General features: G+C 38.0%; 4 protein-coding genes across 10 annotated transcripts; 3 read left to right on the plus strand and 1 right to left on the minus strand.

Annotated features, from left to right (window-relative positions):
* Positions 1 to 9365: 9365 nt before the first annotated feature.
* On the plus strand, positions 9366 to 21098 carry ccn1l2 (cellular communication network factor 1, like 2). Of its 3 annotated transcripts, XR_015497078.1 has the most exons (7): positions 9401 to 9685; positions 13926 to 14139; positions 14570 to 15870; positions 16232 to 16629; positions 16705 to 17602; positions 17924 to 18454; positions 19058 to 21098. XR_015497078.1 is itself a non-coding variant. In NM_001080987.2 (5 exons), exons 1-5 carry the CDS (start codon positions 9605 to 9607, stop codon positions 18227 to 18229), a joined length of 1122 nt encoding a protein of 373 aa, NP_001074456.2. In that variant the 5' UTR covers positions 9366 to 9604; the 3' UTR covers positions 18230 to 21098. The 3 variants fall into 3 exon arrangements, 1 of the variants encoding a protein (NP_001074456.2); XR_015497077.1 differs by lacking the exon at positions 16232 to 16629 and having other exon boundaries at positions 14570 to 14890; positions 17403 to 17602; NM_001080987.2 differs by lacking the exon at positions 16232 to 16629 and having other exon boundaries at positions 9366 to 9685; positions 14570 to 14890; positions 17403 to 17602; positions 17924 to 21098.
* Positions 21099 to 27531: 6433 nt separating this feature from the next.
* On the plus strand, positions 27532 to 43014 carry lmo4lb (LIM domain only 4-like b). The gene is made up of 7 exons (XM_087265577.1): positions 27532 to 27788; positions 32891 to 33113; positions 36377 to 36473; positions 37652 to 37801; positions 38457 to 39434; positions 40064 to 42041; positions 42452 to 43014. The coding sequence occupies exons 2-5, from the start codon at positions 32899 to 32901 to the stop codon at positions 38463 to 38465; spliced, it is 471 nt and encodes a 156-aa protein (XP_087121703.1). The 5' UTR covers positions 27532 to 27788; positions 32891 to 32898; the 3' UTR covers positions 38466 to 39434; positions 40064 to 42041; positions 42452 to 43014.
* Positions 43015 to 43199: 185 nt separating this feature from the next.
* bcl2l16 (BCL2 like 16) lies at positions 43200 to 102073 on the plus strand. 5 transcript variants are annotated; one of them, XM_087262681.1, is made up of 6 exons: positions 43228 to 43330; positions 89727 to 89822; positions 92152 to 92296; positions 93574 to 93794; positions 95787 to 96139; positions 101380 to 102073. In XM_087262681.1, exons 4-6 carry the CDS (start codon positions 93617 to 93619, stop codon positions 101509 to 101511), a joined length of 663 nt encoding a protein of 220 aa, XP_087118807.1. In that variant the 5' UTR covers positions 43228 to 43330; positions 89727 to 89822; positions 92152 to 92296; positions 93574 to 93616; the 3' UTR covers positions 101512 to 102073. The 5 variants fall into 5 exon arrangements, with proteins under 5 accessions (XP_087118805.1, XP_087118807.1, XP_087118809.1 ...); XM_087262680.1 differs by lacking the exon at positions 89727 to 89822 and adding an exon at positions 78084 to 79205 and having other exon boundaries at positions 43250 to 43330; XM_087262679.1 differs by lacking the exon at positions 89727 to 89822 and having other exon boundaries at positions 43200 to 43330.
* Positions 102074 to 103401: 1328 nt separating this feature from the next.
* tubb2b (tubulin, beta 2b) lies at positions 103402 to 106081 on the minus strand. The gene is made up of 4 exons (NM_001037410.2): positions 105940 to 106081; positions 104904 to 105012; positions 104689 to 104799; positions 103402 to 104607 (listed from the first exon to the last, which is right to left on the minus strand). Exons 1-4 carry the CDS (start codon positions 106075 to 106077, stop codon positions 103547 to 103549), a joined length of 1419 nt encoding a protein of 472 aa, NP_001032487.2. The 5' UTR covers positions 106078 to 106081; the 3' UTR covers positions 103402 to 103546.
* Between the last annotated feature and the right edge of the window lie 11419 nt (positions 106082 to 117500).

Raw genomic sequence — 117500 nt, forward strand, 5'->3', positions numbered from 1 at the left:
TGGGGAAGAAAGTGGATTAAGGTGACTGTGAACGTGGTTGTTGGTGCCAGACGGGCTGCTCTGAGTATTTCAGAAACTGCTGATCTACTGGGATTGTCAAGCACAACCTTCTTTAGGGTTTGCAAAGAATAAGAAAAAGAGGAAATATCCAGTGGGCGGCGGTTCTGTGGGCGCAAATGCCTTGTTGATGGTCAGAGGAGAATGGCCAGACTGGTTCCAGCTGATAGAAAGGGAACAGTAACTCAAATAAGCACTCGTTACAACCGAGCTCTGCAGAAGAGCATCTCTGAACACACAACACGTCCAACCTTGAGGCGGATGGGCTACAGCAGCAGAAGAGCACACCGGGTGCCGCTCCTGTCAGCTAAGAACAGGAAACTGAGGCTACAATTCACACAGACTCACCAAAACTGGACAACAGAAGATTGGAGAAACGTTGCTGCTCTGATGAGTCTCCATTTCTGCTGCCACATTCGGATGCTCGGCTCACAATTTGGCCTCAACAACATGAAAGCATGGATCCATCCTGCCTTGTATTATAGATATATACACTAGATATGGCATAGGGACCCTGAGCATGCGCCAATAGCGCCGCCATATTGGTACAGTGCTCCCAGGACAAATGTCATTCAACCGCACTAGTCAAGACAGTGTTATTACGTGAAGATGCGGGACTTTAGCGCTGTCTACGGGTGTAGAAACGAGCAAACAAAGAAAACAAAGCACAAAGGCAGAACATTTCATAGGTAATATTACGTTTTTTTCTGTTTTTGTATGTTCTGAACTTTTGTGCTAATCAGGTAACGTTATTGATGATAACAGTCACTTACTGCATTCACCATACGGCAAAGCAGCTCCAACTCGCACTAAACACTCGGCTTATGCTAGTTTTGTTGAATAAAATCAGCAAACAATGCAAAAGAAATATGACAAAGAGATGCTGCGCTGCCAGAAACTTGTATTATTGTCGGCTAACGTTAGTGAAAGAGTCGTTCGGGGGATTCATCCACAAACGAATCGCTCCCTCCGTCAGTATGAGCAGTGAAAGCAGGAGAGGAGCTGTGTTTCAGGACATGATTGGATCAAATTTCACAGGGAGGGTGAATAGTACATTTCTGTACACACAAACACAAGCTTTCTGTCAGGAATGCCCGTGCGGTCACTGATCCATCGATGTAGAAAAGTGATGTCAAATTATAATTTTCGTAATTAGAAAAAAAATTACATACTAACATCCTGGAAAAATCCCGATCATAGATATATGTGTATATGTGTATATCTCTGGCTTTGCATGGCCACAGTCCTCCACTGTACCTTGGTCCCGCATTCATTTCAAAGGAGCGCTACCCTGTAGCAAGATGGCGGCGCTATTGACGCATTCCGTCCAATAGACAACAATAGGCCAGGCGACATCTAATGTATATATCTATGGCCTTGTATCAGCGGTTCAGGCTGGTGGTGGTGGTGTAATGGTGTGGGGGAGATTTTCTTGGCACACTTTGGGTTCATTAGTACCAATTGGGCATCAACGCCACAGCCTACCTGAGTATTGTTGCTGACCATGTCCATCCCTTTTTAAGCACAGTGTCTCCATCTTCTGATGGCTACTTCCAGCAGGATAACGCAGCATGTCATAAAACTCAATCATCTCAGACTGGTTTCTTGAACATGACAATGAGTTCACTGTACTCAAATGGCCTCCACAGGCCACCAGAGCTCTGAAGGCAAAAGGGGGTCCAACCCATTACTAGTAAGGTGTACCTAATAAAGTGGCCAGTGAGTGTAAGGAAAAAAAGTGAATTTTATTAATTAAAAAAAAATTGAAGGCAGCAAGATATTTGCTTTACAGTGTATAAAACTCGATGTAGTTCGATAAAGACGCAAATCCGTCAGGTCACAGGCGCTCTTTCAGTGAGGATGTGTGCTCAGCGCTGGTTTATTTGCAGGAACTCTCTCTGCGATAACATTTCTCCTCATCAGATCAACAGGCGCTGCTCTGTCCCAGTGCTCTTTTCCACACACAGCCCGGCCTCACAAACCCCGACACTTTACCTGCTTTCAGAACACTGTTTACCTTATTTTCTGTGTGCTCAGCGCTGCATGAGAAGCACCTCAGATTCACCAGGCCTGAGTTTTCAATGAAGTATGCGCACAGCTAGTGTTACTTAGCGTGAAACTGAAAAGTTAATGTGACTTAATTAAAACAAGTCAAAGTAATTTGTTTAAGTTTTCTCTTTTCACAGTGTACAATTCACAACCGGAAATAAACTGAAAATACCTGTGAATCTGGAATTAACAGATATTTCAACGCTGCAGATGGTTGTTTTAATAGGAGTTAAGTGTGTGTCGCTGCTGTAATCTCTCTCTCTTTCTCTGTGTGAACACATCTCGCTCTGTGTTTGTGCCCATGAGTCAGAGACTGAAACACAAATTCCATTACAGCCCTGTGGAAAAAAACAAACCTTCATCTCTCACACACACACACACACACACACACACACATTACAACCAGCATACAGTAGTCTACAGCAGTGTTTCTCAACCATCCTTCACATTCTGTCTTTCAAAAGTTCACACTTAGCTGATGATTGATAGTAATGCTAGTTTGGCGTACTGTCCCGGGAGAGAGCCCTGAGCTTATAAGATCCTCGAGCCCTGGGCTCCCTCCTGTTGAGAGGGGAGTTTGAGCTCAGGTAGATCTCGATGATTCCCCCTCATGCTTATTGTAGCTAAGTGTCGGATATGGATGCTGAGAAGGTGTATTCAGAGTTTGGCTGAAATATTTTGGATTAATTGTTTAGGGTGCTTGTTTTTGATCTGTGGGAGGAAACCGAAGGAAAACCCACGCGAGAACGAGCAAAACTCCGCACAGAAATGTCGCCTGGTTTGGAAGGGAGTTAAACCAGGAGCATTCTTGCTGTGAGGCAACAGCGCTAATCGCTGGCCACCTTGTAGCCCGTTTGAATAGAGGGGAAGTAGGGTTGGGTGGGGGGGGTTCTTCAAGACGAAGATTTTGAGATGAGAAAAGTCTGGTTATTTATAGTGAGATAAGGATCGTCTGATAGGATAATTAGTCATTAGCTAAAGTTGGAACAGCTGTAGACGATCATAAGCACGTGATCCTCTCGAAATTTGTCCATAAACAACCTTCACTTATTTTTAACCCGGACTCATTCTGCAAACGTACCCCTGTATACATTTCTGGAGAGCACCAAATACGTCTACACTTTTTTAGAAGTTTTTATTTTTACCCATAGGATGCCCCTCCAGCCGCAACCCATCTCTGGGAAATAGATTTGTCTACATTTAAAACCAATTTAAGATCCTGAAGACGAGACTGAACAATATTGAAAGCAGACTGTAAAAATTGTATGGCCTGAGAAAATTAAGGAGAGCAACAATAATTCACTGTATCATCAGCGTACAGATGATAAAAGTTGGTGGTTCATTCCGCTGTGGCGACCCCTGATTATTAAAAGGACTAAGTCGAAAAGAAAATGAATGCATGAATGAGTTGTCGAGATTGCATTTTTTGCCATATCGCCCAGCCCTGCCCTTTAAGAAGGTGCCTCCTAGCTTTTTATTTCAGTAGTATGTTCAACATACTGTCTGCACGTACAGTCATTAAAAATACTCTTTAAACTTGACGTGCTCTTTGGTTTCTCCTATGTATATTTTCTTAATCTCTAGACCAGGGGTTACCAATCTCAGTCCTGGAGGGCCGGTGTCCCTGCAGGGTTAAGCTCCAGCTTGCTTCAACACACCTGCCTGAATGTTTCAAGTATACCAAGTAAGACCTTGATTAGCTTGTTCAGGTGTGTTTGATTAGGGTTGGAGCTAAAATCTGCAGGACACCGGCCCTCCAGGAACAAGTTTGGTGACCCCTGCTCTAGACAATAAAGAGTGTATTATTGAAGTCGTGGAGGTGTGTATAACCACTTGACCTCTGCTGTGGAGATGTGTGTGTGTGTGTGTGTGTGTGTGGTAACAATGGCTGGTATCGGGCCAGGCGCTCCTCAAAACAGCCTCTTCTCGCTCAGCTCCAGGTTAATGACCTCGTCTCTCCGTCATCATTCAGTGTGAGAGAAAGAGCACGCATCCTGCTTTTGTAGACCAGGAATCTCTGGAATTCTGGACACCTCCTTCCTTTTCCCTGCTCCTTCTCCATCTTATTCTCCATCATCTTCAGGACGATGCTCAAGCTCAACTCTGCCAGAAAGTGCAAGACTTAAATTAGATTCGGGTGACATGGGGACTTAGTGGTCGCCTCACAGCAAGAAGGTCGCTGGTTTGAGTCCATTTCTGTGTTGAGTTTGCATGTTCTCCTCATGTTTGCATGGGTTTTTCCCCCACAGTCCAAACACATGCGCTATAGGGGAACTGATTAACTAAATTGTGTATGTGTGTGAGTGTGAATGAGTGTGTATGGGCATTTCCCAGTACTGGGTTGCAGCTGGAAGGGCATCCGCTGTATAAAAAAGTTGTCGGTTCATTCCACTGTGGCGACCCCTGATGAATAAAGAGACTAATCTGAAGGAAAATGAATCAATTATTGTAAAAGGACAATGCAGCGAAGTGCGGTTCAGATCTAACCAGGAGTATGACCAGGATATACAGAAGGAATAAGTGCAATTATAGAAAACTATTAGTAATATATACAGACGGATGTGAACATGATATACTAGTCGTATTACTGAGTTAAAGTGGCATTTAAAGGCCTAACTAGTTTAATTAGGTTAACTAGGCAGGTTAGGGTAATTAGGCCAGTCATTGTATAATAATGGTTTGTTCTGTAGACTATCGGAAAAATAAAGCCTAAAGGGGCTAATAATGACCTTAAAATGGGTTTAAAAAAATTAAGAACTGCTGTAATGAAGTTTACGGCCCTTTGGCTGCCGAGAAGAAGGAATCGTAGAACCGATAGTTAAAAAACTTCGGTCCTCTCTCGGCTTCCTCTGCCATCGTTCCTCCTCTTATAGTCCAGAGCTCCTTCCGTGGGATTCGAGGCCGGTGCACACCACAGGTGTATCCAGGTGTATGTTTGGAATATACGGTTTGGTTCTTCAGACAGGCTGCCACTCGGTCCTCTACCAGCTGTGAGATGCGACGACGTGTTGGAGCCCTGTGGAGGAATCTATCCACCCGTCCGTCTTCTGGTGTCCAGCGGCGGTTCTCCTGGCTGGCTGGCGGCATCTCTGGTCTCCTGCTCCACTCCTGCTTGGGTGGATGGATGCAAGCTACGGCATCATGGCGGATTGCGGCAACTACTCCGGGTTCTGTGGGATGGCTCCCTTCAGCGCTTTCCCTTCCGGTGGTAAGCTCTGCGTCCCCTGCTCCTCAGGCTGCCCCGGTACTCTGGGCAGACAAACGGGTTTCTCCCCCATTAGGGTTAACTCCCGAACACTCCCCCCCCCTCTCAGTGGCGATGGCAACCGGACAACGTGTGCCTCCTTCTTCCGGGTTTCGGCATCACTGTAATGAAATTTACGGCCCTTTGGCCGCAGGGAAGATGGAGGTGGAGAACCGACGAAGTTTTAAAAAATATTTATTCATAACAAGGATGGCAGCTCTTCACAGAGGCTGCCGTCTAAACCAAAACAAACGGAAGGCATATATATTTCGGAATATACGGTTTGGTTCTTCAGACATGCTGCCACTTGGTCCTCCACCAGCTGAGAGATGTGTCGACGTGTTGGAGCCCTGTGGAGGAATCTATTCACCCGTCCGTCTTCTGGTGTCCAGCGGCGGTTCTCCTGGCTGGCTGGCAGCATCTCTGGTCTCCGCTCCCGCTTCGCTGGAATGATGCAAGCTACGGCATCATGGCGACTCCCCCGGGTTCTGTGGGATGGCTTCCTTCAGCGCTTTCCCTTCTGGTGGTGAGCCCTGCGTCCCCTGCTCCTCCCCATGCTGGGAGACTTCAGCAGGCAGATCCTTTCCTCGCCAGCCTCAGGCCGCCCTGGCACTCAGGGCAGACGAACGGGTTTCTCCCCCACTCAGGTTAACTCCCGAACACTCGCCCTCCCTCTCAGTGGCGATGGCAACCGGACAACATGTCCCTCTTTCTCCCGGGTTTCGGCATCACTGTAATGAAGGTTACGGCCCTTTGGCCACAGGGAAGAAGGAGGTGGAGAACCGACGAAGTTTTTAAAATATTTATTCATAACAGGGTCTAAACCAAAACAAACGGATGGCAGCTCCTCATGAAGACTGCCATCAAACTGAAAACAAAAGTAAAACAATCTGTCCGGGCCCGGTCCTCTCTCGGCCTCCTCTGCCATCGTTCCTCCTCTTATAGCCAAGAGCTCCTTGACTCGAGGCCGGTGCGCGCCACAGGTGTGTCCACTTACGCGGCGGCCTCTAGGCTCTTGGCCCCGCCCCCTCGCCACCACTGCATTTTATTCTAGCCGAAATAGCCAACTTTCTCCAGAAGAAAAATATTATCAGACATACTGTGAAAATTTTCCTTGCTCTGTTGAACGTCATTCAGGAAAATATTTTAAAAAGAAAAAAAAATCAAAGGGAGCTAATAATTCTGCCTGCAGCTGTATATAATGTGGCAATTATAATTTAGTAAATAATACTAATAATTATCTGGCTGCAGCTGTATCCCTTCTAGAAACAAGCACAAACCTCAGGCACTTCACACCAAAACCTCACAAGATTCCAAAGAGAATGTTTCCTATAAAAACATGGGAACCTGTGTGGTCGGCCCCAGCTTCCTGAACGCAGGAAACAGTGAGAGGAAGTGAGCGAGTGCAGCAGGAAGTGTGAGAACGGTAGAAAGTGTTTGCGTAACATGTGAGAGCTGAGTTGTTTATGGGGATTTTCCAGGATTTCCCACCCGAGCGGAAAGCGTCTGGAGTTCCCTTCTCAATTGTTCCACCGTGATTATGACACTGTTATTCAACGCACTGCTTTCTGAACTCATAACAAAAGCCCAATTAAAGCGGCGCGGTCAGGTGAACACCCATAGCTGACCGTGTGTTCAGTGTGTCTGCGGTTGCGTTTCATTTCACGGTGGTTTGTAATGCACACTATTGAGAGCGACAGTCTCGTTTAGCAGATCTGCATCCACACCCTCGTCCTCACGTCTCCAGAAACGCAGACACAGTGGGAGAAATAAGGATTGAACATGTTTTTTTTTTTTTTCCTGGGAATAATATTTCTAAAGGAGCTGCTGACATGGAACTGAAGCATATTTTGGTAAAAACCCAAACAATAAAACAAAACTGAATTAGTTTCTGTAATGACACAAGGAGAAAGTGCTGACCTACTGAAATGTGTTTAATACTTTATATTAAAGGGCCATGAAACGCCCTCGTTTCAGCAGGGTGTTTTCACACCTCTACTTTGGAAAAAGTCAGAAAAGTGGGCGTGTCCAGCTCTGTTCAGGGGGGAGTGTCGGAGGAACTAAAGTGGGATGGTGTGGGAGTGCCTATTTGGGCGCGCTGACTTTCAGAGTCAAAACACACACACAGCGGACAATGTGACTGTGTTTACATGGACATGTGTAGTCGAATTATTTGCCAAATTATTAAATGGTGGACTTTAACTGCAGTGTGGCTCTTTCATTCAGGGAATTCATTCATGTCCCTCGCGACAAACAAAATATTTGATTCGAGGAACTGCTCTAAGCGTGTATTTTTCATGCAATGTTTGATACCGCACGGCGAATGAGAGAAAAAAACCCTCCGCATTTCCTGGAAACTTAGATGCACACGGCAGGTAGCGTCAGAAAGCCGCGTGTGTTATTCTGGTCACAAAATGTGGTGAAAATCCTTCACGAGGTTAAAGTTTGGTTGTTTTGCTAACATGTTTACACTCAGAGCAATAGTTAACTTAGTTCGATACGAACAAACTGAATAAACAAAGAGCACTGCTCGCTCACTTACCAAATCTGTAGAGACAGGACAATCACCAGCAACTAGAGCCGCGTCTTTATTAAGAGGAGACTACAAGCGAATCCGGATTTCAGCGTTTGCAGATGAGAACAGCTCTCAGGTAAATAATAATCCTCCTTAGACACGTAAGTTATTGTTGTCGAGCGTCGCGTACACTGTTAATCCACACGTGACTCCAGCTGAGCTCTCACAGAGAGAAAATGAAAACAAAACTTCACTATAAAAGCAACACAAAAAGCAAAGTTTTCTGTGCGTTACTGCCACCTCTGGTTGGCGATGACGCTAACCGAAACTTGCTAGATGGACAGATGACTGAGGGAGAGGAGTTATTTCTGAAGCAGGATTCCTCGTGACCATACCTCGAGAAGTACATGTTAACATGCAATAACTTAATTTCTGATGCTGTGCTCAGAAATACTTGTATATATACATGCAGTATAATGCTTATTCCAAAACATTACTATAAATGACCAGGGCCGGCGCGTCCATAGAGGCGACCTAGGCGGCAGAATACAGAGGGCGGCGTCCCCGACACTATCCTCACCTCTCCCGCCCCCAGTTATATCCGCGTCTAGGGCGGCAGAATAGGGAGGGTGGTGTCCCTCGACACAACCCCCCACCCCCGGTTTCACTTTAGGGTTGAGGGCGGCATAACCGTCCTTTGCCTAGAGCGGCAGTTCAGCTTGCTCCGGCCCTGTAAATGACTAGAGTATTTTAAATGTGTAACACCTGGTTTTATTGGATTTTTCTTTGTTTTAGCTGTTATACTATAATTTGTTTCTGTTTAGTAAAGCATACTATTTACAGTAAATAACTGAACTATTGTGCCTCATTTGTTTCATTGGCAGTTTTAGGATGTTTGACTTGGATTTAAGTTGCTTCATTTTAAAAATGTTAAATTTAAAATAGCTTAGATGTAGCTTAGCTACTTTTGCCATGTAGCTTTTAGCTTAGCTTGCTACATTTCCCAGAGGGTAGCTTTTAGTGTAGTTAAGCTACATTTTAAGTAGAGTAGCTAATCGCTTAGCTCACTACATTTGTCAAGTAGCTTGCCCAACACTGTTCACTAGGTTAATTAGGGTAATTAGGCAAGTCATTGTATAACAGTGGTTTGCTCTGGAGACAATCCAACACTAATATTGCTGAAGGGGGCTAATATTGACATTAAAATGGCTTTAAAACTATTAAAAACTGCTTTTATTCTAGCTGAAATAAAACAAATCAGACTTTTTCCAGAAGAACAAATATTAGAGGAAATACTGTGAAAAATTCCTGAATCTGTTCAACATCATTCGGGAAATATTTGATGAAGAAATTAAAAAAATCACAGGAGGGCGAATAATTCTGACTTCAGCTGTGCACAAACAATAGAAGACCAGCTGCTCTCTCTCTCTCTCTCTCTCTCTCTCTCTCTCTCTCTCTCTCTCTCTCTCTCTCTCTCTCTCTCTCTCTCTCTCTCTCAGTCTCTATAAGGTGAGCTGCTCCGCCGTAAATGCTCTGTAACACTGACTAGCCCAGTGCTCAGGCTTTGGGTCTTGCTGTAATTCTAGTCTAGTATCTATAGTCTGACTGATGCACTTTGCAGATGCACTAGCTTTAAACCTGAAAGACACGCTCTGAAATCTTTGGAGTGATTTAGAAAGTGGATAAACCTGCTTGTTTTGCATTGGGGACTTACTTTAAATCTTGGTCAACGCTTGGAAATGCATTCTGGAAGAAATCAGAGGACGCGGACACACACTTGGGTTGTTTTGTTGTTCGTGGTTTGCTCTGCTGACGGAGAGGTGAGGAGATTTCACACACTACTGCACACTTCACAGTGTTTTCTGGTGAAGATCATATTTGGTAATCAATAATTGTGGATTCAATCATTCATAATACTGATTCATTTTATGTGTTTGTGCATTGAATATTTGCTTTTTATTTGATTTCAGCTTAAGTCATTTTAAATAAACTCATAACGTGCAAAAATGTTCATTAAAAGCCGTTAATGTAAATTGCATGTGGTTGTACTTATTTTTAATCTATTAAAAAGTCTAAATAAAAAGCCTAAAAGGAAATATACTCTAAATATATTAACTACATTAATCTATCTATCTATCTATCTATCTATCTATCTATCTATCTATCTATCTATCTATATATATATATATATATATATATATATATATATATATATATATATATATATATTAACTTGTTTATTTTTTATATAATTTAAAAAAAGTTTTAAAAATATATTTATTAAGCAAACAAATGATGCATTAAATCATCATCGAAGGTGAGATTTAAGACATTTATAATTATAATGTTTTCATGTGGGTTTTAATTTAATTAAATAAATTTATTTTTTTAAGTCTAATAATTCTACAAATCATGAAAAAACTCAAATCATGGTTTCTATCAAAAACTATAAAAGTAATAAAAATATTATAAAGTGAATTGTTAAATTGTATGTAATTAAATTAATATATTTTTTAAAAAGTCTAAATAAAATAGCTGAAAGAAAATATACTCTAAATATATTAAATACATTATATTATAATAGCTAAATACATTATATATTTTTTAACTTGTGTGTGATTACATTTATATTTTATTAAAAGGTCTAAATAAGAAGGCTGAAAAAAATATTCTTTAAATATATTAAATACATTATATTAAATTAACTTAAATTATATATATATATATATATATATATATATATATATATATATATATATATATATATATATATATATATATATATAAACATTATAAAGCAAATTGGTAAATTGTACGTGATTACATTTATATATTTGTAAAAAGTCTAAATAAACGGCTGAAAGAAAATATCCTCTAAATATATTAAATACATTAAATTATATTAGCTAAACATATTATATATATTTTAACTTGTTTGTTTTTATATACATTTTAATGTTTTTATTAAGCAAATGATGCATTAAATCATCCTCAAGAGTGAGATTAAAGACATTCATTATAATAATTTATTTTCATGTGTTTTTTTATGTCAAATTAATTGTTATTTAAGTCTAATCATTCTACAAACCATGAAAAAAATCATGGTTTCCATCAAACATATTGTAAAGTAATAAAAGTATTAAAAAACAATCATAATATTAAGCTGATTTCTGAAGGATCATTTGATCCTGAAGACTGGAATAATGACGCTGAAATTTCAGCTTTTCATTACAGGAATAAATTAAATTTTATTATGCATTCAATTAGAAAACAGTTATTTTAAATTGTAATAATATTTCACAATTTTTATTGCATTAATAATCAAATAAATGCAGCCTTTGTACCAGATATCATTAAAAAAAACTATTATTTAATTTTTTCATTCTGACTTTTATTTTAAACTTATTCATTCTTTCATTCATTTTCTTTTCGGCTTAGTCCCTTTATTAATCAGGGGTCGCCACAGCGGGATGAACCGCCAATTTATCCAGCATATGTTTTATGCAGCGGATGCCCTTCCAGCTGCAACCCAGTACTGGGAATATTTCAAATTCATCTTTTTAATTTGACTGTCATATTTAATCCTGACCATCTGACTACAGTTGCATTAAAAAGTGCTTTGTAGTGAGATCAGAAATAGCTCCCAATGGTAACAGTGGCGCAGTTTATCTTACGCTGTTTATTTATGCTCTAATTCTACAGTCACTCTTCAAACACAGACACCTAAGTGAGCGTATTATATAAACACAGTCTAACCCACACACACAGGCTGTGAAAAACCAGCTCTACTGTGATGAAACGAGCTGTTTCCATCCACATATATTTATGCGCAGTTTGGACTACCACATAAAAAAATGCTTGATGGAAGCAGTAAGATTAGGATAGAGATACAATTTTATATGATAAGAAAGAATTTGTACAAACGATGATGGAAACACGTGTTTACCAAATGAACTCCAGTATGCGCATGAAAGAGTCATGTGGTTTTGTTTGAACAGATGATATAAATGTGTGTGATGGGACGTCATTAATGCACCGACCAGCGTTTCCAGCACATTCTAAAGCATCTGAAATGTTGTTCTGCTCATTTCTATTTCTTCTCATTTTCATCACAGTGCTTCAGTATTATTCTTCTTTTATTATTATTACCTCCAGAATTGTCTTGAGCATCTGTCTGCGCTCCCAAAGAGCGTCTCACGCCTCCAAAAGCCACCGCATTCGCCGCGTTCATTGCATTTCATCTTCTGAGGCACAACTCGTTTATTAGAGAACAAAAAAACAGCACATTGGCTTCTCCGATCTGATATTTGCACTAGTTTATCAGGAATTGATTATTTTTATCTCTTTTGTTTCTCATTAGATGGAAACGCTGCTTTATTCACTAAAGCTTTATGCCAAATTCCAGTTTTGCGCATAAATCTAATGCTGGTGATTCACAGGGCAACGTTTTGAGCATTGTTGCTTCGCTACTTTTCTATTAAGAATGGACAACAATATTGTATCTGTAACCCATTTCCCAAATTGGTTACCCTGTGTTGCCCATTTATGGCATCATTTCCCAAAGCTGCCCAGTAACACTGCTCAAAAAGCTGTCATGTGTATCATTAGAATAATCTGCATCTTTATATGGAAACACAGCTAGTGAAAGCTCTGAGCGTGTGTTTCAACTTAAAGGGCTCAATTTTAACGACCTAGACGCAAAGTCTAAAGCTCGTAGCGCAAGAGCATTAATTTCGTGTCCGAATCCACTTTTGCTATTTTAAAGACAGAAAAAGACTGACTGCTTCACTAGCGAGACAACAGTTAAACAGAGCATCTGCATCGCGAGGATAAAGAAGGAGCCTCCTCCATTCAGCCTCTTTACTTTACTTTTTACTCCTTTACTTTGGTGAAGTAAGGAAACTGTGGAAACTCACATCACTGAAGACATCCATTAACCGATATATTTAATTTCGTTTGTTAAGTGAAAAGATAAGGGTGGGGGTGGAAGGGTCGATGGAACGAAATTGAAGAAGGTTGGGGAGTCACGGACGAAATTGAAGAAGGTTGGGGAGTCACAGACGAAAGTGAAGAGGGTTGGGGAGTCGCGGAATAAAGTGAAGAGGGATGGTGAGTCACAGACGAAAGTAAAGAGTGTTGGCGAGTTGCAGACTAAAGTGAAGAGGGTTGGGGAGTCACGAAGAAAGGGAAGAGGGTTGGGGAGTCACGAAGAAAGGGAAGAGGGTTGGGGAGTCACGAAGAAAGGGAAGAGGGTTGGGGAGTCATGGAAAAAAGGGAAGCGGGTTGGGGAGTCACGAAGAAAGGGAAGAGGGTTGGGGAGTAATGGAAGAAAGGGAAGAGGGTTGGGGGGTCACGAAGAAAGGGAAGAGGGTTGGGGGGTCACGAAGAAAGGGAAGAGGGTTGGGGAGTCACGGAAAAAAGGGAAGAGGGTTGGGTAGTCACGGAAGAAAGAGAAGAGGGTTGGGGAGTCACGAAGAAAGGGAAGAGGGTTGGGGAGTCATGGAAGAAAGGGAAGAGGGTTGGGGAGTCACGAAGAAAGGGAAGAGGGTTGGGGAGTCACGAAGAAAGGGAAGAGGGTTGGGGAGTCACGAAAGAAAGGGAAGAGGGTTGGGGAGTCACGGAAGAAAGGGAAGAGGGTTGGGGAGTAATGGAAGAAAGGGAAGAGGGATGGGGAGTCACGGAAGAAAGGGAAGAGGGTTGGGGAGTCACGGAAGAAAGGGAAAAGCTGGGCAGGGTGGGGGTGTGTGTATGGAGGGGGATCGGTAAAATGAGGTGCACAAAATGAGCAGGCACAAATTAAGCCCAGGATGTAAGCATAATAGTATTCAGCTTAAAGTGACATTTAAAGGCTTAACTAGGGTAATTAGGGTAAAATTAGGGTAATTAGGCAACTCATTGTATAACAGTGTTTTTTTTGTTGAGTTAATTAAAAAATATATATTGCTTAATAATTTTGATTTAAACTGTAAATCTAATTTGCGTCTTTATCTAGAAGTACAGCTAGTAAAAGCTCTGTGTGTGTGTGTGTGTGTGTGTGTGTGTGTGTGTGTGTGTGTTCAGGTGTCTCGTGGCTGTCCAGGCCCCTGCTCCTGCCCTCCGTCTCCTCCATCCTGCCCACGGGGTGTCAGCAGGGTGTGGGACAACTGCGGCTGCTGTAAAGTCTGCGCTCAACAGTTCAACCAGGACTGTGGCTCCGACCTGCCCTGCGACCACATCAAGGGCCTGCACTGCCACCTGGGGGCCGGAGGAGACCCTCAACGCGGACTCTGCAGAGGTCAGCATAATTACCTAACGTTAAGCAAACACTTTTGCTCCTACGTGAAAACCAAACTAAGCAGATTGATTTTGTTCGCTCGCATTGCTAGTTTTGTGGTGAACAATTCATCAATGCTTGTCGTTAAGAGAAGAAAAAATTGTTTGCCCTTGTGATCTTTAATTGAAATCTGAAATGTTTCCTGTTTATGTTCAGTTAAACTCTCAGATTAGGTTGTGTCTGGTATTGAGCGTGGCTAACATCAGGGTTGCCACCTGCCCTTAAAATACTGCTTTTATTCTAGCCGAAATAAAACAAACAAGACTTTCTTCAGAAGAAAAAATATCATAGGAACTACTGTGAAAAATTTCTGAATCTGTTCAACATCATTTGAGAAATATTTGAAAAATAATGTGTGTGTGTGTGTCTGTGTCCTGTGTGTGTGTGTCAGCGGAGGCTCATGGTCGTCCGTGTGAGTTTTCTGGTCGTGTGTATCAACATGGTGAGGACTTCCAGACGGGCTGCGAGCACCAGTGCAGCTGTATTGATGGTGTGGTGGGCTGTGTGCCACTGTGCCCGCTCCTCGTCCCGCTGCCCGGCTCACACTGCACCAATCCTCGGCTGGAGACGCCGACTGGGCACTGCTGCCAGCGCTGGGTGTGTGACAGCGACAACAGCATCAGAGAGGAGGAGCCGCTGCCTAAACACACACCGCAGTACAACCACATCAGCAAACTCCTGCAGGAGCACCGCAGCAGACCCGCAGCTCAGGGTAACACAACAACACTCACACTGCTGTCAGAAATCACTCAGATATCACACTGGTTTAGTCTGACGTCACAGTTTCTGGTCATGAGCAGGTTTAGCATGGTTTAAGCTGGTCATGAGCTGGTTTTAGCTGGTTCTAGCTAGTCTTGAGTTGGTTTAAGCTGGTTCCTGCTTGTTTAAGATGGTTCTTACTGGTTCTTGCTGGTCATGAAATGGTTTAAACTGATTCTTTCTGGTCATAAGATGGTTCTTGCTGGTCCTGAGCTGGTCTTAGCTGGTTGTTGCTGGTCATGAGTTGGTTTAAGCTGGTTCCTGCTTGTTTAAGATGGTTCTTACTGGTTCTTGCTGGTCATGAAATGGTTTAAACTGGTTCTTTCTGGTCATAAGATGGTTCTTGGTGGTCATGAGATGGTTTAAGCTGGTTCTTGCTGGTTTAAGATGATTCTTACTGGTCTTAACAGGTTTGAGCTAGTTCTTACTGATCATAAGATGGTTAAATACAGTTTTGCTGGTCATGAGCAGACTTAAGCTGTTTTTTGCTGGTCATAAGATGGTTCTTGCTGGTCATGAGTTGGTTTAAGCTGGTTCTTGTTGGTTTAAGATGGTTCTTACTGGTTCTTGCTGGTCATGAGATGGTTCTTGCTGGTCATGAGCAGGTTAAAGCTGGTCCTTGCTGGTTTAAAATGATTCTTACTGGTCAATAGCTGGTTTAAGCTGGTTCTTACTGATCATAAGATGGTTTAACACAGTTTTTGCTGGTCATGAGCAGGGTTAAGCTGGTTCTTGTGGGTTTAAGAAGGTTCTAACTGGTTCTTGCAAGTCATGAGATGGTTATTGCTGGTCATGAGCTGGTTTAAACTGGTTCTTTCTAGTCATGAGATGGTTTTTGCTGGTCAAGAGCAGGTTTAAGCTGGTTCTTGCTGTTCATGGGTTTGTTTAAGCTGTTTTTTGTTGGTTTAAGATGGCTCTTACTGGTTCTTGCTGGTCATGAGATGGTTCTTGCTGGTCATGAGCAGGTTAAAGCTGGTTCTTGCTGGTTTAAAATGATTCTTACTGCTCAATAGCTGGTTTAAGCTGGTTCTTACTGATCATAAGATGGTTTAATACAGTTTTTGATGGTCATGAGCAGGGTTAAGCTGGTTCTTGTGGGTTTAAGAAGGTTCTAACTGGTTCTTGCAAGTCATGAGATGGTTATTGCTGGTCATGAGCTGGTTTAAACTGGTTCTTTCTAGTCATGAGATGGTTTTTGCTGGTCAAGAGCAGGTTTAAGCTGGTTCTTGCTGGTCATGGGTTTGTTTAAGATGTTTTTTGTTGATTTAAGATGGCTCTTACTGGTTCTTGCTAGTCATGAGCTGGTTTAAACTGGTTTTTTCTGGTCATGAGATGTTTTCGCTGGTCATGAGCTGTTTTAACTTGTTCTTGTTGGTCATGAGTTTGTTTCAGCTGGTTCTTGCTGGTCATGAGATGGTTTAAGCTGGTTCTTGCTGGTTTAAGATGATTCTTACTGGTCTTAACAGGTTTGAGCTAGTTCTTACTGATCATAAGATGGTTAAATACAGTTTTGCTGGTCATGAGCAAGCTTAAGCTGTTTTTTGCTGTTCTTGAGTTGGTTTAAGCTGGTTCTTGTTGGTTTAAGATGGTTCTTACTGGTTCTTGCTGGTCATGAGAAGGTTTTTGCTGGCCATGAGCTGGTTTAAGATGGTTCTTACTGATCTTGAGATGCCTCTTGCTGGCCATGAGCTGGTTCTTGCTAGTCATGATTTAAACTGGTTCTTGCTGGTCATAAGCTGATTTAAGATGGCTCTTGCAAGTAATGAGTTTGTTTAAGCTGGTTCTTGCTGGTCATAAGCTGGTTCTTACTGTTCATGAGCCGGTTTAAGCTGGTTCTTGCTGGTTATAGGATGATTTTTGCTGGTCATAAATTGATTTAGGCTGGTTCTTGCTGGTCATAAGATGGTTAAAGATTTTTTTTGCTTATCATGGGCATGTTTAAGTTGGTTCTTTCTGGTCATTAGTTGGTTTAAGTTAGTTCTTCCTAGTCATGAGCTACTTTCAGCTGGTTCTTGTTTGTTATTGTTGGTCATAATCTGGTTTAAGATAGTACTTTTCTGGTCATGAGCTAGTTTAACTGGTCTTAAGCTGGTTCTTTGCTGGTCAAATGCTGGTTCTTTGCTGGTCATGTAGCAAGAAAAAAGTGATCTAAGCGGGTATTCAGATTGAGTTTTATTTTAATCAAATTAAACAAGAGGCTTGGACCCGAAAATAGTATTGCATTCATCACAAGTGGATAGTAGAATCACTACACAGTTAAAAATGGCTATTAATTAACAGGTCCCTGTAGTTTGTGATTCCTGGATGCTTCAAAGACTTGAATGAATGTTTTCCGTACTTTTATGCTTTTGAATAGCATTGTGTGTCCTAGAAACGTACTAGCTGTGCACTAGCAACCTTAATGAAACCCTTTATCAACCTAGACTATCTGAGCAGCCACATACTGTATGTTTCCTCGTATTCAGAGTGGTCGTCAGCGCCGGTGTCCGAGATTCCCTTCCCTTCTCCCGGATGTTTCTCCCAGACCACAGACTGGTCTGAATGCTCTGCTTCCTGCGGGTTTGGTGTGTCCAGTCGAGTGACCAACAGTAACGCTCAGTGCAGGTTAATCAGAGAGACTCGCCTCTGCCAGATCACACCGTGTGACGCCACTCCACATCTGAAGGTGAACATTAATACAGCATTCACTCCGTCATGTTGGCTTTTCATTCATGTTCAGACTGACACAAAATATTACTTAGAAATAATCTTTGTTGTATTTTAAAACGTTACTAGTAATTAGATTACACGAGCTGGATTCACCGGTTCACGAGGACACCTGCTGGTTACAAAAGGGAATTAAAGAGAAACTATTAAACTAAAAATGAGCAGATCCTCATTATTGTTTAGTGGTGTGTACACAAATAGTTTATGTTATATTTATAGTCGTCCTCCTTGGTGTGAACACTCCTTTAACATATTCTTGTTGCTTCATTTTGTCATTTAGAAAGGAAAGAAGTGTCGACGTACAACAAGACCTCGTAAGCCGGAGCTGATCACGTTTGCAGGCTGCTCCACGGTTCGCCGGTACCGTCCTCGGTCCTGCGGCTCATGTGTGGACGACCGATGCTGTCAGCCGCGCTCGACCCGCACAGTGCGCATGCGTTTCCGCTGTCCGGATGGAGAAAACATCACGAGAAGCGTCATGTGGATCCAGACCTGCAGATGCAGTAAGAGTTTCTGCAGAGCTAAGAGAGGACGATCTTCGCCTGCTGTCAGCCTGCACAACGACATACACACCTTCACACACTGAAAACCCTGCTAAACAATCTGCTTATCTAGCCAAAGCTGGTTGGCTGGTTTAATTTGGTTAACCAGTCTGGTTTTAGAGTGGTTTTGGCCATTTTCAGATTGGTTTAAGCCATTTCCAGCCTGCTCTCAGCGTACTAACAGTAATAGTTTACTGTAGTAAATAGTAAAGCATACTATCTCTTACAGTTTATCAGCTACAGTATTCTGTAGCAATTCTTAACAATGAGTCATGTAATGTAATGTAATGTGTATTTATATAGCGCATTTATTGTGTATGGTCATACACCCAAAGCGCTTCACAATCATGAGGGGGGTCTCTCCACACCACCACCAGTGTGCAGCATCCACTTGGATGATGCGACGGCAGCCACAGGACAACGGCGCCAGTGCGCTCACCACACACCAGCTATTGGTTGAGTGGAGAGACATGCAGTGATCGAGCCAATTCGGTGGAAGGGGATGATTGGGAGGCCATGATCGTAAGGGCCAATAGAGGGACTTTGGCCAGGACACCGGGGTTACACCCCTGCTCTTTCACGAGAAGTGCCATGGGATTTTTAATGACCACAGAGAGTCAGGACCTTGGTTTAACGTCTCATCCGAAAGACGGCGCCCACTGACAGTATAGTGTCCTCTTCACTTTTACTGAGGCATTAGGACTCACACAGACCACAGGTTGAGCGCCCCCTACTGGCCTCACTAACACCACTTCCAATAGCAACCTAGTGTTCCCTAGTGGTCTCCCATCCAGGTACTGACCAGGCTCAGCCCTGCTTAGCTTCAGTGAATAACCGGTCTTGGGCTGCAGGGTGATATGGCTGTGGCGCAGAGTCATAAATACTATAATACATGCATTATAATACAGTTTATTATTATGGTTCAAAAACACTATAGCTCCAGCGGGCGTATTGATGCCGTTTTGACATTAGGTAGTTTACATGCATTCAAATAATTACTGTATTTTGTAATTGAAGCTTTCAGATGAATAGTCTTATGTTAAAAATATTGATATTTGATGGTCATAAGGCCATTAATGTGTGGGTGTCAAATGGACGTCAAGGTTTTGATATCTAATTGATTTGCAAACCATTTATGTCCGGGTTAAACTGCTGGGAGATGACCAGACTGGAAATGGCTGAATCCAGCTTGGAAATGGCAAAAATCCCTGTAAAACCTGACTGGTCAACCAGCTAAAATCAACCATGATAAACCAGCCAACCACCTTAGGTTAGTTTAAGCTGTTTTATTCAGTAACAAGCTGCAACCTACCACTTGAGTAGGTACTACATTTGCATTTAAATTTACTACAGGGCTATTAGAAAAGTCTGTTCTATATAGTATGAGTGTGAGTAGAATGAATACTCTAGTCATTTATAGAAAATACTAGTGGATGTCAAGGTTTTGCATTTTTGACATGTTATTGACATGCTTTTTGATGTTGTTTTGACACCCACTTGTCCACTGGGGTAGTAACCATAAATTGCTATAGTATTTTTCAAGTGTGAGAGCCCACTTGCAGCTGTTCTTTTAAACAGACCCCAGATTTCAGTGTTCTGTGTCGCTCTTTTAGACTTATATGTATAGTTCTGCACTTTATTTGTTTTTCTTCTGCTTTGACTTTTGCAAATATGTTTAATTTAAAATGTAAATATTCCAAAGTAACATTATAGTTGCATTTCCGTGCATTTTTGCATAGACCTATGCGCAGTTTTTGGATTTTAACAGGAAAAATATAACTTAAAATGTTTATTATTTTGTTTTGTGCAGATGATTTGATTGGATAACTGTACTAACAAATACCAATCTTACTATCTTATTCTGAAATGCCTCCACTGTTAAATGGAAAAAGTTCCTAAATTGATTTTTGCATTGATGTACTTTCAGAGAACTATATTTATTATGAAGAACATTTTAACAATATAAAGACACGTTTTACTCCATTAGGATGCCTTTGTGGAATGTAAAGATTCTCTGTTGAAGCATTGATGCCATAAAGAAACTTTAATTTTAGGAGTCTAACATCAAAATAATTAGGTTAAAGGAGTTTAGAACTGACTAAAAAAAGTGTATTCAAACATGAGACATCTGAAAACGAGAGTATATTGATATTGGACATCGACTGCCCCTCAGTGGAACAGCTAATTCATTAGTGAGTCAATTAGAGCTACAGCAGTTTCCCCCGTTCAGAAGCATACTGTTTTAATTATTGACAGTTTTGGTCTCTTAATCATTTTTTCTTTGATTTTCCAGTGTGCCACAAGTTCAGTTTGTACTCTGAATTAAATCAAACGTGACATTTTGACTCCATTTTATGAGATTTATCTGATAATGTGTTCATCTTTCCATCTTTCTGCCTATATTTATTCTGTTTCATTGTACAGCATTGAAGTGTTTTATATTTAGAGGCGTATGATCAGATTAATGACATCCTGACGCTGGAAGGAAATGAAAATGCACTAGTTTTGAGGTTGTTGTGGATAAAATTAAACGAGTTGCCTGATTAAGGGAGAAAATTAAGACTTTTTAATATGTTTATTCTTTTATAATAATATATGCTCTATCCATTCTTTTATACAGCAGAGTTTTACTCATATATTGAGATGTATAGATGTGTTATTTTCAGTTTTTTGTGTGTAAGAGGTCATGATGGAGATATGTTTCAGTGCATGACTGTAGGTTTGTCTTTTGTAAAGTGTACAGGCTTCACTGTCGGTGGAGTGACTCTTTTGAGACTGCTTCATTTTTCGGGGCAATTCTAGACTCTCGCTTGTATACGAGTGAACGATTATTTGTATTGCAAAGATGTTGAATATCAATGATTATATGCTGGTCAGATTGTGTCACAAATAAACAAAACATCTTCAAGAAAACTGCTTGTTCCATGACTGATTCTGTCAACACCACGTGCTTCTTAAAGGACAGCGATATGCTGTGTCCCAATATAGCTACAACAGATCGTTATGTTAATTAGCTATATCCCCTGTCAATGATTTTACACATCACCCACATTTCCTTCATATTTAATTACCTTATTATAGATTCAGCTGTGTGTTAATAGCTATTCGTGAGGCTTTCATGCAGAGAAATCTCCTCAGGTCTTTAGGAAAATTTTGTATTCAGATGTTAATGTTCAAACACGTCTTTAAATAAGTTCACATTGTTGTGGCAGATGAAATATAACACGGAAAACGTGACTGTAATATTTTCGAGCTGGCTGGATATTAATTAATAGTCATTCAAACAACTTTACCGAAGCCTCTCTACTTGACGGTTGGTCTCGCGCGCGTCCGCCATGTTTGTAGTTTATTTACACCTTTTACCAGAGTTTTGTAGTTCTAATCAATTTCACGTCCAACGCCCAATGTATTTTAGCTAAAATTAGCAGGCGCTTTTACGCTTCGATTTTTTTGGGACATACTGACGGATATGCGAATTGGGACGCAGCAAGTTTTGTTTGTTTTGGCTTTTGGTGCATTTAGCAAGTTTAAGAACTGCTGCCCGTAGTATTGGGCTTTTGTGATCTAATTAAATGGCAGCAATGCTTTCCCTGCTGTTTTTTGGGAAATATGCTGAAGAGAAGCAGCACTTTACAAACACAGAATCAAGCAACATTTTCAATGCTTTTATTCACATTTAATTGATTTGTTTGCCAATATTTCATAGATTGCATAGAGAAAAGAATGATTGCATTTACTGATGAAAGATATAATGGACAGTGGGCTCTAATAAAAGTTAGTCGTTTAACCTAAAACCTCAAAATTAAAGTTAAAAATGTTATTGTTCAAGTTTGTGCAACTTCAAAAGAAACTTCAATTAAAGACTGACAATTTGTACAATTATTTTGTGATGTTATATTCAGTCATGTTTTTGGGAGCAGTAAAGCATGTACCTCTTTGTAATGTTGCCGGTCCTTTTCACAGCCAAGTGATGAAGTGTTTCAGGTTTCATTTTGTCCCATTCTTCCTGCAAACAAGTCTTAAGGTGACCAACAGTACAGGGTCTTTCTTGTCGCTTCAAATTGTGCCACACATTCTCTATTGGAGACAGGTCGGGACTGCAGGTAGGCCAGTCAAGTACCTGTATTCTCTTTGCAGCCTGGACTTTGTAATGTGTGCAGAATGTGGTCCATTGTCATATTGTGCTCCAAAATCTCTGTACTTTTCAGCATTAATGGTGCATCAAAGAAGTGCAAATTACTTTTGCCAAGGGCGCTGACACAACCTCATACCATGACAGACCCTGGTTTTTGGACTTGTTGCTGGTAACAGTCTGGATGATCATTTTATTTTTTGGTCCGGAGCACACAGCGTCCATTTCCCCCAAATTAATGTATTGCAAGTGAAATTCTGCCTGTTCAATGCCACCCAACCTGCTCCGAGCTGGAATCGAACCGGCGACTTTCCGCATGGGAGTCAGTTGCTCTACCAAGGAGGCTAAAGACCATGGCCTCTAACGTCTGTCAGTAGAGCACCTTTAGAGGTCAGAGGAGTGAGGTTTACCTGCACAGCACTTACTAGTTGGCCTCCATTACACTCACCCCCTAAACCTCACTCCCATCCAGATCACTGCACCAATGTAACCCCACCAGTCCTACACCACTCAACCGGCTCTGAGCTGGTATCAAACCCGCGACCTTCCATACGGGGGTCGGTTGCTCTACCAAAGAGGGTAAAGACCTCTAGCGTCCGTCACTAGAGCACCTATAGAGGTCAGAGGAGTAAGGTTTACCCAGGGCCGGAGCAAGCTGAACTGCCGCTCTAGGCAGAGGACGATCACGCCGCCCTCAACCCCAATGTGAAAACGAAAGTGACCGGTTGTGAAAATAAAGTGAGGTGTCGCGGACCTCTATTCAGCCGCCCTATGCGCGGATATAACTGAGGACGCGCGGGTGCTGAGGGAGGGAGGGAGGTGTCGCCGACGCTGCCCTCTCTATACTGCCGCCCTATGCGCGGAAATAACTGAGGACGCGCGGGTGTCGCGGACCTCTAATCTGCCACCCTACGCAGGGATTTAACTGAGGACACACGGGTGCTGATGGAGGTGTCACTGACGCTGCCCTGTCCTCTCTATTCTGTCGCCTATGCGCGAATATATCTGAGAACGTGGGTGGTGAGGGAGGTGTCGCGGACATAACTGAGGACACGGGTGATAAGAGGGGTGTTGCGGACGCCGCTCTCTCTATACTGCCGCCCTAGGCGGCCGCCTAGGTCGCCTCTATGGACGCGGCGGCCCTGGGTTTACCTGCACAGCACTTAGCTGGCCTCCATTACACAAGAACCAAAATTGGAATGCGTGTTCATAAAAATCACGTTAAATAATATTTGTTGTGTAGTCTGCAATGAAACACAAGTCAAAGTAAATTTAGTAAGTCACTACATTCTTTGTTTATTTGTGTTTTCCAAACTGTCCCAACGTTTTCTGATTTGTGGTTGTACTGTAAAGAGTGTTTCCATGAACTAAAGGAGGTTGACAGAACTTATAGTCCTCTCAATGTCTGTCTGCGTTCCCAAGCGTCATCGTTGATGTCAAACGTGTCTTTTTCTGAGATGTTTGCTCTCTCGGGGCCTCAAATACACCAACAAAAGGCTGTTTCGTTTGTTTGCAGAGTCAGATGAATTGGTCACTGTTTCAGAAAGCGCAATAAACTTTCAGACGTGTCCCCTGACAACAAAAATCTCCCAAGAGAAAGAAAAGACAACATAGTGGTGTAATTGATGACACTGAGAAGAACGGCCGAGAACAGAGCCGTGGGGTTTAAATCTGGCGAGAATTCATGCACCGGACACTTTTATGAATGGGTCACAGAATAACACTCACTGAATGTCTTTAAAGGAATGCTGCTGATTTGTAGGTGGTCCAGCTCAATGGTTTACAGGAAAAAAAGGTAATGGTAAAATATGGGATGCAAAAGGCGGCACGGTGGTGCAGTGAGTAGCCTCACAGCAAGAAGCTCACTGGTTTGAGCCTTGGCTGGGTCAGTTGGCATTTCTGTGTGGAGTTTGCATGTTCTCCTCGTGTTGCTGTGGGTTTGCTCCAGTCCAAACACATGCGCTATAGGGGAATTGGGTAAGCTAAATTGTCTGTAGTGTATGTGTGTGAATGAGTGTGGGTGTTTCCCTGTGAAGGGTTGCGGCTGGAAGAGCAAAACATATGCTGGATAAGTAATTATTAATGAATTATTTAATTGAATCAAAATCATCTTTTGTTGCAGAAACTTTTCAAAATAAATAAGAAATCAGTGTTTGATGATGCACATGCTGTACAAAATACTGTCATCTAAGTAAGTCAAATAATCGGAACTCATATATATGAGTTCATATGTGAGCCATATTATATATGGCTTCATATGTGAGTTTTGAAATTATTGTTTAATTAATTTTTACACAAGTTGATGCAAACTAAAATTTGTCTCATAGTCAAATAATGTTGATGCTTGGATTTTAATACAGTTATAATAATAATTACATATTGAGAGAGATGAAAACTATATATAATATAATATGATTCAAATATGGACAAAACCAACAGTTAAATTAAAAAAATTTAATTCCATTTTAATAAAATTTATTTATATTTATATATATATATATATATATATATATATATATATATATATATATGTAATGTATTTATATGTTGAATATGTAACATATTATATATTCATATACATGTATAAATGTTTTTTTTTTTATTAAATTATTTGGATTTTTGTTATTTGAAATTTTTTATGGCTTTTTTGACCCAATGTTTTGTTGATGCAACCCAGCATTTGTGTGTGTGTGTGTGTGTGTGTGTGTGTGTGTGTGTTGTCTGACCTCTAGTGGCCGCTACAGGCCTCTACACTGGCAGGGCAGGGGTGCCCAAACTTTTTCTTTTGAAGGACCAAAAACCAAACTTGAGTGAGGCTAGTGGGCCGAAGGTAAATATAATTGCCATGTGCAAGTTCATAATTTATGTAATAATATTTAAAAATGACCAGAAAACATTGCTTTATATTCATTAATTTTCCTTTGGTTTAGATCAGGGGTGTCAAACTCAATTCCTGGAGGGCTGAAGCCCTGCACAGTTTAGTTCCAGCCCTGCTCCAACACACTTACCTGTAGGTTTCAAACAAGCCTGAAGGACTCAATTAGTTTGATCAGGTGTGTTTAATTAGGGTTGGAACTAAACTGTGCAGAGCTGCGGCCCTTTTGGAACTGAGTTTGACACCTGTGGCTTAGATCTTATCCAATTACAGCACTACAGTTGTAGAAACATTTGGATTTAAAGGGATAGTTGACCCAAATATTAACATTTACTTACTATTTACTCTCCCTCGCGTGTTTATATGAGTTTATTTTTCTGTTGAACATAAAAGAAGTTGTTTTGAAGAATGCTTGAAACCTGCAAGCAATGACTTCCATTGTAGCAAAAACAAATACTGTTAAAGTTAATGGTTACCGGTTTCCAGCATTCTTCAGTTTGAACAAGTAAAGGGAGAGTACATGACAAATTTGATCTGTATAACATCTTAAATACGGATCTAGATTTTGGCCACTAGAGGTCAGTAAACATCCAAGTGTGCCTCGGATGAGGGAAAAATATTGTTATTAACTATTTATTAATATAAATAAAATGTATACGTTAAAACAACATATCGTAGTAAAAAAAAACTATAAAATTCTATAGGTAAATATATAATGAATAATTAAATATTAGCAATTGAAAACAATAAAACAGGACATTATAATTTATAACAAATATAACAAATTATATATAGTTATGTAATATAATGATAAGTATATTCACTCACTCACTCACTCACTAATTCATTCATTCATTCATTCATTCATTCATTTTTATTCGGCTTAGTCTCTTTCAGTTATATTATATAAGCTAATAATATTACATGTAATGGGCGTTTGAATGAAAAAAAGTGTTTCAGCTGTATGAATGTTGAATGAATGAATGTAACTGAATTAATGAATTAATGAATAACTATATGAATGAATGAATAAATGAATGAATGAGAATCAATGAATGAATGTTTGAAAATAAAAATAAATTAATGAAAATGAATGAATGAATAAAAATGAATTAATGATATGAATGAATTAATGAATAAAAAGGATCGAATAAATGCATTATTTAAAAAATGAGTGAATGAATAAATGAATTAATAAAAATGAATGAATAAATGTGTGAATACATGCATGCATGTATAAATGAATAGATGAATGAATAAATAAAAGAACGAACGAATGGACAAATTAATAAAAAATGAATGAATAAATGAATGAATAAAATAAATACATTAATTAATTAATATGTAAATGTATGCATGGATGAATAAATAGATCAATAAATAAACGAATGGGTGAATGAATAAAAATGAATGAATGAATAAAAAAGAATGAATAAAGGAAAATGAATGAATGACTAAAATGAATGAATGAATGAATGTGTGAATGTATGCATGAATGAATGAATAGATTAATGACTGACTGAATGAATGAATAAATCAAAATGAATGAATGAGTGAAAATGAATGAATGAACAAATGAATTAATAAAATAAATGAATGAATGATTAAATGAATGAATAAAATAAATGAATTAATTAATTAATATGTGAATGTACACATGAATGAATAAATGGATCAATGAATGAATGAATGAATAGATAAATTAATAAAAATGAATGAATAAGTGAAAATGAATAAATTTATAAAATGAATGAAGGAAGGAAGGAAGGAAGGAAGGAAGGAAAGAATGAATGAAATAATGAATGAATGAATGAATGAATGAATGAATGAATGAGTAGATGAATGAATGAACGAATTAATCAAAATGAATGAAAGAATGAATGAAAATAAATGATTGAATACAAATAATAGAAAAGAATTTTAGGAGAATGTTCTTTTGCAACCATAAAATAACGTTTCCAGAACAGCGTGGTCGTCATTTAAATAACCTAAATATAAAGAACGTTTTCCATTGCTATTTTTAGGTTAGTATTTTGCAATCGTAAAATAATGGTTCGGATAACCAATAAATAAACGGTAATATTTACAAAACATCAGGGAACTGCAATAAACACCTTTAAAAATAAATAAATTAATTAATTAATTAATACATAGAAATATATTCCATTATTACATTAAGGTGTCAGATGGCTTTATTGTATGGAATTATTACTTATTTATCACGCGATATTAATTATGTTATAAACCACGCCCCTTAACTATCAAACCAATCAAGGTGAAGTGCGCGGCTCTGTAACATCACGCTGGGAATAAAAAGGCGCGCGCCGCTCCGTCAGGTCAGTCAGTGATGCTGCTGTGCTCTGTGTTGAAACAGGAGGAAATTGTCGAGGTATTCTGCATGATGAGACTCAAGCAGTAAACTTACACACACCAGGTTCATTCAACATCTGTCAAAGCTACTTTGATTGAATATTGCTGCCGGTTACTGTACAATGCGGGCGTGAAGCGGAGGAGGACAGTCATAAGAGTGTTGTTGATCTGGATAAATAAACTTCATCAAGTCTGAAAACTCTCCGGAGACTGGAGGATCTTCAAGGTCAGTCCCCTGCTCTTATTAATAATTGTTGTAAAATTCGTTTTATAAGCGCATATTTGTTCATTTTTTAATAGTGACAACTTATAACTATATATATAACTATATTGTTTACCGCTACTTTGAATATTGGATCTGAAATTAGCATTAGCATCATTTAATTGCCTGTTTACGATGTTGTACTTTGATAGTCATTGGCTGATAATATTATTTGCCTATTTAGAATTTGCAAACAATGCTTTGCTGAAATTATAATAAGGAGAAAGTCTGAGTGTGCGAAATAAAACCAATTTTCAAGTCTTTTATTACACTTAAAATTAAATCTGAGTAAGTTTGAGCAGCTATATCAGGTTATGTTAGCTATTTTACCGTTTTAAATGCTGCAGTGGATTAAAATGTGTGTCTTGTATCTCTTTTGGTTTGTTATAAAAACTGACAGTGCCAGATATTATTTACTTTACTAGTTTTAGACATTATAGATTGATTCTAGAGAACATTGGTTGTATATCGATAGAAAATAATAATACTGATGAAATGTTTTTGTCCACTGACTCAGATAAAACTGGTTTTCAAGTTTAAAATGGATGGAAATTGATGGTTTTTCTTCCTAAGTACAATATAAATAGTTTTTTTAAAGAAGAAAATAATTAACATCTTTTATTTTTAGCAGGATTTCCAGAAAATACCCACTAAAATGTCATTCATTCATTCAATAAATAAATAAATAAAAGTTTACGTGGCAGAAAATCTTGTTTCAGTCATTTGTAGGTCGCAGAATACTCCTAATGTTCTTTATGTATTTATGTAATTTTTTTTTAGATGCCATTAATCGCAATTGATTATTTGATCGCTCTAATTCAAATGTAATTAATTACCAAATCTGGTACCCATTTAAAATCCTTGTAGTTCAAGATGTTCATCTTTTGGAGAAAGTCTTACTACTTTTAGTTTGGCTGAAATGAATAAAAAAATCTATAAATAATAACTTTATTATTAGTATAATTATTAAGTAATATTATTTTTCAGAACAGATTGGCTTCAGAACAAACACTCTGTTGAACGACACTTGGAAAATATTTGGAAAATAATTAAAAAAAAATCAAATTGACTCAATAAAGTTTAATAATTTGCATTTAAATGTAAGGATTGTTTGATATTTTTGTAAAATGGAAAAATGTTAAATAAATCATAAAAAAAAAGAAACATGTTAATCAGAAAAATATTGGTCATTTTGGATAACTCAAATAAAATCAAACATTCACAACAAATGAAAAACTAAAATGAAACTATCAACAGTCACTGAAAAACTAGCTGAAATAAAATAATAATAATAATAATAATAATAATAATAATAATAATAATAATGATAATAATATGGTGACACGGTGCCACTGCCATCTCATTGCAAGAAAGTCGTTGGTTCGAGTCCCGGCTGGGTCAGTTGGCATATCTGTGTGGAGTTTGCATGTTCTCCTATCTCTATTTATTTATTTTTACAGTAATTATCATTTTAAAGCAGCTTTACAAAAGGGGCACGTTATTGCATTGCAATCAAATTAAGTTATAAGTTACAATCAAATATAAGTTATTATATATAAACACAGTTAACCTGCAGTTATGGTGATGTCTGTGTGTACATGCTTAATGAAGTGTGTTTGTGCGTTCAGTTTGCTGCTAATGCTGTAGGTTATTCTTTCCTGTGCAATGTAGTGTGTAGATGCGCTTTTATATACAAATGCATCCATCAAGAGATGATTATACCCACACAGACATCTTTTTTTATATAAACATAAAACATCTTCTAACTTTTCTTCATTTGCCAAATAAATAAATAAATAAATAAACTATGATCTTTAATATGAAGACGACTGCCTGAATTCTTCATAATGAGTACTTTTATTTAATGCATTTGTATGGTTTAGGATTCATTCATTCATTTTCTTTCGGGTTAGTCCCTTTATTTATCAGGGGTCGCCACAGCGGAATGATCCACCAACTCTTCCAGCATATGTTTTACACAGTGGATGCCCTTCCAGCTGCAACACAGTACTGGGAAACACCCATACACTCTCATTCACACACATACACTACGGCCAATTGAAAATTTTTCCCCCTAAAGCGCATGTCTTTGGACTGTGTGGGAAACCAGAGGACCCGGAGGACAAACACGCCAACATGGGAAGAACATGCAAACTCCACACAGAAATGTTAACTTACTCAGCTACGACTTGAAACAATGACCTTCTTGCTGTGAGGCCACACAATGAATGAATAAGTGAAAATGAATGACAGTTTTGGACAGTTTTGTTTTGGAAGGGCATCCTCTGTGTAAAACATATCTTGGAATATTTGGTGGTTCATTCTGCTGTGGAGACCCTTGATAGATAAAGCGACTACGCCGAATGAAAATGAACGAATTAGTTTTAGTTGAGTTTTTTGTAAACTATTTTGTCTTTGTTTCTATATATTCATTCATTCATTTTCTTGTCGGCTTAGTCCCTTTATTATTCCGGGGTCGCCCCAGCGGAATGAACCGCCAACTTATCCAGCAGGTTTTTACGCAGCGGATGCCCTTCCAGTCACAACCCATCTCTGGGAAATCTGATATATTTAGCTTTAGTTTAGTTTTAGTTGTTCTAGTAATGGTTTTAGTTAACTTTTTATTTTTTGTTTTATATAATTTATTAAGGGGTTTTCACCTTTATTGGGAACAGACAGTGGAGATTTTACAGACAGGAAAGTGTGGGTAGCAGAGATAGGGAAGGATCGGCAAAGGACCTCAAGCCGGGAATTGAACTCGGGTCACCGTGAGCACCTTGATGCTGTGTGTCGACACCCTAACCACTAGACTATTGGCGCTGACGAGTTTTTATTTTGTGAACATTTTTTTTTCTGCTTGTTTCAATATTTTTAGTTTTATTAATTTGTGTCTTAGTAGTAGTTTTAGTTGTTTATGTGAATGTGTTCCTTATATATATATATATATATATATATATATATATATATATATATATATATATATATATATATATATATATATATATATATATATATATATAAGGGTGAATAATTCTGACTTCAACTGTGTGTGTGTGTATATATATATATATATCAGGGCCGGAGTGGGACTCACTTTCAGCCCTGGAGTTTCAAGCCAGACCGGCCCATCTCAGTTCACGACTGACTATATTAAAATAAGGTCATTTACATTCAGTTTATAATGACACTATCACGTCCTTTTCAAGAAAACAGCTGCTTTAGAAATTCAAATGTTCAAAAGCCCTAACAGTATTATATGTCTTAAAAAAAATAATATAAGTTTCCAGGTGAGAATCGAACACGGGTCGGACGGCGTAGTAACGCAACATGTTTACCACTGTTCCACTATAGCGCCAATTCAGGGAGAGAAAAAAAAAGTATTGGACTGTGAACTGCAAGACACGGTAGTTCTTTCTATTGATGGCTTAATTTTTTTCTCCCCTTTTTAGATTTCTGATTAAGCTATGTCAGATTTATTAATGTATTAAATCATCTGATTTTCATTGAGCAGCTGTATTATTCATTAATATTAATTATTCGAATTCGCTGTTTGGGGTCGAATTATGATAGTTAACGTTACATCATCATTAACGTTAGTTCACCTGCAGGCTGCATCTTGCTCACGGGGCTGCGAGAAAATAAATAAGAAGAGCGGCGCTGCGGCAAAATAATAAATAAAAAGAGTGAAGCTATGGTCAAATAAATAAATAAATGAAAAAAGTGCGACTGCTGAGAGTGCAAGCAGCTAGGGACACCGGCCCTCACGGCCAAAAAAACGGACCGGCCCACCGGGAATTCTCCTGGTGCTCCCGATTAGCCAATCCGGGCCTGGTATATATATATACAGTATATATATATATATTATGAGGACATTGGGGACAAGTGTACACAGTTTCCTGTGAGGGTTTGGTTTAGCGGAAGGGAAAGAGAATATGAGCAATTCAATGCAAATGTCAACTTTGCTATGAAAAGTTTCCACCAAAATGGTAAAACCCTATCTAGATTTTTTTTTGTGTAGGCTTGTATTTTACACTGTAAAATTACTCAAATTTAAAAGTTTAAGCAATTATATTTGATTTACCAAAGTCCCACAAGTGCCAGTTTTACATCTGACACATCCATATTCAAGCGTTTCCCTCATAAATGCTAAAAATGTCAAATAAAATCAAATCAACCATGTTTGTTCTATAGAGAGCCGACTCTTATCCTTTTAATTAGAGCAATTTATCATTTTGAGACCAGGCATGATCAGACGGTCTATACCAGATGTCGAATTGGACATTTTAGGTTGACACTTATTTTTATTAAATAACAAAGAATCACCTGAATGTAGTTACTGCCAGACTGCTCTTACCATAAAACATATTCTGTTGGAATGTGGAAGTTTAAATTCCATTAGACAACATTTTTATAAGGAGAGCACTTTGATGGACATTTTTAAAAAGGTACCACCAGGTAGAGTTTTAAATAATTTATCAAAAATAGAACTGAAAAATCATATTTAACTTTGAATAAATTTTGGGGTGAATTTTAACTGTTTATATTTTATATATTTGTCTAAGTAACCTTTTTTTTTTTTAGTGCAATACAAATTTGCTTTTATCATGTAATATTTTATGTATATCCATTTTGCCATGAAATAGCCATAAGTTTCTTATGTGGTAATAAATAAATATTAATCCTGTTGATTAGCATTGTTTCTTATAGCTTGTGCAGTTTAATTTACAGAATTTCTACAAAGTATGTTGTATACCGTAAGCTGGCAGACTTTTTGGCCACATCCATAACACATGCTTATTTCCTTCATTCGAAATAGAAGAAATGTTTACAGATCAATATTTTCTGATGCCATAACTCTGTTTAGTTGTGGAAAATGTAAGCAGATGTCTGAATATGATGTTAACATGTTTATTCTTTCTATGTGCATTTATGATTTGAGATTTTACTGCAAATGTCACATCCATAATGCTGAAATTGCTCCGTTTGTACAGTTAAAAACACAATGGAAACTATGGAATGTCCCCACAACTCACAAAAGCAAGCCTGTGTGTTTGTGCATTCTTCAGGCGCAGTGATGGTGAACAGCCAGGTCCCGGGCGGTGTGTGTGTGTCCCGCTCGTGTGCCGGCTGCGGGGGCCGAATCTCGGACCGGTTCCTGCTGTTCTCCATGGAGCGGTACTGGCACTCGCGCTGCCTGAAGTGCTCCTGCTGTCAGGCTCAGCTGGGGGAGATCGGCTCCACGTGCTACAGCAAGAGCGGCATGATCCTCTGCAGGACCGACTACATCAGGTCAGACACAGGCTTTGTGGATGGCACACAGGCAGGGGTGTAGTTTGTGGGGTGGATAGGGAGGAGGTAACACTTCCGATTACAACCGCCCATTATCTACGTGTAAAAATGGTCATTTATTAAATCAAGCGGGTGCACAGTGGCTCAGTGGTTATCACAGCTAGAAAGTCTCTGCTTCGAGTCCCGGCTGGAACAGTTGGCATTTTTTGTGTGGAGTTTGCATGTTCTCCTCATGTTGGTGTGGGTTTTCTCTGGGTGCTCCGGTTTCCCAAAGACACGCGCTATAGGGGAATTGGGGAAACTAAATTGTTTATAGTGTGTATGGGTGTTTCCCACTACAGGGTTGCGGCTGGAAGGGCATCAGCTGTGTAAAACATATACTGGATAAGTTGGCGGTTCATTCCACTGTGGCAACCTCTGATAAATAAAGGACTAAGCCAAAGGAGAACGAATGAATAAAATTAAATCAAGCACACCAGCACTTTTAAAGCCCCCTAGAGTGTCCCGAAGCGTAGTATGTTGAAATGTGCATGCTAATGGTTCCTGGATGGTTGACGATTACCTGTAGATATTCAAGTGTAGATCTGTCTGTACTCTAACCGCTAATATTGCTCACGATTCAAAACGTGCTGGATGTGAACTTGATTAGAACTACAAACTGGGGTAAAAACTGTAAACAAACTACAAAAATGGCGGACACACAAGACTAACCGTAAAGTAAAAGAAGGCTTCGGTAAAGTTGAGTGAAGTACTATTAATTTATAATTACCTACTGTTAAAGTACTAATTAATATCTAGCCAACTGGAATATATTTAATATATCAATAATAATAATAATAATAATATAATATAATAATAATTTAATATTTAATATAATATAATAATTAATATAATATATAATTAATATAATAATTTAACATATCAATAATAATAATAATAATATATTTAAATATTTAAAAAAACTCCAGGATGACACAAGTTTTCATTTTTCTAGAACAGTGGATCTTAAACTGTGGTAACAGGCTTCCTTCTAGTGGTACACGGAGAAATCCAATATCAATGTCATATGTACATGCAACATATATTAACATATATTGGCATATATACTAACCCTATATTAAAAAATTTATCAAAAATAGTTTATATATATTAATATGATGACATATAGCCTATATTTCTGAGGTCCAAGCAACATTTCCAGGTTTTGAGGAATAGGATACTATAGGTTAACACTTTACATTTAAATACAGGATTTTTTTTTACTTTAAGAACAGTAGCCTACTGTTTTTAATGAACTTTTAAATGCAAGTTTTAATTTAAACGTTGACATTTTATTTAGTTTGTTTGTTCATTTTTTTTTACATATAAGCACAGTAGAGTGTTAATGTTCAAGCTGTTTATAATGTTTAACGTGGCTGATAATAATATATATTCTTAATAATAGTAGTTAATCTGTCACGATTTTAAATTGCAGCATTGTAGCTGCTTTACTCGGGCTACCACGCTACTGTATTTCCTGTATTCATTATAGTGCTGTATTTGGTCATTATAGTGGTACTTGGAGGGACAGTTTTTTTTTCTGAGGTGGTACTTGGTGAAAAAAGTTTGAGAACCACTGTTCTAGAACACAGATGCCCATAGTAGGGCCCATGGTAGCCTTAAGCCGCCACTGAACACAGCATTTGGACACGAGTGTCCGAATACGCCCCCTTGTGGCAGCCGCACAGAATTCTCAGTTCTGACGTGCACCATGGGAGAGAAGCTGTTCTCGCTGTGTCCGAAATAAGAATGCGAAAGCAATTCTCCGTGGTTGAATGAATGAATGAATACTAGAAACTCTAAACTCTAAAAATAAATGCTATATACGCTAAATATATCGGAGGTAATGTGGAGACAACATAAAACATTATATTTTTATTACTTTATTACCTACATTTATGAATAGAAATGTTTTTTTTTTAAACAACAAAATAAAGTCCTAATTCTCATCTCGCGCACACGGACCTGCTTGAACAACACTGGAATACATCGCATCCAGTCGGCCGGTCGCAAACGGTGTAGTTTAAATATTTCAACGGATCCGCAGCTCAATTGGGATCCGAATTTACCGCATACGAAGATGATCGGAAATCCACGCAGCTCCCGGACTACTCTCCACAGTTTGCCGTTTGTCATGTGCAGTGGAAAGGAGGCTTTAGATTTGGCCCGCCATCCCATCTGAGAAGAGAGGGAGAATGGTGGTTGGGGCGAATGCCTTTGATAGAGATCTTTCATTCATTTCCTTTTTAGCTTAGTCCCTTTATTAACCAGGGTTCGCCACAGTGGAATGAACCGCCAACTATTCCAGCATATGTTTAACGCATTGGATGCCCTTCTTGCTGCAACCCAGTACCGGGAAACACCCATACACACTCATTCACACACATACACTGCCAGTTTAGTCCATCAATTCCCCTATAGCGCGTGTGTTTGGACTGTGGGGGAAACCAGAGCACCCGGAGGAAACCACACAAAAAAGGCCAACTTACCCAGTCGGGACTCGAACCAGTGCCCTTCTTGCTGTGAGGCCACAGTGCTAACCACTGAGCCACGATGCCGCCCTAAATTTGACATTTAGAAACTATAAATGCATCAGAAAGATAGAGTTATATTAGACATTCATTCATTCATTCATTCATTTTCTTTTCAGCTTAGTCCCTTTATTAATCTTTGAACGCCACAGCGGGATGAACCGCCAACTTATCCAGCATATGTTTTACCCAGCGGATGTCCTCCCAGCCGCAACCCATCACTGGGAAATATATTAGATATAATTAAGCAAAATTACAAATGCCAAACCTTCTCATGCGCTCCTCAAATACCACACATGATTTAGTTTTCACCACTAATAACGAGTGCGACAGGCTTTTAACTCCTCCTGTATTTCTTCACCTCCACATTTCATTCTGACCCACCCAAAAGAATCGTAATCGTTTTAACAAAGACGCGAGCCGATAATGAGACCGTTCGAGTCTCCACAGTCATTTGCAATTCAAATAGCGCAGGCAAAAGTTGTGTGAAGCTGTAGTTGTCACGCTATGCTGACGAGCAGTTTTGCTCTTGTGTTGATTTGCATTGTGCTCATTTGCATGATGATGATGATGATGATGATGATGATGCATCGTCTCCTGCTCCCACAGAGAACATCATAACTCTGGTGTTTAACAAGCGGCTCTGTGGGAAATCACAATGTGTGTGTGTGTGTGTGTGTGTGTGTGTTTCAGGTTGTTCGGGCACACTGGAGCATGCAGTGCGTGTGGTCAGTCCATTCCTGCCAGTGAAATGGTCATGCGGGCGCAGGGAAACGTTTACCACCTTAAGGTTGGTTACGGAAAGCATGATTTAGAAATTCAAAAGAAAAACTATATTTCAAGCAGAAATTGACCTGTCCTTTGTCATATTTTACAGCAAATTAGAAACACCTGATTAAAAAGTCTCACAAGGTCCAAAAGTTGCACTGATAAAAACTGCTTTAGTGTAAAAGTCAGATTTAATTTAATTTTGCATTTTAAATTTAATTTAAACGTAATTATTTTAAATAAATGTAATTTTAATAATCATAATAATCATAATGATCATAATAATAATCATCATCATGATAATAATCATAATAAAGAATAATTAATAATAATAATAATTATTGTGACTATTTTTTATTCCATTTTAATTTAATATTAATTAAATTTAATTCTATTTTATTATTTAATTAAAATGTAATTGTTTAATTAAAATAGGCAACTGGTAGCTCTAAATAATAATAATAATAATGATAAATTGCAAAATTAACATACAACAAATTTACAACAAGCAATGCAACTTGTGACTATTTTAAAATCTATTTTAATTAAATTTTATATTTTAATTTAATTACAATATATTATTTAATTAATATAATTATTTAATTAAAACAGGCAACTGGCATCCCTAAATATTATTATTATTATTATTAATTTTATTATTATAATGAATAAGCTCTAAATATTATTAATAATAATAATAACAACAACAACAGCATATTTCATGTACAACAAGCAATGCAACTTGTGACTGTTTAATTCTATTTAAATTTTATTAATTCGAATTTTTACATTTTCTATTTTCTATGAATTTATTTTAATTTAAAAACATTTTATTATTTAATTAAAACAGGCAACTGGCAGTCCTAAATATTATTATTATTATTATTATTAGTAGTAGTAGTAATAATAAAAATTAATTAATAAATTAATAATAAAAACGGCACAATTCGCAATGCAACTTGTGGCTATTGTTATTTCTTTTTAAAATTGTCTTTATTTATTTATTTATTTTGTTTAAATGTTAAAATAACTGATACAATTTTTGTCACATTTTAATATTACATTTTTATTATTTATTATTATTATATTTAAATTTATTTAAATATTTAATCACAACTGGCTGCCTAATAATAATAATAATAATAATAATAATATATATATTTAATATATATAGATATTTCTTTCTCTTCTCTGGTCCAGTGCTTCTCCTGTGCAACGTGCAGAAACCAGTTGGTCCCCGGGGACCGGTTCCATTATGTAAACGGCACCATATTTTGTGAACACGACCGTCCCGGAGCAGCACTTCTCAACACTCACCTGCAGAGCAACCCAGTCCTGCCCGACCAGAAGGTGAGTGAAGGTGCTTAATTCTGATTGGCTGGTAAGCATTCTCAGATGTGCAGTTATTTTCAGATACATGCACACACATAAAATAGTTCCGGCAAGTTAAGAGCTGCTCCATATCACTACGCTCAGTTATTGCACAGCTACAACATTCAAACACCACAGCAAAACACAGCTCAAGGCTTTGGAGGAGATGTGGAAGAGACTAGTGCTGCACACGGGAGCAGTTTGAGAATTTCTGTGTGGAGTTTGCATGTTCTCCCTATGTAGGCGTGGGTTTCCTCCGGTTTCCCCCACAGTCCAAACACATGCGCTATAGGGGAATTGATGAACTAAATTAGCTGTAGTGTATGTGTGTGTGTGTGAATGAGTGTGTATGGGAGTTTCCCAGTACTGGGTTGCAGCTGGAAGGGCATCCGCTGCATGAAACATATGCTGGAATAGTTGGCGGTTCATTCCACTGTGGCGACCCCTGATAAATAAAGGGACTAAGCCTCAGAAAAAGCAACAGTACCAATAAGTTTTCCAAATAATTCAGCAGTCCATTGTCAAATAAGTGATTTTTAGTACTATGACATCTTATCGGAGGCAATCTGACTTGACAGTGGACTAAATAAAGCTTATTCAAGTAAAGTGTCCTCCTCCCTCTTGTGTGTTGTAGGTTTGCTGAAGGACTCTTCATCTCTGCTCCTCTCATGCACTTATTTTTACAGCCTAAAATTCACACGCAGACTCGATTGAATGAGACGCTCCTTCGGGCTGATGGAAGCATTTCTGTATCTCAGACTTCAGATGAAGCCGCGGCGGATCCTGCAGTATCTCTCATGCTGATATCGTGGCCCCTGAAAACAGAAGTAGCGTGTCTATTTTCACACAGGATATCCTGCCAGAATGGCGTCTAACCTCGCAGAGAAACCTTCAGCGCTCGCTTGTGTTAAACTCTGCTCACTTTGTTTTCAATTTCATGTCAGATTTGTTTGAAGCAGAATTTTCATTGAGAGAATGTAGAGTTGAAGTCAGAACTACTCGCCCTTCTGTACGTATTTGTCCACTATTTTTGATTTTTTTTCAACACAAATCTTAATAGTTTTAATAACTCATTTCTAATTACTGATTTCTTTCTCTTTGTCATGATGACAGCACATAATATAAGACTAGACATTCTTCAAGACACTAGTGTTCAGATTAAAGTGACATGTAAAGGCTTCACTAGGGTAATTAGGGTAAAGTTAGGGTAATTAGGCAAGTCATTGTATAACAGTGGTTTGTTCTGGAGACAATCCAACACTAATATTGCTGAAGGGGGTTAATATTATTGAGCTTAACATGGCTTTAAAACAATTAAAAACTGTTTTTCTTCTAGCCGAAATAAAACAAATCAGACTTTCTCCAGAAGAACTAATATTAGAGGAAATACTGTGAAAAACTCCTGAATCTGTTCAACATCATTTGGGAAATATCTAAAAAAAGAAAATCACAGGACGGTGAATAATTTTGACTTCTACTGTATATTTGAAGTAGGGATGAGGCAAATTTGAAATTGAGATAAATGTCAAAAGTCTTACAAAATTACTTTAGATTATTAACTAAAAAATAAATAATATTGCAAACCCATTTTGGTTTCGGTTTTCTGCCTAGGGCAGGGTTTTTCAAAGTCTACGACAGTGGGCCTCCCTTTTGACACAACTTATCCATTGGCGCCCCCGTCCTCCCAAACACGCACGCACACACGCGCACACACGCACACACAAAATTCTGGAGGTTTTCCTGCTACCTCATCATGCTTGGTTTCAAGGTGTCGCCGAAGTTTAGCGGGTCTCATGCTGTCATTAGCCAAAATATCTTGACAAACCACACATAAAGGTCGTGGTTCATCAGCTGGTCCTGTTCACGTGAATCCTAAACTCAAATACTGATCATCATATCGTCGTCTTTTGGGTTTAAGTCCTGAACTTGAAGGCTTTGAATCGGGGGGTCTCAGAAACCGATCCATTGTATTAGCAGGCATATACCTGTATTGGCGGGCTTGCCAAACAGAAACGAATTCACAGCTATGGCCTTCTGGGTAAAAAAGGTTTTGTTATTTTTGACGTATATTTTTTTTTAGCTTTGTTTAATTAAAATGTTTAAAAATAATAAAAAATACATATAATAATTAAACTTAATAATTATATTTTTATTATATTATATTTTTCCCGCGCCTCCCCTGACATGCTCTGGCGCCCCCCAGGAGAGGCGCGCCTCACACTTTGAAAACCCCTGGCCTAGGGCATTCAGAATATCCCAACCTAGGCTCATTGCAGATTGTACTCAGGTCTACATATCTGGGAACAGCGACATGCATAACCAGAGGTACGTCTGCTCGCAGTCTTTGTTTTTGCAAATCCACCAGAGGCCGCTGTGTGCACTTTTTGAAGATCTCGAATTTCTCTCGCGCATCCTCTTCTTGTGTAAATCGACCAGAGGGCGCAATATACACTTTAGCCCACCAGGGGGTGCATTTCCCAAACAACGATGTAACTCGCGGCTGAACTATCACATCATCGTTTGGGAAAAGAACGAAGTAGTGACGAGTGTTTCCCAAAACTCGTAGATTTTCTGTCGCAGATCCATCGCTTGAACCACGTTATAGCGTAAAATATCGGTTATAGTAGTTTGTCGCATTTGATTTTTAAAGGTTTGTTAAATAAATTAACGCAACAATGCTCATTTAAATATTCATTTGGATATGAATTAAAAACTATGCAGATATAACCCTCTCACGATTAAAAAAAACTCTTATATCTCTGCTTCTACGTCCATCATTCTCATCAAAAGAGCACGCAATGCTCCGTAAACTCTTTGAAACAGACAAACTCTGGAACATGGCCTGCTCCGGAGCAGGTTATCTTCAGGGAGTAAGGTGCTAAGGTTAGTTATCATACCCTAAAAGTTACCCCCGTATCCGGAACCGAATGCTGAGGTTATCCAGCTACTTACTCTTAAACTTAACCTGCTTTCTGGAATACCCCCCAGAGGTCTAGTCGCAGGCATAAAAGTTTGCGATGCAGTTTGCGAATGTTCGTTGGAACGACTGATTTGCTAAACGGCAAATCAACAAACTTTGTTTGTAACGACGGAACTTGCAACCTTAGTTGGCTAATGATGGTTTTCGGAAACACACAGCAGGCCAGCTTGCTGTCAACTGGCTGACCAACTGACCCACCCTCCCCCTTCCCTTAACCCAACCCATAGTGTTTTCAAAAGCAGTCTAGAAAAGAAAAGGCTGTCGCGGCTGCATGATTTCACCACATTTTTAGCCTGTTGTTTATTTATTCACTTTATTTTTTATCATTTGTTTTACCTGGTTTCCGGAACCGTTCTTCACCAGACTCGAACTCCATCGTTGCTGCCAACTCTGCATCCCAAGTCCACCACCGTACCCGGTGAGCTACTGGGCAAACTGGTAACAGCAGAAAAGCTGTCCATATGGAGGTAAACAGTCAGCTGGTAACGTAAAAAGGAACAGAAGCCGTTGGCAGCGTCACACCTCCCTGTAGTGTTCGTTTTAAAGCCGAAATGCAGCCTGACATACCTCTGGGTACATAATTCACATGCTCCAGGAATGTAGACAGGAGTAGGTATCCACAGTGAGCCTGTGTTTCAATATTTGGTTTAGGCCCACAGTATTTATTTCAGTGCATGCTTAGTTTCACGAGTCGAAAGAGGCTGAATTTGCTTATTTTATACACCGTCAAGCCTGAAACGACCCATACCCCTTGACAAATTCTGACTATGTTCAAATGTAAATAAAAGCTAAAAATAGTTTTTTCCACAGCGATGCCTCTTGTACATTGTCTTATTATCTTTTGGGAGAGGTCTGTGTCATTTCCACTTAAAAAACAACAATTTCAATGCCTCATTCACACTAGCAGGGACTTTGTAGCTGCCTGTCACTCTGGCTGGCGCCCTGCTGCTAACGCAGGTCTGTGTAGCACAGAGAATGCAAGCAGCCACTGCAGGAGCTGAAAGAAGGTCATGTGAGCTCTACTGGTGCTCCTATTGGCTGTCGCTCAAAGTCGCTCTTGATTTGCATAAAGTTGAAGGATTCTCAACTTTGTCATGTCCCTCGACACGCCCACCTGGTCGCCAGCGGTCGATGTCGCTCACATAGACTTAGGGTCGCAGGAATTTGCTCGCTCTCTGTTGAAATGAACGGTTGATTTGCTGCTGCGAGTGTGAATGAGGCTCAAGTTAGAATTTACCTGCTAAAAAATCCATCTTAAACCAGCCTAGGCTGGTTGGCTGGTTTTAGCTGGTCGACCAGGCTGGTTTTAGAGGGGCTTTGGCCACTTCCAGGCTGGTTTCCAGCCATTTCCAGCCTGGTCTTAGCTGGTCAGGCTGGAAAATGACCAGCTAAATCCAGCTAAAACCAGCTTGACCAGCCTGGTTTAAGCTGGACATAGCTGGTTTTGGCTGGGCTCCCAGCCTGGCTAGGCTGGTCAAGCTGGTTTTAGGTGGTCATCTCCCTGCCTAACCAGCTAAGACCAGGCTGGAAATGGCTGGAAACCAGCCTGGAAGTGGCCAAAACCCCTCTAAAACCAGCCTGGTTGACCAGCTAAAACCAGCCAACCAGTCTAGGCTGGTTTAAGCTGGATTTTTCAGCAAGGTTAACAGGGGTGTGAATAATCATAAATATATTTTTCTTGTGTCAAAGAGAAAAATGAGTTAGTTTCACTAAATTTGGTCTTTTTTTTTCAATAGCTCAGTTCACACTGGAGTAATTTTTCAAACCAAGCATACAATTTAATTTGTTTTATTGTTATTTTTATTATTGTTATTTTTACTTAGTTTTTATCTTAAATGTCCAATCACAAGGATTTTATTTTCACATCTAGGCCAAGTAATGCTAAATGTGAACGCACCTTTTCTCACGTGCAAAATTGGTAATGGAAAATGTTTCACTCTTGCATTAAACACACAGGTGGATTACGATAACAACGTTTTGCGGTACGGTAGTAAATGCTACTGTATTTTAACGTCAGAATAAAGTAAATGGGGTCAGTTTTGATTTCACATTGCTTATAATGTCAAAATATATATATCTTCTGGACATCGTTCAGGATGTAGAGTTGTAAATATGTTTTTATAACAGTACTTTCTGTAATGCTTGAATATCTGCTCAGCGTGTGATGTCTGTTTATGCTGTAATTATCCAATAAATGCAAAATGCAACAAAACCCCGATGTGAATAATTAATTTGTTGTCTTTTACTATTATTACTGCTTTATTGAAAGGCCTTTCACTGTTGTCTGCTCAAAAATAAATGTGCTGTGACAAAAAAATCCCCTAAAATTAATAAGACATTCAGCAATACAGTAACTAAGCAATAATACTAAACTTTCACAGCTGTCACAATTCAAGTGAATAAGATGTTTTATTTGAACTTACATGCGGGACTTTTATTTTGAAAACGCAACCGCAGATTGTTTACTATGCAAAGTGCAAGATTTGCAGACTTTACATTTATACAGCTCCACTCAGAAGAAGCATAAGGTATGTTTTATTGTATCTTATGTTGATTTATCGTGTGTATTGTGAACTTTGAAGTGTCTGTTTCAACAAACAAGTGTAGACTTCTGAATCGTGTCAAATCACTCAGCTCAACCGTCATCCGTTTATGCAGATGAAGTCTCGGCGATTTTCTTTGTAGCTTAATTAATGCATCTCTATTGGTCTCTTTAGTCAATTTTAATTATAATTTAGCCTTCATCTATACTTCATGAGCAAATGAGTGTAACATTACTCTGGGTTTATATCTGTCTGTGTTGAGCGTACATCATTTCCTATGCAAGAAAAAAGAACATTAGCAAAGACCCAATATGAACAAAAAGGGTTCCATAAATAAAATTTCAGCATTTTAAACAAGTTTAAATGATTTACACTAAGAAAGAGTTTTACATGCAATATAATTGTTATAGTCTTTTAAAGAGTTCACATATAAATCAAAAGTCCTTTCTGAAAATATAAAAGTAAGGGTGTTTCTTTGAAAATGTACATTTATGGATGTAAAATTTAGCCATTGAGCATAAGCATGGGACGACAACCATTATTAAGGTATACCATTGTTGGGAAAAGTCAAGGTTTTAAAACCGTCAAAATGTTCTATACCGTTCCTAAGGTATGTGTAAGATTTTTTATTTACTTTTTTTGTTTGTAGTTTTTTAGGATAACAGTATCTTCAGCAGAAAAGAAATTTTAAGATTTTGAAAAATGGTAAACAATCAGTCTTTGAAACAAATCACAACAGCAGAAGTCAAAAATTAATTTAGCATGACACGTTATAGTGTTCCAAAATATTATAAATGTTGCTCAAAATAAAACATATACTGTGTTCAAAAGTGAAAAAAAAGGTTTTGTGTTTTTTACCCAGACATTTAAAAATAATATTTTTAGAGCAGTAATCGCAGATATCTAAGGTTATCATGTCGGATTCTTATACTAACCCATGCCTAATTGAACGTACATCATGCAGTGTGTTTGTGTGTGAGAGCTGGAGCAGGGTTGTTGCTAGAGCGGATACGTTTGCGGCCGGAAGTTAACGCAAATTATTTATATTATTTATTAAATTTCTCATTTGTTGTATTTTATTAACGTCTACCCCAACCCTAAACCCAACCGTCACAGTAATGTAAAAACTGTAGTTGTACCGAGTATTAGTTATTTTATCTATTAAATTACCCAATAAAATGTATTTTTAACGCCTACCCCCACCCCAACCCTAAACCCAACCCTCACAGTACTGTGAAAATATTAATTATTGTTATACAGTGTCATTAAAAAATGCTGCTTTATTAATGTGCATATCGCACTTCCGGCCGGCCGCATATCCGATCTAGACTTTACCCTGGAGCAGAGCTCATTAATATTCACGACACAATCCATATATGGTCAATCATGGACCTTCACGCCCTATTCACACGGGGCTTCAGCGTCATCGCTTGACTGAAGGCGTGTCTGAAGTTGGGGCTAAAGCGATCGTCATAGCAGCGTCAGCCAATGAAATTTAGTCAGCAATAGGCCACTGTCTAGCTGGTGTATTTGCATACAGTGATCTGATTGGCTGACGCTTCCGTCGGCGCTTGAAAAGTTGAGCTAGTCCCAACTTCTACAGCGAGGAATGCTCTGAAGTGGCGCCGACGGATCCACAATGAGATCAGCAATGCCTGACGTCACTCATTCAAAGTGAATGGGAAATGTTGACGCTGACGCCCCGTGTGAATAGGGCGTGTCAGGTTCGATGGGTATTTTATGGAGTAATAAATGAGCTTATAAAACCATTTCTGGACATTTTTTAAAAACTTACCGAAGCCTACTATGTAGACATCAGTGTTGTACTAATGTAGTATATGGCACATTTGACAGTGACCTTTATTGACATTTTAATCATTTTAAATAATATAATGCATAAGAGATGATATTCAGAGATTTAAGCCTGTATTGATGAACTAAATTGGCCGTTGTGTATAAGTGTGTGTGAATGAGTGTGTATGGGCCCAGCAGACACCCAACATCATAAGACTAAGTAATATTGGGTTAGATTTAAGTCGCCAGCGTCTAATAATGACGTCAAATGACATTGGTATTTGGTTGATTTTAGGTTGTGTTGGAAAATCAACATCGAGCCAACAACTTAAACCAGCGTCATAGTGTTGCCCAATACTGGCATTTATTTGTCATGTTTGGCAACCAAAATCCAATCTGACAGACGTCATAGTGGTAACGTCCACACAACGTCAAGCTGTCCCATCATTAGACGTTGATATTTGTTTGATTTTAGGTTGTGTTGGAACATCTGTCTGACGTTGGGTTCTGACGTCAACCTGATTTTCATTTCCAAACAAAATGTAACGTCCCATGACGTTGGGATACAGTGTAAATCTGACGTCATGTTGGCGTCCTCTGCCTGCTAGGGGTGTTTCCCAGTGCTGGGTAGCAGCTAGAAGGGCATCCACTGTGTAAATAATACCACAGGTACCCAGTACTGGGAAATAGTACTGGAATAGTTGGCAGTTCATTCCACTGTGGCGACATCTAAAGTAGAGACTAAGCCGAATGAGTTTAACTAGGGCAAAATCAAAACCTCGATTAATTGAACATTTTGAACTCGATTACGATGAATAAATAGTTATCGAAACAGACTTTCGAATGTACTTTCCGATTAATCGTTCAGCCCTAATTGTAACTTAATTTGGTTGTGATAGACTGTGCACCTTTTGTAAAGCTGCTTTGAATCAATAGTTATTTATAAATAAACTTGAATTGAATTGAATTATCTGCTCAGCATGTCTATATTACCCAATAAATGCGAAATACAACATGTTCTGCCTTTTTTTATTTGCCCGTGCATTGTTTATGGCTGTTTTTCTGCCGGTTATTAGCCGTGGTCTCGGCGGTGCAGACCTGATTACCCAGAGGGTTGGCATGAATAGGGCTTGAGCTCGGACCATTACAGAAGCAATTAAATGTGAGCGTGGAGTGTGTGCAGGTTCACAACTCTCCGCTCTGATCCCCGTGTTTGAATTTAATAAGGACTAATCTGCCGCCTAGTTAATTAAGAGGCAGTCGCTCCTTTCCGTTGGCTGCCTCAAAACAATCACACGCGTTAAATGTTTACCATGTCGCAATTAAAGCAGGCGACATAGCAGAAGTTTTCACCCCCCCCCCTCCGCTTCCCACAACCTCCTGCCCTTCAGCAAAAGACACGTATACAAACTATAGTGGGAAACCAACCGCTCTTCTCACTTCTCAGACGTTTAATTGACATCCTGAATTATTTATTTGACTTCTTTCCCTCAGAAATCAACTCAAAATCAAACACTGACTCTCTCCTTCTGTTCAAATCCATACTCAAAAACCCTCATTCATTCATTCATTCATTCATTCATTTTCTTGTCGGCTTAGTCCCTTTATTAATCCAGGGTCGCCACAGCGGAATGAACCGCCAACTTATCCAGCAAGTTTTTGCGCAGCGGATGCCCGTCCAGCTGCAACCCATCTCTGGGAAACATACACACACACACTCATAAACTCAAACACAACGGACAATTTAGCCTACCCAATTCACCTGTACCGCATGTCTTTGGACTGTGGGGGAAACCGGAGCACCCGGAGGAAACCCACACGAACGCAGGGAGAACATGCAAACTCCACACAGAAACGCCAACTGAGGTGAGGTTCAAACCAGCGATTTCCCTACCTAAAAACCTCATTCATTCATTTTCCTTCCGCTTAATCCCTCTATTTATCAGTGGTCACCACAGCGGAATGAACCACCAACTATTCCAGCATATGTTTTAGACAGCGGATGCCCTTCCAGCTACAACTCAGTACTGGGAGACATCCACACACACTCATTCACACACACACACTCATACACTAAGGCCAGCTTAGTTCAGAGAAAATGCAAACTCCACACAGAATTGCCAACTGAGCCAGCCGAGGCTCGAACCAGCAACCTTCTTGCTGTGAGGCGAACATGCTAACCACTACGCCACCATGCAGCCAGCTACATTAATATAATAAGTGTCTATTTTATTCAACATATAGTTTAATGAAAGTTACAGTTTTAGGTGTCTCTCACATTGTCCCTCAGTGACATTAATATAGTGTAGAATGCTTTTAATAATAATTTAGTGTCCATTTTATTCAGCATGCAGTTTGTCATGTCTTATTGCCTTATTTCTCTGTTAAAATGTAACGTAATAGTTGCTTTCCCTGGTGATTAGTTACTGTTATAGACCATTTTGAGGGATGTAAACAAAAACAATGGTCCTAATGTATTTCCTGTTTTACATTTGTAATTTCTACAGCTTCTGAAAATCCAAAAAGAGCTGCATATTGATAAATAATGAGTATAAAAAAAAGTATTGCTAAATAAAAAAAATAGTATTGATAAATAATGTTATGATGGCTGTTTAAACATTAAGTTATGATTAAATTGCGTCTTGTTATGAAATAGTTAGATAACAAGCAGGAAATGTTCTTCCTGCTGCGCCACCGTGTCACCCAGCATAAAGGTTTTAATAACTAATTTCTTTTTTTTAATGATTTTCTTCTTTTCTTTGCAAAAAATGCAGCTGAATCTCATGTACAGATCCTTAACATAAAAGCAGAACAATGCAAAATAATTAAATACAGTAAATAACCTCCTATAAATTGAGTAAATAAACCAACTCAAAACACATACAAAAAAAGAGGGTGGAGGTTGCCAATATCATAGTCTTAGTTATTATTTTGTCTCATGTTGCGTATACTTGACGATACAGATGAAAACTAAATTATTTATCTTCCTGTGAAATTTTTTTTTTTTTTGTCAAATTTCTTTCTGCTATTTCAACACATTGTAAACTTTTAACAAACTAGATTTACTAATTATGTGTTAGTTAAAGCTACATTTCAATAGGATAATACCATGTACACACACACACACACACACACACACATATATATATATATATATATATATATATATATATATATATATATACAGGCACACACACACAAACACTCCTAGGCCACTTTATTAGGTACACCTTACTAGTTCTAGTACAAAACTGCCTTAATCCTTCGTGGCGTAGATTCAACAAGCTACTGGAAATATTCCTCAGAGATTTTGCTCCATATTGACATGATAGCATCACACAGTTTCTGCAGATTTGTCGGCTGCACATCCATGATGCCAATCTCCCGTTCCACCACATCCCAAAGCTGCTCTATTGGATTGAGCTCTGGTGACTGTGGAGGCCATTTGAGTACAGTGAACTCATCGTCATGTTCAAGACACCAGTCTGAGATGATTGAGCTTTATGACATGCTGCGTTATCCTGCTGGAAGTAGCCATCAGAAGATGTGTACACTATGCCTCAAGGTTGGACGTGTTGTGTGTTCAGAGATGCTCTTCTGCAGAGCTCGGTTGTAACGAGTGCTTATTTGAGTTACTGTTGCCTTTCTATCAGCTGGAACCAGTCTGGCCATTCTCCTCTGACATCATCAAGGCATTTGCGCCCACAGAACTGCCACTCACTGGATGTTTCCTCTTTGTCTGAGCATTCTCTGTAAACCCTAGAGATGGTTGTGCGTGAAAATCCCAGTAGATCAGCAGTTTCTGAAATACTCAGAGCAGCCTGTCTAGCACCATCAACCATTCTACGTTCAGAGTCACCTAAATCTCCTTTCTTCCCCATTCTGATGCTCGCTTTGACCTGCAGCAGATCGCCTTGACCATGTCTACATGCCTAAATGCGTTGAGTTCCTGCCATCTGATTGGCTGATTAGAAAATTGCAGTTGGACAGGTGTGCCTAATAAAGTGGCCAGTAAATGTATAATTACCTTTCTCTGTAAGACAGCACTTGGGAAATATTTGAATAAGAATTAAAATTTCACAGGCTAATAATTTTGCATTAATCTGTATATAAGAAGCTAGCAAGCATTGATCATATTTAAAAAAGTCTAATTAATGCAACCAAAAGCGCCATGAGAGTCATAAAATCTATATGTTCATGATTAGCGAGCACTAAAATGTCAACTTAATGCACTTTTAAACAAATAAATAAATAAAAGCGCTCCCTGATGTCGGTGTAGGTGCTGATACGGCATCAATTATTTATTTCGCATCGGATTGAAAAGCATCAGGCAAATTCATTAACGTATGCAAATGATCACAATTGCAATTATCTTCATATCTTGATAAGTAAGGAAATCAAAACCTCGGCACAATTTGAATCCCACTGTGCCTCAACTTACACTCCGCATTCAAACCAATCAAGCTTCATCTGCATATTCCTAATTAACCGCGCATATTCACATGCCAATTAGAGGCTCTGAGAGAAAGAAAAAAAAAACGGCCTCTTAGTCAACAGGCATTATCCTCTATCAGGGAAAAGTTTGCAGGTGTATGAATTGCTACGCGGCTTCTGTCATGGAAAAAGTGTTTATATTCACTAATTAATCATATTAACACATGCAAATGAGTCTAATTGGCTGAGTTTCCATGCCTCACGCTGTGAGAAAGTGGGAAAGGGAAGAGTGTGGATATTTTTACCAGCTAACAACCATTTACAAATGCTTTATTTTCATCTCTCTTAAGTTCGCTATCTAAATAGCGCATGCATAAGGCTGCTGTCTTCTATTTTAAAGGGGATCCATTATGCAAAAATCTCTTTTATAAGGGGTTAAAACCAATGACTGTTTAAAATATGGATGATGCGGTAGCAACTTTGCCATTGAACGCTCTAAAGGCAAAAAACCTCATGATGGGCACAAACTGTCGGAAAAGACTGCTGAAATTGGAGCCTGGGCATGCACAGAAGGGGCTACCTGAGGTGGAGTCAAGCGTCCAACCAAACGCTTGTATGTCGAATCATCCACGCCCCCTGAACTTCTGATTTGTCCACCCGTATCTGCAGTATAAAAAAGGCTCGCTACTATAAATACAAGCACTTACATTTAATACACGTAATAATACACGATTTAAAAACTGTGCGATGTAAGCTGTTATCATTTAATAAAACAATATACAGTTGAAGTCAGAATTATTCGCCCTCCTGTTTATTTTTTTTCCCAATTTCTGTTTAACAGAGAAGATTTCTTCAACACATTTATAATCATATTAGTTTTAATAACTCATCTCTAATAACTGATTTATTTTATCTTTGCCATGATGACAGTATATAATATTAGAGTAGACATTCTTCAAGACACTTCTATACAGCTTAAAGTGACATTTAAAGGCTTAACTTGGTTAATTGGGTTAACTAGGCAGGATAAGGTAACTAGGCAAGTTATTAATGATGGCTTGTTCTGTAAACTATTAAAAATAGCATAAAGGGGCTAATAATTCTGACCTCAAAATGGTTCTTAAAAAATTAAAAACTGCTTTTACTCTAGCAGAAATAAAACAAGTAAGACTTTCTCCAGAAGAAAAAATATTATCAGACAAACTGTGAAAATCTCCTTGCTCTGTTAAACAACATTTGGAAAATATTTAAAAAAGAAAAAAAATTAAAAGGGGGCGAATAATTTTGATTTCAACTATGTTGGACTGCAAAGTAAACGATCTTTCATACACTCCAGCCGGAGTTAGACTCAGCTACGAGCACAAATAAATATGTCTCTTATAATGGGTTGTTGGTATTTAATATCCTCACAGGGGTAGAAATATCATTTGTAAAATATGAACAAAAACACACAACGACAATGTAATTAAAAAACGTAAATGAAAACAAATGAAAAAGCTTATTTAATGACTGTTTTATTCCTATCGAAAGAGCAAACCCTGAACATCTCTATATTTAGGCTAAAAGACTGCTTTATTTATTTATTTAGGTCTACTTATTGGTACTGAATGTTTGTGCTTTCATTTTAGTTGTTTTTTTTAATTCTTTAATTCCACTTTCCAAAGTGAATCCTCATTGCGAGGGCCAGACGGAATCTGCAGACGTTTTCTGCTATTTCTGCAGAGAGAATGACTGTATAGGTGTTTCCCAGTACTGGGTTGCAGTTGGAAGGGCAGTCGCTGCATAAAACATATTCTGGAATAGTTGGCGGTTCATTCCACTGTGGCGACCCCTGATAAATAAGCTGAAGGAAAACGAATGAATTAATTGATTTTGATCTCCACTGTAATATGGCAGACATGATGACATCTCAGATCATAGCAATATGGTACGATGTGTCCACTTCATAGGGCACTAAAGGCTGAACGCACTTTCCACACTGTACTTTTTTTGTTGTTGTTGAATCAAATGAACTTTTTCTAGTCATCTCAACTTACATCAGCTTAAGATACACTTTGAATAACTTTAATAAAAATGTTGAAACCTGATTAATATTAAAATAAGTCAAAGCAACATAAGAATATTTGTTTTCTTGACTGTTCGTTATTACATTTTTGTATGGTGCATGTAGACAAATATCATCCTAGATAAATCCTATCTTTATTTTGACTTTATAACAGTATATGTGATGTGATGATGTGATATCTTTTCCTCATTCTCCTCATTAGCACTACGTATGAAAGTGTCAGAACTTGTACGCTAAATGTGTGGCCACATCCCATAAAAACCTCTGTTTTAATTACGTTGCTAAATTTATGACGGTGTTATGTGTATAAAGAACAACAGAAATGACACGCACGCATCAGAACGCTGTCTTTTTCACCTTCAGTTGTTCACAGTAATGTAGAGAGGACAGGATATTATAGGACAGCTAATTTACATCCACTGCTTATTGTATAGCAGGCGGCATCTAAAATCAGACTTTCCTTCAGGATGCACTAAAAATATCTGTAAATTAGCAGTTTTCCCTATTTTGTAGTTCTTGTTTTTATTTTTGCCTGCTTTTGAATTGCATTATGGGATATTTATTGTTCTTCCAGCAACTTTTAACCTTAAAAAAATCCCAAAAAAGGGACTTTTTTGAACGTGTAATAGTGTGCAGTGCTGTATTGTGTGTGTTGGTGTTGTATATTACAATACAAAAAACTAGTAACAAACCGCAGTACATTTTCTGTTATTTTACAGACTTATTTCTCTAGATATTATTATTTCTTATAGATTATATGATTTCAGTTTAGGGTGACGTAAAACAAAAAATGTAATTGGTTTGTTTGCACATTTATTGATATAGAAGTCAATTTTGGAGGACTATACGTGCACCCGATGGGTCAAATATTGTAAAATGCACCAATACACACAGCAAGACTGGTGACATAGTGGTTTGATGAACATGAACGTGAAGTTGAACATCTCCCATGGCCTGCACAGTGCCCAGACCCATATATTATTGAGCACTTTGGGGTGTTTTGAGGTTTTCCTACATCAGCATTACGTAGTGATCTGAACATTATTCTGAAGAATAACTGCTCTATATCGCTCTGGCCGATGTGCAGGATTTGTATCTGTCAAAATTGTTGTCGTCATACTGCCCTCTAGTGTTCATTTCACCTAGAAACTCCAGTCAAGGGTGTGTAAGGCTTTGTGGTTTCACTAAAATGTAGGCTGAAGCACGTATTTCCAAATGAACCTGCATTGGAAACTCTGCGAAACTCTCAGTACTCATTTCAGACTCTCAACGTTTTGTCAAAACAATGGCATCATCCGTCTCTCTCGTTCGTGATCCTACATATAACATCGACTCATTACACTTTTAAGTAATTATTTAGTTTATTTAGTGTTGTGCAAACAACTGCAACATAATAATCCTCTATTTGTTGATAATACGTCGCTTTAAATATCACTAGTGTGAAAAGGAACTAAAGTTGTTGTCGTCTCGTCATACTGCCCTCTAGTGTTCATTTCACCTAAAAATTCCAGTCTAATGTACGTAGGTTATTGTGTTTTCAATAAAATATGGGCTGAAGCACTTATTTCCTTCATTGCAAACTCTGCGAAACTCTCAATACTCATTTTAGACTCTCAACGTTTTGTCAAAACAATGTCATCATCGTTCTCTCTTGTTCGTGATCCTACACATAACATCGACTCATTACACTTTTAAGTAATTATTTAGTTTATTTAGTGTTTTAGAGCAACAAAATAATCCTCTATTTGTTGATAATACGTCACTTTAAATATCACTAGTGTGAAAAGGAGCTTAAGTTGTCGTCTCGTCATACTGCCCCCTAGTGTTCATTTCACCTAGAGACTCCAGTCTAATGTACGTACGTTACTGTGATTTCAATAAAATATGGGCTGAAGCACATATTTCCTTCATTGGAAACTCTGCGAAACTCTCAATACTCATTTCAGACTCTCAACGTTTTGTCAAAACAACGCCATCATTGGTCTCTCTCGTTCATGATCATACACATAACATCCACTCATTACAGTTTGAAGTAATTTTTTAGTTTATTTAGTGTTGTGCAAACAACTGCAACAAAACATCCTCTATTTGTCGATAATACGTCACTCTAAATATCACCAGTGTGAAAAGGAACTAAAGTTGTTTTCGTCTCGTCATACTGCCCTCTAGTGTTCATTTCACCTAGAAATTCCAGTCTAATGTACGTAGGTTATTGTGTTTTCAATAAAATGTAGGCTGAAGCACGTATTTCCTTCATTGGAAACTCTGCGAAACTCTCAATACTCATTTCAGACTCTCAACGTTTTGTCAAAACAACACTACGATCGGTCTCTCTGCTTCGTGATCCCACACATAACATCGACTCATTAGGCGTTGATCTGACAGGAGGGTGCGGCCGGTTGTCGCGCTCCCTCAGGTCTCCATCAGATCGCTTTTTCTCCAACATGTCTGCGCGGTGTGAGCTCGTAATGAGCCACTTGTGCAGCGAATCAGTAGGGCCTCGGCGACAGAGAGACAGACTTGACAACTGTGAACTTCCCCGAGCAGAGAATCTCGGGTGAAGGAAAAAAATAAATGCCAGCTCCTCGCCCAATCACAGCGCTCTGAATAATTAAGGCGATCGGCTTAATTAGCTCAATTACGTTAATTTGACCACGGAACACGGCCATATGGTGAAAGGAAACAAAAGAGGGGGGAACTAATTAAAAGTAAAATAATGAGGATTTTAATTAAGCTTTTCCCCAGACGTCGGTGAGAGGGGGATCTGGTGCAGGAGAGAGTAATTAAAGTAGTGTAGCGCTGGCAACATTTCTCTCTCTCTCTCTCTCGGTCTCTCTTTTTCACTCACTCTCTCAGAACTGTGAGGGCTCAATCGGTCTAATTAAATCTGTAAATAAATTAGCTACATGGAAGCCTGCTTGAGTTGACACCCCTCCCCCAAACACAAACACTCACCCGCACGCCTTTCCTATCTTTATCTCCATATAGCATGACTTACGGCTGGGGCGGAGGTCTGACTGACTCCCGTTGCTTTACAACTCCATATCGATTGAGCAGAGTTGTGTATTTTACTTTTGTTGTGTCCTTTTAAAAGGGGTAGTTCACTCACAAATTGTTTCCTCATCACTCTCTTGTTTCAATCTGGCTTGAGATATTCTGATAAATGCTGGAGGAGAACTGTATTATTTGTTCTTACTATTGATAGGGCTGCTTTTTCTGTCATTCTTCAGTGTACACTCACCGGCCACTTTATTAGGTACACCTTACTAGTACTGGGTTGGACCCCGTTTTCCCCTTAGAAGTGTCTTAATCCTTCGTGGCGTAGATTCAACAAGCTACTGGAAATATTCCTCAGAGATTTTGCTCCATATTGTCATGATAGCATCACACAGTTGCTGCAGATTTGTCGGCTGCACATCCATGATGGCGATCTCCCGTTCCACCACATCCCAAAGGTGCTCTATTGGATTGAGCTCTGGTGACTGTGGAGGCCATTTGAGTACAGTGAACTCATTGTCATGTTCGAGACACCAGTCTGAGATGATCGAGCTTTATGACATGCTGCGTTATCCTGCTGGAAGTAGCCATCAGAAGATGGAGACACTGTGCTCATAAAGGGATGGACATGGTCAGCAGCAATACTCAGGTAGGCTGTGGCGTTGATGCTCAATTGGTACTAATGAACCCAAAGAAAATCTCCCCCACACCATTACACCACCACCACAGCCTGAACCGCTGATACAAGGCAGGATGGATCCATGCTTTCATGTTGTTGAGGCCAAATTCTGACCCGAGCATCTGAATGTGTCAGCAGAAATGGAGACTCATCAGAGCAGCAACGTTTCTCCAATCTTCTATTGTCCAGTTTTGATGAGTCTGTGTGAATTGTAGCCTCAGTTTCCTGTTCTTAGCTGACAGGAGCGGCACCCGGTGTGCTCTTCTGCTGCTGTAGCCCATCCGCCTCAATGTTGGACGTGTTGTGTGTTCAGAGATGCTCTTCTGCAGAGCTCGGTTGTAACGAGTGCTTATTTGAGTTACTGTTGCCTTTCTATCAGCTGGAACCAGTCTGGCCATTCTCCTCTGACCATCAACAAGGCATTTGCGCCCACAGAATTGCCGCTCACTGGATGTTTCCTCTTTGTCGGAGCATTCTCTATAAACCCCAGTGATGATTGTGTGTGAAAATCCCAGTAGATCAGCAGTTTCTGAAATACTCAGAGCAGCCCGTCTGGCACCAACAACCATGCCACCTTTCTTCCCCATTCTGATGCTTGCTTTGAACTGCAACTGCAGCTGGTCAGCACTGTCGTCTCACACCAAGAAGGTCTTGTTCGAGTCCCGGCTGGGTCAGTTGGTGTTTCTGTGTGGAGTTTGCATGTTCTTCCCGTGTTAGCCTGGGTTTCCTCCGGGTGCTCCGGTCTCCCAAACAGTCCAAACACATCAGCTAAAGGTGAACTGAAATAACTAAATCGACCATAGTGTACAAGTGTGAATATGAGAGTGCATGCGTGTTTCCGAGTGCTGATTTGCAGCTTGAAGGGCATTCGCTCTGTAAAACATATGCTGGATAAATTGGCGGTTCATTCCACTGTGGCGACCCCTGATTAATCAAGGGACTAAGCCGAAGGAAAATGAATGAATGAAACATAGCTAAAGACCACTGGCGTCAACACTGAGCTCCTTTAAGCCTTGAATCAGCGTCCTCTGTTTGTGTCCATGGACCTGAGCTTAAACCAGAGCTTCCACAGGCTCAACATCAAACATAACACTAACCCTTAATATTACCCATGATGCTCGGCTCGCCAGTTTCCATCCCTATTAAAAGAGTCCACTGGCCTGAACTTTCTCTTCAAGGGCTGATTTCTGCTGTAATCTCTCATTACAGCAGACCTTGATCACGTCCTCTGCGTGCCCCCCAGCCCCCAATCTTCTCTACTCACATCGATGGCACATTTTTAATTAGAAAATGCATTCAGACTGACAACAAAGTGATTTGCATATTAAATTAACAGCTACTTGCATTGGCAGAAGAGCCGGTTACACAGAGAAAACTGCACACACACTGCCACGCGACAACTTTTATTTGCATGCAGGCTTTAAATACATGTACTGATGTCACGTCACTTCAATATTGAGCATAATCCTCCTGTGGTCTTATAATTCTGTACACCGCCTGACAAAATCTCGTCGCCTATGCAAGCTTTATAGGAACTGCAGGTAATATCTTGACTTGTAGCTGATCATTTGGTATCAAAAGTGGCTTATATGAAAGGCAAAGGCCTCTAGATGATGCTTATTTGATCGCAATAGTCTGAGCTGAAACTTCACTTCCAATCTCTTGGCACATCCGGATTTATTTTACATCTTGAAAAAAGGGTCTTAATAGATCCCCTTTAACCAACGTAAATGTTAGCAGATGCATTAGTGTCACCAAAAACGTTTCTCCCAGCTCAAACTCTCCCAAGCTGCAACACCTTATCAAGCGCAGCATTCGTAATATCGCCTGTGTGTTTCCACGCACATCCGTCTTGATAGGACAGTTTGCAGTGATAGTGTCAGTGTTGTGTCGCTTTGAGGGCCCAGGAGAGGCCTGTTCTGGTCTCGTTCCCCTCAGGGAAGCCAGATGCTGCTTGCGCCCCAGAGACTGCAGTGTAACAGAGCACCCGGCCCAAATAAAAACACACACACACACAAACCGTTCAACACACTCCACTGTATCGGCGCCCGATTAGATGTTGTTGATGCAGATCCGACTCCAGACTGTCAGGAGAGCTTGACACTGAGCGGCTCTCCCCCGTGAGGGAAGTAAACATGAAAAATAATTAATGAAGGCTTACTAGTATGTTAACGGATGGATAAAGACAGAATTATTCGCCCTCCTGTATATTTTCCCCCAATTTCTGTTCAACCGAGAGAGGATTTATTAAACACATTTCTAATCATAATAGTTTTACTAACTCATTTCTAATAACTGATTTATTTTCTCTTCTCTATGATGACAGCACATTATATTAGACTAGATATTCTTCAAGACACTAGTATTCAGCTTAAAGTGTCATGTAAAGGCTTCACTAGGGTAATTAGGGTAAAGTTAGGGTAATTAGGCAAGTCATTGTATAACAGTGGTTTATTTTGGAGACAATCCAACACTAATATTGCTGAAGGGGGCTAATAATATTGACCTTAAAATGCCTTTAAATAAATTAAGAACTGCTTTTATTCTTGCCGAAATAAAACAAATAAGACTTTCTCCAGAAGAAAAAATATTATAGGAAATACTGTGGAAATTTCCTAAATCTGTTCAATATCATTTGGGAAATATTTTTAAAAACTTGACACAGGAGATCGAATATTCCTGACTTCACCTGAACATCTACAGTAGTATGAGCAGTAAGTCATCGCATTATAGTGTCAGCTAAGGTGAAATAAATATCAGAGCATCACTTAATGGAAGTGTGGACACATTCAGAAGGATCTGGTCTTGGTTTTTTGCCGTCTTACTGTACACACTCATATATATATATATATATATATATGTATATGTATATATATGTATGTATATATATATATATATATATATATATATGTATATATATGTATATATATGTATATATATATATATATATATATATATATATATATATATATACATATATATACATATATATATATATATATATATATATATATATATATATATATATATATATATATATATAGGGTTATGAATCATTTCAGCCTTGCGAATCATATAAATATATATATATATATAGGCAAGGCTGTCAAAAAGTTACTTTTATTCAAACAGCTATTTTTGTTTTGGACCAGAAATGAAACAGGCTTCTCCCAAAAAGATATATTTTTTTGTTATTATTATTCTAAATATATATATTTTTAATTTGAATAATTTATTTAAAGTAATTTAATTTAATTATTTATTGAGTAATTTAAAGTTTATTTACTTTATTGTGTTTTAAAAGCTCAATACTTATTTATTCATTCATTCATTCATTCATTTTCCTTCAGCTTAGCCTCTTATTTACCAGGGGTCGCCAAGTGGGATGAACCGCCATGTGTTATTGTGGTTTCTACCATGCTAGTAGAACAGTGTTTCACAAAATAACCAAGATATACTTCATGACTAGTTTCTCAAAAACATCACTAGTTCTGTTTATTAGCCATAGCTCTGTCAGCAGTGATTTCCACAGATTTTCACTCAAGTTTAGGTCTGGACTCCAGTGCTGCCATTCCATGATTTCAGGGTTTTCAGCTTCACTGAGCTGCTTTATCTGTTGTTCTGCATTCAGGGTTCATTTATGCATGCAAACTGTTGTCTGGGAATTTTTCTTAGTACATGATGCATCTATAAAAGACTCAAGCTGTAAAGAGAAAAATTATTGAAACTCGTAAGGTGTACCTAATAAAGTGGCCAGTGAGTGTATATTTTAATATATTTATTTTTATTTGAGCTATTATGTAATCTTACTTTATTATCTCGAAAAAAAAAAAACACAATAAACTTTTAGTCAAAAAAGATGAAGTGCCTAAAGGCCCATTACCATGATAAAATCACTCTTAAATGGATTGAGTTGCCTTTATAAAATATACATACAAAGACTGATAAAAGACACATTTTATTATTTTAAAACATTAATAATAATTGTAAAAATGTGTGTACTTTTTGTTTTAGTTTGGTAACATTATATATGCAAAACATTCGATTTTTCAGAATTGACATCATCATGTGGAGGGAAGTGTTGTTGTGACTCTACCATGCTAGTACAACATCGTTTCACAAAATAACCGATATATAGCAGGGATTTTCCAGAGATTTTCAATCAGGTTTAGGTCAGGACTCTGTGATGCCATTCCATGATTTCAGGGTTTTCAGCTTTACTGAGCTTCTTTATCTGTTGTTCTGGGAATTATTCTGAGTACGGGATATAACTATAAAAGGCTCAAGCCGTGAATAGGGAAATTATTGATTATTGAAGTTTTTTTGAGGGAGACAGTAACAGTTCAATCTGATTCAATGGCTAATCTGGTCCCCTGCCAGACTTGGAGATCAAAAATGTTTAAACTCACATGGTTAACTCTGTAAAATGTCAAAATAAAGTGGAGTGTTCTTTTAAACAGGAAAATTAACAGTTTTGTATTTCACCTATCTCATTTAAAGGGGTCATATTACGATCTATTATTATTTCTAAAAGATGTAAAATAAGTCCCTGATGTCCATAGAGTGCGTGTGAAGTTTCAGCTCAAAATACACCGCAGATAATGTTTTATAACTCTCTGAAACGGACCCTTTTAGGCGTGTGGCATTTTGGTGACTGTCGCTTTAAATTCAAATGAGATTGTGCTTTTTTCAGAAGAGGGCGTAGATACAGATGCTTGTGTGTCAGCATAGTGGCAGATTCAAAAACAAAACTCACATCCTATGCTAATGAGGGAAAGATAGTCACAAGTGGGTGGGGCTTTCCCGCTCTAATGACATCATACATTGGGAAAATGTCAATCTAAGTGATTGATTTTAGTCAAATCTGATTATTAAAAAATAATATTAATATATATTTTTCCCAATAGAAGCTGGTTATGTTTTGCTAGAAGTGTTGATGTCCAGCATATTACACTCATTCTTCTGCATGATTCATGACAAATCAGTTCGTTTAGGTGTGAGAGAGGTCATTACTAACAGATGCATGTGACAGAGCATATTTTGACGGTAAAGGACTCTTAATTTCCTGCACTTTTCTTTTCTCTCTCTCTCTCTTTATCCATCTATCTATATCCCCCCGCAGCCCAGGTGGGTTTGACTGTTCATTAGCACCCCGTGAAGAGGAACAGATGCAGACAGAAACACCTTCACACAAACACACGCAGACTGACATCAGTAGCAGAGCACAATTAAAGTTTCAAGACTCCGAATATCACCAGGATTTAGATGGCAATTAGCAGACGCTTCACTTAGTCTCTTTTGTCTCTCTTTGTCTGAGATCTGCGATTATTATTCATACTGTATATAATGCCGTCGCTTTCTTCAGTGAAACAAGAAAGTAGATATTAAGCAAGATGTCCATGATGCTCGTTTCTATATATCAAAAATTTAGCGAAAATTTATGCAGTAGGGTTGGGCCAATAGATGATGCCATCGTCCATCGCCAATGGCCGACAAACTTCACGATGCTGAGCTGGCATCGCGATCCATCGCCCCGCCTCACATTTATATTGTTATATAACTTATTTGCATGTCATCTTAAAGGGTCACGAAACACCAAAACACATGTTTTAAATGTGTCATATATGTGTCCCACACTGCTAAAACACTATTAGGACACATATATCTCACTAAAAAGTGAAAATTGGTTGTTTTATCGTTATTTTAAGCAAATTCGTACTTCCAGTTTGAAACTAATTTTTGTAGCTGCGTCACGGCCATGAGATCGCAGCGTGTTTTCCAGCTCGTAGACCGGGCGTCTGTACCTGGGAGTAACGTATTATGCTGTGTTCACACCAGACGCGGAACGCATGTATAAATCGCGATATTCGCGCGTAAATAGCCGCGTGAACATTTGAGTTTACTCGCTTCATTCGCGCGTCAACCCCCGCTTCATTACCGCGTCAAATCCGCTTCATTCGCTTGTCAAATTCACTTCAAAACAGACGCGGATTCGTGTGATGGGCAGGGCTTCTGTCTGCCCGGTGACTCTAGCTTCATAGCTAAATGGCTAACATGGATTTTATGAAGAAAATAACAGTATTAATGTGCTTTATGGAGACTGAAAAACAGCGTCGATACATTTAGGGTCGTGTCTGAGTCCACTGCATCCTTTCAGCGGTGCTTCTGACTGAGCCCAGCCCAGTTTGATGACTTTTTGTCGGTGTCGGCTGGAGGATTTCCCCTGGGACACCATCAACAGGTTCTATGTCATAATCACGCCCCCACAAGAGCAAGCTACTGATTGGTTAACGCGGCGTGAATGTCCGCTGAAGTTCAGATTTTCGAACTCGAGAGATTCGTCAAATGCGCAAAACGCTCAATTCGCCTCACGCGTATCGCGCTATAAGCACCGCGCCATTTGCGCAATTTGCGTCATTCGCTCTGCGCCATTCGCGCGTATCGCGCCACAGGATGTCTATTCGCGCGTTTGCATTGACTTAACAATGTAAATCACTCGCGCTTGACGCGCGTGCCGCGTCTGATGTGAAAGCAGCATTACATCTCTTAGTGTGCTGCATTCATTCATGAGTAAGACTTGGTTCAGACCAATCAGCACGCTCTATTGTGTATCCGGTGCAACCTCAGTAATATGCATGATAGCTTCGAAGACTTTGGCTGCGTCTGAAACCGCCTACTACTTAGTAGGTACTGCATTTGAATTTAAACGTACTACTCGACAGTTAGAAAAGTGCGTTCTATACAGTATGAACGTGAAAAGTATGAATGGAATTCGGACGTACTACATCCGCCATTTTGTCATGGTCACGTGACATACCTGCATCAATTGCGTCGCTTTACTCCCATTCATGAATTCGCTCGCGGGGCATTATGGGATAGTGCAGCGTGCATGGGATGCGCACTCCAGAATCTCGACGGAAGTAGTAAGTCATCCGGGTACTTCTCGCATACTGATTTTCGAATTCTATGAATTCGGACATACTACTCGGCTCACATACTGATTTTAGCGTACTATATAGTATGAAAGTTTGCGGTTTCGGACGCAGCCTTTGTACCTGTTACAGTGTTCAGATGGTAGAGAGACGCCACGTTGTGTTGCCAAGTGGGAGAACAACAATTGTTTGAAGATACGGGTCGTCAGTGTTGCGTTTATAATGTGCTGCAGTGAAGGTTTTGTTTTCATTTTCCTTCTATGAGAGTGCAGCTGGACTCACGTGTGGATCAGTGCACACAAGGCTCGATAAAAATACATGTCTAAGGAACATTTTTTACCTCTCATCTGGAAGTGGTGCAATCCGGTTTTGCTGCTCGTCTCCTTTAATAAGGACGCGGCTCCAGTTGGTGTTGATTGTCTTGTCTCTACAGATTTGGTAAGTAAGCAACTAGTGGTCTTTGTTTATCCTGGGCCAAAGTTAGTTCATATGGTCAGCAGTACTCTTCCAGTGTTTAAAGACGGACCTTAGTCTAATGATTTCTAAGTTAATAAAGTTTATCGTACATTAATATCACTACAATATTATAGACTGAAAAATCAGCTGTAAATGCTGCTCTCTGAGTGTTAACATGTAAGCACCACTATCAAACTTACCGTCATGTAGGATTTTCGCCGCATTTTGTGACAGGAATAACACACAGCTTTCTGACGCTGCCTACCGAATGCATCTAAGTTACCGAGAAATGCGGAGGTTTTTTTCTCTCATTCGCCGTGCCGTAACAAACATTGCATGAAAAATACACGCTTAGAGCAGTTCCTTGAATCAAATATCTCGTTTGTCGCAAGGGGAATGAATGAAATTCCTGAATGAAAGAGCCGAACTGCAGTTAAAGTCCACCATTTAATAATTCGTCAAATAATTTGTCTGTGAAAATCAGCGCATGCCCAAACCGACACTCCCATTTTTATGTAAATGTTTACGGACCTTCCCCTCTTTCCCTCCTCCGACACTCCACCCTAATCAGAGCTGGACACACCCACTTTTCTTACTTTTTCCATAGTATAGGTGTGGAAAAACCCTGCTGAAACAAGGGGGTTTCTTGGCCCTTTAACGTAAAAAAAGTGATTGACAGACGGTCATTTGTTTGTAACTTTATTTATTTATGGTTTGATTAAGGGTAAAGCAAAGACCATGTGGGTCAGGTAGTAAAAACGGTAGGCTACAATTAATTAATTCCTTGATATTTAACAATGACCGCCGCCTACGACAACGATGGCATCGCCCATCGCGATGTTTCACATTAGACATCGTACGATTGGTCAACATCGCTCAACCCTATTATGCATTCCCAAAAATGTCTTCTTAAAGCTGTATGGACTATTTTAAAATGGCATTGATTTGTATTACAATAGATTAACGTGTTTTAATCATAATTAAACTGATCCCAGTAAACAAATTTATGTTAAATAGACGTCTAATAGACATCTAAATGGCGAGGCAGTGGCGCAGTAGGTAGTGCTGTCGCCTCACAGCAAAAGGTCGCTGGTTCGAACCTCGGCTCAGTTGGCGTTTATGTGTGGAGTTTGCATGTTCTCCCTGCCTTCGCGTGGGTTTCCTCCGGGTGCTCCGGTTTCCCCCACAGCCCAAACACATGCGGTACAGGTGAATTGGATAGGCTAAATTGTCCGTAGTGTATGAGTGTGTGTGTGAATGTGTGTGTAAATGTTTCCCAGAGATGGGTTGCTGGAAGGGCACCCGCTGCGTAAAAACTTGCTGGATAAGTTGGTGGTTCATTCCACTGTGGCGACCCCGAATTAATAAAGGGACTAAGCCGACAAGAAAATGAATGAATGATAGACATCTAAACGTAGAAATATTTAATATGTAACAATGACCCCCGCCTACGTCAACAATGGCATCGTCCATCGCGATGTTTCACATTAGACATCGTACGATTGGTCAACATCGCCCAACCCTATTATGCATTCCCAAAAATGTCTTCTTAAAGCTGTATGGACTATTTTAAAATGGCATTGATTTGTATTACAATAGGTCAACGTGTTTTAATCAGAATTAAACTGATCCCAGTAAACAAATTTATGTTAAATAGACGTCTAATAGACATCTAAATGGCGAGGCAGTGGCGCAGTAGGTAGTGCTGTCGCCTCACAGCAAGAAGGTCGCTGGGTCGCTGGTTCGAACCTCGGCTCAGTTGGCGTTTATGTGTGGAGTTTGCATGTTCTCCCTGTGTTGGCGTGGGTTTCCTCCGGTTTCTCCCACAGTCCAAAGACATGCGGTACAGGTGAATTGGGTAGGCTAAATTGTCCGTAGTGTATGTGTGTGTGAATGTGTGTGTAAATGTTTCCCAGAGATGGGTTGTGGCTGGAAGGGCATCCGCTGCGTAAAAACTTGCTGGATAAGTTGGCGGTTCATTCCACTGTGGCGACCCCGGATTAATAAAGGGACTAAGCCCACAAGAAAAGGAATGAATGATAGACATCTAAATGTAGAAATATTTAATATTTAACAATGACCCCCGCCTACGTCAACAATGGCATCGTCCATCGCGATGTTTCACATTAGACATCGTGCGATTGGTCAACATCGCCCAACCCTATTATGCATTCCCAAAAATGTCTTCTTAAAGCTGTATGGACTATTTTAAAATGGCATTGATTTGTATTACAATAGATCAACGTGTTTTAATCATAATTAAACTGATCCCAGTAAACAATTTTATGTTAAATAGACGTCTAATAGACATCTAAATGTAGAAAGCTTGGCTAAAAAAAGACTAAACTTGGGCTGTCAGTGAAAAACCTAATAGACATCTAAGAATAAAAAAGTTTCCATTTAAGGGTGAACTATCCCTTTAAAATGATTTGTGAATTAATAGTGTCACAGGCCAACTTTCACACACACGCATACGCACACACACACATGGACAGGAATCAGCTCAGTGAAATGTCAGGTGGTCTGGCATTTGAGTGTGTGATATCTCTCAGAGAGCGGAGCGAGCCCTTCCTGCGGCCTCTGAACTCTGGGTTTCGCTCTCGCTGGGATATGTGTGTGACACCGAGGGGTGTATCTGAAGCAGCCGTGTGTGTGTGTTTGACACCGCTGTGTGTGTATCTGCAGCAGACGTGTGTCAAAGAGCAGAGGAAACGGCTTCGCGTGCCTCATGAACTCAGAGGAGACGATAACCCTGCTAACGGTCACTGCGGCCCAGCTGGAGAGAGGCCTTCACCAGAGTGTGTGTGTGTGTGTGTGTGTGTGTGTGTCTCTGTGTTTGTGTATGTGTCTGCATGTGTGTGTCTGTTTGTGCGTCTTTCTCGAGTGTCTGTGTCTCTATCTCAGTGTGTGGGTGTATGTGTGACTGTGTCTGTGTGTGTTTGTAGTGTGTGTGTGTGTGTGGTGTGAAAGATGATGAGTGTAAATGCTCAACCGTTATCACCGTTCACACACCTGTTCACTCACACAATACAGGTCGTGTGTGTGTGTGTGTGTGTTTATGGAGAAACAAGAGCAGATCAAGCAAGGTCAGGAGAATCTCCATCATAAAGCTGCTCTTTCATCTCTCTAAACAGTCAGACTGTGGTTTGTGTATCTTCAGTGTGTGTGTGTGTGTGTGTGTGTGTGTGTGTGTATCTTGATAAACAGTCACTTCAGTATCTCTGTGCTCCATCTTTTTGGTTGTCAGCAGTGCCTCTTTAGCGCATGTGTTTGTGTGTGTGTGTATGTGTGTGTGTTTGTGTGCGTGTGTGTGTGTGTGTTTTATCATTTATTTCAGAGAAGACCTGTTGCACCCTGCTTAAGGAACGTTCTCAGAACATCTGGTGACGTTTCCTAAAGGTTGTGGGAATGTAAAAGTAACGTTTCTAGAACATTCTTGATAGAAAAAAACGTTCTTACTAAATTAATATAACGTGAATGCAATGTTCCAATAATGTTTTAAGTAACGTTCAGAGAACATTAATATAACGTGAGACGTCACGGTGGCTTAGTGACAAGCTCTGTGTCCTCACAGCAAGAAGGTCTCTGGTTCGAATCCCGGCTGGGTCAGTTGGAGTTTGCATGTTCTCCCAGAGTTGGCGTGGGTTTCCTCCGGGTGCTCCGGTTTCCCCCACAGTCCAAACACATGCGCTGTAGGGAATTGGTTAATTAAATTGGCCGTAGTGTATAAGTGTGTTTGGTGAATGAGTGTGCATGGGTGTTTCCCAGTACTGGGATGCAGCTGGAAGGGCATCCGCTGCATAAAACCCATGCTGGAATAGTTGGCGGTTCATTCCGCTGTGGAGACCCCTGATAAATAAGGGACTAAGCTGAAGGAAAATTAAACGATGAACATGAGGCTAAAATGTTTTATTATAAGTGTGTGTGTGTGTGTGTGTGTGTGTGTGTGTGTGTGTGTGTGTGTGTGTGTGTGTGTGTGAGGTTATTGTATAAGTCACAGAGGAATTCTGATAAGACAGTTGGAGCCAGACTGTAGACTCTGTGCAGCAGACAAACCGATGACTGAGCAGATACTGAGGAGGTCTGGAAATATCAAACACTCACTCACTCACACACTCCTCTCTTCATCTTTCTTTCTTTCTTTCTTCTTTCTCACGTTTAGTCCTTTTTAAAATCCTTCAGCCCTTTACAAGCATGAGACGGGCAGGTTATCACACTTCCTACCGCACTCAATTATTCCCAGTGTAAGTGTAGTATTTTCCTCTGAGTCAGCGACAAAAAGCATCAAAACTATGCAGTAAGCGCATTAATTCCCATTCTAAATCTGGATTCTGTGCCACTATCCTGCAAACTGAACATTACTTCACTCATATTTCAACATTTATTTGCACAAAACTGGTTTTAAAACAACAAAGCTCCACATTTATTATCATTTCACTTGTGTAAATGTAGTTTAATGTAGTTGTGGTGGAGCGGGAGATTGGCATCATGGATGTGCAGCCGACAAATCTGCAGCAACCGTGTGATGCTATCATGTCAATATGGAGCAAAATCTCTGAGGAATATTTCCAGTAGCTTGTTGAATCTACGCCATGAAGGATTAAGACAGTTCTGAAGGCAAAAGGGAGTCCGACACAGTACTAGTAAGGTGTACCTAATAAAGTGGCCGGTGAGGGTAGAATGAAAGACTAATCTTCTGGATGAATGCACACACAAAAAAAGCAAAATAATTGCTCGCACAGTTGCTATAACCCATAATTCACTCATTTGCACAGAAAGCATGTAATAATTGCTGTTTTATATATGATTTTGGTTGACTTAAAGGGCACCTATTATTCAAAAATCACTTTTACAAGGGGTTTAAACACAGTTGTGTGTCAGCAGTGTGTGAATATAATGGTCAAATTAATTAATTGTGTTTTTTATAATAAGACTTGATAAAAAAAACAGTCTGCAGAAACACTTTGATTGACATTCTCCCTCTGTGTGATGTCATCAGAGGCGGAGTTTTTGTCTTTGGTTCTGATTAATCTAACATATATATGAGCAATATCACATGAGTAGCAGTGCGATATGGCTGTATATCGGCACTGGTGGGAGGCGTGCGTTGGCACAAAGCCGCAGGCCGAGTGCCTTGGTGCCCCCATCAGTGCCGATATACAGCCATATCGCACTGCAACAAGGGTGATATTGCGTTTATACAACAGTTTGACGGCATAGTTGTGTATATAAAAACAAAATCAAACATGGAGAGTCTCAAAAACCCTTTTGTATGAGGAACTACTTTCTTCCGTGTTGGATTCAAATCATAAGCTGACAGTTAAACAGCTGAGCGTGCATCTTTTACACTTTAGATCTGTAGTGTCTGCTTTTTGCTGGCCATAGATATATACATTAGATGTCGCCTGGCCTATTGTTGTCTATTGGACGGAATGCGTCAATAGCGCTGCCATCTTGCTACAGGGTAGCTCTCCTTTGAAATGAATGCGGGACCAAGGTACAGTGGAGTACTGTGGCCATGCAAAGCCAGAGATATACACATATACTCATATATCTATGATCGGGAGTTTTCCAGGATGTTAGTATGTTTTTTTTTTTCTAATTACGAAAATTATAATATTACATCCCTTTTCTACATTGATGGATCAGTGACCGCACGGGCATTCCTGACAAAAAGCTTGTGTTTGTGTGTACAGAAATGTACTATTCACCTTCCCTGTTAAATCTGATCTAATCATGTCCTGAAACACAGCTCCTCTCCTGCTTTCACTTCTCATACTGACGGAGGGAGCGATTCGTTTGTGAATGAATCCCCCGAACGACTCTTTCACTAACGTTAGCCGACAATAATACAAGTTTCTGGCAGCGCAGCATCTCTTTGTCATATTTCTTTTGCATTGTTTGCTGATTTTATTCAACAAAACTAACATAAGCCGAGTGTTTAGTGTGAGTTAGAGCTGCTTTGCTGTATGGTGAATGCAGTAAGTGACTGTTATCATCAATAACGTTACCTGATTAGCACAAAAGTTCAGAACATACAAAAACAGAAAAAACGTAATATTACCTATGAAATGTTCTGCCTTTGTGCTTTGATTTCTTTGTTTGCTCGTTACTACACCCGTAGACAGCGCTAAAGTCCCGCATCTTCACGTAATAACACTGTCTTGACTAGTGCGGTTGAATGACATTTGTCCTGGGAACACTGTACCAATATGGCGGCGCTATTGACGCATGCTCAGGGTCCCTATGCTATATCTAGTGTATATATCTATGCTTGCTGGCTGTATGTGGGCGGAGTAATACATAAAGAGTAAGAGGCTGTGCGGGTGCTGATATTACTTAAATATATCACGGCTATCAGCCAATCAGATTCAGGAACCAGACAGAACTGTTGTATAAACACAAATATATAATAGTAAAGCATCCAACACTGTAAATACATATCTCTAAATTACCAGTTTTACATATTCAGTGATTCATATTTTTTTGTTCAAGTTTATTTCTGCTTTTGAATTGCATTATGGGTTCTTAATCTGTTTTCTAACAACTTTTAACCTTGACAAGTGACTTTTATGAACATTTATAATAGTTTAAAGTGATAGATTATCTGGGTTGGTGTTGTATATTACGCTTCAAAAACCTTGTAATAAGCCGCCAGTACATTTTCAGTTATTTTCCACACTCATTTCTCTCTATATTATTATTTCATATACATTATATTATCTCAGACTACTAAAAGGTCAATAAAAGTCACTTTGTTTAACTGTAGAGTTGAGTCTTTGTTTATAAGCGAGGTGAAGTGGACCATCACAGAAATACTGGAGCAGATCTAGGCTGGAGGAGTGATAGAGAGACGGATTAGAGGAACACATTCCTGAGCTCAGATTAATACACGAATCTTATTGTACACCAGTGTGTGACCGCACAGACTCAACATCAGGAGGAAAACAAGTGTTGAAACTACACTCTATCAGCGCCGGCATCTGAATAACACGCGACACTTAGCAGAAGATGAGCAGTTGTCATGGCGATGAAACAACAAATAGAGACTGCGGTCTGTCAACATCTAGAAACAGGAGATGGAGTTTAACACTTAAAGGGACAGTTCACCCACACATGAAAATTCTGTCATCATTTACTCAACTTTCACTTGTTTCAAACCTTTATGAGTTTCTTTCTTTTGCCAAACACAAATACACATTCTTTAAAGAATGCTGGAAACCGGTAACCATTGACATCCATAGTAGGAAAAACAAATAATACAAAAGTCTATAGTTACAGGTTTTAAGCAATTTTCAAAATATCTTTACTTGTTTCAAACCTTTATGAGTTTCTTTCTTCTGTTGAACACAAACAAAGATGCTTTGAAGAATGCTGAAAAGCAGTAACCATTGACTTCCATAGTAGGAAAAACAATAGTACAGAAGTCTATTGTTACAGGTTTCCAGAATTCTTCAAAACATCATCACTTGTTTCAAATCTTTTCTTTTTTTTTCTGTTGAACTCAAATGAAGATATTTTGAAGAATGCTGGAAACTGTAACCATTGACTTCCTTAGTAAATAAAACAAATACTACAGGTTTCCGGTATTCTTTAAAATATCTTCACTTGTTTCAAACCTTTATGAGTTTCTTTCTTTTGCCAAACACAAATACACATTCTTTAGAGAATGCTGGAAACCGGTAACCATTGACATTCATAGTAGGAAAAACAAAAAATACAAAAGTCTATAGTTACAGGTTTTTAGCATTCTTCAAAATATCTTAATTTGTGTTAGAAGAAAGAAACACATAAATGTCTGAAACAAATGAAGGTATTTTGAAGAATGCTGAAAACTGGTAACCATTGACTTCCATAGTAGGAAAAACAATTACTACGGAAGTCAGTGGTTACAGGTTTTCACCATTCTTTAAAATATCTTTACGTGTTTCAAACCTTTATGTTTATTTCTTCTGTTGAACACAAACGAAGATACTTTGAAAATTGTTAAAAAAGCAGTAACCATTTACTTCCATAGTAGGAAAAACAAATACTATGAAAGTCAATTGTCACAGGTTTCCAGGTTTCTTCAAAATATCTTCAGTTGTTTCAAACCTTTATGAGTTTCTTCTGTTGAACACAAACGAAGATGCTTTGAAGAATGCTGAAAAGCAGTAACCATTTACTTCCATAGTAGGAAAAACAATAATACAGAAGTCTATAGTTACAGGTTTCCAAAATTCTTTATAACGTCATCACTTGTTTCAAACCTTTCTAAGTTTTTTTTCTGTTGAACACAAATGAAGATACTTTGAAGAATGTTGGAAACCTCTAACCATTGACTTCCTTAGTAGGTAAAACAAATACTACAGGTTTCCAGTATTCTTTAAAATATCTTCACTTGTTTCAAACCTTTATGAGTTTATTTCTTTTGCCAAACACAAATGAACATACTTTAGAGAATGCTGGAAACTGGTAACCATTGACATCCATAGTAGGAAAAACAAATAATACAAAAGTCTATAGTTACAGGTTTTCAGCATTCTTCAAAATATCTTCACTTGTGAAGAAGAAGAAAGAAACACACACAGGTCTGAAACTAATGAAGATATTTTGAAGAATGCTAAAAACTGTTAACCATTGACTTCCATAGTAGGAAAAACAATTACTACGGAAGTCAATGGTTACAGGTTTTCACCATTCTTCAAAATATCTTCACTTGTTTAAAACCTTTATGTTTATTTCTTCTGCTGAACACAAATGAAGATACATTGAAGAATGTTGAAAAGCGGTAACCATTTACTTCCATAGTTGGAAAAACAAATACTATGGAAGTCAGTAGTTACAGGTTTTCAGCATTCTTCAAAATATCTTTATCTGTGTGTGTGTGTGTGTGTGTGTGTGTTTTGAGCATTAGTGAGAGAGAAATAAATTCACCCCATCTGAATCTATGGCAGATGTTGGACTCTGCCACCCAGTGTGTGTTTCTGCAGCCGAGATCACACATAATCCCAAATTTCCTGCAACATTCCAGCATGATTTCCATTCTCTCTGTGTGGCAGTCTGTCCACCCTCCCTAACTAGACAACACTACGGAGATTACACAAAGCATACTCCAAAAACTGCAGTCTTTTGATTGTTTTGAACTATAACTAGAAAAGTAAAGTTCGCAGACAAACTATATGGTAAACTTTATTCTGAGTGGTTGCTAAGACATGGCTGGGCAGTTACTAAGGTGTTCTGAGTGGTTGCTAGGGTGTTCTGTGTGGTAGCTAAGGTGTTGTTAGATGGTTGCTAAGGTGTTGCTAGGTAGTTGCTAATATTTGGAGAGGTTGCAAAGGTGTTACTAGGTGGTTGCTAAGGTGTTGCTAGGCAGTTGCCAAAGTGTTCTAGATCATTGTTAGGTGGTTGCCAGGGTGTTGTGAGTTGTTTGCTATGTGGTTGCTTAGGTGTTGCTAAGAGGTTGCTAAGTTGTTCCTAGGCTGTTGCTAAGGTGTTACTAGGCAGTTGCTAAGGTGTTGCTGAGTGGTTGCTTGAGTGTTTTGAGTGGTTGCTAGGCAGTTGCGAAGGTATTGCTAAGGGGTTGCAAAGGTGTTGCAAGGTGGTTGTTAATGTGTGTCTAGGAGGTTGCTAAGGTGTTACTAGGCAGTTGCTAGGTGTTTGCTAAGGTGTTGCTTGGTGGTTGCTAAGGAGCTCTAGGTTGTTGTTAGGTGGTTGCTAGGCGGTTACTAAGGCTTTTCTAGGTGGTTGCTAAGGTGTTGCTAGGCAGTTACTAAGGTGTTCTAGGTCGTTGTTAGGTGGTTGCTAAAGTGTTTTAAGTGGATACTAGGCGGTTGCTAAGGCGTTGCTAGGTGGTTGCTAAGGTGTTGCCAGTTGGTTGCTAAGGTGTTGCTAGGTGGTTGCCAAAGTTTTTTAAGTAGTTGCTAGAAATAGCATTTTTTTGCATAAATTAGCATGTTGTTAGCATGGATCTAGTATGAATTAGCATGTTGCTAGTATGTTAATAGTATGAATTAGCATGTTGCTAGTATGTTTATAGTATGAATTAGCATGTTGCTAGTATGTTAATAGTATGAATTAGCATGTTGCTAGTATGTTTATAGTATGAATCAGCATGTTGCTAGTACAAATAAGCATGTTGCTAGTATGAATTAGTATGCTGTTAGTATGTTGCTAGTATGGATTGGCTTGTTGTTAGTATGTCTAATGTAAAGTCAATGGCAGTTTTTTTTACAATGGACGTCTATGGGACAGTTGCTAGGGTGCCATAAGTGGTTGCTAGGGTATGATGATCAGTGATTGGCAGATTGGTAGTCTGAGTTATTTAAGCTCAACCTTAAGTCTGTATGACAGTCTGGCGCAAAGTTACGAGGTCACAAAGTTTGGTCCAATGTTAAGTCGATGGGACTTTCCCGAATTTTCCAGGACAGTCTTCGGAAAATTGGGTCAGTTGGGAAAGATATAGAAACCTGAGTCAGCTATAGGAGGCTTTTTAAATACCCATGCAGATGTGTCATGAGAACTGCAGACTCACTGCAACTCCGCATCACAGCAGATGGACTCATTTACAGCCAATTAGCCGCTGCGCTTTAAGAACGGCCTCACCCACACAATTACAGCCGTCAGACGAAAGCAACCCCGCCCCCAGAGCCCAGATGGAGACCCAACAATGGAGGAGAGGCCCATTTGAACGTCTGGAGGGCAAAGAAGAAGAAGCTGATCTGTCATCCTCAGCACTTCATTATTTGATCATATTCCATGCAGCCTTCACATATTTGCGGGTTTCTCAGCAGCAGAAGTCATCATAGCTGGTAAACTCAGAGCGCAGTGAATGGGAGAGGACAACACATCATTCATTTACAATCATATTAGCTGAAATAATGAGATGACACCAGGAGCAAGTCCTGAAGTGTATATAATGCTTTATGTAAAGTCTTGTTTGGTGCTGCAGCTGAAAGACGCCTCTCATTTGGAGAATGAAGCCTCATGCAGTGCTCAGGTGTGAGTTTCTCACAGACTTGTCAAAATCTTGATGCTTCTGTGGGTCTCGTTTATCAAATCTGAGCTTTATTTTGCATTCTCTATTGGATTCGGATCAGGTGATTGGCTGGGCCATTCTACAGCTTGATGTTCTTTCTCTGAAAGCATATGAGAGTCTCTTTTGCTGTGTTTTGGATCATTGTATTGCTGAAATGTCCACCCCGGTGGCGTTGCGATTGGGGGGGGGGTATACTTGTTATCTAAGTACTTAAAAATATCACATACATCACGTGCATTTCACTTAACGCAGCATTTGTGTCGGGTAATGAAATAATCAGCAGGTGGCAGTGAGACTGTTGTCACATGGTGTTAAAAAAAATCCCGCCACTGCACTGTCATCATTCAGTCATTGTTTTGAGGCGCTGAAGCTAATGAGGTAATAATACCACTGTTTCGCCAAACTGAATAGTTCTAGCGACTGATGAAGCTTAATATTTGTTTCCACAGTATAAAATGTGTGTAGTTTTGGTGAAATAAAATAACTAATCAATAAAATGTGCGTCATATAAATTTAAATATATGCAAATTAGTCAGAAAATGTAAACTGCATTCGCTTACTAGATATATTATAGATTTTGAATATCAATATTTTGCAAGGTATTGAATTTAGAAATGATTGGGTTGGTGGTTGGCAGAGCGGACAGACTTATTTCCTCCGACCCTAGCAACGGCCCTGGTCCACCCTGGTTTCATCTTCATCCTCCTGCTAATGTAGATGTTGGACTGAAGCAGCTGATATTCGTTTACACTGAGGAAGGTCAGAGGCTTGCTGAAGAACTACTGAGAGATTTCAGCTGCTGTCTGGGCTTTCCCTGCTGAACTACACCTCCCTTTCTTCATGTGTTCAATACTTTTTCCTTTCCGTCATTTCATTTTATTACACAGAACTTCATTTGTAAACTAATTAGATTTGTTTTCTTTTGTATATATGGATTCATTTGATTGTTGCCAACCTCTGGTGGAAGTTTCAAGTCAACAGGACTTTAATAATGTTCTCTAAGAAAAATTGTGAAACATAGTAACAATATACTAATCCATACTAAAAACATGCTAACAAACATACCAATCATACTAGCAACATGCTAATTCATGCTAACAACATGCTAGTTTATACTAGAAACATGCTAGCAACATGTTAATTTATACTAGAACCATGCTAACAACATGCTAATTTATGCTAAAACATGCTAGCAACATACTAATACACACTAGAACCATGGTAATTTATGTTAGCAACTGCCTAGTAACCACTCATAACACCTTAACAACCGCCTAGCATCATCTTGGCAACCACTTGGAACACCTTAGCAACCACCTAGCAATACCTTAGAGACCACTTAGCAACTGCCAAGAAATGCCTTAGCAATCGCCTAGAACACCCCAGCAACCACTCAGAACACCTTAGCAACCACCTAGCAATGTCCAGCAACCACTCAGAATATCCTAGCAACAGTCTTAGCAACTACCTAGCAACACCTTAGCAACCACTCAGAACACCTTAGCAACTGCCTAGCAAAACCTTAGCAACCACTTAGTAACAACTTAGGAACCACCTAGCAACAATTCATAACACCCTAGCAACCACCTAGCAACACCTTACACTCAGAACACTCAAGCAACTACCTAGCAACATCTTAGCAACCACATAAAACACCTTAGCAATGCCTTAGTAACCACTCAGAACACCCTGGTAACCACATAACAACGACTTAATCACCACCTAGCAACCATTCAGAATACCCTAGCAACACCTTAACAACTACCTGAAAACATCCTTACAACTGCCTAGCAACGCTTTAACAACCAGTCAAAACACCCTAGCAACGTGTTAGCAACCACTCAGAACACCCTAGCAATGCTTTAGCAACCAATTATTTAAACTTTAAAGCTACTTCAGACATTCAGACGGGGTTTGATTTTATTGCGCAGAACTTCATTTGTACACTCTTTAGATTTGTTTTCTTTGCATATGCAGATTTATTTAGTTGTTATCAACATCTGGGGAAAATGTCAACTTCTTCAGAAATATGTTTTCTGTGAAAAATGGTGACGTGTTCAACACTTACTTGCTTCACTGTATATTGTACGGTGACAGACAACCACAGGCGTTTTGCACTGCTCTGAGCGAGATGTTGCTCTTTTAAACTCGAAACCTTTGTCTTTAAACCAAAACCCGAGCCTTTTGTTTTGAATTTCCTCATAGTATAAGTTTGTGTAGATCTGCACAGTTTTTCACTTGCGAAAACAGCTTGTGCAAAAGTGTGTGTCATAATAAAATACAGGCTTTGGAGATCAATAAACGCTTTTTTGCACTGAAGGATCCGTGATTTCCCCTTAACTGCTCAAACTGCTGCTCCTGCTGAGCCCACAGACACAACGGGACAACAGCACTTATACTTTAAAGGACAATAACACTTTAAAGACGCTTAGGGACTGAAGACAGCAAGTGATGAAGTGTTTCAGGAATAATTCTGTCCCATTCTTCCTGCAAACAAATCCTAAGGTGAGCAACAGTCTTCATTGTCAGATTTGCTGCTTCAAATTGTGCCACACATTCTCTATTGGAGACAGGTCGGGACTGCAAGCAGGCCAGTCAACTACCTGTATCCTCCGCAGCCAGGACTGCACGGACGTCCTGGAAAAGAAGGCAGCATATTGTGCTTGAGGATTCTTGATGTAGTGCCGCCTGGTACCTAGTTCACACTAGAGGATTTTAAGCCTGATTTGAGCCCGATTTGGAAGTTAACACCTCGCAGACGGAAATCCAACATTTAGCATGCTAAATATTCCAGAGCAGTCGGCCGACTCAACCCCACGTGTGGTCAGATGTAGTGACGAGCTGCAGCCAATGAGAGAGCAGATCAGCATGAGCTGAATGCCTGTGTGTTCAGGAGCTCAACATAAACCTCTGTGATTGGTCAGAATGGGCATTGGTGCATGAGAGGAGGCTATATTAACAGTGGAACTAGAATTCTGTAACTATAAGAGTTACCATACTGCTCATTCTGACCGTTCTTATATAAACGCCATACTGTCACAACATATTTACATTCAAAGCTATTATTGAGATATTAAAATTAAGCTTTGAATGTCTGGCATCATATTTAATGACACATTACCCTAAAAATATAATCTTTTTTTGGTAATACAGCCTATAAATACGTAGTTAAGATACTAGAACACTTAAAGGTCTCGGCTTTCATTTTCACTTTCAAACAGGAGCTATTTCACTGCACAGCATCTGCTGTTTTGAAAGATATCTGAAGTAAATTGATGTTTTTGCCATCAGAAAGTTTTGTTTATGTTAGCAGGAAGTTGCTAGGCAAGGAAATGCACACATATTTAAAGTCAGAGCGAAAAGTATCAGACATGCATGCAGTCATTTTAACCAATATGGTAATTTAAGGCAGAAATGCTCAGTTCTTTACTGTTTTGTAATAAAAAAAAAAAATAACAATGTCAGAAAGAAATACACATAGTTAGAAAACGGCAGGGTGTTATAAATATGTTAGTTTTATTTCAAAGAGTTATAAAATTACAAAAATTAAAAACTCTCTGTGTATCTCTCCACTGGAGCCTGCAGATGAGTGATTAATCCGCTGATGAATCCGCTGATTTGACGATGTTTTTAAATGCTTCCTCCAAAGTTTGAAACGCTGTCAGTGATGTCATCAGCACACAAGCAGCCAATAGTGTTCAGCTTTTTCTGACGACTCCTCCCTCAAATTTTCATTGGCTGTGGTTTGGTAGCTTGAATGAGCTGTTGGGGAATGAGTTGTTGTCAGATCATGTAGTGTGTGACCCCCCTCTTGTGGATCATTCGCAGAGTGTTGCGTAGTGTGAACACCACAGAGATTAAACGACACAAAGTCAAGTCATGTAGTGTGAACGGCACAGCGATCTGCTGATGTTTAAAATCCTGTAATGTGAACTAGGCTTGAGGGATCAGAGATTCAGCCTAGGTTGACGACCTCGTCCTTTACGCACTGAAATTCCTCCAGATTCCTTGAATCTTTGTTGATGTTCTGCACTGCTGATGGTGAAATATCCTCATGTCTTCCTCTCTTTCTTTGAGGAACATTGTTTTTAAACATTTCAATCATTTTCTCACGTATTTGTTGGCAAACTGGTGATCCTCGGCCCATCTTTGCTCCTGAAGGACTAGACCTTTCTTGGATGCTGCTTTTGTAAATCATAACTACAATCACCTGTTGACATCACCTGTTTCAAATCACATCGTTAACTAATTTACCCTGATTACTGCCCTAAACAGCTCCTGTCCCAATTTATTTTGAATGTGTCGCAGGTCTGAATGACAGGAAAGAATGTATATTCATTCATTCATTTCAACCGCTTTTCCAGGGCCGGTTTATGGGGGCAGCAGTCTTAGGAGAGATCCCCAGACTCCCCTCTCCCCAGACACTCCCTACAGCTCCTCCAAGGGGATCCCAAGGTGTTCCCAGGCCAGTCAAGAGACATAGTCCCTCCAGCGTTTCTTGGATCTTCCCCGAGGTCTCCTCCTGGTAGGACATGCCTGGAACACCTCCCTAGGTAGGCGTCCAGGAGGCATCCGAAACAGATGCCCGAGCCACCTCAGCTGACTTCTCTGGATGTGGAGGAGCAGCGGCTCTACTCTGAGCTCCTCCCAGGTGTCAGAGCTCCTCACCCTATCTATAAGGATGCGCTCTGCCACCCTGCGAAGGGCACTTATTTTGGCTGCTTGTATCCAAGATCTTGTCCTTTCGGTCATGACCCAATGCTCATGACCATAGGTGAGAGTAGGACCATGGATGGACCGGTAAATCAATAGCTTTGCCTTTCAGCTCAGCTCTTTCTTTACCACAATGGACCGGTACATCGACCGCATTAACGCTGCACCAATCCGCCTGTCAGTCTCACTCTCCATGCTCAAGAACAAAACCCCAAGATACTTGAACTCCTTCTCCTGGATATGGCAAATCACCTTTTCCAGTGGAGCACCATGGCCTCGGACTTGGAGGTGATTCCTATCCCAACCCACGTCACACTCGGCAGCAAACCACCCCAGTGCATGCTGAAGGGTCATGTTCGATGAAGCCAACAGAACAACATTGTCTGCGAATAACAGATGAAATCCTGTATGTATGTGTGTATATGTGTGTATGTGTGTGTGTGTGTGTGTGTGTGCAGACAGTAATTGGGATGCCACTAGTTTTCCCCCAATTGTGAGCAGTCGGAGACAAAGCGTGGATCATTGAATGTGCTTTAGAGTAATGAAAGAGAAGCGCTTGTCCTTTGTTTGGACTGGTGTGTGTGAGCGCAGACACAGAGAGAACCCTGTCTTTTGATGCTCGGAGGGGATCGAGCTGCAAGGTGCGACCGGCGTTTTAAATGATTGGAAGATTCGGTGTAATTTCTTCCATTCAGTGGTGCGACTTCACACTGCGAGAGTAATGGAGGCCTGAGAGCATCTGGATGACCGCTACTGTCCTGCTGCTGGGCCGGGTAATCAGACACACACGCACTGTCACCTTCAACTCTCTGTCAACAGCAGTGTAAAAAAACAACACTCATCTGCACATTTACACTCAATAGTGAATCACTAAAGCTAATGAATCACTAAAAAAACACTTAAATTTTATCTACTTATTAATTTATTTAAAATATTTTTTTCCATTTATTGTTATTAATGCTTTTATTTTTTTGTTATTTCAATTAATCAATTTTTATTTTATTTATATTTTATTTTTTTAGTTTTTAAATACAAATTTTTTATTTTTTATTTTATTTATATTTTATTTATTTATTTATGCACATTTAGTTATTTATTTGTATATTAATGCATTCATTGTTGTTTATTTATGCATTTATTGTTTTTTTTTTATTTTTTATTTTACTTATATTTTATTCATTTACTTTTATTATTTACTTATTTTGATTATTTATTAATGCATTTGTTATTATGTATTTTTGCATTTATTGTTTTATTTTATTTTATTTTTTATTTTTATTAGTTATTTTTGCATTTATTGTTTTATTTTTTTATTTTTTTATTTATTTTTATTATTTATTTTTGCATTTATTGTTTTATTAATTTATTTTTTTATTATTTATTTTTGCATTTATTGTTTTTATTTATTTCTTTTTTAATAAAAATGCACATTTTTTTATTTTTATTATGTATTTATTTTTAATATTTATCAGTGCATTCATTGTTATCTATTTATGCATTTATTGTTTTTATTTACTTATTTTTAAATTAATATATATATATATATATATATATATATATATATATATATATATATATATATATATATATATATATATATATCTTTTTATTTATACACGTTTATTTATTTTTATTATTTATTTATTTTTATTAGTAATCAACCATTGTTATTTATTTTTCCATTTTTTGTTTTTATTTATTTTTAAATTAATTTATACATTTTATATTTATATTTGATTTTTTTATTTATGCACATTTATTTATTTTTATTATTTATCAATGCATTCATTATTTTTTATTTATTCATTTAATGTTTTTGTTTATTTTTTCATAAATTCTTTAATTTTTTATTTTATTTTTTTATTTACGCACATTTACTTTTGAAAATATTTATTTATTTTTTATAATTTATTAATGCATTGTTATTTCTTTATCTATTCATTGTTTTTATAGCTGTTAATTTTTTATTTTGCATTTATTTATTTACTTGTGCACATATATTTATTTTTATTATTTATTAATGCATTCAAAATAAATGAATGCATTAATATTCATGCAATAACTGTTTTTATTTATTTATTTATTTATTTTTCTATTACTTTAATAATGCATTCATTTATATTTATTTGTTGTTTTCATTTATTTAAATTAATTTATTAATATTTAAATGTGTGTGTGTGTGTGTGTGTGTGTGTGTGTGTGTGTGTGTGTGTGTGTGTGTGTGTGTGTGTGTGTGTGTGTGTGTGTGTGTGTGTGTGTGTGAATGAGAGTGTAATACATATGCAGGAATAGTTGGCGGTTCAGTCCACTCTTTCAACTCCTGATGAATAAAGGGAATAAGCCAAAGGAAAATTAGTGAATATTTAAAGGTGCCATATAATGGCCATCCAGATATAGCATAGCTGAATAATCTTGCTTGTTTGTACCTTTAGAAATGCACCATGTTTTAAAAAGTGTGCTCAGAAACAAATGGTGGTGTCTCTTCTTCAATACACTGAAGTGGATCTAATAGGTTCAAGTACAGGTATTTTTAATACACTTTTAAGTTTTGAAGAACATGAGTAATTGGACACCTGGTAGAAGTGTTTCAGTCGCAGATGTTGAGGCTCATTTTAACCTGCGTCTGCCTCCACACATCTTTTATACACTCAGTATCTCCTTTATGCTCTTTATCCTGCTCTTAATGTGTCAATAGGAGGACTTAGCCATTGTTTGAGCTTAGCACCGGAGACCTAGCGAAGCCATTAGCCTAGCAGCAAGTCCCAAACAGCTAAATTACCCTCTTTCTCTTCCCGTCTCATCTCTGTTCTTAAAGTAATGACACGGGGAAAATTTCCCCCTCTTTTCTCCCGCTCGATGCCGTCCTCCACTTTGGCAGGGTGAACGGTGAGAGTCGGGGCTTGAAAATGAGCGATAGTTTGAGCCGGGAGGAGGGAAATTGAAGACGCCCTCTGTGAAATACAATAAAAACATCCTGTAATTTGCAGCGACTTTCTACTCTTCTCTCTATCAAATCAGACGCGCTCAGCCGGTGATCTGTATTCACTCCTTCCCTCAAAACCTCCTTCTCTTTCCCTCCTTCTGTGCCACAAAAAAGATTATTGACGTCTGCTGAAACCCATTTTCAGAAATCACAGCGAATGGAGGGGAAAACGTTGGATAAAACCATTCTGGATGTGCCAGGAACCAAACAAAAAGCTCGTCTGGAAGATTGTGTTCACTTTACAGACGGTTTACTAAGCATACAGGCAAACCTGGGTTAAAACTCAGGACTTAAATATTGGTATTTTCAATAACCTTCAATCCCAAAATTGTACATGTTCGTACCACAGGGGTTTTCAGTCTTATAGACCTTCAAATATAATCACGACCATGTGAGAGACCCTAACATGTAAAACAATAATCATAAACTGCTCATATTTCACCATTCACAGACATTTCCACTTTATTATTCGAGTTTTTTTGGAGCTTAATCTCTCTTTTTTGCCAGGTTTTCAATTTTTAGACACCTAAAATATGATTGTGACCAAATTAGAGACCCCAACATATAAAAGCATATCATAATCTGCTCATATTTCATGATTCCTGGATATTTTCAGCTGATTATTTACATTTTGTGAGCTTAATTTTTTGGAGGGTTTTCAATATTTTAGGCCCTCAAATATGACTGACAAAGTGAGAGACTCCAACATGTAAAATAACACATCTTAATCTGCTCATATTTCACGATTCATGGATATTTTCAGTTGATTATTTACATTTTGGGAGCTTATTCTCTTTGATAATTTTTTTTTTTTGCAGGGTTTTTAATTTTTTAGACCCTCAAATGATCGTGACCAAATTAGAGACCCTAACTTGTAAAAGCATATCATAAACTGCTCATATTTCATGATTCCTGGATATTTTCAGTTTATTATTTGCGTTTTTGGAGCTTAAACTGTCTTTTTTGACAAGGTTTTCAATATTTTAGGCCCTCAAATATGACTGTGACCAAGTGAGAGAATCCAACATGTAAAATAACACATCTTAATCTGCTCATATTTCATGATTCATGGATATTTTCAGTTTATTATTTACGTTTTGGGAGCTTAATCTCTTTGATAACCTTTTTTGGCAAGGTTTTTTTAATGTTTTAGACCATCAAATATGATCGTGACCATGTGAGAGACTCTGACAAGTAAAACAATAATCATAAACTGCTCATATTTCATGATTCACAGACATTTTTTTTTATTATTTGCGTTTTTGGAGCTTAAACTGTCTTTTTTTACAAGGTTTCCAGTCTTTTGGACCCTCAAATATGATTGTGACCAAATGAGAGACCCTAACATATAAAAGCATATCATAAACTGCTCATATTTCAGGATTCCTGGATATTTTCAGCTGATTATTTACATTTTGGGAGCTTTATTTTTTGCAGGGTTTTGAATATTTTAGACCATCAAATATGATTAAGACCAAGTGAGAGACTCCAACATGTAAAAAACAATATCTTAAACTGCTCATTTCATGATTCATGGATATTTTCAGTTTATTATTTGCATTTTTGGAGCTTAAACTGTCTTTTTTGACAAGGTTTTCAATATTTTAGGCCCTCAAATATGATGGTGACCAAGTGAGAGACTCCAACATGTAAAATAACACACCTTAATCCGCTCATATTTCACGATTCATGGATATTTTCAGTTTATTATTTACATTTTGGGAGCTTAATCTCTTTGATAACCTTTTTTTGCAAGGTTTTCAGTCTTTTGGAGCCTCAAATATGATCGTGACCAAGTGAGAGACTCCAACATGTAAAAACAATATCATAAACTGCTCAATTCATGATTTATGGACATTTTATTTTATTTTATTATTTGCGTTTTTGGAGCTTAATGTCTTTTTTGACAAGGTTTTCAGTATTTTAGGCCCTCAAATATGATCGTAACCAAATTAGAGACCCCAACATGTATAAACATCATAAACTGCTCATATTTCATGATTCCTGGACATTTTCAGCTGATTATTTACATTTTGGGAGCTTGATCTCTTTGATAACTTTTTTTTTTTGCAAGGTTTTCAGTCTTTTGGACCCTCAAATGTGATAGTGACCGAGTGAAAGACCCGTTACATGTAAACAAATTATTTAAAACTGCTCATATTTCATAATTCATGGATATTTTCATCCTATTATTGGTTTTCCGGGAGCTTAATCTCTTCTTTTGCAAGTTTTTCAGTATTTTAGATCTTCAAATATGATCGTGACCAAATTAGAGACCCCAACATGTAAAAAACAACATCTTAAACTGCTCATATTTCATGATTCATAGATATTTTCAGTTTATTATTTACGTTTTGGGAGCTTATTCTCTTTGATAACTTTTTTTTGCAAGGTTTTCAATGTTTTAGACCCTCAAATATGATTTAAACCAAGTGAGAGACTCTAACATGTAAAAACAATATCTAAAACTGCTTATATTTCATGATTCATCGATGTTTTCATCTTATTGTTTACATTTTGTGAGCTTAATCTTTCTTTTTTGCAAAGTTTTCAATATTTTAGATCCTAAAATATGATCGTGACCAAATTAGAGACCCCACACATGTAAAATGCATATCATAAACTGCTCATATTTCATGATTCCTGGACATTTTCAGCTGATTATTTACATTTTGGGAGCTTAATCTCTTTGATAACTTTTTTTTGCAAGGTTTTCAGTCTTTTGGAGCCTCAAATATGATTGTGACCAAGTGAGAGACTCCAACATGTAAAAACAATATCATAAACTGCTCAATTCATGATTTATGGACATTTTTTTATTATATTATTTGCGTTTTGGAGCTTAATGTCTTTTTTGACAAGGTTTTCAGTATTTTAGGCCCTCAAATATGACTGTGACCAAGTGAGAGACTCCAACATGTAAAATAACACATCTTAATCTGCTCATATTTCATAATTCATGGCTATTTTCAGTTTATTATTTACATTTTGGGAGCTTATTCTCTTTGATAACTTTTTTTTGCAAGGTTTTCAATGTTTTAGACCCTCAAATATGATTAAAACCAAGTGAGAGACTCCAACATGTAAAAACAATATCTAAAACTGCTCATATTTCATGATTCATCGATGTTTTCATCTTATTGTTTACATTTTGTGAGCTTAATCTTTCTTTTTTGCAAAGTTTTCAATATTTTAGATCCTCAAATATGATCGTGACCAAATTAGAGACCCCACACATGTAAAATGCATATCATAAACTGCTCATATTTCATGATTCATAGATGTTTTCAGCTTATTACTTACATTTTGGGAGCTTATTTGCTCATTTTTTGCAATGTATTTTAGAACCTCAAATGTAATCATGACCATGTGAGAGACCCCAAAATGTAAAAAGCACAGCTTAAACAGCTCATAATTAAAGGGTCATGGATATGTTTATCTTATTATTTGCGTTTTGGCAGCTTAATCTCTTTTTGTTGCAGGGTTTTCAATATTTTAGACCCTCAAATATGATCGTGATCAAGTGAGAGACTCCAACATATGAAAAACATCACAGCATGCTTATATTTCTTGAGTCATGGATGTTTTCAGCTCATTAATTTTTGAGAGCTTGTTCTCTTTTGACAACTTTTTTTGAGACAGCTTTCAGTCTTTTAGTCCCTCAAATATGATGGTGACCAAGTGAGAGACCCCTAACATGTAAAATAATAAATCATAAACCGCTCATATTTCATGACTCAGGGATATTTTCAGCTTATTATTTACATTTTTGGGAGCTTAATCTTTTTGAAAACTTTTTTTGCAAGGTTTTCAATGTTTTAGACCCTCAATTATGATTGTGACCAAGTGAGAGACCTTAACAAGTAAAAAAAACACAGCTTAAACCAGCCTGATCTCACGAGGAAACGTAAGCACTTTACATTTTGTCAGTTTAGTGGCTAATTCGGCACCTAAATAGTACGAATTAGATCGTATGAATTCATACGAATTAGCCACTAAATCAAAAAGTTATGAATTGCCGTGGGATTGCATGGGCTTAAACTGCTCATATTTAAAGATTCACAGACATATTCAGCTTATTTAAGGTTATTAAGGTAACCTAATTGATGTATAATAAATAATGAACTGTGTGGAACCCAGCATTTTTTACACTGCATACAAAAAAATCATCATCCCAAGGCACTCGATAAGTATGACATGATGACATGGCTATTATTTTACAAACACCACTCTTGGGCATCTACGTATTTTGGCAAACTTGCCCTCATCAGGGGCACTTTTCAAGTGTCCTAGACTGATGATTTTTTAATTTTGTATACATTTAAGAATCCCTTATCCACAGAGCACCGACACATTAATCGAATGCACCACAGAAGCGTGTTTTGTTTGTTTCTGGACTCATAATTAATTGTTCCTTCAATGAGAAAGTGTTCATTCATGCCTCAGTCAGGGCCGCTGTGCACTTCTGCGAAACATTTCAACTTTTCAACACAGTCTACTAAGCATTTTTATTTTTTTCAGAAGCGCTGTGAACAACCAGGTGGTTTTGGACAAACATGAGATGTGCTTCAATTATTTTTTTTGGCAGCGGTGGATTTCAACATGTTGCCTTTTCATGAGCACCAATCTTACTCACCGTTCTTCTGAAAGTAATGAACAAGGTCTTCTGCCGTCTGTAGAGTTTGCAGAATTGCCTATTGAGTTCTTCAGATGGTTTCTGCAGGGCGTTCACTTACAGGGAAACTAACAATCCGTCAATTTTCGACTTCTATAGCAGGGTAGACTATTCTTTAGCACCCATGTCTTCAGCAATGCTTTTATGGGCTTTTCTGTCATTGTGCTTGAGTTGTAAGTCTACCAAATTCCAGACTAGACTTTGTGTGGCTTTATTTGAAGGGCCATTTCTCACAATTTATTTGTATAATATACAGGGCATCTGGAAAGTATTGACAGCGCCTCACTTTTTCCACATTTGTTTATGTTACAGCCTTATTCTATAATGGATTAAAATCATTTCTATCCTCAACATTCTACACACAATCCCCCATAATGACATTGTGAAGAAAGGGTTTTTGATATTGTTGCAAATTTATAAAAAAATAACATCAGTATTCTTAGCCTTTGCTCAATACTTTGCTGATGCACATTTGGCAGCGATTACAGCCTCATGTCTTTCTGAATATGATGGCACAAGCTTGGCGCACCTGTCTTTGGGAATTGTTGCCCGTTCCTCTTTGCAGTTCCTCTTAAGCTCTATCAGGTTGGATGGGAAGCAATGGTGTAAAGCCATTTTCAGATCTCTCCTGTGATGCTCAATAGGATTTAGGTCAGGGCTCTGGCCGGGCCACTCAAGGACATTCACTGAGTCGTTGTGAAGCCGCTCCATTGATATTCTGGTGGTGTGCTTTGGGTCATTGTCCTGCTGGAAGATGAACCGTTGCCCCAGTCTGAGGTCAAGAGCACTCTGAAGCAGGTCTTCAATCAGGTTGTCTCTGTACATTGCTGCATTCATCTTTCCCTCTATCCTGACTAGTCACGCCAAAGTCTGTGAATACTGATGTACATGTGATTCTTCAGCTTTTTGATTTTCCCTGCGATGCGAATGACGAGGCACGAGTTGAATTGCTCAAGTTGGACAAATCTGAACTTCAGTGGACATTCGCGCCACGTTAAACAATCAGGAGCTTTCTCTTGCAGGGCTGTGATTTTGACGTATAGCCTGTGGTGTCCCAAGAGGAAATCCTCCTGCTGACACCGGACAACAGCTCATCAAACTGGGCTGGGCTCAGTCTGAAGCTCCCCTGAGAGCTTCCATCATCCAGGTGTAGTTTCTGGAGAAGTTGATGAACTCACAGACCTGGTGCACCTCTGAAAGGATCTAGTGGACTCAGACACGGCGCCAAACGAATATACGCGGCTTTTCAGCCTTCCTAAAGCACATAAACACAGCTACTCTCTCAATAAAATCAATGCTAGCTATATTTAAACGAAACTAGAGTCACCTGGCAGACTGAAGCCCCGTCCTTGACTCGAACCCGCATCTATTGGGAGGTGAATTAGACGTGTGAATGAAGCAAATAATCTTAAAATGTTCATGCGTCTATTTACTCGTGAATATCGTGATTTATTCACGCAGCGGCTGGTGGAAGCAGAACATTACATTTTTAAGCAAATTAACCAAATTAACTCATTTAAACTTGCATCAATTAATCTGACTTAATAATCAAGATAAAATTTGTTTAACTTAACAAAAAGTTAAAGTTGAAACCTGATTAACTTTTTATAATAAGTTAAAGTAACATAAAACATGACTTTTTACTATATATATATATATATATATATGTGTGTGTGTGTGTGTGTGTGTGTGTGTGTGTGTATATATATATATATATATATATATATATATTTTTTTTTTTTTTTTTTTTTTTTTTTTTTTACAGTGTAGTTAGGAATCAATCAATCAATGGAAGAGGATCGATTCCTTACTGTTGCAATTCTTTAAACACAGACATTGGTTGTAAATATGCTAAAAGAAAGCTCAATCCAGCACAAATATTACATACTGCATGCTGCACTTACATACTGCATAGTGTTTAAAATGCATGTGCACAGATTTCCAATAGAAACAAAATCTGGACACAAGTGATCACAAGCAGTGACATAAATAAGTCTAACAGTCGACAATAAACAGACCTTCTCTTTTATTTACATCGGTAAGCACGAGAAGCATTTGAACACAACAAATCCAGGTGGAAACAGGGACATTTGATGAGTATGGTTTTCCAAAAAATCTAAAAGTTTGTAAAATGCTAGCAAAACATGTGTCGAAAAAAGAAACAACTCTACTCTAGTAATTAGATTGATCGTGTATTAATGTAACAATCATTTGTATTTAAACATCAAAATCGGAATATAAAGCGTTAAAGTGTTTAAAGACATCTGTAAAAGGGGAAAAGTCATGTGGCCGGAGCCAGAGTTGATCTAATAAAGTACGGGCATGCCATTATGGTTGTGTCATGGAGTCTCCAAACTGAATTATCCTGTTTGGAGCAGAGATGAGGTAAAACAATGAGGGATATGGGACCAATATGAGTGAAAGTTGATGAGACAATAGCTTTGGGGAGCAAGGTTGCACCTCCCAGACTGTCCCACACTTAGCACTGAGAGCTTTGAGGCTTTGATCTGTATCTGAGCTGCTCCAGGAAATGAGCTCCTATTAAAAAATCCTCCATGACACACGAGCCCGCGGCCGCGCACAAAAAAAAAAACACACACACACCAACACATCTGAGCGGAAATTAAAAGCCTTTTAAAATCACACATAAACCACACGGGCTCCGAAATGGGAAAACAATCATTGATTATTCACACTGTTTTCAAGTGTACCGCTGAAGAATCTGACGACGGCTCTCAATCTCCCGCGCTTTATCACTTCTTCTTCCCGCGCGCGCGCGATTTCCCGCGCTCCCGTCAAAGTCCATTTAAAAACTACATGCAAATAAACCAAAACTGCATGCAAATCAAGGTCAGTCATTCAAACACGGGGGGATACTCGTTTTAATTAACACCGACCAGTAAGGACTCTTCAAAACAGTGTGCAATGCATTGAATTTTAATTTGAAAACCAAAACCAGACCTTGAATACACAAGTAGATATTACGTAAATCTCATATAAAGTTGCTTTATTCACAGTATTGAATAAAAATAACATATATCACCACAGTATTTCGTAATGAATTATACAGTGGTATAATACTATTGGAAGCATTAGGTTTAGTCTTAAAATCATTCGCAAACTGACGCTGGTAAATGCTCGAAAAGCTCAGTGGGTGATGTACATATTCTGAATATTAATTATTCATTAATTATCACAGTTTAAAATGCAGTCAGCGAATCATTTGCACACATGGCAGCAGCCCATAGATGTTGTTATTACTGAGAGAGAGAGAGAGAGAGAGAGAGAGAGAAGAGTTTGGACTGGTTTTGCTGGTCATTGTATGTACAGTTGATTTATAAGTATGACAACGCCCCCTAGTGTCGAGTTTAGTATGGGTTTTAAAAAATCAGCCAATCACACACCATGCACATGTCTGTCAGTGTGATTTTTAGTGGATATGTGAAGCATCTCAAGCTTGAAATGTTTTTAATGCTACTTTCATACAGTAATTTTGGTATATAATGAATTTATTTGTGTGACTAACACCCACTGGTTTATCTTGATCTTGTCAACATTGCTTCTTCATGGCATTCAGCAGGTGCTGGAAACATTTCTCATAGTCTTTGGTCCATATTGACATGATACCATCTACAGGTGTTCTTGCAGATTTCTCATCTGCTGGTGACTGTGGAGGTCATTTGTCATTAGTCAATTCACTGGCACCATCAAGAATTCATGAATTACTACCACGTAAGCGTTTCCATTCCTTTTTAGCCTCCTCCACCAAACAAAGTTTGCATGTTAAACTCACAAGCCATGAAATTAAATTAAGTGAAAGGAAAATCTCTATCGAATTAGATTTGATTTGCAATTCCTGTGTACTCGGCTAGACCATTTCGTCCTTGGCATCAGTGCCACCAACTCATGTTTTACTGTAATTTAAGCAGGGTACATGAACAAAGCCTGATATTTTCCTTGATATTTAAGCATGTCAAAACTCAGATATCGGTTGGTGTGTATCTGACAGATATATATTGATTTACAGATATTTTCCTTGATATTTAAGCATTTTCCCAAAATCAGATGTCACTGTGTTTGTGTGTATCGTACAGATATTTATATATTTACAGATATTTTCCTTGATATTTAAGCATTTTACCAAAATCAGATATTGGTGAGTGTGTATATCTGACCTATACACCGATTTACAGATATTTCCCCCGATATTTAAGCATTTTACCGCAGTCAGATATCGGTGGGTGTGTATCTGACCGATATATTGATTTACAAATATTTTTCCCGATATTTAAGCATTCTACTAAAATCAGATATCGGTGGGTGTGTATCTGACAGATATATCAATTTACAGATATTTTTCGTAATATTTAAGCATTTCACCAAAATCAAGTATCGGTGGGTGTGTATCTGACAGATATATCGATTTACAGCTTTTTCCACCAATTTTTAATCATTTCACCAAAATCAGATATCAGTAGGTGTGTATCTGACCAAAATATAAATTTAGTGATATTTCCCCAGTTATTTAAGCATTTTAGCAAAATCAGATATCGCTGGGTGTGTATCATACCAATATTTGTATATTTACAGATATTTTCCAGGATGTTTAAGCAATTTACCAAAATCAGATATCGGTGGGTGTGTATCTGACAGATATATCAATTTACAGATATTTCCCTCGATATTTAAGCATTTCCCCAAAATCAGATATCGGTTGGTGTGTATCTGACAGATATATCAATTTACAGATATTTTCCCTGATATTTAAGCATTTTCCCAAAATCAGATATCGTTGGGTGTGTATCTGACCAATATTTATATATTTACAGACTTTTTCCCAGGATATTTAAGCATTTTCCAAAAATCAGATATCGGTGGGTGTGTATCTGACCGATATATTGATTTACACATATTTTTCCTAATATTTAAGCATTCTACTAAAATCAGATATAGGTTGGTGTGTATCTGACAGATATATCAATTTACAGATATTTTCCTGATATTTAAGCATTTTACCAAAATCAGGTATCAGTGGTTGTGTCTCTAACCGATATATCGATTTACAGATATTTCCTCCGATATTTAAGCATTTTACCATAGTCGGATATCAGTGGGTGTGTATTTGACCGATATATCGATTTACAGATATTTCCGCCAATATTTAATCATTTTACCAAAATCAGGTATCAGTAGGTGTGTATCTGACCAAAATAGCAATTTACTGATATTTCCCCAGTTATTTAAGCATTTTAACAAAATCAGATATCGGTGGGTGTGTATCTAACAGATATATTGATTTACAGATATTTTCCCCCAAAAAATAATCATTTTACCAAAGTCAGATATCGGTGGGTGTGTATCTGACCTATATACTGATATTTTCCTCGATATTTAAACATTTCACTAAAGTAAAATAACGGTGGGTGTGTATCTGACAGATATGTATATATCGATTTAAAGATTTTTTTTTTATTTAAATAATTTTTCCGCAAGCATTTGAGTAGGTGTTTGTGTTTTGTAGTGGAGGAGCTAAAACAGAAATGAAAATGCTAATCTAACGTGCGGCTGGAGTATTTCTGTTTTTCATTAAGCGCCATCTAATGTCAGGGAGAGGTATTGCATGTTCACTCAGATCACCGCTCTCGCAAATCTGCGCTTAATCCTTTATCCTAATTTTCTGGAACTTTTTTGTTTATTTTTCTTGGACTTTTTTATACCACAAGCTCCATATATATTTAAAAAAATCCTCCATTGTTGATGTTTTATGTTCCATTTAAAACTCTGCCTGTTTGTAATGAAAGCACTTTTTGAGAAAGAACTTCCAAATTAAAAGCCATAAAATCTTTTTTTCACCCCTCCAAAATATACTACTCTATTACAATGCAGAATAGCCTGAAATTACTCTGAAAGCATACGTTATAAACAAACACACACTGTATAGGCACAGAAAGGTTATGAGCGCCTCTTGTCCGAGTGTTACTGCGTGTGGAGTATTTATAGCTGTACCCATGAAGAGTCTTAGTGTCATTGGATAACTGTTCATGCACTGGATCTGTTACAGACAACAGAAGGAAATATAATCAACGACAGCATGCACATGTGATCGGTTCCCTCTTGAGAATCTCCAGTTGTATGTTGCACTTCTGTCAGCTGTTAAATGATCCCAGTTGTTTGGTCATGGCATGATTCACGTCTGTGAGAAAAGGGTAAGTCAACGGGCCTTTCATTTTGGCGTGTGTGAACTTCAGATTTGCTTTGGTTGATGATCATGTTCTACAATCTGGACATTTACATTATGATGATAATCTTGTCATGTTAACTTGTTTTATTTCTTTGAATGTTGCAGCTGCTTCTAGAAAGGTGACAACAAGAATTTCAACTAGAAAAACAAGGAAAAATCTACTTTAATTTATATATGCCATGTTTATAGTATTCATGTTGGTTTTGAAAATGTAATTTCTTTTTTTAAGAAAAGTTCCTTATTATTATAATAATATAATATAATATAATATAATATAATATAATATAATATAATATAATATAATATAATGTAATATAATGTAATATAATATATTTTTTATTAAGATTTTTCATGTACAATGCATGACATTTTATTTTCTAAACAATTTTAAATGTATTGTTGTAGTGATGTAAATAAATGATTTTTGATTAATTGTTTGGGGGGAAGTGATTTTCAGGTCAGATTATTTCATATTTCATGATAATTTTCAATTTACAACCATAATAACTATAATATTGAAAATGCAGGGTTTGAACGTGTTCTTTACATATTTTCTGTTTTTAAGAATTTATTTATTATTTTTCAGACCCTCCAAGATGCCAAAGGTTCTTGAGATACAAAAAAAAAACAAATGTTTTAGTAATTTTCATTGCACAACACAAGAATTTAAGCAACCATTAACATAAGTTTTGAGAAAAGCTGTAACAAAATCATTTTAGTTTGGAAATATATTAACAAAATATCTCCAAAATCCTGGAGGGACTGTATTTTTTTATTTATTTTTTGGGGGGGGCTTAAATGTTTGCCATTGTGTAGTTAATTTCTTTAATTATTTAAAATTCGTTTTTTTTTGGGCTGTTTTTTCAAATAACAAACATTTTGTAAATAAATAAATAAATGCAAAAAAAAAATAATATCCAACATTATTTCTATTATTTTTTTAAGAATTAATAAATATATATTTTGAAAACAAATATTTAAATACTAAACATAGAAGATGTGAATTAAAATTTGAGTATTTTATTTTATTTATTTTATTTTTATTATTATTATTATTATTATTATTATTATTATTATTTTCCAAGTACTGGGATGGCTGGAAGAGCATCCGCTGCGTAAAACATATGCTGGAAGAGTTGGTGGTTCATTCCGCTGTGGTGACCACTGATAAATAAGGGACTAAGTTGAAGGAAAATGAATGAATGAAACTCTGAAAACTGATCTTGAGTTTTCTTTTCATAGATCTGGATAATCAGAACACGCAGCTTATATAGATGACAATGGCATGGATGGAGACCTAAACACAACATTCGGACATTTAAAGTTTGACCTGTGTGTATCTGAGCTGATGGGACGGTCAGACGACGCTGTGATTGGTCGAGGCCTGAACAGTCCAGATCCACTAGTGCGTGAAGCTTTTCTGATGGCGTACGACTACATCAGCTACGTGACAGCCAAACCAGGTTATAGTTTTGTTGTATTATTTTAAAATTTGCGTTACGCTGTAAAAAAATATCTGCTAATTAATAGTGTTTTTGGGTTTATTTGTGGTTGTGAGTTGCATTATGGGATGTTGATCTCTGCTCTGTTCTCTGTTGATGTAGAAAATTCAACTCTGTCGTTTAACAAAGTGACTTTTACTAACATTTTAGTAGTTGGAGATAATATAATGTATAAAAAATAATATCTAGAGAAATGAGTGTAGAAAATAAGAGAAAATGTGCTGCAGTTTATTACAAGGTGTTTGTAGTGTAATGTACAACACCAACCCAAACAATATAGCACTGCACACTATTACACGTCAATAAAAGTCACTTTTTCCAACTTTTCATGGTTAAAAGTTGTTGGAAGAAAGATCAAGATGCTATAATGTAATTCATAAGTAGAAATAAAGTGGCAAAAATAAAAACATGAATCATAAAAATACGGAAAACTGATCATTTAGGGATATTTTTTACAGTATAGACTTGAATTTTCATCAAAAGTGGACAGAGTAGAGAACAACATCCCATAAAGCAATTCACAACTGGAAATAATGTTTAACTATACAGGGGTGCGTTGCCCAAAATCATGGTTAGCCAACTAAGGTCGCAAGTTTCAGCGTTACAAACATAGTTTGTTAATTTGCCGTTTCCTAAATCAGTAGCTACAACGTACATTCACAAACTGCGTCGCAAACTTGAGCACTGGCAACTACACCTCTGGAGCTGTAGTTAGAAACATAGTTTCTGGCTGTGTTCTATTGCCACTTATCCCCCCCTGTGCCCTATTCATTAAGAACATCCTAACATTCAAAGTTGGAGTTATTAAAAATGAAAAAGCATTAAGGTCATCTCTCTTTGTAATTTGCTTCCAAACTATTTTTACAGTTCAGTTTTAACGATCTTCATATTTACAATCGTGCTCCCTTCACAGTGCACTTTGAAAACATTTTGAACACAGCCTCATAATGAAAGCTATAGGTGACGTATTATTTAAAAGTGGTGTTTACTAATTTATGTGACGTCGCCAAAGTTTGTGAAAACAAAAAGCTGACGTTAATTCTTATAACTTATAATGGGTTATTTATTAAGTATCTGTACTGTATATGACATGGGCCTGCTGGGTAGAACATTTCTGCAGTGGTTTAAATGTGTTAAATTGTAAAAGTAGACTTAAAAAAAATAAATAAATAAATAAACAATTACCTACATAATAATAATAATAATTAAAATTATTGATAATAATAATAATAATAATTATTATTATTATTATTATTATCATCCTCATCATCACAATAATCATTAATATTACTATTAAAGTGTGTTTTTTTTCATTACTAATAAATAATAATATTATATTTTATTTCATAATAAATAGCCTCATTATTTATGTATTTATATATGATATTAGAATATGTGTTAGCTTTTGTAAGCGATTTAGAATAGAATATGTAATGTTCAACTTCTCAATAATATTAGTAAAGCAAACCATATGTGGCATTTACATATATTTCAGTTAATATGGAAAGCGAGTGCATGTTTTTAAATTTATTTTAAATGCGTGTGCGTGTAAAGCAATATAATTTGCACAAAGAAGTTATGGGTTTTTCTCTAAAGAAGTAGTTCCTCCACCCCGTTTAGAGCATCATTATGGGCGCTTTACAGCATAACTAACGTGGTTCAAGCCATGGATCTGCGATAGAGAAACTACGGGTTTTGGGAAACACTGGTCACTACATCGTTCTTTTCTCCATTTCTGTTTAGTTCTATTATGACTTCTGTCGTATTAAGGTCATCAAAAATCTCTGTTTACATCGTAGACTCTCAATCAGAGTATTGTCTTATTAAAATTGTATTAAAATCAGCGGATTTGGTTTCCATGTAGACTGTGAACGATTTTTTTATCTTCATTGTTATCGTGCTCAATGTTGCCTTTAGTTTTCGTTTGCTAAAATATCCTTGTGTCCAAACTAGGCGTCCCGTTGTGTCCGGCACCTTCCCGTGCTTCCGCTGCCCTGCGCCACGCTGGAGACGAGCTGCTGATCCGCTTCCCGATCTTCTTTCGCCGCTGGCCGAGAGTTTTCCAGGACGTGACGGAGCACACGGCCTGCCCCACGCTGCTCTCCATCCTGGACGAACACTTCGCTCCCACGAGGCGCAGGGATCTGGCCTGGAGCGCCGTGCTGTCGGTGTTCGTTCTGGCTGGTCAGCTGGCTCTGCACTGCCAGGACAGGGGCATGGAGGACATCACGCCGCAGATACAGGAGTGTGTGGGCAGCTACGTGGAGAGGGTCATCTGCCCCGAGATCCGGGACAAAGGAGGATGGGTGAGTGGCACTGAAGATCAGCTGAAATACAGTTTTTTAGATGTTAGTTTCAGTCTGTTCGTTTTTAAATACGTATGAAATCCAAACTAACCATATTGATTTTGTTCGCTCACATTGCTAGTTTTGTGCTGAACGATTCATGTGTGCTGGTCATTGAGACAAAATAATAGTTTGCCCTTGTAATCTAAAATTTAAATCTTTAAATGCACTTCCTGTTTGTTCTCAGTTAAATTCTCAGATCAGGGCTGTTTCTCAATATGCGTTCTTGCCTGTACTTGCGTTCTTGTGTCCTCGTAAAAACGTCATCAGCCATCGCTGAACTACTGTTACTGTGTAAATTCTTGTTTTGGTCGCAGAGTCCGGACACTAGCCCTGTCTTGTCCTGTCCTGTTGTGCTCGGCTCGGGTTTTCTTGGGTCGAGCACTTGTTTTGTCATGGGCTGTTTCTCAATTCCAAGAACGCAAAGAACGGACTTGCGTTCTTGTGGAGAGCGGTCTTGCCAGGTGTCGTCAGAAGAACGAACTCGGGGGACCACGAGGGCAGAGAACGCGTCCTTTGAGAAATGAGATGCTGCATTCTTCCTGATGGTCACATGACCTTCACGCGTTTTTAATGGTAAATTATTTAAACATTACAGCATTCATACAATGATATATTGTTTTTCCCTTTTTCAAAATATATACTTCGCATAAAAACATTATAAATACACTCTGCACTATATAAATAAAACAGATTTTAATATGAATTTCACACCCTTATTGTGTTTATTCCTACATTAAGATGTCCATGTTAATGTTTACTTTCACCATCTCATTTAGGGAAACTCCTGAGGTAAATAAGTTATATCTCGGAACTTTAATAATAAATCTAGATAAAATGCTGCGCTTCCCACCTCGCAATGACTTCTGGGACTTCCAGAGCGAGTTCGGTGCTCAAGTCTGCATCGGTGCGTCCTCGATATCAAGATCACATCCGGGAAGTTTCACGCGTCCTCCGTACTTGCGGTCTTGAGTATTGGAACTGAACTTAGGCAGCTGATGATGACGTTTCACGAGAACACGAGGACGCAAGACCGCTGAAGAACGCATATTGAGAAACAGCCATTGTGTGTGCGTCTCTGTATGAGCGCCCTTTGTGAACGCGGTTGGATCGTGCGTGTCCCCGCGTGATGCGAGCGTGTGAGGTCTTTGCGTATTTGCAATCTCCCGTCCAGGTGTTCACGTTTGTCTGCAGCGTGGTGTTTCATTCCCAGCGTCTCAGTCCAGTTGGTTTCGGTCGTCGCTGGGATGGAACATGCAGTTGCGTGTGTGAGTGCACAGTGAGTGTTTTCATCCATCGTGTGCTCGTGTCTTGCGTTCAGTCTTCTGATGGTGTTGTGTTTAGCACGTGGTGCTTGTGTTGTCATTTGAACATGTGGTTAATGAGTTCTTTCATTGGCTGCGTCTTCTTGTCCTGTTTCTACTTCCTGCTTTGCTACTATTCGGACGTCTTTGCCCACTGCTCCGCTCTTCGCACTCTTGCTTTTATGTCTTATACCCTAATTTTAACTTGAGCCTATCAGCACAGTGCTCAAACAACATGGCTTGAAGATCAGCATCGATTCTACAAACTTTCTGGAATATAGCTTTACTAACAAGAGGGAAACCAAATCTCCTACCACAGCTATGCTGATGACACTCAGATCTACCTAGCCTTACTGCCTAATGACTACAGCCCCATTGACACCCTCTGCCAATGCATTGATGAAATGAGCAATTGGATGTGCCAAAACTTTCTTCAGTTAAACAAAGAGAAAACTGAAATGATTGTGTTTGGAAACAAAGATGAGGTTCTCAAGGTAAATGCGTACCTTGGCACTAAAGGTCAAACGACAAAAAATAAGGTCAAGAATCTTGGTGTGACTCTGGAGTCAGATCTGAGTTTCAATAGTCATGTCAAAGCAGTCAGTAAATCAGCATACTATCATCTCAAAAACATAGCAAGAATCAGATGCTTTGTTTCTAGTGAAGATTTAGAGAAACTTGTTCATGCTTTTATCAGCAGCAGGGTGGATTACTGTAATGGACTCCTCACTGGTCTTCCTAAAAAGACAGTCAGACAGTTGCAGCTCATCCAGAACGCTGCAGCCAGAATTCTAACCAGAACCAGGAAATCAGAGCACATCACACCTGTCCTCAGGTCTCTACACTGGCTGCCAGTTACATTCAGAATAGATTTTAAAGTATTATTACTGGTCTATAAATCACTAAATGGCCTAGGACCTAAATACATTACAGATATGCTCACTGAATACAGAACTAACAGATCACTCAGATCTTTAGGATCATATAAACTAGAAGTTCCAAGAGTTCAGTCAAAGCAGGGTGAATCGGCTTTTAGCCACTATGCCCCTCGCTGCTGGAATCAGCTTCCACAAATAATCAGATGTGCTCCAACATTAGGCACATTCAAATCAAGACTGAAAACACGTCTGTTTAGCTGCGCCTTTACTGTATGAGCACTGTGCTGCGTCCGACAGATTGCACTATCATGTTTTTCTCTTCTTCTTCATTCTTTTATATCACATTTTACCTGTTTTTATGTTTTGTTTTGTTTTTACGCATTTTTATTATTTGTTTTTATTTTTATTTTACTTGTTTCTTTTATTCTTGTTTATGTAAAGCACTTTTATTTGCCACTTTGTATGAAATGTGCTATATAAATAAACTTGCCTTGCCTTGCCTTTATGTAAGCACATGGCTTGTGCTGTCTCTGTCACGTGCTCTACCGTCTATTGTCTTGTCCCACCCTCCTTGTTAACCCATTATTAGTTAATTATGTTCATCTGTTTGTGTGTTCATTTACTTCTGCTTATATTCTCCTCATGTCTGCTGTCTTGTGCCAGTTCGTCATCATATGTTGCGTTGTCCTGAGTGTTCCCGTCCTGATCCCTGCCAGCCTGCCCAGTCTTGTTTGTTTGTTTGTTTATTTACTTATTTCATTATTGTTTTCCCCCTTGGGGTAGTTTATTTTGCTGTTTATTTTACTTTTACTATTAATAAATGGCCATTTTTTTGCATTTGAGTCCTCACTCCTTTTTCCCCAACCTCAACCGTGATGTTCACATCTTGCCAAGTACAAATAAATTCCCGGATGTGTACTTGCTCCGCCCCTTTTGCCAAGTAAGCTTCGAGAGGTGACTTGTGCGAACTTACAAAGCACAGGTATCCCGGAATGCATTGCAGCGTAACCAGCGTAAGCTAATGGCGGAGAAGAACACCCGCACGGTTCTCAAAATACTCCTCTGTTGTGTCTGACTCCCTGACAGGCAAACAAACTCATATTTACAGATTTTTTGATGCACAAAAGTGTTTTTGGAGCTTTGTATGTTTACAGCTGAACCACTGAAGGGTTTTGGGTTCTTTATAGTGACCAAATATATGATTAGAGTTTTGACTTGCATATTAATGTTACAAGAGATGCTGATGAAGTTATTTGGATTCAAGATTATGAGAACATATGAATTTGGCACACAAATACTGATTTGCATGAATAGAACGTTTATAATAATTGATGCAATACTGCATAAAAGTATGGTAATTGTCAGTTTCATGGTGATTTAAGCATTTGGTTCCATTCTGAGTCATTATGATGATTCATCGCTGTCAGCAGATGTTTGCTTAGCTGAGGCAGCTGTTGCAAAAATACTGGAGGTGTCAGTGAATCTGGACTTGCATGATATGGTGGAATAATTTCAGTTTAATGCAGAATTAGAAATGCACACACACACACAAAGAATAATTAGACTATAACAAGTGGATTTTCCCCCAGAATTATGAAGAAAATGTGAAATAATGTGGCGTAATAAATTAACGTTGCTTAATATTGCTGAATGGAAAAGGTAACTTTAATTTTAGAGTTTTCATTTGTTTAAAGTCATTTATATAACATAATAAACAATACATACAAATTATAACAAATGATCCAAACTTATTTTTTCTATAAGTTACAACTATATCTATTTAATTGATTATTATCTGTTATACATATTTATTAGTTGGCCCACTTAAATTGACATAGATTAAAACTGTGCAGAACAGCTGTATTGTTCAAGTCATTCCTCTAAGATGTGCAATGCTGAAAAAACCCCATTATAAACCATCACAGAAGATTGTAATTTGTTTTTATTATAAATAAATACCATTACAAAAATCTAAATTTAACCATCAAATTCACTACAATTTAACAACTTCTTCTGTGTTTTGGGATATATTCCATTAGGATTTATTGGTGTCACCATGGCGGTTTATGAAAATTACAATCAAGGCCATTACAGTTTCCACTAAAATCAACACAATTTCCATTTTAAGCAATAAAACCATTACAATTTTCTATTGTTGTTTTGTTTATTGAAATTGTCATAACTGATAATCAGAATGGTTATGTTTACTCTTCGTGGCATGAGACATTTTATCATGTTCTGCAGACACATTCATATCTCTTAATTAAATATAATTTAGGAGTACACAACAACATCTTTAATCCACTTTGTTTTTAGCGTAAGGAATGGGTAGTCTAGATAGGACACAGCTGTGGATACGCAAATAAGTAAAGCATTATTTTTGTGACACTGACAATAATTAACATTTTTACATTACTATGACGGTTGAGTTTGGGGTTGGAGTAGGGCTAGATGTAAAAAAATACAATTTAATGGGTAATTTAATAAATAACATTAATACTCGGTACAACTACTGTTTTTACATTAGCGTGACGTTTGGGGTTGTGGTAGATGGTAATAAAATACAATCAATGGGTAATTTAATTAAAAAATATATAGTAAACAATTGTCAGCCGCAAACGTATCTGATAGCAACAACCGTAAGAATGAGCGCGCCATTTTGAAATTTATTGTGCGCAGCTTCCGGTGTCATCATCTGCTCCAGTTGATTGATTTCAGCTGTACAAAGCCAGTAAGTCAAGTGCTGTTAGATTTTTCAAACTATTTGTTATCATATCGTTTTAATTCGACGTTTTAACCAGTTAGTAAGAGTTTAAAACATGTATGGTTCTTACAATTGGCGGGTAAGGAAAAATATCTTACAAAAGCGAACATTTGATTATTTTCGTTCAATTCTCAATCGATTAACCGATAGCGCCCTCATATGGAGGACTAATACAAATACTCTACAGATTTTTAAAAACAGTTTCCTGAGTGAAAACTGGGTCGTTTTATTTCTGACTTTGTGTGTTTTTCTCAGTCAGGTTTTATCTCTCGCTTTGGAGAAAAGCAGAATCTTGAAGACCATGTGGTAAAGGTGTGTTGCTGGTCTCTGCTCCTGCTGTGTGTTGGCATCTTATCCTATTTCATATGGACAAGAAGAAAAACCTAGTCAACAGCGCCACCTGCTGACAATATATAGTAAGGACACTCACGACTATCAACATAAATGTGGTAAGATTGATTAAAAATTAAGAATTACTGCTGATTGATAAATGCTATGAATTGTAAACCTTCCATTGTTAATAGGCTAATTGCAATGCTATCAATATCTGTGCATAGTTTAATACTACAGGAAATAATACCACAGTATAGTGTAAAATGTTAGTTTAGTATATTCTGCAGTGAATTTATTAACTGTAGGATACTTTACAAGTAAACCAGTCTCATGTTAGTATTTAGTTTGGCATAGCAGTTATACTTTGTTGATGTATATGCCAGACTATTGACAGAACTGTTGTGAACTGATATCTTCAAAGAGCTGCTAATGTGAAAAGTGTGTTCAGTGTGCTTTATAATGTGGTAAAATGATTTACAACATTTGATCTTTTTAGTAAACAGTGATATGTCGAGTTTCTGATTGCCTTACAACTTGGTTTAAAATGTATTAAGTCTAAAATTCCCCGAATATGTCCTTATTCATTTATTGATGTAGTAATTATTTACTATAATGACTTTAAATAGTATATTTAACACAATAAATTACTACATTATCTGGTTTTTACTATAGTTAGGTTATATATGATATATATATATATATATATATATATATATATATATATATATATATATATATATATATATATATATATATATATATATATATGAGCAATTCTGTGCAAATGTCAACTTTCCTATGAAAAAAATTTGGTTTTTAACAAAATACGGAAACCGTTTTCAGGTTTTCTTTTATAAGCAAGTATTTTACAGTACTTTTGAAATACTCAAAAATGAATCTGTCAGTGTTTTCAAACTATTTTATTTGATTTACTAGTCACACAAGTATCAATTTCACATCCAAAACGACACTTTTTTCTAATAAATGTGAAAATACAAAATAAAACTAGTAATTTTTGTTTTATAGAGAGCCAACTCATACCCTTTTGATTATCATTGTTTCTTTTGGGTTGTGCAGTTTAATTCACAGAATTTCTACAAAGTATGTTGTATTCTGTAAACCCGCATTGTATTTTCTACGTTAAAAGTACAAAACATGTTTACAAATTGATATTTTTTTGGTTCCTGAACTCTGTAGTCAGTTGTTCTGGAAAATATAAACAAGTGTTAATATAATATTAACATATGCTTTCTATGTGAATTTACGTTTCAAGTTTTTATTGTAAATGTCACATCCTGAACGCTGGAATTGCTCATATGTATATATATTTATATATATATATACATACCGGTCTCTCGTTATGTTATAGATCTGTTTATTTAATCAAGTTTACTGTAAAAGTGAACGTTCTGTCCCCCTTTGGAATATAAGATACTTTGAGAAATGGTCAAGGAAATTGGTTACAAATTTCTCTTAATGTTGTGTTTTAATGATGCTTAATTATTAAATGTTTAACTATGATACATAATGTATGAAATGCAATGCATCACTAGTTGATTAACAGTTTTATTAGCATTTATAACCATGTTTAATTTTTAAATGATATTAATGTTTAAGTACCAATAAAAGTACAATATTGACTTAACTACCAGTAATCCATTTATTCCCTTCCAACTTCAAAATGTATTCACAAAATTGAAGTTTCGCACATCGTTTACTTGCACACATCGTGTTCTACCATTCTAATGCATTGGAAAGTTCTATAATGGGACTGTTGAATCTTATGACTGGTAATGCAAATATACTTCTGGCACAAGATCAGTTTGATGTCTAGAGGCAATCCCAACAGGTTTAACAAGGATCTGTCAGTGTATGTGACCAGTGAAGAATGAGGATGGGTTAATTCACATGATCAAATTCTTAAAGCAATGAAAGAGAAAGACGTTTTAACAGAAGAAAAAGCCTTTTATTGACATCTGTACAAACATGAGGAGGAATAGAACAAAAAAACAGGACTTTGGAAGGTTTATTTTCCTTTTACATGAGCAAAATGATACAGCCTGGAAAACGACACGTATATTAATGCGATTTAAGCCAGCTCTTCCTCTCCCTCCTCCTCAAACTCGCCCTCCTCCTCGGCGGTGGCGTCCTGGTACTGCTGGTACTCAGACACCAGGTCGTTCATGTTGCTCTCTGCCTCGGTGAACTCCATCTCATCCATACCTTCGCCTGTGTACCAATGCAGGAAAGCCTTGCGCCTGAACATAGCCGTGAACTGCTCGGAGATGCGCTTGAAGAGCTCCTGGATGGCAGTGCTGTTTCCGATGAAGGTGGCGGCCATTTTCAGACCACGAGGCGGGATGTCGCAAACGGCGGTCTTGACGTTATTTGGGATCCATTCCACAAAGTAGCTGCTGTTCTTGTTTTGAACATTGAGCATCTGCTCGTCGACCTCCTTCATAGACATGCGGCCACGGAAGATGGCGGCGACTGTGAGGTAGCGGCCGTGACGCGGGTCGCACGCAGCCATCATGTTTTTAGCATCAAACATCTGCTGTGTGAGCTCGGGTACGGTTAGAGAGCGGTACTGCTGGCTCCCCCTGCTGGTCAGAGGAGCGAAGCCGGGCATGAAGAAGTGGAGACGGGGGAAGGGCACCATGTTGACGGCCAGTTTGCGGAGATCGGCATTGAGCTGGCCGGGGAACCTGAGGCAGGTGGTCACACCACTCATGGTGGCAGATACGAGATGGTTGAGATCACCGTATGACGGTGTGGTGAGTTTGAGTGTGCGGAAGCAGATGTCATAAAGAGCCTCGTTGTCAATGCAGTAGGTCTCGTCTGTGTTTTCAACCAGCTGGTGAACCGACAATGTGGCGTTGTAGGGCTCCACCACAGTGTCAGACACTTTGGGTGAGGGCACCACGCTGAAGGTGTTCATGATGCGGTCGGGATACTCCTCACGGATCTTGCTAATGAGGAGGGTGCCCATACCAGAGCCCGTTCCTCCACCCAGGGAGTGGGTGAGCTGGAAGCCCTGCAGGCAATCGCAGCTCTCTGCCTCTTTGCGAACCACATCCAGGACAGAGTCCACCAGCTCTGCTCCCTCTGTGTAGTGGCCTTTAGCCCAGTTGTTTCCAGCACCACTCTGACCTGGTCCAAATGAATGAAAATTCTTAATTTTCAAATTTGTACAATAAATAAATCAATTAGTTATTTAAAATGAAAACCCACCAAAAACAAAGTTATCTGGTCTGAAAACCTGACCGAAGGGTCCGGACCTCACAGAGTCCATAGTACCAGGCTCCAGATCCACCAACACAGCACGGGGCACATATTTACCTCCTAAAAGATTACAAATACAGGGTTAAAATGGTTTGCCTTAGCAAACAATAAAAGAAAATTATAATATCATTTGTGAAACATCATAAAATGTCAAGCTGTTGCACCTGATGCCTCGTTGTAATAGACATTGATTCTGTCGAGTTGAAGGTCGCTGTCTCCATGATATGTTCCAGTGGGATCAATACCATGCTCGTCACTGATCACCTCCCAGAACTAATGAAAAAGTATATATGTATTAGTGTCAAAAAACAGACAACCATTAAATGTAAAATCAAGTAAGCAGACAAAAAAAATCATATGGACTGACATTATAGTCATTTAACTGCTTTTCAAATGATAACATACTTGATGTTACAAAAACAACAATGTTCTCAAACGCACTTCTTATCACCACTAAGTATAAGCATCGTACATTACATTTTATGAAGAAAATGTGTCCACATTATGCTTTTATTAACGATTTATATCGGTTACATCTGGTCGACGTCGTAAACAATTCGTTTTCTTTAAACTCCTCCCGCCTAAAATTCGCGCGCGCGCCATGAACGCCGGTTGGCTGAAATCCATTTCCGGTGCGTTTCAACCTAATCGATTTGCTGATGCGAAAATATCTCTAAAAATTCCATAGATATCAAAATCAGCAGATTTGGTTTTGGGTTTCATACGATTTATTGTGTACTACTATTGTAGTCCAAAAGCCGGTTTTTGGGCGCATTTAAAACGCGCTTAAACGTCTACTTCCTTTTTGCCGCACTGCAGTGAATCTGACAAAGGGAAGTTCCAGACAGACGCCGGTGAGCATGACCAGCTGGCACAAAAATTACACATCCATCGGACGACTGCTAAATTTCGTCGTTTTACAAAATATATCAATCGTTTTACAATTGAATAAAATAAACATCAAATGGGAAAGTACATGGATGACCTAGATTTCATTCAAACGACTTCAGAATCTCATTTTTAGGCGGGTCGTATTGTACTGCGAACAATACAGCACATTGAAAACAAAATTAATTTAATTTAGCATTCATTTTTACAATTAACTCAAATAAAATGTAGATTGTTGATTGATATAAACCTCCCATTATGTAAATACACAATAAACCAACAACTGCAGATTTGTACTAAATGAACACCAACCTTGGCTCCAATCTGGTTTCCGCATTGTCCAGCTTGAAGATGCACGATTTCCCTCATTTTAGCTCGAGTGATTTGGATTTGAGAAAGCAGCGAACCTTTTCCTTTCTTCAACTGGCTGGGAGTAGACACTTCCCCCATATAAATAGACTCTGCCCTTCCCCCGCCCTCACAAGGCTAGTATGTATCAGCACGCCATTAGCTGTCTTCGAAGAACCACCCTACCAAGCGTCATTCTAACCAATCACGGTTGACCTTGAGAATGCGGATTGGCCCTCCTCGCCTGTCAATCACATTTCATTCCAACGTATGATTTTATACCGCAGCAGGTTTTGTAAAGGAAAAAAAGAAAATAGTCGACATACCACATAAGCAAAGCCCTGTAATGAAGCTGTTAATCAAACACTGAAAACGCGTTTGTGTATGACACTGAAATGTTTTGTATGCCAATGTTCAGTCTAAACAGATAAAAATAAAAACAGGAAGTGAAATGTAACATATTTACACGTCAAAGACATACATTCAATAGATAATTTAATAAATAAACACAGAATATATCATTGTGTTCGTAGTGTTTAAGCAATAAATGGCGCATTGTATGATTGTATATGATACATTCCTGCATGTATGATGGTAACATTGCTTTCCTCCAGTAACTCCGTCCTCAATTTTCTTTAATTATATGTAATTAAATGCTGGCTACTTGACAAACAATACTGAGAGAGTAGAAAAAGAAATACACTTTAGCAAGCTTATTGGAAAAGTAATACTAGAAAAAGAAATAATGTACTTTAAAAAATTATACTTAAACTGAATGTAATGCTTTTATATATATATATATATATATATATATATATATATATATATATATATATATATATATATATATATATATATAATGTTATTGATTTATCATTATTAATAAATTATTAAAAATATTATAATATATAAAACATAATAATAATAATATTAATATAAAAATGATTAAAAATCTGTTTTAAATTGTAAAATCTTAAAGATATTAGTTGTTAAAATGTTACTTAACACATCAAAATGCACTTCTTTAAAGCATGATAAAACCATTAAAATGTAATTAAACTCTGACTGTTTAATGATTATTTTATATCAAGATCTAATAATTCAATGGCCCGTTATCAATTATTCCTTGCTGGTTTTAAATGCATTTTAAGACAATGAAATTAACATATTTAAGTGTACTTATGGTCTTTTATTTATATTATATTATATTATATTATATTATATTATATTATATTATTCATCAGGGTTGCCAGATGTATGATAATTATCGTATTTGTATGATAACTTCAACCTCTGTACAATGTACAATCAATAATAAAAAAAATCCTATAATGTACGATAATTTTAGAATTTTATGACATTTAAAATGAATTTCGTTGTAATCTTAGGGCTCCTACTTATTGATCTTGCTGCATCTTTGATCTACTGTCTGTCAGAAGAACGTAGAGTTAGACACGTCCCAAATCTTACGTTACATTTTCTTAGCCAACCAATGTGGAGAATGGCTCTCTCTCATGAATTAACATTCCTGCCGTACGTGGTCGTGCTTAAGTCATTCATTTGTTTGACTCGTGTACGATAATTTTCCTGAGGTTCTGGTACGATCCTTTGACATTTCCAATCTGGCAACACTGTAATTCATTCATTCATTTGTTTTTCGGCTTAGTCCCTTTATTAATCTGGGGTTGCCACAGTGGAGTGAACCGCAAACTTATCCAGCATATGTTTTAAGCAGCGGATGCCCTTCCAGCTGCAACCCATCACTGGGAAGCATCCATACACACTCATTCACACACAAAACTATTGTAAATTTAGCTTTTCCAATTCACTTATATCACATTTTTTGACTTGTGGTGGAAACCGGAGCACCCGGAGGAAACCCACGCCAGCACAGGGAGAACATGCAAACTCCACACAGAAATGCCAACTAACCCAGCTGGGGCTCGAACTGCTGTAAGGCGATCGTGCTACCCACTGCGCCACCATGCTGCCCTATATTGTATTATATTGCAGGTATATTTTAAATTAATGCATTTGATGCTTTTATAATTTGTTTATTTTTTACATTCAGCACACTAAAGCAAGCTTCCCTTTCCTGGTGCCAAAATAAAAAAATAAAGCAGCCAAATATGATGCTTGTTAATGTTTTGGTAACATAACAACACTTTTATAAAGTGACAATCATGAAAAATAAGGAAATTAAAAATGCGTTTGTCTCTGTGTACCTTGCATTACTTACATCGTGTGGTCCAAATGTCCCCGCAAGGATAGCAATACCAGTAAATTTAGACTTTACTGGGACATCTTTTGATCTTTAAGCGGAAAAGGGCTCATAAACCACACAGAATGGAGTGTTTTGAATATAAAAACATTGCGTTTAGGGATAGATTTCGGGTATGGGGATAAAATATAGAGTCTGTAATAGAAAGTCCCCATAAAGATGGCAGTACAAGTGTGTGTGAAAGTTATAATGATAAATGGCTGTGTTTATATTTGAGTGTTGCTTTCCAAAGGCAGACACAGCTCTGCTTTGGGCGCAGTTGTATTATTACAGCTAATCTGCCCGTAGGAGGGAATGCTTGGTAATATAATCTGCTTTGGCACAGTTGTTGTGACTTTAACTCCGAGAATGAGGGTTTGCCCCAGACCTGCTGCCGTATTACAGGGCAAAGTCCTCAGGGTTTTTTTAAAGGCTGGCCAGATAAGATTGCAGATACTGTTACAGAAGCAGATGGCACACTGATGCCTCTGTGATTTGTACTGAATCTTATGTACAGTTCATTCATTGTTTCAGCATTATTCATTCATTCAATTTCCTTCGGTATAATCTCTGATTTATCAGGGGCCGCCGCAGTGGAATGAACCATTAACTATTCCAGCATATGTTTTACGCAGTGGGTGCCCTTCCAGCCATAACCCAGTACTGGAAAACACCCATACATACTCACTCATACACTATGGCCAATTTAGTTTATCCAATTCACCTACAGCGCATGTGTTTGGACTGTGGAGGAAACCGGTGCACCCGGAGGAAATCCACGCCAACACAGGGAGAACATGCAAACTCCACACAGAAATGCCAACTGACCCAGCCAGGACTCGAACCAGTGACCTTCGTGGCACCTGTTTCAGTATCAAAACGGGTTAATAATAATTATAGTGCAAAAAAACCAACAGAACCAGAGCACTTAGATGAGTCAAGGCATGATTCAAAGGGACAGTTCATCCAAAAATTAGTATCATCATTTACTCGTACTCAAGTGGTTCTAAATGTTTATGGTTTTATTTTCTCTATTGAACACAAAACAAGATAGAATGCTGGAGAAAATCAGCCATTGACATCCATAGTACAAACAAAATGTACTATAGAAGTCAATGGCTGTTTTTTCTTCAGGATATCTTCCTTTTTTTGTCCCATAAATACATAAAAATACATAATTTATTTATTCAGCTTGTGTGATCTATAAATATCAATATATAAAATTTTACCCTTATGTTATGTGGTCACGGGCACAGTAATATTTACCACAGTCCAGTCTCTTCATCATGGATAAAATGACTTCCTTCATGCTCTATCCGTTTCCATGGTGATTACTTTGTTTAACTTGGAGATGTGTGATATTGCAGTAGTAAAATGGCATGCAAATTGGATTCAGGCTCATCTTAGGGTGTGTTCTCATACTCTTGGTTTATTTAGTCTTGGGCTGTTATGCTCTATCATTATTTTGTGGTGTGTTAAAATACATTGTATTCATTCATTTTCCTTCGGCTTAGTCTAACCGCCAACTATTCCAGCATATGTTTTACACAGTGGATGTTCTTCCAGCCGCAACCCAGTACTGGAAAACATCCATAAACTCTCATTCACACACACTCATACACTACGGCCAATTTAGTTCAACCAATTCCCCTATAGCGCATGTGTTTGGCCTGTGGGGGAAACCGGAGCACCCGGAGGAAACCCATGCCAACATGGGGAGAACATGCAAACTCAACACAGAGATGCCAACTGACCCAGCCGGTACTCGAATCAGTGACCTTCTTTCTGAGAGGTGACAGTGCTAACCACTGAGCTACCGTGCCGCCAGAGTAGACCTATTTTAATATGTATTTTTTGGGATTGAATAATGAATATCAAAAAAAAGAGATCAAAACTTGTGCTGTGTTTAAATGTATGTCAAACTAGTTATTTATAAGCAAACAGAGACCCCTCTTTTCATCTTGTTTGATTTGCATGGTGTTCACACTTATTCGAATGAACCACAATAATAAAGTTTGCACGAGAGAGTTTCTTTTAATTGAAACTATCCTGTCATGTGTATTGAAGAAAATTCCATCAGGCAAATTATAAAAATGCTACCACTCCTTGTCCGCCTCTTTTAATACTTCTCTTAATAGTCCTCTAAATAAGTGTACGTCTTTGAAGATTAGGATATTTTCATAATGATTTCGTTCTAACTTTGAAGTAAAACATATAGTGTTTCCAAATTATGTTATTAGAAATGTCTCTTTTTAAAAGTGTGTGACACATCTTTAATTAAGCACAAGTGGCCTTTTATTTAATCAGTATTGCGCTGGAGACATGAATGCATTTTGCTTTAAAGGCGATCTATTATGTTCCTTGTACAAGATGTAAAATGCATGTGCCTGGAGTGTGTGTTGGAAGTTTTAGCTCAAAATACAACACAAATAATCTTTTTTAAGTCTCTGAAACTGACCCTTTTAGGCTTTGCTAATTCTGGCGCTTTAAATTCAAATTAGATTTTCTCTTTTTAAAATTGGGCGAAGCTACAAATGCCTGTGTGTCAGCATAGTGGCATATTCATAAACAAGACTAACGCCCCATTCACACGGGGCTTCAGCGTCAGCGCTTGACTGAAGGCGTGTCTGAAGTTGGGGCTAAGGCGATCGTCATAGCAGCGTCAGCCAATGAAAATCAGTCAGCGATAGGCCACTGTCTAGCTGGTGTATTTGCATACAGCGATCTGATTGGCTGACGATTCTGTCGGCACTTGAAAAGTTGAGCTAGTCCCAACTTCTGCAGCGGTCACGCCTCTGAAGCGGCGCAGACGGATCCACAATGCAGTTCGGCAACGCTTGACGTCACTCATTCAAAGTGAACGGGAAGCGTTGATGCTGACGCCCCGTATCGAGATGGTCACTAGTGTACAAGGTATAATAGCTTTTACAAACATACTCTTAAAGTGCACACTCATCACAACCACAATACTGTTGTGTTATGGAAGATGTCATGAAAAGGACATCCTTTCCTTCTCTCGACACTTCTCCTTCGACTCAGCTTGTCGCAAAAGCATCTCTGCTCTGCTAAATGAATTATTTACGCCATGAGGGAGCTACGCCTGGAACAGTAAAGCTGTCAGACCTTTGTTTGTACATTTTAATTGATCCTAAATAACCGCAGTATACAGAGCCGCGTGAGGACATCATAGCCTGCTACAGTAACTAGGCTGGGCTTTTATTGAATCGTCTGCAGTGCCCTCGCTTTCTGCTGGCTGAACATCAGATTAGAGATTCCCCGAGGTGACAGAGTGAATGTCTCCTGTCCTGACTCAGCAAATACACTATAATAAATTACAGTAGAGTTTTTGAGCCTTAATATAATAAACTATTAGAATTAATCTCTTATGGAGATTCTAGTTGCTAATATAATGATATAAACAAATTACCCAATACCATTATAGGGTATATTATACTACAATATACACAGTTTACTGTGGTAAAAACTAAATTAAACTGCAGTATTCATCACAGCTTATTATAGTTAATACCACAGTATGCTAGCATTAATACCTAAAAAAAAAATCTTAATATTGCATCTTGAAAGTCTTGACGTGGCCTTCCATTTCATTATTTCTACGTGTATATAAATAATTATAATAATGTAATAATAACATAGTACATTTTGAAAGATTTTTGAAAGTACATTTTTATATACATTTGATTAGAATTACACTAAAATATTTACAATGATTAGAAGTACACTAAAAGTGCTAAACCTCCTTTTCCACAAGTTTATCAGTCAAAAATGTCCTAAATCATAAGTAGATTATAGTGTTATTCCTGAAAGTACCTTATCATGCTCTCTAAAGCCTGTAAGTCTGTTAGTTTTTGTGTGTATTTTGCATAAAGCAGACATCATGTTAGGGTATGATCTCAGTGTCTTGCATAGAACAGCTGTTTCTCCCTCAACATAGGAAATGCATATGTATCCCCCAGGATATCTGGCAACACATGATCGATATGTCATGATCACTAATCCAGCACTGTACATGAAGCATTAGAGCCGCAGTTTTGGCATAAACAGCTGCGTCAGACTCAGAAGCACTTACTGGTGTTTATTATTCAGGAACTGTCCCTTTAAATGTGCGTGTAGGTCTACAGTGAATCTGCCCTTCCCCCCGCAGCAACAACACAGTCAGTAAGAAGCACAGGGTTGCCATGTCTTCGATTTTCCCGCGAAATTACGCTAGTTTTTTACATTTAAACATAAATAAACATACGCAGGTTAAACATCTGACATATATCATCAAATATAAGTACACGGTTGAGTTTAATTGTTTAACTCTTACTCTACCATATGTTTATTCTAACAATGATACGAATTGTGCTAGGAAGAAGAAACAAAAGCACACTTGTGTGAGGTACAGGAGCTCTAGAGACTGCGCATGCGCTTGTTTTAGTTTCCATGGTAACATCTTTAGGATTTTTGCTAAATGACTTTAAAAACACTTATAACATACAAACATTTTCAGATTAATTGACGTCTTGAATGTTTAGATTTTTTAAATGACGTTAAATAAAAATTAATATCACAAGTTTTGGGTTTGCTAGCATTATAACTGGACAGAGCACAGCAATTACTTGAGAGAGACACCATGCTAGCTAGCTGTGATGCCAAAATTAAGATTAGATTATTTTTTGTTATGATATCAGAATCTTTTATATATGGTTTTATTTGATGAAGAAATCGTTGACAAAATATACAGTGATGTAAAATATGTATTTGCAAACGGGATGCGGAATATTTTGAGTTTGATAATATTGGGATAAGGTTAGTTTGATGGCCTATATATGAGCTAGTTTTGTTGCGAAAATCTGGCAACCCAGCTACAGACTTTCAGATTCTAGATGAGTTTGAGGGCTGTATTCATCATAACTTGCCCCTTTATTTTATTTTTTTTTTAATATAAATCAAATATTGGAGATTTATTGTAATTTACAGTAAACAGTACAATTATGGCTTTCATCAAAATCAAGTGTTTTGTTCATCGAATGTTTAATTTAATGTGTTTTAATGTATTAAATTAGCTATGGTTTGAAAAATATAGTATTTTTTTTAGTAAGGGGATTCATGTTAGCATGTAGCATACAGTGAACACAGATGATAGGCTAGCAGAGGATAGTATATTTAAAATAGACTATGTAAAAACAGGATTGAATTTTACAGTTCAATTTTGGTGCCAGATTGAATGTTTATTAAAAGAAATTTAGATTAAACAATCATTGCTTAGTTGTTTTTTTTTAATAAAATTGCTGTAAAACAATACAATGGTGTAATATTATTAGTTTAGATTAGTTATTCAATATGTCAATATATTGTAAAATGTCATTAGTTTGTCTGAATTTTCTGCATCATTACTACAGTGCACACACAGTATGTCACATTTTCTTCTTCAAATCTTACTATTTATTATTTCCTTATTAATTTCTTTATTAAAAAGAGTCCAATGACAATGATGGTAATAATAATAGTAATAGTAATAGTAATGATAGTAATTATTATTATTAGGAGTGTTTTGTTGCTTGTTTTTTAAAAAAAGATTTCAGGTTAAGAAGTTCAACAGAGCAGTGTTTATTTGGATTTAAAACTTGTAGCATTGTCAAATGAATGTATTTGTTATTTATAGACTTAAGATATTGTATAATATTTTATACAACAGTTCTGTCTGGTTCTCGAATCTAATTGGCTGTTAGCCGTACAGTAGTCTGCACTTGTACAGCCTCTTCACCCTTCTGTATTACTCCGCCCACATAGAGTGACAGCAGATCAATAAACAGTTTGACAAATATTACTGCTGCTGGACAACATTATGTACTTTTGAGGCTTTTTTAGTCGGGAATGTAGTCGTTTAGACTGCAACTGTGCAGCTTTTTTATAAGGATAGTGCCTATTTTAAATATTTATCGTTTCGGAGATCAGCCTGTCATACTGAACAGAGCAAAGACGCTTGGTGTTATACATCCACAAGATGGTGACAGAGACTGCATAATAAGCCCTTTAAGGAGAAAAACTCAGAGGAGAAAATTTCCAACAACAGCTGATAAAAACATAATAAAACAGGTAAGTAACGTTCTAAGTCCATCTCATTCTTTTGTATATTGTAGTGCTGTATTTATAGCATACTAGTGTTTCTGCTAGTGTTTGCTTTGCTTTGGCTTTTTCAGGGTTAATTATTGCGATCTCCCGATTGCAACAGAAATACTAGGAAATCTCTGTAGACGGATGGCATTTCATGTCATGTTCAGCCTTATAATCTTAAAATGTGAGCAAAGTCAGTTGTTTTATCATCACTTTAGACATTACGCTATAGAATCATTCCTACACTAGCTCTACAGTGACGTTGGTGAATGAGTGACGGTTTCTGCTGTTCTGACATTTGGTGCAGATGTGAATGAATGGTGAAAGAAAGTAGTTCCTCATACAAAAGGATTTTTAGGCTCTCCGTGTTTGATTTTCTTTTTTATATACATGATTATGCCATTAAACTGTTGTATAAACGCAATATCACAGGATGTGGCTGTATATCAGCATTGGTGGGACAATAAGGCACTCGGTCTACGGCCTCGAGTCAATGCATGCCTCCTACCAGTGCTGATATACAGCCATATCACACTGCTGCTCATGTGATATTGCTCATATATATATATATATATATATATATATATATATATATATATATATATATATATATATATATATATATATATATATATATATATATATATCCTAGTACTGGGTTGTGGCTGGAGGGGCATTTGTCGCATAAAACATTTGGCAAAATAATTTTCAGTTCATTCCACTATGGCAACCACTGATAAATCAGAGAATAAGCTGGCTGACGGATAGTAAGTGATATTATGTCATGTTATTTTTGGGTCTTCAGATTATTTTAGAAAGCAGGATAATTTGGCTGTGTACAATTTCAGTTCAATTTTTAATTATTTGATTTCTATTTTTCCTTTATGTAACCAGAATGGTCTCATCGAAATACAAAACCTCTTCTTGGAGAGAGTCGCTTTGCCTGTACAGTGTGCTTATGTCTTAAAATGCTGTGTTGGCAGCTTTACTACATAGAGGAGCAGAGCTAATGTAGCCATTTTGGATTCCTCAGAAGGATCTTCAAACAGTCATCAATACAGCAGCGCAGCAGATGGGGATTAGGCGGCTTTGACAGCAGCTGTAGTGAGGCTGGCTGATTTGCATATGTGTGAGCGATGCACCTCTATTGTAGTAAATCATTGACATGTAAGTCAATGCAATGTATCACCTTTCATATTCAGCTGTCTTTTGATGAGCCTGAAGAAGCTTTGGTGTGATGTTTAACCCTCCTGTTGACTCAAAAATAACCAGATTTAACAGCACCGTTGTTGTTTTTTTAACTTGATATTAGATTACTTTTAATTCGATGACCCCAACACAAGACGTTGTTTTACCATTTCTTATTTCCATCAAGAAAATACACATTTAGGGTACATTGGTTGTCCTAAAACACTTTTACAAAACAGCAAATTTAAAATTGTTTTTCATTGTCGGCTGGCCTGGGAACACAAGATGTGTATCATTGGCTGACAAACACTGTCTGTGCATATATAGTCCATTCTAGGAGCACACAAGGGGTAAATGGCAGTGGTCAGTGTGCATTATGTGCTATTGAGTTATGCAGAGTCACAGCTGTGGGGGTCGGAGCTCGTCTGATTGCGTCTCGCTCTCACTGTCTCTCTAGGGAAGAGCCTGCAGGATGTGAGCTATGATGGTAATTCATGTGGATCGCCAAACCCCCCCGCCCTTTGCTCTGCATGCAGTCAGTGCTGAGATGCAGACACTAGAGCACAGATCCGGTACAATACTCAACTGGAGATACACTACGTTTGTGAAAAAACATGCTTGATACTGTAAAGCAGGGGTTCTCAACTGGTTTGGCCATGAGACCCACATTTTTACATGGTCATCAAGCCGCGACTCAATTTTTTAGGAACTACAGCACAATTTTAGGAATTATAATTCATTTGTATTTATTTGTTAACATACACAATTAGTGACAGATAAATCATAAGAACATCACCAAGACTTACAAATAAACAATATTTTATCACTGTCATTTAACAAAATATATCAAATTATAGAAATATTACAGAGTAAAAACGACAAATACTGTAAACAGTGGTTAGGGGAAGGAAGGGTTCAGTTACCATGAACTAAACTGAGCTATTAAAATATGTTGTCTGGTTTCAAAATGTCGTCTTAATTTAAAAGGTTTCATGCTCTCTTGTGAGAGCACCTTGCTACTTGCACACTGAGGCTTTAAGGGTCCTATCATACACCCGGCGCAATGTGGCGCAAGGCGCGACGCAATTGTTGTTTGCTAGTTTCAGCTCGGCGTCAAGAGTGGTTTTGACGTTTTCTGCCACGCTGTTTATATAGCAAATGCATTTGCGCTCATATGTGCGCCTATCCGCTTGTTAAGTGGTGACGTGTATGTGACGTATGTAATACTCTTTCCGGGTCCAAGTCGACACTTATTTGAGTGGAGAAATCATTCGTTTATGATCATGTTTTATTCATATCACACAATAAAGTTAATTTGATATAAAGTCATAGTGTACACAACAATCTCTGGGCTTGCTGCATAGCAAATACCAAAAAATTAACAATTTATAAAAAAATAATCACTTTCTGGCCATCGGATATTAGGCATGGACATATATACTGCGATTGTGATTTTCGAAAGCCTTACATCGCTTTGTAAACGTTTATTATTACCATTTAATGAGTCTCCCTATTCAGTTGAATAGAGCGCTTGGACCTGGAAGCCGCTTCACGTGACGTCACACTTAACAAGCGCATAGGCGTTTTGGTCTAATAAGGAAGGCGTTCTGAGGCGCATTGCTGGCGTGTTGCTATTTTGAGAAACTATAATAGATTTTTCAATAGACCAAAACAAAGCCGGTCTAAAGTCGAGCGCAGAGCGCGTTAGTTGTGCACCTCGCTTACACACTGCTTAATACACACAAGATGTAGAGCAATACGCAAATATCTTTACATATGAAAAAGAATGTGCATTCGTCTGCACCAACTTCATGTCTGGCGTACCTGTATTTCTTGTGTGCGTTTGTTTTATTTCCATCGGCGACTCCTAGAGCAATTGTGTTAAATTGCACACTGTACCTGTGAAAAACGTTGCTATTCATTTATAATTGATCAAATCGGTTAATTGACACTATAT

This window comes from Danio rerio, chromosome 8, assembly GCF_052040795.2.
Source record: "Danio rerio strain M-AB ecotype USA chromosome 8, GRCz13ab, whole genome shotgun sequence".
Taxonomy (NCBI): Eukaryota; Metazoa; Chordata; class Actinopteri; order Cypriniformes; family Danionidae; genus Danio; species Danio rerio.

Excerpts from the sequence above, each read along its gene's own strand:
- ccn1l2 (NM_001080987.2), top strand. The coding sequence starts at position 9,605 with ATGCATTCTGGAAGAAATCAGAGGACGCGGACACACACTTGGGTTGTT. Across the intron at positions 14,140-14,569 it reads TCAACGCGGACTCTGCAGAG|CGGAGGCTCATGGTCGTCCG; the intron begins GTCAGCATAATT and ends TGTGTGTGTCAG. Across the intron at positions 14,891-17,402 it reads CAGCAGACCCGCAGCTCAGG|AGTGGTCGTCAGCGCCGGTG; the intron begins GTAACACAACAA and ends CCTCGTATTCAG.
- lmo4lb (XM_087265577.1), top strand. The coding sequence starts at position 32,899 with ATGGTGAACAGCCAGGTCCCGGGCGGTGTGTGTGTGTCCCGCTCGTGT. Across the intron at positions 33,114-36,376 it reads TGCAGGACCGACTACATCAG|GTTGTTCGGGCACACTGGAG; the intron begins GTCAGACACAGG and ends TGTGTGTTTCAG. Across the intron at positions 36,474-37,651 it reads GAAACGTTTACCACCTTAAG|TGCTTCTCCTGTGCAACGTG; the intron begins GTTGGTTACGGA and ends TCTCTGGTCCAG.
- bcl2l16 (XM_087262679.1), top strand. The coding sequence starts at position 93,617 with ATGGATGGAGACCTAAACACAACATTCGGACATTTAAAGTTTGACCTG. Across the intron at positions 93,795-95,786 it reads CTACGTGACAGCCAAACCAG|GCGTCCCGTTGTGTCCGGCA; the intron begins GTTATAGTTTTG and ends TGTCCAAACTAG. Across the intron at positions 96,140-101,379 it reads TCCGGGACAAAGGAGGATGG|TCAGGTTTTATCTCTCGCTT; the intron begins GTGAGTGGCACT and ends TGTTTTTCTCAG.
- tubb2b (NM_001037410.2), bottom strand. The coding sequence starts at position 106,077 with ATGGGGGAAGTGTCTACTCCCAGCCAGTTGAAGAAAGGAAAAGGTTCG. Across the intron at positions 105,013-105,939 it reads GAAACCAGATTGGAGCCAAG|TTCTGGGAGGTGATCAGTGA; the intron begins GTTGGTGTTCAT and ends CTTTTTCATTAG. Across the intron at positions 104,608-104,688 it reads ACCAGATAACTTTGTTTTTG|GTCAGAGTGGTGCTGGAAAC; the intron begins GTGGGTTTTCAT and ends CATTTGGACCAG.